At 46.0% G+C, this 143510-nt stretch overlaps 3 protein-coding genes and 1 pseudogene across 4 annotated transcripts in view; 1 reads left to right on the top strand and 3 right to left on the bottom strand.

The window, feature by feature from the left end:
* SACK1F (scaffolding CK1 anchoring protein F) overlaps positions 1–29790 on the bottom strand; it is a 32111-nt gene extending 2321 nt beyond the window's left edge. The window contains exons 1-4 of the mRNA XM_006749340.3: positions 29282–29790; positions 7656–7823; positions 7008–7129; positions 4619–5313 (exon numbers count right to left, since the gene is read on the bottom strand). Coding sequence (XP_006749403.1) covers positions 4619–5313; positions 7008–7129; positions 7656–7823; positions 29282–29776 — 1480 coding nt within the window. The 5' untranslated portion in view covers positions 29777–29790. The remainder of the gene's footprint in view (positions 1–4618; positions 5314–7007; positions 7130–7655; positions 7824–29281) is intronic.
* On the bottom strand, positions 5330–6981 carry LOC102749721 (small ribosomal subunit protein uS12 pseudogene; annotated as a pseudogene).
* A 16993-nt stretch (positions 29791–46783) lies between the features above and the next one.
* GRAP2 (GRB2 related adaptor protein 2) lies at positions 46784–109867 on the bottom strand. Of its 2 annotated transcripts, none has more exons than XM_081822521.1 (8): positions 109486–109867; positions 67006–67097; positions 60149–60240; positions 57013–57132; positions 53462–53630; positions 51055–51243; positions 49664–49786; positions 46784–48995 (listed from the first exon to the last, which is right to left on the bottom strand). In XM_081822521.1, the coding sequence occupies exons 2-8, from the start codon at positions 67081–67083 to the stop codon at positions 48816–48818; spliced, it is 951 nt and encodes a 316-aa protein (XP_081678647.1). In that variant the 5' UTR covers positions 67084–67097; positions 109486–109867; the 3' UTR covers positions 46784–48815. The 2 variants fall into 2 exon arrangements, with proteins under 2 accessions (XP_081678647.1, XP_081678648.1); XM_081822522.1 differs by lacking the exon at positions 109486–109867 and adding an exon at positions 66631–66709.
* A 9500-nt stretch (positions 109868–119367) lies between these two features.
* Positions 119368–143510, top strand: part of ENTHD1 (ENTH domain containing 1) — a 91903-nt gene continuing 67760 nt past the window's right edge. The window contains exons 1-2 of the mRNA XM_081822520.1: positions 119368–119847; positions 137379–137621. Of these exons, the coding sequence (XP_081678646.1) occupies positions 119499–119847; positions 137379–137621 (592 nt within the window). The 5' untranslated portion in view covers positions 119368–119498. The remainder of the gene's footprint in view (positions 119848–137378; positions 137622–143510) is intronic.

Below are 143510 nucleotides of genomic sequence, written 5' to 3'. Positions count from 1 at the left end.
CGAGGTGGGAGCTGGTGGAGGGGCCTGGGGTGTCAGGGCAAGGCCGCTGATCCGAATGCCACACAAGGACCATGAGCTCTACCTCCCTAGGGGTCTCAGGACTTCATATTCCCCTTTTCTGCAAGGTTCTTCCTCTGGATGTCCACACAGCGTTCTCCCTCTCTTCATTCAAGTCTCTGTTCAAATGCCCCTTTGTCCCTGCATCAGAGAGGACTTCCCGATCACCCTTTATAAAAGGGTCACTGCCCTCCCTGTCCTTCTGTTTCCAGCACGGTATTCACTCCATAAGAGCAGCGGTTTTGCTGGTGTTGTTCGCTCTTGTACCAGGAACTTAGCACAGAGCAAACATTGCATAGATATATATTTGTTGAGTAAAATGGATGACCAGGCAGTGGCAAGCTACTTAAAGGTTCATACCAATACTACCAACAATAGCAGCATCAATAGATCTTGGCTGGGCGACGTACATGCCCTCACTCACCTAGCTGGTGATGAAGCCCTGGCGAGGCCCAAGGGAAACCAGAAAGGCAGAGGGATCATGACATATGCCAATGAGAATAAGGATGCTGGCCTCTTTTCTAGAACCAGGTGGGATCAGTTCCTCGAAGGATGCTCACTCGATTCCCCTCACCTTGCTGTGTGGTTGGGACCCTGACTGATAACAGTGCTTGGCTTTATCAAGTCAGACCTCCAAATACCAGCTGGGGCATGACCCATGATGCTCAGGAGTGACAATGAATTTCGAAACTCTACTCAAGACAGCTCTTGAGTAGACTTCTCCTGGAACTGGAGGCCCACAGGTCCCCTAGGGAGCTCTGAACCCTAGAAGCACTTCCCCAACCTTCCATCCCAGACAGGGGCCCAGGTTTCCAAGAGACATTTGAGACCTCCAGCCCCCAGGGATGACACAGGTGAGCCTGAAGTCCCAAATCCAGGAGCCCAGTGGCCACAGAACTAGGAGCCAGACCACACTGCCAGTTAGGGTGGCCCCCCATGCATGTATCAGGGAACCCAGGAGAGTTCTGGAAATGCAACTGTCACTGCAGTCCCCTCAGAGAACTCTGGGAAGAAAAGCATGGGCCCAGGCGACCTCGGAAGGTAGTCTGGGGTATTAATGGCCACTCTCCACTAATGGGATACCAGGGCGAGAGTCCATTGGTAAGAAGCCTCTGGCCCTTCCAAATGGTCTTTAATGATGTAGGAAAGTGGCACTAACCCTAGCCTTCTGGAGATAGCCACAATGCTTTGTGCAGGGCCCGGGGAGGCAAGAGACCATGCTGCCCTATCTCCCTGAGTGACCAGGGACACAGAAGCTTGCCTCTCTGCATATCCTATCTGTGAACGATGTCATCAGGCAGGGTGGTTGTGAGTTCTGTGTGACAGCATTTAGCACGGGTCCACCCAGCACCTGGTCAGGGAATGTCTGTGCCTTTCTTCCTTCCCTGGAGGACATTACCTGGAACCTCCCCCCGCCCCCCAGCCTAGCAGCCCTGTGAGAACAGGGCCTATCCGAGTGTTGTCATAATCCGCTGCCCTGGGGACCCCCTACACGGGAAAACACTCAGGACACTTGTTTAAAAGGCAGATTCCTGAGCCCAGCCCAGCAATACAGACTCCCCACCGTGTTTTAACAAGGCTCTCCAGTGAATGCTGCTCCCTGAGATTGGGATCTCTGCCCCAGAGGGCCTGTCCCAAGCTCCTGGATGGACACAGGTGGCAGGCTTGGGAAAGGTCCTAAGTGCACCCAGTGCAGAAACAAGGTCTCAGTTGAGAGAAAAACCAGAAGGAAAAGGAGCTCAGCTTCCACCAGTAGAGGGGGCAGTGAGCCTTCAAACCACGAGGCAACACTCCCCGCGCCCCCCCAACCCTGACAAGACACCCCCCCCCCCGCCCATCCCCAGACCTTCGGAAGGGATTTCCGAAGGTTCTCCCAAGGGCCACACTTGGACCTGCAAAAATCCGCATGCGGCTTGACAACTATATACTTCTTATCAAGCAATCTTACAGGCTGCCAGCACTTAGCTTTTCTATTTCTCTCTTCCACCCACCCTATCCATCAGCCCAGGCTCTCCCTGGACAAGAGGGCAGCAGGGAGAGAGAGGACAGAGTCCGAATCAGGAGCTCAGAGGGACCTCCGAAATCCTCCCTGGCTCAGGAACAGGGAACAGCCCTGGGAGGTGAATGGATGGGTCCAGGGTATGGGGAGCAAAGTGCTGGGAGCTGAGATCCCACATGATGTCTGTTCTGATGATGTCCTGAATGTTCTGTAGGAAAAGGATCCTTTCCCTAGGTGAGGGCTCTAAGGTAGTAAAGTGATTTCCTCCTGGATGACAGTTCCCAGAGTACTGGAATTGCTAGTTCCAACCTTGGGGGTCCCATGCAGTCAGGAACACGACCCTCTGCCACACAGAGTCCTGGTGACTTAGCTTCTGAGACGAGGCACCAGGACAGCCCAGCTGCAGTCCAGTGTTTGGGAAGCTGGAGGCCAAGAAAAGGGCCTGTGGGGAGAGAGGGGTCCTGCTTCTTGCCACTGCCCTTTGAGGGAAGCAAGCGGCAGGGAGAGGAACGGGCTCATTAGCAACCTGACTACGAGGCCCCCCGTGAACGGGATGCCCAGCCAGGTGAGCCGAGGCTGTGCTGGATGAGGCCACTCTGTGTTTCTTCTAAAGAATGGAGAAGGAACAGGGTGACCCTGCTGGGCATGCCCGGGGCCTTCCTGACTTTATGTGCCGGTGTGCCGGGCACTCAGGAGAGGAGCTTCCCCGGGGCGCAGCCCCACGCGCTTGGCTGGCTCCTGGGCACCGTCCGAAAACACTCAGAGGGCAGTGTCAGTGACGGTGACCAGCCCAGTCCTCCAAGCAGGGGAACTCGCCGCTGAGAGACTTAGGAAAGGTGGCAGGAAGGGACAAGACAATGGGCCTTTCGTTTCTATGGAAACAGCACCTCAGGGTGAGGGGCTGAAGGGAGCGAGAGCTCCCACTTCACCTACAGTCAGGACTCGGGAAGTGGCCCTTCTTGTGGTTGGGCTCGCCCCTCCCTCGCCCTTCCCTGCCAGGTGTTCACCATGGCAACCCTTCCTCCAAACAAGAGGTGCAAAGTGGCAGAGCAGCTGGTGTTGGGGGCGCCAGGGAGCCCAGCGGGGACAGGAGTGGGGGACAGCACCCCTCTGTGCAGGACACAGAGCCCCACTGGCAGGACACGGGCCCCGGCCTGGGTTTGAGTCCTGACCCCACTACCACTTACTGTGCCCTGGGCCCACCGAATGCCCCTCTCTGAGCTTCTAGCAGCCACCTCTGTGGTTGTTGTAAGGAAAAAGGAAGAGAGAAAGCATCTCCTGAAGGACCGGGCACTTCCCGGCCAAATGGAGGTACACCACTGGCAGCCCTGCGTCCCTCACTCACAGGGACTCCCCGGCCTGTCCTGACGTGGAGAAGCGCAGACGGGGCGCGCCAGGTTCTGTGGCCGGCTTGGGGGGGGTCAGCGGCGGGGCGAAGATGGCTGTGATCCGGTCAGAGCTGGGGCCGTGGGGGCCACAACAGACCTGGAAGCACGCAGGCTGCCCAGGCCAAGGCCCCAGCATCACCTCCCTGGCCGGGTGGGAGGCCGGTCTCACTGCTGCCGAGCGCCACGGCCATGGGAGAAACCCCAGCATGGAGACCCCTTCCACTGGGAGGTGCTGCCGCGGGGACAGGCACGGGCAGTGGCCCCGGCTGCCACCCCCAGCCTCCAGAAAGTCCTGCTCCGGAGAAAGACACAAGGGCCCAGACCTCCAGGGGATCCCCAAGAGCCAGCCAGAAAGACACGGCCACCAGGAACAATGTCTCCCGAATGTAAGCAGCATGGCAAACACCACTTCTCAAATAAGCACACGGAAGAGCCGAGTCACACTATTTACAACAGAAATGAGGAAAGTGGGTCAGGGCGTTGGTGGGGCACAGGTGAGGGTGGGGTGTGTGTGAGCCGGCTGGATCCTGATGACAGGTGATGTGGCAGGGAACAGGTTTTCTAGAATGAGCCCTAGACTCAGAGGCAGAGGTCAAGCCGGGGTCAGGCCTCTCAGCTGTTCCGTGTCTGTTTCTTCACTGACAAAGGACAAAGTTTCCAAGCCTGGTAGTAGCAACGATAGCTCTCGGACGACTCCATGTCCAGCACTGTTCTGAGCACTTTATATCCTCAGAGCAGCTGAGCAAGGCAGCTTTCTCCCCTTTTATTTCTTTATTTTTAAAGATTTATTTATTTATTAGAGAGAGAAAGAGCGAGCGAGCACGAGGACAGGGGCAGAGGGAGAGGGAGAGAGAATCCTAAGCAGGCTCCACGCCCAGCGCAGAGCCCCCACGCAGGAGCTCGGTCTCGAGACCCTGAGATCATGGCCTGAGCTGAAATGGGAGAGTCAGACGCTTCAGCCAACTGAGCCACCCGGGCACCCCGTCCTTCTCCGCTTGGAGAGAAGAGGAAGTGAACTCGGACCTGCCCGAGCAGCAGGGGAACTGGGCAGCATCGGAGCTCAGGGCTCCCGCTCCCTGCCCGCCGGCAGGCTGCCTGTCTGCAGAGAGGAGGCAAGGCTCCCGGAGGAGGATGGGGGGCGTGGCGAGCAGGGCGCCGCGGGCGGAGGGCTCACCTGAGATGTCGGCACTGGAGCCCTCTTTGGGCCTCTTCCCCGTCACTAGCCGCACTTCTGCAAAGGTCTCGGTGCAGAGGGAGCCGGTCACACCGTTGGGCGCCGTGGGACTCTTGGCCCGTCGACTGAAGAGCCTCTTGCTCAAGCGCCTGCCGTCCTTGGCCGCCGTGGCCTCCCCGTTGGCAGCTTCTCCCTTGCCGTTTCGGACGAGCGCCTCTGGGGGTCTGGGCTTCAGGTCCACGCGCAGGTGAGAGAGCACCCTGCCGTCCTTCCGAGTCAGCTCTCCAGAGGGAACGGGCTCCACGGGGGGCAGCACCTGCTCCAGCGTGACCAGGTCATTCAGGAAGCCCTCCAGGCGCCGGGCCGCCTCGCCGCCTCTGCCCCCCTCCTCCTGCTCCTCCGGGTCGCCGCCGGCCTCCCGCTGCTGCCCGGCGGCCCAGCGCATCATCTCCCCGGGGGGGTGGCGGCTGCCTGACACCAGGGCATACTTGGGGTTGATTAGCTTGCGAGCCACGGTGGAAGAGTAGTTGACGCCGAGCCTCCCGGCGCCCCCTGCCAGGTTCAGCTGCTGGTGCAAGTTCACCTCCTCGGAGATGGCATACAGCTCCCGGAACTCCACATCGAAGGGCTCCACGTTCTGCCCTGTGAGGAGGAGGAGAAGGTTCCTGTCCATGTAGGAGGAGCTCCAGGTGAACCTGGGAACGTGGGGACAGAAAAGCACAACACGTAGGCCCAGCCTGTGGCAGGCCCCTGGCTGTCCCATCTGCACAGCCCGCTGCCCCCACCCCAACCTCATCTACCACGGAGGGCAGATGCCTTGCTGCCTGGTGGAAGGGGCCTCCTGGACCCACATCCTCCCTCTTTCCCAGGTCTTGGCCTCAAATGCAGAAAGCAGGCAAGGGCATGGGAAGGCAGGCCTGGATTCCCACCTGGTTTCTACCCTTGGAGGCCTTGTAAAGTGGGGTTCATGGGGCGTCCAGTCACAAAAGTGTTGTGAGGCTCACGTGTGACACCACATGTAAAACATTTAGTCCAGGACGTGGCACAAACACACACTGAATAAGGACGGATGCAGCTGCTGCTATTGGTTTTGCTTTTTGTTTTTTTAAAGATTTTACTTATTTATTTGAGAGCGAGCTCACACAACAAGCACAGGGGAGGGGGAGAGGGAGAAGAAGGCCCCCTGCTCAGCAGGGAGCCCGATGCGGGGCTCGATCCCAGGACCCCGAGATCATGACCCAAGCCAAAGGCACATGCTTACCCGACTGAGCCACCCAGGCGCCCTGCTGCTCTTGTTAATAATGGCTCTTCTCTGAGTCTTTAGAGCACTCGGTGTCTGCAAACCCCCACACTTTAGCCACGTCAGAGGACTCCTGCCACTTACTGATGGCTTCACGGGCCCAGGTCTCTCGCCTCACCTAGATTTCAGTTTACTTGGAGGACAGAGACTGCACAGATACAGTCTCTCATGTTCTGGTAACTGACTTCTGAATCGAATTCGGGACACATTTCCTCCACACCACACCCTTACAGTTCTTTTTCTTTTTCTTTTTGGCATATGAAAATTTATTATTGTCATGTTTTCGCCATCAAAACTTACGATCTTGGTCTTTCCTTCTTGCCTCTGTATTTGGCGAAAAGAGAGACATTGGCTACTTTGACAACCTTAAAGCGAATTCCAGGAACGTCACTGACAGCATGACCTTTGCAGCCAAATCCAGCACCAGAACCTCATCATTTTCCTCAGTAAAATTCAAACAACCATCACTGGGTACAAAGGCTGTGACGTTTTTGCCATTCTTAATCAGCTGGATCCTGACACATTTCCTGATGGCAGAATGTGGCTGCTTGGCTTCAACGCTTGCTTTTCTCAGCACAATTCCTTTTGCATGGGAAGCACCTCCAAAAGGGCTGGTGTCCAGGGCTGTGCCCAAAGGGGCTTTCTTGTACTGTTTATCATGCCACTTCTGATCTCGTCGGCCATGGAGCTTCCTGGCAGTACGAAAACTACGACCCTTACCCATCCTGCTGGCGCCACAGGCCTGAGCAAGAGAGACCGCACCCTCACATTTCTTTCCCAGATCTGGTTCATTCTGCTTCCTGATTATCCCACCCAATGACTAGCCTCAAAATGCAACCAGCTGCTGTGGACCATGAAAGGCAAGCCATACTTAATGCCCAGGAGGAGTTGACCGTCTTTCTGGAATAATCTAGTAGCCAGAAATTTTGAGGGCAGGGACTGGCCAGGAGGCTCTTCTTTGCCATTAGATCAGATAATACGCCTTAAACCCACGACTATGGGGGCTCCAGTCCAGAGTCTTCCTGACCATGTACATTTGTTACACAAATATAGGCCTCCGGGGTTCTTCTATGACCTGTCCCGACTCACCTGTAAGATCCAGTGGCTACTTTTTCACCATCTACCATTAGGAACGTTGATGACAGGGTCCCCTTGATCTTCCCCATGGGCATGTAGAAGCCAACACCCGTCACAGAGCGGACACGGATGTTCTGTTGAGAAGAGGAGAAAGGCACTGTCACTCATGAGGCTCTGAGCCAAGTTTTGTTTGGGCAGAGGAGGAACCCTCTTGTCCGTGGAACCTGCCTGTTGGTTCCTGTCTATACTAGACTCCGCTTCCTACAGCCGTAGAGGTGGAACCCCATTTGGAGAGCAAGAGGAAGTTAGCAAATCTTGCTCTGAGCGTAGATGAGCCCAGAGTGGTGCCTGCCTGCTCCCAAAGCTCCCCAGAAGAGAAACATAACCCTAGCTTTGATCCTGACAGTGACTCTGCAGGCTGAACACCCCAGGACTGGGCCACAGCTGCCTTCTTAGCCTCAATAGTCTTGAGTTGAAATTTAAGCTGGGCATGTAATTTAGGGTTATTAATTCACAAGCAAGGTTTTAGACAGAAAGAAAGGTGTTGAGCATGCTCACCTGTGCGCCTGAACTGGGCAGAGGATGGGTCAGAGGCAGCCTCCATCTCATCTCCCGCCCTCCTTCCCCAACCTCCACCCCTACCCCAGTGGTACAACTTACCCGAATACGGAAGTCGGTGAGCTCTAGGCCCTGACACATTTCCAAGAAAAACTTCACGCCTGCCTCATCCAGGATGATATATACTGGGACCTGGCGCTTAGAGGCAGCATCCACAATGTCTTGGAAGATATCGCCATCAGTGAAGAGGTCCATGACCACCGCAATGACCTGGATGGGGAAGGGCACTAGTGAGGCACGTGGTGACTCCATGTCTGTAGCGATACACTGTGGCCCAGAGAGGACCAGCTGGGCCTAGGTAACTGGAGGCCAAGAGTCAAACACCCCATCTGCACCACTCCTGGGCTCTCCACGTCCCTGCCCATCTCTGAGCACATCTGAGCCCGGAGATGGGCTCTCTGCTCTGAGAAATGCATGGGGGTCCAGGCTGTGCTCCTTGTACTTCATCCTTGACAAATCCCCACTACCCCACCCTGGGCATTCTTCAACAGCTCTTCAGAAGCCATATCAGGGAGACCTAGGAGGCTGAGGAAAGTTGGTCCTAGCGGCCCAGGGAAACAAGTAGGCTCAAGAAGATGAGATCGCTGAGAAGCATGGGATGGACTCATTACCACCACCTGCAAATCTGCTCAAACCCTTTTCTCTGCAGGCCTGGGCGCTTTGATCTCCCTAGATCTGTGCAAAGTTCCATACTCCCCTTGGTGTGGTTTCAGATAGAGCTCCAGTTAGCTCAAACTCCCTTGGCTTCCAAGTGGCCGGGTCATCCCACAGTACCCTCAAGTTAAGGTCACTGCCTAGGACTCCTGATTTCCAAAAGCCCGTCCTTGAAGATCTGTCCTGGAAGCTGAGGCTTTCTGCAGCCTGAGGCAGATCTGCCTTTCTGACCTTAACTTCCTCCATTTTCCTATGCAAACCTTCCTCTGCTCTAGTGGCAGGGTTTTCTTGCGGGCCCCAAGCATTGTGCATGTGATGCAGAGGAAAGGGAATGCTTTGGGGTCAAGAGATCTGGTTATAATGACTTCCTATGCAAGTGACCTTAGGCAAGTCACTTAACCTTGGTGAGCCTCTGTTTCCTTATCTGCAAGGTGGGGATACCCTTTACCCTGTACTTTTATTTTGCCATCGAGATTAGATAACATCTGTAAAGCATCAAATACAGTGCCTGGTATGTAGTAAGTCCTAAATAAATGGTAATCACTGTACAGTTGAGGGATTCTGTTAGTTGTTGCCACTGAAAGCCTGAACGCTGAAGTCAGACAGACCAGGCCTAGTAGACCAGCTCCACCACTGACTCATCAGTGCCCCAGCTAATAACAGCACCTATCTCAAAGAGATGTTGTGAGGGCTTAGGGAGATAAACCATGAGAGCACTTAGCACAGTGCCTGGCACATGGTAAGCTCAACAGTGGTATCCTCCATCCCCACCACCCTCACACATGTGCTCTACCATCACCCTGCCTCTAAAGACCCGCCCCCCCCAATTCACACAGTATTATTTATGACTGTTCTTGGCTCCTACATTTCATACTCAATCATCCATACGAGTTAACATTTACTGAGCCCCATAGGCAGAGGGAGGATCTAAAGACAAACTTTAATCCCTAACTTCAGGGGTTAATCCCATTGGAATGATAAACCATTTGCACTAAATAAGATAGGAGGCAAAATGAGATAAATGCTTTAAGAGATGTACAAATGACATGTGATGTGAGTTCAAAGTCGGAAGGGGGGTGGGAGGAGGGCCAGCGGGAGGGAGGGAGACTGAATGATTACTTCTGGCCATAGGAGAACTTCTTAAGAAAGGCTTCACCAGGGAAGCTAAGACCTGAAGAATGGGCAGCCTCGGGGACCAGGAGAAATGAACAGGGAGGAAAACCGAGCCGGCAAGTGGGCAGGGCTGCCATGCATGGGTATGCAGGTTGTGCACTGCACATGGGCTCTGGGCTGAGGGGGTGAATGGAAGCTGTGTCTGCCTGAGGAAGGGACAGCTTTTTCTAATCTGCACATAGCATCCACATGGGCTAGCAGAAGCCTATGAGGCAGGCATTTCAGGCAAAGAACACATCATAAACATAAACTGAGGACAGGGACTAACATGCATTGTGCACATTCCATGTGCCCCACGCTGTTCCAGATGCTTTAGGTAAATTTTCTAATTTGATCCTCACAATAAGGAGGACTATTCTCATTTTACAGATGAGGAAGTAAATGCAAAGGGGCTAAATGATGTGTCCAAGGTCATACAGTTAGCATGTAGCGGAGCAGGGATTTGAACTCAAGTCTCTCAGACTCTGTAAGGTATTTTAGAAATATCATATCAAAAGCTGATTCTTTAAAAAGACCAAACAAGATAGACAAACTTCTGACAAGGCTGACAAAAACAGGAAATGCAGATAAAGTGCTGAGTAAAAACAGAAATAACCACACACATATTTACTTTTTAAGAAATCGTATTATTTGGGGCGCCTGGGTGGCTCAGCCGTTAAGCGACTGCCTTCAGCTCAGGTCATGATCCCAGGGTCCTGGGATTGAGCCCCGCATCGGGCTCCCTGCTCAGCGGGAAGCCTGCTTCTCCCTCTCCCGCTGTGTCTCTCTCTGTCAAATAAATAAATAAAAGAAATCTTTAAAAAAAAAAAAATCGTATTATTTAAGAAATAGTAAAAATGGCAAAAAGAATATTAGGACTATTTACACATTGATGAATCTGAAAGCGAGAATGACATGGTTAAGTCGTTAAAAGCAAATTAAACATAATCCAGCATAATCCAGTAAGGTTTATCCTGGAAACAGAATGATGATTCAACATCAGAAAATCTGTCCTTTTAATTTATAACACTTATGGGGTCAAGGTGGGGAAATCATATATTATCTTAATAGGTTTTTAGAAGTATTTGATAACATGGGGTGCCTGGGTGGCCCAGTGGGTTAAGCATCTGCCTTCAGCTCAGGTCATGATCCTAGAGTCCCAGGATGGAGCCCTGCGTCGGGCTCCCTGCTCAGCGGCGAGTCTGCTTCTCCCTCTGCCCCTCACCCTGCTCATGCTCTTTCTCTCTCTCAAATAAATAAATAAAACATTTTTTATTTGAGTATTTGAGGGGCGCCTGGGTGGCTCAGTCCTTAAGCGTCTGCCTTCGGCTCAGGTGATGATCCCAGGGTCCTGGGATCGAGCCCCGCATTGGGCTCCCTGCTCAGCGGGAAGCCTGCTTCTCCCTCTCCCACTCCCCCTGCTTATGTTCCCTCTCTTGCTGTCTCTCTATCAAATAAATAAATAAAATCTTTTTTTAAAAAAGTATTTGATAACATGAGATCCCTATTTGTGATTAAAATACTCAAAAAACTAACAATAGAAGGGACCTTCCTTAACTTGATAACGGCTATCTACAAAAAATCCACATGAAACATACTGAACAGAAAAACATTAGATGCATTCCCTTTAAGTCTCAAGAACATCAATAATACTTTTACCACTGCTGTGGTAAAAAAAGTATTGGAGGTGCTGACCAATGCAATATGAAAAAGAGAGAGAAGGATTAGAAGAAACAAAACTACCCATATTTGGAGATGATTTTTTTTTTTTAAGTAGGCTCCATGCCCAGTGTGGAGCCTAACGTGGGGCTTGAACTCATGACCCTGAGATCAAGACCTGAGCTGAGATCGAGAGTCAGATGCTTAACAACTGAGCCACGCTTGGAGATGATATTTTTATAGAAAACCCAGCAAAATGCAGAGGAACATTATTAGAATTAACAGGAGAATTTAGCAAGATTGCCAGATACAAGAAAAACTAACAAAGGCCAACAGCATTCTTTTTTTTTTTTTTTTAAAGATTTTATTTATTTATTCATGAGAGACAGAGAGAGAGAGAGAGACAGAGGCAGAGGGAGAAGGAGGCTCCCCGCGGAGCAGGGAGCCCGATGCGGGACTCGATCCCAGGACCCTGGGATCATGACCTGAGCCGAAGGCAGACGCTTAACCGACTGAGCCACCCAGGCGTCCCAGGCCAATAGCATTCTTATACTACAGTAGCAATCAACTAAAAAAGGGGGAAGGTGAGAAAAAATAAGATCAACATTGCAATTTTAAACACACAGGATTTAAGAATACCTTTATGGAGAAATTTAGAAATCTCTATTCAAGGATATTTTAAAATATGTGAATAAATGAAGAGATAAATTATGTTCATGGATAATATGATTCAATATTTGAAAAACTGAATTCTCCCCATATTAATAAAATACAATGCAATTCCAATGAAAGTCAGTAAATTTTTTTGAGGAACTCAAATAATTCTAGAATGCAAGGAAGGATAAAGATCTACAATAGCTAAGTCAATTTTGAAAAAGAAAAGCTGAGGGACGCCTGGGTGGGTCAGATTGTTAAGTGTCTGCCTTCGGCTCAGGTCGTGATCTCTGTTCTGGGATCGAACCCCACATGGGGCTCCCTGCTCAGCAGAGAGTCTGTTTCTCCCTCTCCCTCTGCCTTTCCCCCCTGCTTGTGCTCTGTCTCTATAATGAATAAATAAAATCTTAAAAAAAGAAAAAGAAAAGCTGAAAGGGGTCACTTTTCCTACCAGATAGTGAGATAAACTGCCGAACCATAGTAATAAGCATCGTGGTGCTGAGACAGGAAGGAACTGAAAAACACACTAATGAAACAGAACAGAGACCAGAAACAACTCTGTGCCATAAACATACAGAACTTGAAGTCTGACAGAGGTAGAATCACAACTCAGTGGAGAAAGGATGTTGCTTAGTAGATGTTATTGGGAAATTGGCTTACTATTGAGAGAAAAAGTGTATTCCTGCCTTACACTATATATAAAGGTAGATTTCAGGTAGGCTAAATACCTAAATGTGAAAGATAAAACTAATAAAGGAATTGATAAGATGGGTAAGAGGATTTCTTAAGAGTCTAAAAGCACAAGTCACAAGGCAAGTGAAATTTAAAAAATAATGCATTTGGGGTGCCTGGGTGGCTCAGGTCATGATCCTGGAGTCCCGGGATTGAGCCCCACGTTGGGCTCCCTGCTCAGTGGGGAGTCCGCTTCTCCCTCTACCCTCACCCACTCATGCTCTCTCTCCCTCTCTTTCTCTCTCAAATAAATAAAATCCTTAAAAAAAATAATGCATTTGACAAATTAGGGATTTTCTGTTCAAAGGAGGATGCCATTAGATAAAGGCAACTGTTGACAAGGGAAAAGATACCTGCAATGTCTACAACCAAAAGGAATTAATAATATACAAGGGATCCCTGCAAATCACCAAGAAAAAGACAGGGAACTAATTAGAAAAATGGGCAAAGGATATGAATAGGCGATTCTGAGAGGAGATACCTGAATGGCTAATAAGTATAAAAAGAGAAGCAGACCTCATTAGTAATCAGAAAAATTCAAATTAAAGCAAAGAGATAAGAGAGAGACAGATACCACCTTACAACTATAAGATTCACTAAAAGTGAGAAAGCTGGCTAATCCCAAATGCTGGAATCCCAAATGCAGGGGAACCGCATGCACTACTGGTGGGAGGGAACACTGGTGCAGCTACTCCCTTCAGCAGTGGGCAGGGCGTGGTGGATTTAAGAATGTGCATAACTGGGGCGCCTGGGTGGCTCAGTCGTTAAGTGTCTGCCTTGACGCTTAGGTCATGATCCCAGGGTCCTGGGATCAAGCCCCACATCAGCGGGGAGCCTGCTTCTCCCTCTCCCACTCCCCCTACTTGTGTTCCTTTTCTCGCTGTGTCTCTCTGTCAAATAAATAAAATCTTTAAAAAAAAAAGAATGTGCATAACTCAAGTCAGCAATGCCACTCTGGTCATGCACCCAGGGAACCTCTTGGATCTTTGCAACAGTCTGTTATGGGGCAGGAACAAAGACATTCACTGCAGCTTTCTTCGGCATAGCAAGGAGCTGGCAACGATTTAGATGTCTGTCTCTAGAAGAATGGGTAAGGAAAATGTGAGGAATGTGCATTGCGGAGTGCTTGGTAGCCAGCAGAAGGAATGTACTGGTTCCAGTGCAGAACCTGGATAGTTCTTTTGAAAATGGAGAGTTTGATATAAAATGTCAGGGAATGAGATCTCTAGCCTAATACCATTTATGTAAATAAAAACGCACGACACAAAATAACACTGCATATGTTTTTCAAGGGTACAGACATGTGCAGGGACATATACCGAACACCTTAGGGTGTCTGCCTGTGGAGGGAGAGAGGAATGGAAGAAAATAAAACAGGAGGCGCCTTCTGTGGATGGATGATGGCAGTGGCCCATGACCCAAGGGTTGCAGTCAGCTCTGCACTTGAGGTCCAAAACAGACAGACAAACCCAAAGCAGGCGGCCAGAGCAGTTCGGGGTAGTGAGTACAATGGGGTTGGGCTGGGTCATGGAGGGTTTTAACTGGACGCTTCGGGCTCCACTGCATCAGAGCACACCCTCCTCTCCATCTCACCGGGCTTCTGATACCTTCCCTCCCAAGTGCTGTCTGAGGCCAGAGGCCATTGTTTGCTCATTTCCAAACTCTCTACAGTGTCCAGGTCAGAGTCAACTCTCAGTATATTGCCGGGGAGTGCTCAACTGGCTTTCAAGGCACTTCTGGATTCACACTCTTGCTTCCCTTTCACAACTGCAAAACCAAGCAGGGAGCTGGCCACCCTCACCCTCACCCCTACCCAACCCCACCTGGTGGAGGATGTGATGTGAAAACGGATTGAGAGCCGGAGGGAGATTTGAGTCCCGAGGGCCCCGCTTCCAGGAGGCTTGGTCTGTGGCACTCTGGCGAGAGCCAGCCATCTATGTCACTACCAATTAAACAGTGAAATATCTGTAGTAGGAAGACAAATCAATTGCTCTCTGACTCCTACAATCTCGTTGTGGAGGAGAAGTGATAATTACCCTCAGCTTTGGTCTCTGGAGGGCACTGCTTGACATTCAGCTCCGCAGCTTCAGCCCCAGGAAAACCAGCTCCCCTGCTCCCTCCGCCCGTGGTGTTCAATGTGCCATGTGATCCTCCACCCCAAACCCAACTTCGAGACTCCCGGTGCAAACGGGAAATGGGGTTTGAAAAGAAGGACGTCACAGGCTCAGAACCCGGGGAGACAGATTTTGTCAGCAGAGAAAAGTCACCCCCCTCCCAGCAGTAGGCTCCCAGTGTCCTTTACCTGGTTACCCACTGATGTGCAGCCCCCGGGGGGAGAGGTTAATTCGAGGCAGCAGGAGTTTTTAGAAGCTGTGGCCCGCATCATGCTGCAATGCTTCTCATCAGGTGTTTGGTTAGCTTAACATCTCCTCCTCTGATATCCTGCCTCGGCGTAGGGGTGGGGGGGGGCAGCGGGGCAGGGGAGGGTTAGGAAGCCTCAGAACTCCCCTCTACCTGTCATTTACCTTTAATTACACAGCCAGCTTTTCAGATTCTCTGTCTGGATTCCTTAATTGCCATTAGATAGCAAAATAACCAAAGGATTCCCACCTTCCCCCTGCACTCCAAGGCAGCTCTGCTCAAGACTGCTGGGGACCAGCACCCCGGTGTGTTTGGATGACCCAGACTAGACATGGGGTGTGGATCTCACCGGCCTGCCCCACAGGCACTTCCAAAATCAATATCCTCTTGGTCACCCTGGCCAGAAGCCCTAGTCTACTGGCCTCCTCCTACTCCCCCACTAACCACATCTGATTGGTTGCTGAGCCCAGCGGGTCCTACCTGCTTCGTGCACCTTCTGTGGGTCAATTCCTTCCTACTCCCACTGTATTGCTGCTCTCACTCAGGCCCCCTCATTTCTTACTGAACTCCTGGAATAGCTTCCTAACTAGTCTCTCCTACTAGTCTCTGTGCTCCGACTGATTCTCCACAGCAGTGATCCCCGCAGACAACAGCCTCATGAACCAGGGGGGTCCCAGGGCCCTCAAGAGAGGTCCAAACTCCTTAGCTTGGCATTTGAAGGGACTTCTGATTGGCCCCTTTCTGCCTCTCCAGCTTCATCTTGGGCCATATCACCTCGGTCCCTTGCGTTCAGCCGTGCAGAATGACCTACCATTGCCCTAACACGGGGTTTCTCGACTGTGGCCCTACTGACATCTGGGGGAGAGTACTTCTTTGCTGTGGGGGGCTGTCCTGTGCAGGCTATTTAGCAGCATGGCAGTAGCATCAGTCCGAGTGGTGACAACCAAAAATGTCTGTAGACACGATCGATAAATGTCTCCTGGGGGCAAAACCGCACCCCCCCCCAATCCCTTTGAGAACCTCTACACACATCAGGTGGTTTTCAGTCCTTTTGGTCCTACTCCTTCCATACCCCGGTGAGATTCCTGTGCAGCTTTCAAGCTCAGCCAAGAATTTCCTGAACTTTTCCCTACCCCTACGCAGCAGTACTCGCCGCTCCCTGCTTCCTGCCCACGTTGTATTCCAGGCAAGTGCGAGGTCCTTGACACTGCATTGTAAGTAACATCTGCTGTTCAGCTCTGTCCCTCCCTGGGCTGTGAGCTCCTGGATGGCAGGGACCATGTGATTCGTCTCAGTCTCCACCCTCAGGGGACATCTCTACACAAAATCAGTTCCCTGTGTTTGCAGAATGAATGTCTGCATGTTGTATTTGTGGGGTGCAGTTGTAGCTTTGTAGTTATCTTTTATTTCATTAATGACAAGGCACTGAGGTGGAGAAAAAAAAATAATACCAAGCAAGACTCCTGGTTAGATCGTCTTGCTGGAAGGCAAGAGTTAAAGCTCTTCCTCAAGGGTTCACAGAAGGGAAAAGAAGTTGGGGCCTTTTAGGACTGCCACCTGAGTGACAGCTCAAAAGTCTGGTCTCTCTGCCTCTGTCCTACGCACCCAAGATCTTAAAGGAGCTGCCAGGCTCACGTGAGGACAGTACTTAATCAACGTACATCAGGCCGGGAGGCCGGGCTGCCGGCAGTATGTACAGCAGGCACCTCGGCGAAGAGCCCGTCCTCCCTGCGATGGGATGCAAGGCATGAAGTGGAGCACAGGCTGCATGTCAGCCCCATGAAGCCCCTCGGCTGTGCCTGCGCGCAGGCCACCCCTCGGCACTTAGCCCCTGCACTGGAGGGCAGGCCAGGCGCGTGGAACCCCAGAAGCAGGAGGAAACTTCACAGCTGGAGCCCAGCTCCAGGGTTAACTTACTCTGTTGGGCAGAGGTGGGACTAAAGCCTGAGCTTCTGACCGCAGTCCGGAGCTTCCCCAGAACACCCACCTATCACCCCCCCAGGTGATGGGGACAGGGCAGCTCTGGGCACAGATCTACTCTGGCGAGGCCCCCAGTCTGCTCTGGTCACACAAAACCAGGCTGCTCCGGTGGAGCAGGACAATACCGCGCTCTCCTTCACGGCTTTCCCCAGCGCCCTGCTGATGTGGAGCGGCGAGCACCGGGGCGGGTGGGGCTGCCTTGCTGGCAAAGATCCGTGCCTTTCTCGCTCTGCTCCATGGTGGGGAAAAGCAAGAGGCCACAGGCCGAGCCTGTTCATTGCAGGGCTGCTGGCTGACAGTCACCTCTTTCTGGAGAGGAAGGGACGGAAGCCCACCAAGGTACAGCCCTTCAAGGAAAGCCCACCAGTTCCTGCATCCCGCTGATTACATACGTGAGCCTGGGGCCCAACTTTCACCTCCCAGGGCTGTTGCAAGGCTCAGAGGAGGTCATGCTCATGAAATCCCCTGAAAAAGCTGTACGGTTATAGGGGGTCATTAAAGTGACCCCTTAATGGGTGAATGAGGCTAACTCCCCCCACCGGAAGCCCTAAGGTTCCTCGGGGTAGGGAGGGCGGCAGCTGGCCATCTATCTGGCAGCCCAGGCAGTCCGTTTGTCTGGGACCAGAGAGCAGTCCTTCCCTTTCCCATGGAGGGTACTGCTGCGTCAGCCAGCCAGGAGTCTCCCCTTATCTTGCCAGCGAGGGCTCAAGGTCTACAGGGCGGTGGTTGTCAAACTTCAGTGTATAAAGAATCATCTGGGGTGGGTGGGGGGTGGGGGCGTGCCTGCTGAACGAACAGATTCAAGGGTCCTATCTGCAGAGATTCTGATCCAGCAGGTCCTTAACGAACGCACTTTAGCAACACCCTTCCCCCCAGGTGATCTGAATGCAGGTGGCGGATGGGTCACACTTCGAGTCCTGACTGGTGTTTGCACGGGAATACACTCTCTGGAAGCAGACAGTCTTACTGGTTGTATGGCCTTGAGTGAGTCATTTCATCTCAGGCCCGGTTTCCTCAAAGGAAGAGAGTTGTTCTGGGTTTTAAGCGAGGTAATGCAGGCGGTGCAGGAGCTCAGGGCTTGGCCTGGTGTGAGCCGCGGGTACAGGCTGGTGCTGTCTTCTCAGAGACTGAAAGCAGAACGAGGGGGCCATCACTTTGGAGGAGGGGCGATAGAGAAAGAGAGCCAGGGAGGGGGCGCCAAGCTCCCAGGGAGCCGGCTGCTGGGAGCCGCCCGCAGGCTCAGACATCAAGGTGGAGATGTTTTTCCTTTGTTCAATACCATGCCCAGCAGGCCCAGCCTGGGGTGGTGATTAAAGCCTAGACAACACTACATTTACGGAAAGGTCAGAACTTGAACTAATTGAGGGGAAGGGCAGCTCAATTAAATGAAGAGTCTGCACGATGCACCGTTCCTCGAGCGATGCCCGGGGTCTCTACGTGCCTGCCGAGCAGCCAGAACGCAGGAAGCCCACGGCTTCCGGAGTAGTGGGGACCTCGGCGTGGCCCCAGGAACCCCACCGGCACAGCTCCGAGTGGAGCCCAGCGAGGGGCTGCTGGAGGATGGAGACAGCTCATCTCGGGGGTGGGGGCGCTCGACGCTCGGGGTACACCGGACTTCCTTCTGTCATCAAGGCTCCCTCTGAATTATCACCGATCCCGCACAGGTAGGGTGTGAACAACTGAATAAGAAAGCTTTCCCTGTCTGCTCCCTGCGAGAGCCAACGGGGGAGGTCTGCACAGCCCCCCGCTCCGGGGAGGACACCCACGGAATACCGCCTGGCCCTGCCCCCACCCCCTTCGCAACGTCCCACCCTGGGCTCCAGATTCATTCTGCTAAAGCCCCAGTCCAAGCGCCTAGTGCAGTGGGGAAAGCAGACTTCGGAGTCAGGGATCCCACGCTGGCGGGAAGACCTCTGAATTCTGCCTGTAAAGTGAAGCTGCCTCGTGGTTCTGTGAGGAAGCACAGAAATGCGGTGGTTCCTCCACAGAACCGGGTATGGGGCTGTCCCCCGATGGCCAGGCTCTGCCCTTTCTCCTTGACGGTGCCTGGCACACAGGAGGGGCTCAGCAGTAGCTGGACGGGAGACCAGCTCACGCAGTCCCAACTGCTAGGAGTTAGTTGGACAGTTAGGTAGTCAGGGTCAGGGTCCCCAACAAGAAAATCTGGAGTCAGGACAGCTAAGGTAAAACAGCGCTGACATCCTGTTCTGCAGCTTAGACAGGACCCGCCCTCACATTCTGCTTTGCAGCCTTTGCAGAAGTGACTTCTGCAAAACGTCCTAAAATAAGACAATTAACCACAAAGCATTTGTCACCATCATGGGCAAGGGGCAGTTAAGACATAAGCCCCCAGATGTCAGCCAAAAAAAAGACCATCAGGGTGTAGACATGAACCTAATAGGTAGACAGATACGTGACCAAAGCCCTGATTGGCATGACTCAGCACAGCCTGTTTGCTTAAGATAGTTCCGCAAGACAGCTCATAAAACCCTAAACTTAGAAACTCCAAGGGCAACCCTCTCCGGCCCCCCTCCCTCTCGGCGAGCTTTATACTATCACTCAATAAACTTTGCCTTGCTACCCACCACTCTTCGTCTGGTCTACCTCTTCATTCTTCAAAGCGGTGTGACCAAGAGCCACGGGCACTAAAGGCAGAGAAATCCTGCAACACAATCATTCTCCCTCTTGGCAGCTGGACCCAGCAACACAACCCTGAACATGTCATTCCGCTGCTCAAACACTCTGGCCCCAGGCTGCCCACAGAATCGAGCCTTTCACCCAACTGAAGACCCTCTATATGTTTCCAACCCACTCTCCCCCCTGACAATAAATTCACATCACATGAAATCACTCAATGTTCTCCAAACGCACCAGCAGTCCCCCCACCCCAACACACACACCTTGTGTCCTAAGTCATGCTGCCACCACCCTATCCCCGTGGTGATGGGAATGCCCTTTCTCCAGCGTTATTTCATTCTTCCCAGAGGCTGTCCCAGGATCATTCTTTGTCCCCAGCCCTGAGGGCGGTGTGTGCCCTTCCCAGGATGCTTGTCTGCTCAGGCCTGTGTCTGTCCTGAGCCCCGGGGGGCGGGGACAGAGACCTGTCATTCCCTCCTATCCAGAGCCTGATGCGCAGGAAATGTTCTAAGAAGACCTCCGCAGTAGGGGACTTCCCTCGGGATGCTGAGGAAACCGTCTGGACCAGAGCCCCGGCCCACCAAGAGGGCAGAGCCAAGACCTGTGGAGTCCTGTTCTCCGCCTGGAGGCCAAGTTGCCCCCGTCCCACCAGCAGGGCATCTGTGCTTTGTCAGCAGAGGCTTCCCAGCTGTCTATAGCCCTGTTACATTGTTTCAAGCTCACTAATTAGACATCATTAAACACTAGGCTCCTGTGATGCACTAGCAGCCACAGGAGCCCAATTCTGCCCAGCCAGGCTGCTTCCTCTCCCGACCGCTTGGCCTCTGGGCCAGGCTCTGCTCCTGAGCCTGCAGGTCATGTCTCCCTGCTGTGTGGTGCTGGGACTCATTCCCGGTTGATCTGACCCTAGGAGGCTGTCTCCCTCTTGACACCCATACCCCAAACTAGGTTGATGAAGGGGACAACATAAAGGAGACCCAGGCTGGCTCTCCAGAGAAAGAGAAGAGACTGTACCCATGTGAGCAAGGTCAACTAATTCAGCCGTGAAGAACCATATGTGACCCGCTAGGGAGTAAGCAAAGCAATTCTTTTTAAGATCCGAGGCCAGCTTTTCCGTGCCCCACGGCGGGCTTCTGGGATGACTTCCCTGCACTAAGTTGGTGTTAATTAGTGAAAATTATCTAATGCAAGCTCATTTTAACATTAGCTTAAAGCTAAACATAATTAGGAAGATAAATCAGCTGCTAAAAAAAAAATCCGATGAAGATACACAGATGATTTTTAGGATCAGCTGCTGGTCTGGGTTACTGGCCTGGCGTTCTGAGCACTAGACAATACATGGGCAGAGCAAGGCAGGACTCAGAAAGTACCTGCTGAGGTATTTCTGGATTGATCCACCAGGGCAAGACAACTGGGGCTGGAAGTTTACCTGGGAGGTTTTAAGAAGCAGAAAGGACAACTTCGTGGTCACTGCCAAGTGATGCTATCTGGGAGAGCTTCCCCAGAGAGGAGAGTGCAGGGAGGGGTGCGCTTAGGGAAGGTGGCCCAGAGGGTGTTGGGGTGCAAGGAATAAAGTGAATCTGTGCACTCCCTGGCCTCGGCCTTGTACAGCCCTGCCCTCTGCCCGCCCTCCTTCCACATTGGCTGCTTCAGCTGTCCATTCCTGGGAGGCCTCTGCCAGCCCCATACTCCGTGGGAATCAGACTCTGTTCCATCCAGCTCCACTGGTTACCAGCGGTGTGACCTTGCTCCCTCTGAACCTGTTTCCTCATCTGTAAAATGGAAAGTTGCTGGCTTGCTGTGAAAATTTAATGAAATAAATTTTCATTTAGGACCAGCACCTGCATGTCTGGCATTGGAGTGTTGTTCATGAACAGCCATCGACCTCCTCCCCCAAACGCCCTGTGGTTTCTTTTCTTTTTACCCCCATTAAAATGTGGTCAGGGTCCACATTTTATTCCGCTGTATATTTCCCGAACCTGGCACATAATAGGTCCCCAATAACATGCTGAATGAATGAACAAATGTGTGGAAGCTCCAGGCAGTCTGGGAACCCTCAGGGGAAGGGGGGGCGGAGTTAAGAACACTCATCGTCTGTCCTCAGAGACCCACCAAAAAGTAAAGAACCCTGGTCCCTGCCACCGCCCCAAGCATTTGCAGAGTCACTGCTAGAAAAGCGAACAAAAAGAATATCCAGAGCCGGCCACATACCCAGGCAGCACTCCGCGGGGCCCCACAGAATGAGGACCACCATACAAGCTATGCCAGGATGAGCTTACAGATTCTTGGAAACTTGGTCCAGAGAGACTAATAATTAGAAAAGCCATAGGCTCCACTCCGGGGCTAAGATTATGGGATCATTAGCAAGTCCACAGACTCCACGGATTTCAGAGAAGCAAAAACAAAACTGGGGAAGGCAGCAGCTGCCCCTAAAGCTGTCCGGTCACGCACCTGGGGTGGTGAGGTGTGGTGGGGGAGGGATCTAGCAGGGATCGCTAGAGTGACTCAGGGAGGTGGGGCTTGCTCAGGACAGTGCCAGGAGCGCAGGCAGGCAGGCAGGCAGGCAGCCAGGACCCACCCTGGCTCAATTGTTCTCTGCCCTGCTCCCCACCTCCCCCCGTCCAGATTGGAATACTGCCCGAGAACAGGCTCTGCCTTGTGCACTCTGAGAAAAGGGAGGTGGATCTGGTCACCAGCCAAGGGGAGGCAGCATCCTAGGGGCTGACAGTATGGAAGGATTAGGGTTGGCGGCTGGGAATCCCATCAAGGTCTCAGCTTGTCCGTGAGGTCACACGCCCCAGGGCGGCCAGAAAATGGCCATTAAGAGGACAACGTTCGGTCCCTGGAAGCTACCTACGCCCAGTTTCCAGGTGATACCCACCCCAACGTCTCCAAGTAGAGAGAATCTTCTCACCCATTCGGCACAGATCAGAGCAGCTAGCTGCCGGGTCCTCGTCTGTCTCCAAACTCGTCTGTGAGCTTCCCAGAGCCTGGCTGGCAGCAAATACACTTTGTTTCTGTAAGTTTCAGAGGAAGAGGTGGCCCCAGAAGGCAATCCCCAAGGGTAATGGCATTTGTCGCAGAGGCACACAAGCCTTGAACTCAAACCTGGGTGGAATCCCAGCTAGCCTCTTCCGAGTTCTATGACCTTGTACTTTCCCCGAGCCTCTGGGAAAACAGCACTTCCCTTGTGAAGTGCTGAGGATTGGATTAATTAAAGGAAATAGGGTAGCACCCATCTTTCAACAATGTTAGCCCCTCTTCATAGAAATCCCTTTTATCTGCATATGTTACTCATCTTTTTCAAAGTGCTATCTCCTAGTCTTGCTTTAGAGCCTCAGAGCAGACTTGTGAAAGTAAGCAAGAAGGCAAGAATTATCCCCACTTACAGATGCAGAGATGGAGGCCTGGCAAGGTCAAATGATTTGCCCAAGGTCACCAAGTGGGCGAGCAGAGAGACAACCTGAGCAAGAATGAGGACACCCAGGCTCCCGGCTCCCAACTGTGAACTTCCGTTGGCAGTGGCCTGGTCTCCTGAGACCACAGCCCAACAAACCCGGATCTGCCCCCCACAAAACCAGGAGAAAGTCATGAAGAGATCACCCCTTTATTGAGGCCCATCTTTGATGTTTGAATGCCCTGGGAAACAACCATCCTCAGAGCTTCAGGGACCCAAAGTGTCAGATTTCAGAGGAACCAAGCATAGGCCTCCTCCTCCTCCAAAGAGAGAAACACGGTTGGCCCCACTGCACCCCACTGCCCAGCTATGAAAGCTTTAGTTCCCGAGGAATATTTCCAGACTGCCCTCAGGCTCTTTGGGCTGGGCCTTGCAGCCAGTCAGGCCCTTCTGGATGATAGCACCAGGGGAACACCCTCGGGGATGCCCAGTTTAGGAACTGGGGCACCTCTGTGCCTTCCTGTCTTGTCTCTGCCCACAGCAGATCCTAGAGAAGACCTTCGGCTGAGGATTCAGAGGCCACCGCCCTGCAGACGGTGGAGCAGGCAGGCAGCCACTCTAACAGCCACCTCCAAATCAAGGCCGACAGGTAAATGCGGTGGTGCGGGGGGGGCAGCAGGCAGCTGGTCCTCTCTCACTCTAAGGAGGAAAAAGGACATACACCTGCACAGGGCCCCCAGCAATGAGAAGTGACTCCTAACGCCCCTAATTCATCTCCTGGCTGCAGCAGCCCCACTTCCTGGGAGGAAATTCGGCCACGCTTCCCTCCCCTGCTCTGAGAGAGGACAGAGAAGGTAGCGGTTACTTTCCAGAACAATTGACATTTGTGGTATCCTTAGCTTTCCCACGTAGTTTCCTCCTTGTTTTTCAAAACCGTCCAGAAATCTAGGTATCATCGTCCCATTTTGCAGGTCAGGAGCCTCACAGAAGGAAGTGCTTTACCCAAAGGAACACAGCTAGTGAGTGGCCAGATCTGGACAGAAACCATGACCTTTCAATTTAAAGGTCTTTCAAGGCCTGTCCTTGACCTTGACATGAAGCTGGGTCTCCATTGCTCAGAAATTCTGGCTCCTGGGATCAGTGATTGAGTATAAAGGAGAGACGCTCAGAATCCAACAGCCAAAGAGCTCGGGGCTCGGCAGGGGCGCCGCCAGGACAGGCTGGGGCGAGATCCCGGAAGGGCTGGCAAGCGCTCAGTCCCTGGAGCTGCAGCTGCACCATTACGCACCAGCCTCAATGGGACAGGGACTCTGGAACTGCCCTGGGACTGGTCGTTTGGAAGGAGAATGTTCATCTGGTCACTGGACAGATAGTTCGAGGTTACTGTGTGCTAAGCACTTTAGTAGAAAACAGACATATAAAACACACCCCTGCTCTTAAGTAGCCTAATAGTCTTCTAAACCATTGTTAGAATACAGTGTTAGAATACAGTGATGGGATCAAGGTCCCTTTGATCTGAATCAAAGTCCGTGCGGGACGGTTACTGGTGCAGGGAAGAAGGGTTTGGTGGATCAGACTTTTTTTTGTTTTTGTATCTGCCACATGTCAGTATCTCAATGCTCAGCATGGGGCTCGGCACAGAGACCGTGCTCAGTACTATCTGCTGGGTGTCCCTGAATGAGGGGAGCGCTGACTGAGGCTAATAGGGGAAGACAGTGGACTCTATTCAGTGGCAAACACTGCCACCTGCAAGGTGAGTCTCCTGGCATCGTGAGCCAGAGACTCCAAGACTTTGCCATACCCCCTGGGCCCATGTTCCCAGCTGTTCACCCCCATCAACTGCCCAGACCTCTAACCAAGCTGCTAACCTGGCAAACCATGCCTCCTGCTCTGGTGCTTTTCCCCAAATCCTTCTGTCCCCCCCTGCCCCCCCCCAGTTTACAGCTTTCTTTTCTCTGCTGCCGGACAGTTTGTTACAATGGGGATTAAAGGGGTCCCCTGGGTAATGTGCAGTTCAATGGGGGACTTCTCCAGATACTTGCGTCTCTAGAGGGATGGAGAGGCGGATGGCCAATGGGAGACAGTTTCCAACCATTTATGCAAATCACTGACTGCCTGTGACCGTGGGGGCCCTGCAAAGGAGATTCAGAGGAGTAAGGTGGGGTCTCACTCTTCCAAAACTACCAGTCCCTGAGGATAAAAGTCCCTGGCTCTCCCAAAGCGAGCTGTGTGCCAGGCACACAGGTGAACGAACAAGGAGCCACGTCTGACACAAGGGAGCCTGGGTGCAAAGATGGGTGGAGGCTCTGCCCTCCTGCTGCGCTCGGACACGCTCATAGCCAGATCCTCAGTGTCAAAGGGCCTTCCCTAACCTGGGTTGGCGTCAATGTCCCTGCAGCCACGCTCTCTGGCAGGCCTTCGCACACTGTATTCTAACAATGGTTTAGAAGACTATTAGGCTACTTAAGAGCAGGGGTGTGTTTTATATGTCTGTTTTCTACTAAAGTGCTTAGCACACAGTAACCTCGAACTATCTGTCCAGTGACCAGATGAACATTCGCCTTCCAAACGACCAGCCCATCCAAACTGCAGCTGATGGGTCCTCTCCTTCTGCTCTGTGCGTGAGAACCCAAAGCTTCCCAGTCTACATGTGATCTCACTTGAAGTCGTCCCCCCCCCACCCCGCCCCCCGCCGGGCCCTCTGCGGTTACAATGATCTCAGCAGCCCAGGCAGCAGCCCCCTCCCCGGGTCATCTCTGTCAGCGTGAGACAGGCCAGGGACTCACTGCTCGGTCCCCGAAGACACCTTTTCTGCCTGCAGGTGAAGCAACGTCCGTCATTCAGTGACACTGAAATAGGGGGAAAGGCAGCAGGAAAAAACCGCTCCCCACAAGTAAACACGGCCAGTCAGTGAGCACAGCCGCAAGGGCCTTCGGCCGTCTGCAGAGGCCCTGCCGATGACCTGACTGCCCGCCTCCAGGGCCTTCCTCCCAGGCCACCAGCTCCCACCTCCACACCCACTGCTGGCCGGTTTCCTCACTGCCCTCTGCCTCCCCCCACCCCCAATCCGATCTTCAAAGTGTGCCCCGAGTTAGGCTCCTCTCTCTGGATCCCTGAGGTTCGAAGCCCCCCCGGTCTGTGGCAGTGGGTAAGCCCCGGCCACTCCCCTGAGCCTTAGTGTCCTGTTTGTCACTCAGGAATAAAAATGACAGCACCTCATGAGGTTCTACTGAAGATGAAATGAGAAAAAAATCTGAAACTCTCTGGGACACCGCTGTGTGTGCGTGTGTCCTGTTGCCTCCCCACGGCAGTCCCCCTCATGGCAGCACAGAAACCACCTCACGGCTGCCCGACTCCCCCTGCAGACAAAGCAAACTCCCTCCCTCGGGGTGAAAAGGAAGGGGAAGAACCTAGAGTAATAGCCGTGAAGGCTGCTTGCCAGTTGGACAAGCTGGGGTCAGTCGGGGGCAGGCAGCACTCAGAAGGTGTAGCCTTTACAGCAGAAGCCAGGGATCTGGGTCTTTCCATAACCAACCACATGACCTTTGGGCAAATCCCTTTCCTCCTCTGTCCCTCAGTTTCCTCACCTGTGAAACAGGTCAACCTCTCTGTCCTACCTACTTCAGGGGGGTCTCTGAGAAGAAGGTGCCATAGAGCCTAGAGCGACAGTGAGTAAGGGTGGGGCCCAGCAGGCCTGGGAGTCGAGTGGGGCAGTGACAGGGTCAGGGGCTGCCTCTGCCAGGGGTGTGCTCACCTGCTTCTGACTCAGTTTTGGGATGCTCGCACCAAGCCCCACACAGTACTCCCCCTAGGAGAGCTCTTTCCTCCTGCCAAAGCTGCTTGCTGTTTTTTTTTGTTTTGTAAAAGATTTTATTTATTTATTTTGAGAGAGAGAGAGCAGGTGCATGTGCAAGTGGAGCGGCGGGGGGTGGGGGGGTGGGGAGGGGCACAGAGGGAGAGGGAGAAGCAGACTCCCTGCTGAGTGTGGAGCCAGATGACTCTGGGGCTCCATCCCAGGACCCTGAGGTCATGACCTGAGCCGAAGTCAGACGCTTAACCGACTGAGCTACCCAGGCGCCCCCAAAGCTGCTTGCTGTTTTGAAGGAAAAATCTTTTGCTCCTGCTCCCAAGTTTCTTTTTTTTTTTTTAAAGATTTTATTTATTTATTTGAGAGAGCGAGAATGAGAGAGAGCACATGAGAGGGGGGAGGGTCAGAGGGAGAAGCAGGCTCCTCGCCGAGCAGGGAGCCCGATGCGGGACTCGATCCCGGGACTCCAGGATCATGACCCGAGCCGAAGGCAGTCGCCCAACCAACTGAGCCACCCAGGCGCCCATTGCTCCCAAGTTTCTTAATGGAGAAATTGCCCATTCCAGTTTCCTTCTCTTTCCCCTTTCAACCGTGCAATTCACCTCCCTCAGGAAGCCCTCCCAGATTAGGCTCAAAAAAATGCTTTTCCTTCCAGCACATGCCCCGGTATTTGAGTTAACTGAGGGCAAAAACCACAGCTTATATCCTTCTATGGCCGGAGCCTGGCACACAGTGGGCACTCAGGAAGTAATGACTAGGTAAATATGTATATACTGGACTCGTTCACAATTGTTAAAGTTTCTGTTGTTAAATATTTAAAGAGCTAAGAACATTGCATGACACAGGAGACTCCTGACATCCGACGGGGGACTAGCAGCCCCAATGGGCAGGGGTCTTGCCTCTCCCTTTTTGTAACAGGGGCACACAACCTGTACCCCAGGTTGTGACCAGGCTAGCTCCATTCAAGGCCCTTGGGTTAACCCTGCCGTACTCCACCAGACAGCAGGGCAGGATGGCACAGTGATTCAGAGCAAGGACTCTGGCTTTCGAATCCTGGAGCAGCCACTTACTTGCTCTGTGACCTTTGGCAAGTAACTGTTCTGAAACAAAAAAGGCAAATACCCATCTCGCCGAGTTGTCGTGAAAAGCAAAAGAGAAGATGAAAGTCAATTATTAGCACAGTGCCTGGCACATAGGAAGTGCTAACAAATCAAGGCTTTTAGTATTGCAGCATGAGACCTGACCCCTTACCCCAGCTGCACAGTATCGTCATCCTTGTCTTTTCTCCATCTCTTCTCAAATTTGCCTCTCTCTTTTGCAGGATGCAGTATACAAAGAAAGCTCAGGCAAATAAGGAGGAATTTCTTAGAGAGGGAGGGTGGAAGCATGGACAGTGAAAAGTTAATGCTTCCTCCTGGCAGCCAGTCTAGCCAACAACCTGCATCACCCCTCCCAGGAAGAGGAGCGTCACCACTGGTCTTTCTGGGCTGGTCTTCCCTCCCAGGCCACTTCAGCCTCCAGGGGTAACAGGACTCAACCACATCCACTGAGCTGAATTAGAAGGGTGAGCCCAAGCCACTCCTGTTGTATATTCTGCACTGGGCACTAAAGGCTGCTGGTGCTTCTTAACAAATCTCTGTGTGGGGGAACAAGGTTTGGCAAATAAAAATACAGAATCCTCCATTAAATTTGAACTTCAGCAAACAACAAAGAACATCTTAGTATCAGTATGCCCCATGCAATGTTTGAGGCATACTAATACTAAAAATTATTTGTTGTTTATCTGAAATTCAAATTTAACAGGATGTCCTGTTTTACCTGGAAACCCGACCCAAGGTGCCCCTAGGCAAGGGCACGGAGTAAAGATTAAATTCTTCCCCCTGCCCCACAACCTACTGGTCCACCAGTATTCTAACTAGCCACTCTGGAAACATCTCCTCCTTTCAACCCCCAAGCAGAGAGACACAGTAAGTGAGAGCTTGCCTGACCCCCAACCCCACTTGTTGAGTCCAGTGATGCGCCTTGTCAAAGTGGCCAGCACAGAGCCAGGCACATAGTAGGTGCCCAAAATACATTTCTTCATTTAATCCAGGCTGCTTGACTTCTAGTACTGGCCCCCAAGGGGGTGTGAATGCTAGCCCTGTCTTGTCCCTGGGGGGCCTCCTAGGAACAGCATGGCTGGGGTAGGGATGGGGAAGTCCCACCACGCAGTTCCCGGGGTTGATTGAAGACCAAATGAGAAAATGGCCTGGGGTAGGTTTTGTAAATCCCTGGGCAGCACATGGGTTACTATCAAGACCTCTGAGAGGCCCATTGTACCACAAAGCCCCACAGCCCCCACTCTTCCCTACAGAGAGGAACCTGACAGGGAAAAAGCAGCACAGAGCGGAGGAAAGCCAGCCCCTCTGGACACTGTAATAATGACAACTGTCCAGCACCTTGTGATTTGCCAAACACGTCCCCATCCATCCTCTTTAGAGGCCTCACCAGCCCCTCGACTTAAGGGAGGGTTCTGGGCCCATTTTCCAGAGTGGTCAGGAAGTCCTGCCCCAGGCCCTGCTTCTGAGGTGGGGCCTGGTCCAAGGGGCTGCCCGGGAGTGGGGTGTCCCACCGGTGGGGGGGGGCGGGGCCTACCTTCTGGGCCTGTTGGATCATCTGCCTGACCACCTGTTTGAGATGGGGCGCCTTCTCCTCCTTGGGCGGGTGGGTGAAGAGGGTGATGCGGCTCACGCCGCGGTAGACGCCCGTGTCGGTCCAGCCCAGGTCCAGCGGGGGCACCTCGGTGTCGGAGCGGTCGGGCCAGTAGGCCAGGGACTCGCAGGGCTCGGCCGGGGCCTGCGCCGGGGCTTTCGCCTTGGCCTTGCTCTTGCCTCGGGCTGCGGCGTTGGCGGCGGCGGCGGCGTCCTCGTAGGGGATCCAGGCGGCGCGGAGGGCCTGTTGCTCCCGGCTGGAGAGGAAGTCCCGCAGCTGCTCCTTCTTGACCAGCTCGCGGTAGGCCCGCTCGCCGCCGCCCAGCAGCGCCTCCAGCGCGGCCCGCCTCCGCTCGCAGTAGTAGAAGGCGGCCTGCGCCTCGGTCACCCTCTCGTTCACGTGCGCCTCGTCCAGGCAGCTCAGCTGGGACTCGGCCATGGCGCCGCGGCCGCCCGTCCCGGCCCCGGCCTCGGCCGCGGCCCCGGTCGCCCCGCCGCACCTGGAACCGAGGGGCGGGGCGCCTCACCGGGCCGCGAGGTCGGCCAATCGGCGCGGGCCGGGGCGCGGGCGCGGCCGTCGGGCGGGGAGGGGCGGGCCGCGCCCTCAGTCTCGCGGGGCGGGGCGGGGGGCGGCGCGGGCCTGGAGCCGAGCCGGCGGCCTGGGGGTGCGGGGGTAGTTCGCGGCGGGGGGACGCGGCGGGGCCTAGGCCTGCGGGCCCGGGAGCTCCAGGGTGGGCAGGAACTTGCCGGGATGGGGGGGGGGTCCTGGTTAGACGCACGTGAGGCCTCTGGCCCGCTTCTGCCTCCGGGCCCCGACCCTCCGGTGGCGATCTAACCCTTCCTGCGGCCTGGCAGGGCGGGACACGGAGCAGGCGCGCGTTCATCTTCCCCGCAGTTATGGCCGCGAGCACGTGCTTCGGTCGGGGTGCCTCGGGGGTAGTGGATCTCACCACTCGCCGCGTGGAGGGTCTGGGGGCCCCTGCTGCCAGATGGGATTGTGACGGCTGCGGGGAGGTGGTTGTGTGCAAAAGCGAAATGCTAATAAAACCCTCAGCTGGCGGCCCACATGTCCCAGTTCTGGGATCAGAGGGCTCCAGAAGCTGTCAATACAGCACCTTCACCACGATAAAAATTTCTTTAAAAAAAAGAAAAAAATCCAGATACAGCAAGGATGTAAGCTGCCGTGGTGGAATTCCTCCCCCATTTTAATTTGAACTGACGTGTGTGTGTGTGTGTGTGTGTGTGTGTGTGTGTGTGTGTGTGTGTTTGGGCAAGATAGGCTGCCAGAGGCCTGATTACTATATTAGTGATTCAAAGTGCATGTTTGAGCTCAAGGAAAGAAGCCGCACACACACACATCACCAGCAGCCGCTGCTCTGCTGTTTCCCATTGGATTAAATACAATCTTCTTAGTCATTAACATATTATTTTGTTCATGCACTGCTGTACAATTTGATTCTCCACATTCAAAATATTTTCAGATCATAGCAACCAAAGGTTCACATTTCTCCCATTTTATAGCACAGCATCTCAGAGCTGGAAGGAGCATTAGAAACTAGCCAACCCCCTCATTTTACAGCTGAGGAAATTGAGGTCTTGAAACACGTGGTCTAGCCAGGCCTCCCACAAAAGGAGAGGCTGCGCCTGGGGGCTATTAAGTTCTCTGCCTCCCAGTGATCTTTGCCCTTCATCTCAGCCACCTTTGCCCTTTCTCCTTGTGAAATGACAGAAGGTTACTGGGGACCTGATTTTAAACCCCAGGGAATTTGAAGAGGTTGCCTACTATTTCTGGGCCTTCCTTTGACAGTGTGGGGAAAAAAAATGAGGGCTAGATTGTCAAATAGCTGTGACTATTGTGACAGTAGTCAGTCCTGGCACCCAGTGTCAGCTCAAAGATCGGTGGTGGTGGGCAGCGAGATGCCTATCACCTGGGCAACCTTAGGAATGGCAAGGCCTCGCTTCTGGCAACATTTTACGCTTAATTTCATCTTTAGACAAATTTCATCTTTAGAATGGAGACTATTTAGTTTGCTTCCTAAGGATTTGGCCCTAACAGACGGGCAGACTATGCCCTGGGGGCATAGAGGAGCTGGGGAGGTGGGGGGGATAACACAGGTGTGACGGAAGTGCTCTGATAAAGTCAAGCAGCAGCACGTTGGGAGCAAACATTTACTCAACGCCCACTATGTGCCGGGCACACAGTATGCACTTAGTACATAGTTCTTTAAAACAGAATGAATTAGGGCCAAGAGAAAGGGATGTGCAGGGAGCTGTGGGGACTGTGAGGGAAGAAATAATTAATCTTGTCCAGTGGGACGTGGATAAGAGAGGCTTCACCCAGCAGGAGGGGATTTTGAGTGGAGCCTAAAGGATGAGAAGATTTCAAGGGGAGAGAGGGAGTGAAGACACTCCAGGCAGAGGGAGACGCCGGAGCATCATGCTGGCATCAGGCACACGAGGCTTCAGGTCAAGATCCTTAACCCTCAGAGCCTTAGTGTCCTCATCTGTAAAATGGGATAACAATCCCCATTTCCTAATACCTCCCAGATTGTTGTAGGGATTAAATGAGATCTGGTGTTTGGTTTAATTAGCTTTTGTGTCTGGCTGGTAGAAAGTGGTTTACAACATTCCTTCCAACACATTCCTGTGCATAGAAATCACCTGGAGGACTTGTGAAAATGTGGATTCTGATTCAGTAGGTCTGAGGTGAGCCCGAGATTCTGCATTTCTAGCAAGCTCCCAGGTTATGCTGGTAGCGAGGGCCCACAGACCGAACTATGCCTAGCAAGGATTTCAGAGGCCAGTGAAGAAGAGCATGAACTTTCGTGTGAGGGAGTCCTGGAATGAATCTCACTTTCTTGGGACAAGCTGTGTGTCCCTGGGAAAGTTACTTCCCTTTTCTGAGCCTTGGTCACATCTTCAGTGAAATATGGGCAATTAAAAGTCCTACCTTACAGGGCTTCGTGAAGTGTCTGGCCTGGCGGAGAAGCCAGTAAAGGGTCGTTAGTGTTGAAGTGTGGGAAGATGGGACTGGAAAGAGGGACATTGGGGCCACATTGTGGGGACCTTAATTTTAGATCTTATCCTGTAGTCAGAGGGGAGGCACTGAGGGTTATTAAGAGACTGATATGATCATAAAAAAAATAGCAGTAATTACTATGTGCCAAGCACTGTGCTAAATATTTTAGGGATCCTTCAAATGCATTCATGTAATCCTATTTTAAACATTATTATCCCCATTTTATAGGTAAGAAATCTGAAGCACAGGGAGGTTCAGTAGCATACTCTAGGTCACCCAGCTAGTGCGTATGAGAGTCAGGATTTAAACCCGGATCGTCTGACTCCAGAGCTTGCCTACCCACCTGCCTTGCTATATTGCCCCTGTTGAGAATGTTAGGAAGGCACATTAGTGAGAGACAGTGTTCCCCTTGCTTACTAATTTATTCATTCAACAAACATTTGCCGAATGCCTAGCATGGTGTTCTGGGTTAGAAACCACTCATTCATTTAGAGATCCTTACTGAGCCTACTAAAGCACAAGGCTCTACTCTAGGTGCCGGCGTATAGCTCTGAACCAGACCAAGTCCTTGCTCACGTGGAGCCCGCATTGAAGTGCAGTGATTAAGACATGGTTTTTGCTCTCAAGAAGCACAAATGTTATGTGACATAACTTGGAATTGGACAGAAGGTTAGAATCAGAGTAGAATATTTTAGTAACAGTTGACACTGGAAAAGATCTCTGCTAGATGTAACTGATAGGAAACACACTGTGGTCTTTCGGGAATATTCCCCTTTAGGTACCAAGGACTGACTTATTCAACTACCATTTTTGAGCAGTTAATGCGTAGTAGATAACATGCTTGCCACTGGGAATAAAGAGGAATCAGACTCAATAGCCTGGCGGCTGCCTTAGTTACCCAGGAATCAGATGCCCACAGCTGTCTTTACAAAGCAGGGGATAAGTGACGGCATCTGCGTTCTCAGGGAGGTTGCAGGCTGTGGAGTCACTTTAACATACAATTATCCAATTTGCTCTGCCCCTAATCTGGTGAAGTAGACTCTGAAAGGGATTACAGGGAGGGGTTAAAGATGAATAAAGTGAGACTCCAGGGGAGGACCCGTTCCAGGTTATCAGCTGGCAAGTGGAAACGCAGGGGCATCCGTCCACACAGCCTGACCCCCCATCCCCCCGGCCTTCCACCCTCCCACACAGCTAGACACTGTGCATTGTCACTGAGGTTTTTAAAAAACCTTACCCGCAGGGAAATTGATTCCCTTCAGGCACAGGCTCTATCTACTTTGCATCTGGGGACATTCCATTAGGCGGTGACACCCTAGGAGAAGGACTCTGGCCCTGCACCAGTCCCTCCAGTCCTGGGTCTGGAGTTTCCCTGAGCGAGGTGGAGTCCTATCGTGCTTGCATTTCCAACTTCGGAGGCCCCTTTGCTCAGGGTGACTGCGCCTTCCAGAGACATCGTGCCATCTCCTCCGGCAGATGCTGCCCCCTCCCACCCGGGTCCTTGGCTCCCGGTCACCTTCCTCTCCCCAGGGCACGCTGCCTGCTGTGTGCGCAGTAAAGATTCGACACCTTGTAGTTAATGCTAATTGCAACTCTGTTCATCTCCAGGCACTATTTTCCCAGGCTCTCCTGTGTAATTCGAGTCCCAAAATAGCCCACCTCATGATACATCAGCTACATGTCCCAGGGCTGACTTTTTCTCCTCGGTGGGAATTTGTGTCATGAGCGCCTGTTGTAAAACTTTGGGGATCCTTCGTGCCTGCTCCTTATCCCCAGAGAGGATGAGAGAGTAAGAGGACGTGGATGGGGCTGGCACCATGGGGAGGAGGGTGTAGATTCTAGGACTGAGCTAGATGAGCAAAGTCTTTCTCCTCTGACCAGCTCTGCTGGCCCCGAGGAAGGAATACACCCAGGTCTCTCCCCCGTGCCACCCCCGCCCCAGCCGCGACTTACCGGAAGCTTCATCTTTTTATTCATGAATGGTTTTGGGGCACGGGTTATGTACTAGGCAAGTTCCTGTCCTCCCAGACCTTCCAGACTCGGGGGCTTTGTTGTATCTGCAACCTTGGAAGCATGATGTAGGTTCCCCTCCCCAACCACTCTGCCAACTGCTTCCCTCTCAGCTCCAGAACATTCTCCTCCACTGCAAAGCAGTTCATCAGGCTGCCCACTGGGCCTCTCTACTCGGATGTCCCCCAGGCCCCTCCACTGCAAGGGAGGTCTCAAAAGGAACCCACTCCTACTTCTCTTCTACCCCCACCCCGCCACTGTTCTTTCTGGGTCTCTCTGCTCCAGAATGACACCACCACCTGCCCAGTTGCCCAAGTGGGAAATGTGCACGTGTCTTGACTCTTGTCCCTCCCTCACGGCTACCAGACCAGATGAGGATTCTTCTGTGACATTTCTCATTAGTCCTCTTCACCCCATCCCTGCTGCCACTCCCTCCCAACTCCTCCCCCCCTCCACTGTTGCAAAAGCCTCCTAACTGGATCTTCTCCCCTCAATCCCTTTTAAAATGCAAAGATACCATGTAATTTCCCTGCATAAAACTCTTCCGGGGTTCCCTATTCACCCTACACTAAAGCCCGAGCACCTTGCAGCCATTTATGGTCCTATTAGGTTTCTTCTGTCTCCTCTGCCTTCCTTGACACGTGGTGCCTTTGCTTAGGGAGCTCCTGAGGCTAAGATGCTTTTCTCTCCAGTCCGCCAGCCACTCTTCTGAATCCTTTGGTCCTCAGTTTGGTCACTTCCTCCATGGTGTCTCCTGGCCCTCCGGGTCTGGCCGGATGCCCTCCCTTCATGAACTTTACTTCAGACTGACTGGGAATACCTTCTTAAGACTGGACAGGATTTTCTCATTTCCACTAAAGTAAGAACATAACAATAAGAGCCTGGAAGGCAAAAGGCAATTCAACTGAATGAGAGTCTTTCTTTAGCCGTGCAGTTTCACAGTTGTGACTGTGTGTGTGTGTGAGAGAGAGAGAGAGAGAGAGCGAGAGAGAGCATCTGATATGTGTGGTAGGTACATGACACGGTGAACATTTTTTTTTTTACGTAAGGTCTACACCCAACGTGGGGCTCGAACCCATGACCCTGAGATCAAGAGTCATACGCTCTATAGACTGAGCCAGCCGGGCACCCCATGGTGGACATTTCTGATCGTCTTTAAAGATAAAGAGGGATTTTGGCACCCACACCCTCCTGGGAGGCCCAGACCGAAGGGCAGATGGGGGAGGAGGAACCAGGACCAGGAAGGGGGCAAAGTCCAACCAAAGGCCTGCCTACATACGAACAGGCCCAGGGGTCTGGTGCTTCTCCCCACCTGGAGGCTCCTCCTGCGGGTGCGCGGCTGCTGCGGCCACTTGCGCCACCTGTTGGAGTCAGCCCGTTGTGTGGTCTGGGGGTGCCCCAGGGCAAGAGCTGGTCCCTGGAGAGGTGACTGCGGCAGACCTGCTCGGGTTCCACCCTCTGCCCTGCCGTGCTTCTGGCTCCCTGTCTGCCGACGTCGTACCAGAAGATTCCTGACCATGAAGGAGACGGACCGAGACAACCTGGGGACCCAAACCCGGCTTTAGTGCCTCTCCTCTCTGACTGCCCCGTGACGTGCACGTTGCCAGCCCGGAGGGGCCCCATCCCAAGCTCTGCATGCCCAGAGTCCGAGGGCAGCACTCTCGGCTAGCAATTAAGTCTCCAAGGTTAGGAACCAGCGTGGTTTGCCTTTGTGTTTCCCATTGTACGTAGCCAGCATCCACTCAACAAATATTTATAGACTGACTTCTGAGCAATATCCTCAGTGAGAACGATCATTCTATCGTATGCTGCTTCCACTGCTCCCCAACCGCCTATGGAACCCTATGCAGTAGGGGATTTAAGAAAAAGATGTAGACCCACTCCCAGCTCCAAAGGGGCTCGGAAAACAAAGGGGTTTCCAAAGCCTTCCTGTCTCCACTGCTGTCTACTCTCCCTTGAAGCTGCTAGGGAGGCAGGAATTCGACATTATTTCAGGTCAACTGAACATATTCTAAAACCTTTAACCATATTGACTTGAGGCTAACAGTATGTTCGGGATCGTAATCCACAAATAATTATTTAATTTCTAGGGATAAAAGTTCAGATTCGGTGAATTTCCTAATCATTCCCTAGGCGCCAGGCATACATTGGCTCACTTCATCCTCACATTAAGTATTACATTTGCTCATGATACAACTGATAAAGCTGAGGCTCAGAGAGGTTTACCAACCTGATCAGGGTCACAGAGCTAAGGAGTCAAACTTAAGTCCACTTGTCATCAGATCTGTGGGACTCAAGGGCCAGATGGGTTATATAACAGAACTGCCTTGTCCAATATGGTTGTTGCTATTTAAATGTAAATTAAGCAAAATTAAAGTAAGAAATTCAGAGGCTCCTGGTTGGCGCAGTCAGTGGAACATGTGACTCTTGATCTCAGGGTCATGGGTTCAAGCCCCATGTTGGGCATGGAGCCTACTTAAAAAAATCTTTAAAAAATAAATTAAAAGTAAGAAATTCAGTTCCTCGGTCACACTGGTCACATTGGAAGCGCTCAATGACCAGTGGGGCCAAGGGCAATCACACTGGCTAGTGCAGATACAGAACATTTCCACCAGCACAGAAAGTTCACCATCACATGGCACTGTTATAGGAACTCAAATACAGGGACCAGTACTCGAGGGTTGAGAAATTAGGAAGGCTTTTCCCTAGGGAGGTGGACCTCGAGCTGGGCCCAGGACCTAAAACTCAGAGAGGCGGTTGGGGAGCAGTGGAAACAGCAACGACTCCCCGGAGAAAGAGGGAAATCGTGCCCCTCACATTTGCTGCCAGCTCTGGTGAGGACCTGGCACTGAGCGGATGTTGAGCGGGTGAATGAATGAATGAATTGATCAAGATAAATACAGGCTAAACGAACGCATCAGTTTGGATCACGGTGTGTGTGTGTGTGGGGGGGAGTGTATTTTTGTCTTGTGGTTGTGTGTACATGTGTGTGTGCACATGTGTATGTGTGTGTACATGTGCATGTGACTACACATATGTGAATATGCACATGCACATGTTTCAGGGGTGGTGGAAGGACAGGGGGAGGGAATGGGCCAGAAACAGAGGTTGCCCCATGAAAGTTCTTGAATCTCTGAATTCCAGGGTGAGTTTGAACTTAGCTCTGTTGGCAGTTGGGAGCCACGGAGGGTGTGTGAGCTGGGAAATGGCAGGATGTCCCTGGCAGAGGGCACGGGATGGGCCGGAGGGAGAGAGAGCCCCTGGTGTGCTCTGACAACATGGAATGTTTGAGAAAGCCGACTGATCCGGTTCTGGACTTGGGGCGGTGCGCGGAGGAAGGCACAGGAAGGGATGGCGTTTTCTCCCACTTCTTCCTGGCAGCAGCAGAGTTCCTGGAGTGGTGTGCTCTGGTAGGCAGGGCAGGCGGCGTGGGGTGGCTTGAGCAATCTTCAGCCCCAGAGGGCAAAGCGCTGCTAACAAACCTCCTTCCCTTCCCAAGAGCAAGCAGCGCTGGGAACTGGGGTGTGTCTGAAACATTTTTAGACAAATTTTAAAACAGCTGTACCCCAGTGAAGGGACCCGGGCTGGAATTATGTATTTAGTATTTGTTCATCCCTGTCTTTGGGGACAAGGCCGCAGGGCACAGGCCCTTTGCCCGCCCCCTCCAGGGCGAGGCCAGAAGGGCAGTGTCAAGAGATGGTTCCACGGAGGGAGAATTGCTCTCTGAGGGTGGAATCAAGGAGGACTTTGTGAAGGAGGTGGCATTTCCCCCCAGCCTTGCTGGCTGGCAGGGCAAGGACAGAGGGCAATAGAGAGGCACTGCCCAGTCACCAAAGGAGGAATATGCAGGGCAAGATTCAGGGCAGAGTGGCCCAGAGGTCCTGCCTCCCCCTACCCACCCCGCCCCCCAGCACTGGGAGGCAGCTTGAACCTCAAGCTTTTAGTAGAGAAAGTGCCGCATCTGGGTGGGGTGATGTGTAAAGTCGCAGAGAGCCTGGAGGCAGGCAGACTAGCCAGAGGAGTTAATGGCAGCTCCAGGACCAGCCTGCTATATCCTCTGGCAAGAATCACTCCTTTATTTGGCCAGCACCCTCAGCAGTTTGTCCTTTGCCGGCCACCATCACAGGGCAGCGGTCGCCGGGAAGAGGGTGGCCGAGGCCCAGGGAGGGGAGCTGTCTCCAAGTTGATTTAGTACCTCAGGGGTTATCGGTGTGATAGTTGCACAGAGATTTACCCCGAGGGGGGCTGAGTACAGGACAGGGGAGGAGGGGGTGGGGTGGGGTGCAGAAGGCCGTTTCTACCCCAGTGGAAGGGGTAGTGGGGCCGCCCTCCGTTTGCTGGGCCCTCACCAAACAGTTCCTATAACTCTGTTTACTTCTCATGACAACTTAGTGCTACTGTGTCTGGTTCTCTCCATTAGCTCAGAGAGGTCAGGTAACTTTGTCCAGGCTCACAGAGTCAGCCGCAGGGTGCTTTCTCCACTTTTTCCACAGTGCCTGCAGGGGAAGTAGGGGATAGCTAGAAAGGAGGGGGCACTGGGGTGCATGATTCAAGGATGGGCTTTCTCTATAGGCCTGGGAGTTTCTAGACCGCCCCACATCACAGCTAGCTGCGGCAAAGCCACTGGCCCTAACACCCCCTACTGGTTTTCACACCCTAGGTACAAGGTGTGAATTCCTCACTCGGCTGCACACTTGGAAGGGGGAAACTCAGCAGTCGAGGAGGGGTGGAGAATGTTCCCTGATATGACTCCAGCATCCGGGGCCACACTCAGACATAACCCTATTTGCCATGTATACGGCGGGGGAAGGATAAGGAGCAGCCAGGACTTAGAACTGGAGGCAAGGTCCGAGGAGGAAGGGGGAAGGCAGATCAGCCATTGGAGGTTGGATGGGTAGGGTCCAGTTTCTCTTTTGGGGCTACAGGGGCCACCGGTGACAATGGGCGCCAAGGGAGTACTGGGGGGGTGAAGCACGGGTGGGGAAGGGAGAAGCAGCCCACAAGATTGGAAGGTTCGGGCAGGTAGACAGGCAGGATGGGCAGCCAGGGCTAGGAGACCCCAGCAGCAGGGATCTGGATTCTGGAAGGGGACTGGCACAGACGAGAAGGGAGGGGAGGAGCTGGGTACTGCATGGGTCCCAGCACTGAGGCCTGGCTAGGGGTCTCACTGCAGGAATGAAGGAAGAGACTGGGGCCACGGCTCAGATCAAGGGCAGGATCAAGTAGCCAATCCTAGAGGCTGGTGCTGAGCCCCACACGTCAGGAATTGGCCCCAGTGGGCTGGGTCCGTGCCATGGCTCCAGTGGGGACAGAAGGGCCAGCAGAGCACAGGAAGGGGCAGACCCCTTAGCAAGCCACATACCCTAAGGTAACACACCCCTAAGGGGACTTCCTTAGGAAGTCTAGGTTTGGAAAAGGACCCAAGGAGCCCCGGGGACTCACGAGTATCAATTCCAGAAGCTAAATTTCTGTCAACAGAAGGGAGAATCTCCATGAATTTTATGTGTCCTACTAGAGACACTGGCTGGCTAGTTTCTCTATTTTATTTTAAACACAGCTCAATCCGTTCCTTTCTGCACCCATCTTGAGTCATTCTTACCTAAGAGGAGTCTGAGGATCAGTGTTTATTTAGTATATGCCGTCTGCATGCATCAGCGGTTTAGAGCACTTTATTTTACTGATAAGGAAAATGAGGCCCAGAGGGGTGAAGAGATTTCCCGAAGGTCCAGTGGCCCAGAGAGAGTGAGGACAGAGTCCCGGCTAGGGACCCCCGCACCGGGCCGGTGCTTCCTTCCCCCTGTACCCCCACCTCATCTGGACTTGCCATGGTAACCAAGCCTCCTCCAGCGGGGGAAGCAAAGGCTGTGTGACAGTTACCCTAGCAACTCCCCATAACCAGGTCAGAGCGGGGCGGGGGGGGGGGGGGAGGCACCACGTGCTGCCCACCCTGGGGAATTCAGTCCCGTTGAAACGGGATTGCCCACGTTAGAACATGGCCACAAATGACCCTGCATAGAGCCATACCTGGAAGGACCTGTGTAGGGGAGTCTCACGCCAGGCTCAGTGCTATTGCTGGGACGATGGCACAGATCTGCCTGGCTGGGGCCTCTGTCCCCACAGCAGACACAGAGCCTCACTATGTACAGTTCTGGTTTCTGTGCCTAGCATGGAGGCTGTCCCCACCGATATGCTGTCTTAATATGCATGTGGGAATCCATTGTGGAGGGCGGATGGAAGAGTGTGCGTGCGCGCGCGTACGTGCGCGCGTGCGTGCGCGCGTGTGTGTGTCCATGCAGGCATTTCAACTCCGAGGGGAAAGCCAGGGAGCTATGCTGCCTCACACTGCCTTTTTGTTCCTTAACTATCTCAAGGAATGTTTATGGAATGGCCTGGCTCATAAAATTTGTGCATCTTCGTCTAACATTTCCTGTAGATTGGGTCTTGATAGCCACTGCCCACTGTCATCCAACCCAACCACTTCCTCCTTTAGGGCAGGGCTCTGCCTGGGTTCCCAGGTTCTGCCTCCTGTAGGGTCCCATCAACTGGTCTAAGCCAGTCATGGTGGTCTCATTCTCTTAGTCATGGCTCGTTTTGGAATGGCAGGTGATCTAGTCACATCAATGGGATCCGAGGGAATGGCTGCTGTATGACTTCCGGGAAAGGTTTTACTCACAAATTTATTTACTTATTAATTAATTAATTAATTTAAGAGTTAGAGAGAGAGCACAAGAGTGGGGTGAGGGGCAGAGGGAGAAGCAGTTTCCCCACTGAGCAGGGAGCCTGATGTGGGGTTCGATCCTGGGACTTCCGGATCATGACCTGAGCTGAAGGCAGATGCTTCACCCACTGAGCCACCCAGTGCCCCTATTTATTTATTTTAAAGATTTTTATTTATTTAATTATTTATTTGAGGGAAAGAGAGAGCACAAGTGGAGACCTCAGGCTCACTCACTTTCCACTAGTCTGAGTGGGGTGCTCAGTAGATACCTGGATAAGGCTTGGTATTAAAAGTAAAAGACCCAAAGGAGACAAGTGTCCCTCTTCCTGAATAAGCCAAAGATATGACTTCTTGGTCCTTTGTCTCCTAGGTTGGAACTGAAATTGGACTTGCAGCTGTAGGACTGGCTTCTTGCAGGTTGAATAGAGTTTCCTTCCTTCCTTCCTTCCTTCCTTCCTTCCTTCCTTCCTTCCTCCCTCCCTCCTTCCCTCCCTCCCTCCCTTCCTTCCTTCCTTCCTCATTCATTCATTCATGCATCCATGCTGAGATTGGTTCCTCCCTGCTTATGAGAGCCAATTGTGCACACATCTCTTCTCCACTCCCAGTTCACTGATATCATGTTGGTGGCTTGAAATCAGCTGCAGTGGGAGATTTGTTGTTGTTGTTTTAATAGACTTAATAGTTTTTTAGAGCACTTTTAGGTTCACAGCAAAATTGAGCAGAAGACAGGGTTTCCTTATACTCCCTGTCCCCACACATGCACAGCCTCCCCCATTATCAACATCCCCCACCCAAGTGGTACATTTGTTACACTTGGTGAACCCTTATCAACACATCATTATCACGCAAAGCCCATAGTTTACCTCAGGGTTCGCTCTTGGTATTGTACATTCTCTGAGTTTTGACAAATGTGTAATGACTTGTGGCCACCATTATAGTATCATGGAGAATGATCTCACTGCTCTAAAAATCTTCTGTGTTCCACCTCTTCTTTTCTCCCTCTCACCTCACCCTTGGCAATTGCTGATCTTTTTACTGTTTCAATAGTTTTGCTGTTTCCAGATTGTCACATAGTTGGAATCATACAGTATGTAGCCTTTACAGATTGGCTTTTCACTTAGTGATAGGCATTTAAGGTTTCTACATGTCTTTTCATGGCTTGATAGCATTCCTTTTTTTTTTTTTAAGATTTTATTTATTTATTTGAGGGACAAGAGTGAGCAAGAGAGAGAGCACATGAGCACGAGCAGAGGGAGAGGGAGAAGCAGACTCCCTGCTGAGCAGGGAGCCCGATGCGGGGCTTGATCCGAGGACCCTGGGATCATGACCTGAGCAGAAGGCAGACACTTAACCAACTGAGCCACCCAGGTGCCCTGATAGCTCATTTCTTTTTAGCACTGAAGAATATTCCATTGTTTGGATGGACCACAGTTTATTTATCCATTCACCTACTGAAGGACACCTCGGTTGTTTCCAAGTATTGGCAATTATGAATGGAACAGCCATAAACATTCATGTACAGGTTTTTGCATGGACATAAGTTTTCAGCTCCTTTGGGTAAATACCAAGAAGCATGATTGCTGGATCATATGTTAAGACTATGTTTAGTTTTGTAAGAAACTGCCAAACTGTCTTCCAATGGGGCTGTACCATTTTGCATTCCCACCAGCAGTGAATGAGAATTCCTGTTACTCCACATCCTTGCCAACATTTGGTGTTGTCAGTGTTTTGGTCCTTGGATTTTCTAAGAGCTGTGTAATGGTATCTCATTGTTTTAATTTGCATTTCCCTAATGACATGTAATGTTGAGCATCTTCTCATGTGCTTACTTGTGATTTTTTATCTTCTTCAGTGAGGTATCTGTTCAGGCGTTTTGCCCATTTTTCAGTTGGGTTGTTCATTTCCTTATCGTTGGGTTTTAAGAATTCTTTATTTTGGATAACAGTTCTTTATCAGGTAGGCTTTTTGCAATTATCTTTTCCCCTTCTGTGGTTTGTCTTTTCATTACCTTGATGCACGGTAGGAATATTTACATCACAGAACTGGCAAATGTGACAATTGGGGCTTTCCTTCAGAGGGCAGTTGTTCAACATTTACCAGCACACCAATGCACACGTGCATCAACCATTTATAGGGTGAACTGTTTGTGCGCTCAAAAGTGTTCAGTCCCGTGGGGGAGGCAGACTCAGTGGATCACCGACTATACTACAGAGTTCTGAATATCGGGATGGAAGCAGAACAAGGATGCAAGAGGAACATGGAGGAGGGACATCTACAGCAGCCATGAAGTTGGGATGGCTTCCCAGTGGAGAACTTGAGCCCTGAGCTAAGTATTTCAAAGTGAGTAGCAGTTGCCTGGATCCCTACTGCCCAGTAAGGTAGCCACTTGCCCCATCTCGCTGTTGGAACTCACACTAGCCACACTGCAAGCAGTCAGTGGCCACGAGTGGCTGGAGGCGGCCACACTGGACGGAGCAGATAGAGAACTTTCCCTTCACCATCATAGAATGTGCTATTGGACCACACTGATCTAGACCAAAAAAATGGGGGAAAGGCATTCCAGGCAGAAGGAACCGGATGGAAAGACTCAGCGCTCTGAGACAACATGACTCATTCTGGGGGGAGATGGGCGTTGTGGCTGAACCAACAGGCAGCAGTCAGATCGCAAAATGGCATTACTGCCAAGCGGGGAGTTTAAACTCTAGCCTGAAAGCCAGTGGGAGCCCCTGGAGGCTTTTGAACAGAAGCCTGATGTCATCAGCTTTGCATGTTAATAAGGTCTCTCTGGCAGTCAGTGGGCTGGATCGGAGGGGCCAGCCAGCCCAGAGGCAGGCGGGGAGACCGGTTCTGAGACTGTTGCAGTTGCAGGGGGAGAGACAGGAGAGAGGCCTGAAATGAGGTGGTGACCGTGGCACAGATGCAGGGGCAGGAGGGAGACGTGGATGACCCACTGGCTCATTGCGTCTGGCCTCTACGAGGTGCTTTGTAAATAGTCGTTGACTTAATGAATGAATTACAGCCGAGCCCAGAGTGTTCAACAGGGTGCACATCCCCCTGGCACCCTGGGTAGTATCTATTGCACAGAGAGGTACAAGAGCATTTCTTTCCAGCGGAAGGAGGAAGGGCAACAGGGAGAGAGACAAACAAGAGAGCTGGAGGGGAAGGGACTTCCTCTGTCCTTTGTGATGGCTCCGGTGAGGAGGGAATGAGCTGTGGGAGAACCTTGACCTAGGCAGTGCCTCTCTGGGGCCCAGGGACAGGGGTGACTCAGAACTGAGTACAGGCCATTCTCCACCCCTCCTCTTCCTCAACCCCCTGGCCACATGGACTGCAGGGCAGAGTTGGTTTCCTGAAGGATCGGGGCATTTCATCAACATACAGATGCAACCCCCAGCGGGTTGGCAGCATCAGGGAAGTCGCTGTCAGTGGAGGATGCTCGGGGACGATGGAACGTGGCCGGAGTAGGAGGCATTAGCCGACTGGTTCTTAAACACACGGGAGATACCAGCCTCACTGCCTTGGACTCTCAAAGTAGCTGGAGATCTTGAGGGCACGCGGCTGAAAGCTACTGTAACTTGGGCATCAATGTTAATATCACCTTGTTTGCACCTATGGGTCCCTAAGGCCTGGGACCTTTGGGTTTCAGAATGAATGATAGGTGACATGAGACAGTTTCATTTGCTTATTCATTAAACAAATATTTGTTGAGCCTCTGTGTGCCAAACACATGCTGGGCAGACGATGGTTCACAAAACAGAGATGATCCCTGCCCCCAGGGAGCTTACAGTCTAATAGTCCAGCAGACCAGCTTATGCGCTGTTCAGGAAAAGCACCAGGAACCACCAGGTAGTCCAACGGGAAGGATTCTTTTAGATTAGGGTCAGGAAAGGATAATATGAGAAAGTGACATTTAAACTGAGACCTGAAGATGCATAGGAGTCAGGCAGGCAGAGGGAACAACAGGTATGGAGGCTATGGGAACCAATCTGGAGGCTGAGAGAAGGCCAGTGGGTGGGAGCGTGGCAGCAAGGAGGGGAGAGGCACAGAGGAGGCCGGAGAGGGAGGCAGGGCCAGACCTCACACGGCCACATGGGGCCTTGGATTCAAATCCAAGTGCGGTGGCTGGCGGGGGAGTGACGTGATCAGGCTGGTGTTGTACAAGGATCGCCCTGGCATCTGTGTGGAGAATGGACTGGGGACAAGACGGTATGCTGGGAGAAGCGTGTCCAGGCTCGATTGGTCGCCAAGGAAGAGATATGATGGCACGGTTGTGGTGATGGAGAGACGTGGAGGAACCGGAGAAGTATTTAAAAGAACCAAGACAACATGTTTTCCCCTTGTCCTTGTTTTCGTACATACGGGCTGAAGCGTTAACTTTAGACAAGGCCAACAGCAAGTATTCGCCCAGGCCAATCTGTCCCGCCTGTGGCCTGTTTTGCTCGAGGTTAGTTGATCTAACGGTGCCCCGGTGACATGGGCCATTCCCTCGCCTCCGAGCAGGACCACACCTGACTCCAGTGCATTTTATGTTTATAGATTTCCTGAGAAAGCTTTCACAACTTCTGTAACCTCTGCTTATCTTTAAAATAATCACCATTGGGAAACCCCTGTGTGTATTTTATCTGAATGCTTGTCGTCCTAAAGTTTCTTGATTCTTGATGGAGATGGAGGCCCTGAAATTGGTCACCTGGGCCGGCAAGTGTGGATGATGTCATACTGGCGGTTCTGAATCATGTCTCATTTGTGAGCAACAGAGGAAAGTGCCTGAAGATCCCTAGAAAAGGGATCTCATCTGATTTTTGTGGCTCTCTAGCTCCCTGTCAAGTTCTGTGCCCTTGCTACTCAAAGTCTGGTCCGCTGACCGAGGAACATCACCTCAGAGAGTGGCGGACACGCAGGACTGAATCAGAATCTGCATTTTAACACATTCCCCAGGCAATCCATAGGCACTGAATTTTGAGGAGCACTGCCTTCGATCACCCTGAGGCCATCTAAAAGTGGGTGGGCAATGGCAGGTACCAGAGATTTCACATTGCAGCGAGCCTCAGCAAGTGCTTAGGAAAACTGAACCGGTTCAACAGGAACCGACTTTCTCTGGAAGTTCCCTGCCCTCAGGTCATGCAGAGCGGTTTCAGCTGAAGTCAGAGACATTTGTGCTGTTTCTGGGATTGTGTGGATTGTGTGGCTGGGAGGAGCGCTGGGTGGACACGCCCCCGGCGCTGAAATGCTGCCCGGTGGAAAGCAGCTCCCCACGTGCTCCTCCAGGCAGCACCAGAGGCCCAGCAAGCCGCTTCCCAACACCCCCAAGTGTGGACAGTTCGGTCCTTCTCCTCTTAGCCTGGTCCCGAAGGGCCCCAGTTCTCCGTGGGTGGTTAGGGTGATTCCTGCGTCCTCCTGAATTGAGCCACGTGATGCACAGGGACAAGGCTGGTTTAGCACCAGACTCCCAGGACGGCCTGGGGTGGAACAGAACAGCCAGCTCCAGGAGTTTCGGAAGCTCTGCGCACACTGTGTGGCAGGCCTCCCCAGACCAGTGAGTGAGCCCCGCTCCCACAGACACGACATGCGGCCTGGCAAAACATGGGCACTTATCACTGCTTTCTTGAGAAGTGTTTCAAGGCACGAAATCCAGGCCAGAACCAAATTATTTCCCTCTCTCTTCACTGGGGCTGGTCCTCCCACATAATCAGACAAATGGATGAGGTTTGTGGGCTGTTTAAAGCATATGGTTTGTAAATACTGTAAAATCAAACATCACTTTTGGCTTTTATTTACTGTAACGTGTTCACATTACCTAGCACCAAAATAGCTTTTAGGTCTTCTTTGCCTTGCTTTTCTTTCTCCCTGCTCTTTTGTCTTCATCCTCGTGGTGCCTTCGCCCCTGCCTTCCCCAGCGCTCACGTCTCTGCTCTAATTCCTCCTTCCGCACCTGCTCCGTCCCTCCTTCCCGTGCTTATCTGCTCGCTGACTCCTACTCCCATGTCTTCCTCACCTGCCCCACTTAACGTCTTGCCTCCTCTCCCTCCCTTTGTCCCTCTCACGCTGCTCCTTGATCTTTTGAAATGTCTTTGCCCCCTTTCCCTTTCCGTGCTGTCATTTCTAAAGGCTGCGTGCCAGACCCTCCTCACTCTCGCTCGACTCCCCCCGCCTCTCAGGGCTATTTTCTCTTCCCCCCCAAGACTCACCACAGAGCGCCTTCTTTTTCCCTTCCTCTCTAAAGACAACACAGGGATCACAGAATCATAGAATTCAGAGTCAAAGGGACACAGCCTACATCACACTGACAGTTACTTCTGAGTAGAAACTCTTCTTCTCCTATCACCCTCCATAATGGCTGCCGCCGTCACTCCTTAGAGCAGGAAGGGCTGGGGGAGAAGACAAAGGAACGAGCCCACCTCACCCTCCATGCTCCCTCACCAACATGGGTACCCCACCCTTTCATTTCGGTCTCATTACACACACACACCCTCTTCTCAGGGCCCTTGGTGCAGACGTGTTTGCTCCCGGCCTCCACCAAAACACTGAGTTTCCTTCTCTGGTGTCTCTGCTCCCCAGCCTGGCCAGTCCCCACCCACACCCCCAAGGGAAACACAATTCTATTGTGAGGTGGCAGGAGAGATAGCGGCCCCACATGCAGGTATTGGGTGTGTGTGTTGGGGGGGGGCTGTCAGCAGTGGCTCAACAGCCAAATCCAACAGGAAGCTCATTGCAAAGCTGGCTCCCACCCAGGGTCATGCTCAGCCAATCAATCAACCCATCAACAATAGCGAATCAACGCTCTTGTGGAGCGGGCTGCTCTCCGTGCCACTGGGCAAGGCATCCTCAAAACATGGGGAAACAAATAGAGACCCAAAGAGACACCCTGTCGCCATAAAATAATGGCTCTAAAATCCAGCTTTCTCAGCCGGGGCTTCTCTAAGCATTTTACAGAGTCTCAGACGCTGCTTTCTTGGTATCCCAGGAAACAGAGGTTACTCCCAAGTAAGCCACTGGGGATTTGTGAAAATCCCTCCGTCTCCCAGTGCTTGGCTCCTCGGGGTCTCCGTTCCTCCAGGTCAGCCTCGGGGAAGAGGACTAGCCGAGGAACACTCACTGGAGGGAGGTGAAGCCAGCCTTGCCCAGGCTTCGCAACACCTGCTGCTCCAGTCCAGTCCCGCCTTCTTGGCCCTTCCTGCTCCCAGCTCAGCCCTGTGGGGAGGCACCTTTATTCTCAACCCAGCAGTGCCCACCCTTGCAGAGCAGGAGGGAAGCTGCCCTGCAAACCCTCAAGGTGAGTAGGGCTTGGAGGTGAGCTCAAACATGCCCCACCGAGTCCAGCCCCACCCTGTGGTTCCTCGTCCAAGCCCGGGGTGTGGCTCTCCGCTGGGTTACTCTTGGTGAACATTCCCCAGGCCAGGAGGAAGCAGGGCCATCTTAGGGGCGGGAAGAATTTGCGTTTCATGTCTCTGCCCCTCCCCACCAGCCAGCTTTCCCACTGCCTTCCACACACCGCTGAGGGGAGCAGAAAAACAAGGATGAATATCATTCTCACCTGACTTCCTTTCATATCAACTAAGTAACCAATGAAATCGCCAATAAATTACTATTAGAAAATGCGTGTACACAGAGGCGTAGGCGTGCGTGTGCGCGTACACACATATATCCGTATGCGTGGATAGTTCCCGCTTCTCTTCCTTGCCCCCTCTCCTGCAGGCAGCTTCACACAAAAGCCTCTGACCCCCCGGAAGGGCCTCATCGGATCATGGGCGCCACGTAGTTGGCAGGGAAGAGGCCCAGTCTGTTGTGCAGGCGGCCGGTCCACCAGGACGGGTTGGAGCTGTCCAGGACCTCGACCACCTCTCCACAGCGAAACCCCAGCTCGTCGTCCTCGAGGGCCTCGAAGTCGTACAGCGCCCGGGCCCACCGCACTCGCTGTCGGGGGAAGCACAGAAGGGGCCCGCTGAGCCAGGGCCGGGGGGCCTTCGGAGCCGCTGTGGCGCAGGAGGGGTCCTGCTGGCCCCCGCAGCAAGATGAAGTCCTCGGTGAGCAGCCTGCCCTGAAGGCGGACGTCTGGCTCTCCGGAGACCTCCCGAACCCCACTGTGACGGGCAGCAGACCCCACTGCACAGCCCGGGGCGTGGAGTTACCAGAACTCAGCCGAGCCGCTCTTGAGACTCAGGACTTTCACCGACAGAGATGTTAGTCTCTGAGGCCCCAGGAGAATCCTTGACAGCTACTCTCCCTACATCACTAGGTGGTCTTTTCACTCTCTCCAGGTGACAGGATGGCAGCGTGCCCAAACTAACAGCCCTCCGTGCTAGCGCAGCCGAGGCCGATGCGGCACGAGGAAAAAGGCAACAGATCTCCCTCGGCCAGAGCCAGAGCCAAAAACCATGAGGACGGGGCAAGGCCCGGCGGCCAGACAGAACAACAGACCGGCATCGGCCCTGCCCGGGAACTCCTCCCCCCATGGCTCGCTGGGCTCCCACCACCTCCATTCTGAGCTCTGAGCGGCTTGCCTCTGCCCTGGAGGACCAACCATTTCTCTAAGTGCCCCTCTGGCTGCCTTCATCGAGCCCAGGGAGGGAAAGTTCACGTACCCCGGCCACTTGGAGCTGCACGGGGTCTGTGTGTCTCCGGTGCATGAGGGCCGGGTTCGTGTCGCCGCCCACGCCAATGCCACAGTGCCCATCGTTTATGTCAAGGCTGCCTCCTCGGCGTTCCTGGAAACACACGCAACAGAGGACCTGTCACCACACCACATCCCCGGCAGGCCCCCCGCTGCCTTGCTCAGAGGCCACAGACACAGCCCCAGTGTTCCAAGAACACGTGCTGCTGCTGATAAACCCCAGGGGTGGGAGAAAGGGGGAAGGGTGGCAAAGGGACCTTTGACTGTGAAGACAATGCCAGATTTCATTCATTCAAAGAATATTTATCAGGCACCTGCCATGTGTCTAGTACTGTCCTAATCACTGGGGATATGTAGCTGGAAAGAAAAGGGCCTTGTCTTCGTGGATCGTCAGTTTAGAGGGGGAACCATACACATTTAAGTGATAAGCGAGCTGAGAGAAGGTCTAAGTCTGCCAGGGTAATCAGAGAAGTCTTCCTAGAGGAGGTGATACTTGAACTGTAGCTTAGAGGAGGAGAAGGATCAGCCAGGAAAGGGCATTTTAGGCAAAGGAAATAGCATATAAAAAGCCCCCAGGTTATGAGAGAAAACACAATTGACCGTTTTGGTAACTAAAGATAGTGCAGTGTTGCTGGAATGTGTGTTTGCTCAGGGAGTGGGGGAGGTGGAGGGTCGGAGGGGGGTGGGTTTAGGGCGAGGCAGCAGCAGATGAGGCTGGGGAAACAGATATGGGCAGCTCACAAAGGGCTTTGTGTGCCCTACTAAGGAATTTAGGAATGATGTCATCTGGCTGTATTGTCCATCTCGGTAAGCGGCCCCAAATCCCATCTGGAGCAAGGCAGGAGACAAATAAATAAATAAGCAAGGCTCTGTTGCCGGTGTTAATCCGTTTTTCTTGTGGATCTCCACAGCCAGATGGGTTAAGGGGCATGAATAGATTTGGAAGTGCGCTGACAGGAAAACGAAGCAACGGCTCACTGTGTGTATGTGTGTATGTGTGTGTGTGTGTGTGTGTGTGTGTGCGTGCGTGCGTGTGTTCAGGCAGGGAGCCAATGAATTTGCAGGGACTTCTGTGCCAAGAGCAGTTCCCATATCATTTTATCATATTGCTGCCAGTTGGGAGGTCCCGGGTCTTCTTCACGAACTCTGCGAGCCGTCACGAGGCCGGGCCTGAGATGCTCCTCCCCACGGTCCCAGGACCACAACAGCCCCCCAAGCCTTTGTTTGCTCTGGTTGCATCTGGCTTTGTGGGGGTTTTCCACGTGCTCAGTGGCCATGGGGACAGGCTGGCCTGAGCCCTGGGCTGAGGAGAGCAGGTCCTCTTCCCTACCTCACGGCGCCCACTCCATTCCTCTGAGGTACCTGGTGGAAATGAGGGTGTTGCAGGTAGCGTTGCTGCTGTGCTGGGGGCGCTGGGGGGCACTGCGAGGGAGGGGGCGCTGGGCGGCCCGACAGCTTCCGCGTCATCGAAGGCCAGATTTCTTCTCCCACAGCCCCACTGAGGTGTGGGCCTCCCTGGGGCCTCCGGTCCAGGCTGTTGCCCCGGTGACCCTGGGAGAGAATGATGAAGATGATGCAGATCCACCCTCCTCCCGCATCTCCCGGCCCCCCACCCCCCTACGCCCCGCTTTCTGGCAGTTTGCCCAACCACCTCTCCAAGAGACAGCCGAAGGCCCGCGGGCAGCCTCAAGAGAGCCGATGTCTCGGCCCCTCGTGGTTGCAGAAATGGTCTCCACGTTCTCAGATTCTCCCGGGTTGGGGACTCCGGGTCTCTGGTTCACTTTCCACGGGCTACGCATCGAGTCCCTTCCTAGTGGGCTTGTTTTCCTCTCTGCAATCAAGCTTCAATATTCTATTTTACTGACACAATGCCACCCCTCCTTATCGCCTGTTGCCCCACCGCCGGACATCCTACCCTCCCGATAAGCTCGGCCATTGACTTTGCCTGATTTTGAACTGTCACTTATAGCCTGGTGATAGAGCCCCAGACAGCAGCCCTCTTGTGGCACCATGGAAACCAGGCCTGCCGCCAGGCACGCTGGGAAGGAGCACGGCCTTTCTGCTTAATGGTACCACGACCGTGTGACTCGAGGTACTTTCTCGTTATTTTTATTTCACAAACAAGTTACACAGGGCCTGGGCTTCATACATGCCAGGCGCTGTTCGAAGTGCTTTACAAATATGAACTCGTTTAATCCAGTTTAATGCATTTTTTTTTTTAAAGATTTCATTTATTTATTTGACAGAGAGAGAGACAGCGAGAGAGGGAACACAAGCAGGGGGAGTGGGAGAGGGAGAAGCAGGCCCCCCGCCCAGCAGGGAGCCCGATGCGGGGCTCGATCTCAGGAGCCCGGGATCATGACCTGAGCCGAAGGCAGACGCTTAACTGACTGAGCCACCCAGGCGCTCCCCAGTTTAATGCATTTTACGCTACCTCTTTTCTCTCTGCATGCACATCCTGCTAAATTAATACCTCTGTTTCTTGGTTAAAATAATTCACAAAGTCTTAGTTAACCTTTGTTTTTCTTTCTGAACTTTTATGTGCACTTGCTGGTATGCCCTTTTCTCCTAGGACTGTCACTTCTCAGGCTTACAATCAACCAATTCCCTGAAATGGTTTTCTCTACTTCTCCAGAGCACCTGTTGATTTGAAAGCCTCAATGCCTTTTCAAATAACTTGTTCCAGGGATTTCAACTATTTTAACTACTCCAGAGAATGCTTCTTTCTAGAATACCCATCTCTTTCTTTTAACGATGTTGTTTCCTTTGAAAGGTATTTTATACATTGTGTGTGTGTGTGTGTGTGTGTGTGTGTGAATTTTCTTATGGGAGGCACGTTAGCATTTCCTTGGTGCCTACTATTGTCCAGACTCTATGGCAAGTGCTATCACCATATTATTTCATTTAATCCTTACAACAGCCCAGGCAGGGAGGTATTGTATTCTCTCCATTCTCCAGATGAGAAATCTGATACTCTGAAAGGTTTCTTAACTTGGACTCTTGGTTTCAGCTCAGGTCATGATCTCAGGGTCGTGGGGTTGAGCCCTACGTCAGGCTCCATGCTCAGCTCAGAGTCTGCTTGAGGTTCTTTCTCTCTCCCTCTGCCCCTCCCCCTACTCTTGAGCGCTCTCTCTTTCTCTAAAATAAATAAATAAATCTTAAAAAAAAAAGAGCTAGGTTTGTCTGATGCATTTTCTAGTAAAATAATACTCTGTTTTCCACACTGTTCCAAGAGCAAGAATTCCAGGTCCAGTTTTTCCTCCAACAGCCCCAACCTCCCTGTCTGTGACAAGGCTCTACCTGCTACCTTAGTCTTGGACTCTAGGCTGCTCTCCAACATCCCTGCGTGGGGCCCCCTGGCCTTCAGCTTTGAGCAACTCCTGAGCTAGGCTGAAACTGCGATGTACTAATATCTATAGTAACAAAGCATCCACTGTTAAGAGCTAATGTTTGTGGCATGCTTGTAGCACTTCTAGGAGGGACGCCAGGGAAGGGGATATGTTATCTTCTCTAACCTTCACCACCATCTATGAGCTAGGTATCACATTGCTCCAGTTTTATGGATCAGGAAACAGGATCAGACAAGTTTCCCAAATCACATGGCTGGGAAGTGTTAGAAGATGATTTTAACTGAGGTCTGACCTTGGACTTATTCTGTCTTCCAGAATACTCAGGGGACATATCATCAAATGCATTGTCTTGATGGATCATATAGGACTCATGCTGCCTAAAATCTGCGGACTGGGGCTGATCGGGGCCTGAGGCATACCTGATCCTCTCGGGTTCTATCCCTCAGAAAGATCTGCTTCTGTTTGGAGATGGAAGTCGTCCTGTAGTAGTCCACCAGCTTATTTAGAGACGGAAACTTCTCTGTCCACAGGAAGTAATTACCCTTGTTGTCTCTCATGACCTTGAAGTGCTGAACATCATCCTCATGCCTAGAGATCGGGGCGAATCCAAGTTGTATATTACATGGTGACGATGTCCCCACCCCCCGGGCTGACTGCATCCAGTGATGCTGGAGTTCCACTGGGGCAGGAAAGGGGATGTGAGTGCCTGCCCATCACAGGGCGGGTGGGCTGGCTCAGTCAAACTCTAGGGGGAGATTTGTGAGAGGGACCGCTCAGGACACAGGTGGCATTAGAAGGGATTTTTACATCAGCAGAAGATAATCTGTCTTCCGACGCTGGAGCCAACCTTTTATAAGAAAAAAATGTCCAAGAGCTTCAGCGACCACCAGGTCAAGGACTTTTTACAAATGTTTGTTTGAAACGTGGCAACCCCTGCGTCCTGTACGATGCCAAGGACTCTGCCAAGACTCAGAGGGGAGAGGTTTTTCACCCATGTTATCTTTCCATTATCAGAAATACTTTGAACCAGCTCTTTTAAGCCCATAAACTAGCTCTGGACAGTAAGAGACCATCTTGAGAAATTTGTCCCACTTGGTTTTCTACTTAATGGAGATCTCTTGGTCTTGGCTTATGTTGTGCATAAATAAGGTTACAAAGCATTTTGAACTTTTGGGGAGAAAAGTGTTATACAGCAATGTAGTGTTTTAATTGGAAAGGACTTCTGAGATTGTTTAGCCTTGTCTCCATGTTACCGATGAGGATGCTGAGGCTCAGATTGGCAGAGGGGCTTGGCCAAGGTCACCGTGAGTGATTGCCAGAGCTAAGGCAAGAACCCTGGCTCTCTGATTCCAGTCCGGTGAATTGAGCCTGTCACACCATGTACACATGCCAGCTTCTTTTAGGTCGGCACCTTTTGACACAAGCTGGAATCACAGTGATGGGAAGTATTTGTATTAGAGATGGAGAAATTGGACTTTACTCATCTGGAAAGGGGAAGCTTGGCCTTTACTAACAGCTCCAGTCTTTCCCCATCACCAAGGCATTCTCTTTTCGATGTCAAGTTTATTCATCAAACAGACATACATTTATATCTAAAAATAAACTAATGATACCAATTGCCTGATCCGACAGAAAGGTCAAGAATTTAAAGAGAGTTGGGGAGTGAAGATACCTCTGAAGGTTAGTGCAGGTTTCTTAAGGATGGATTCAGTGGTCTGTGTTCAGAGGGGATGGGAATTTTGATTGATCTTCAGTCTCATCTTATGTGCTAGCCCGTGCTCATGGCCAGGTGAACCCATACAGGGACCTCTGCTTGACTGCTCTGGTCTAGGAACTGACACTCTGCAATCACTGCATGGTCTTCCCCTTGGTGGTGGCCATTAACAGATGCTTTCTTCACTCTAACAACACATGGCTTAATTCATAGTCATTACTCCTCACATCTGTGTGTGGAGGAGGAAATATTCTTGTGATATAATTATTCATCCACCACCTCTTAGTCAAAGAACTCAGAGTGAGAAACATTAACCCTCTCTCTCTCATAACCTGAGAGGATGGATGTCAGGCTTGTACCCGGACCTCTGGGCCCATGGAGAGAGAGAGTGGCTGCACCATTGTCTCAAGTTCTAAGAGGGGAAGAAAAAGGGATAAAACTCAGGGCTCCAGACTCTAAAATCTAGTGTTTCAGACCCTTAACAAATGCTAAGTGATAGAACTACAATTGGCTCTTAATTATCTTTGCATGATAGAAGGCAGATGTATAAATAAATAAAAATGATCTGCTTTGGAACATATTAGGCTACATTTCTGCAGAAGATGTAGTAACGATTATGGTAATAATCACAAGAGGCTGCAGCGCCTCAACAGTAGGGAGAGACTGTGGCAGAAGTCAAGGCTGACCGTCTTGGAGAATTCACCTTAGTGGAGGAAATATAAACCATGATTCCTAGCTGAAAAGCCACAGTGCACTTCATGCAAAGCAGAGGCACCAAGAGATGCCCTTCAATGTAACCATTTACCTGGTCCAATCTGTAATCAGGGCCCTTAAAAAAGAGGTTTGACTGTAACATTTATTAATAGAGCAAAATTGCATTAAGACCTGACAAATTTAGAATTCGTGATACATCAGTATTGGCCTGAGCTAAAATTTCCTGTTGCCTAAACTGTGAAAAAAGAAAAGTTTTAGTTAAGGAAAATTAAGATTTTAAGCAAGATTACAAGGGCCATGTTAATGAGACCAAGCTATTCTTGAGCGCTTTAGAGGTGCACGTGCATACAAATGGTTGACCCATTATTCATAAGTCCTCCCTACCTAGTCCTTAAAATATCCATTCTTCGGGGCGCCTGGGTGGCTCAGTTGGTTAAGCGACTGCCTTCGGCTCAGGTCGTGATCCTGGAGTTCCGGGATCGAGTCCCGCATCGGGCTCCCTGCTCGGCAGGGAGTCTGCTTCTCCCTCTGACCCTCCCACCTCTCATGTGCTCTCTCTCTCTCTCTCATTCTCTCTCTCTCAAATAAATAAATAAAATCTTTAAAAATAAAATAAAATAAAATATCCATTCTTCCTAAATAGTGAAGTGGTCTCAGTTCGTTACCCGAGATTGGATTTACGCACTTAAAGCACGGAAGCTAGATGCCTTTCAATGTGTATTGAATAATCTAGACCAACATTTCAGTGAACAAGTTCAATGAACTTGACAGTAGGTTCCACTGCACAGGTTGTCACGTCTCCTCCTGTACGGATATCAGCATTAATTTGTGCACTTTCACATGTGGTCACCATGCCTGATATGTGACTTGCGATCCCAGATATGCTGACCACATGCAGTGCGCTCAGACTTGGGGTTTCTGAGTGTGGGGCTGTGTCATGTTTATGCCCGGACTGACTCATTTCCTCCCGGGTGCTGCACATTAGCGAGATTTTGCTGCTACCGTCCCTCACCCCAGCCCTCCTCGGCTCAGATCTGTCGCTATGAGTTTGCTGCATTACAGTGTGCTGAGCTGGCCCTTCTTTTTATGCAACCACCTACAACAATGACTTGGGATTTTAATTTTCCTCTGAGCCTTCTTCAGACATATATCAGTAGTAGAAGGAAAGGTTCAGATTTAAACCCCAAGACAGATGTGGACAATTGGGAATTCTCCCTTCCTTCTCCTGCCCCATTTCCTTGCACAAATACTCACTGAACGCCTGCTGGTTATAAGGCGCTGTTCAAGACACAAAGGTGAAATAGATAAAGATCCTGTCCTTCCAGAAGCACTTGGGCTAGAGGGGGAGGCAGAACATATATGTAATTTGGCCACAAACCAGCGTACTCAGGATTTATATATATATGCATCATGGGAAGGAGATGAATGGCATCCCAGTTGACAAGATGCCTGGGTCCCTTGGCCACCATGTTCCTGAGCAATAGGTCACATTCAAGAGATCACCTCATGGCTTTAGCAGTCTGGGTTGGGAATGGCCAGTACCTGACAGAGATGGAGAAGTCCCCTGGGGAGCTCTGGCTGGCCCGGATGATGAAGAAACCAACCTCCTTGCCCATAAGTAAGTTCTCTGCCTGGTGTCGCGAGAGACCTTCATGAAACCATCTATTGGATGAGACAAAACCAGAGAATCTTGGTGAGATGCCAGAGTGATTGGAAGGAGAAGGGGAGAAGAGATGACCCAAAGGGATGAAGGCTGGGGACTCTGGCCAGCAGAGTGCAGAAAGAGACAGAGGAGGGGCCAGGACCTCGGAAACCAAACATATGCTCTCGGCAGTTTTCAGGCAAGGCAAGTGAGTGTTCCCCTGACGCGCCCCCTTTGTTCCTTCCCTCCAGGAGAAGTCTCTCTCGCGCTAGGAAAACCTGGATCATGGAAATGTGCCACTGCACCAAAATGGGACAGTGTGGGAGTGACTCACTGCGGGAAGCAGCCGCCTGCTGGCAGCTCTGTGAGGGATGTCACCAGGAAAGAACTGCAGGGGACAGATGATGTGCCAGGAGGACAGGAACCCCTTCAGGCGCTGGGGGACCGAAGCCAGGAATCCAGACTGAGAGCTCCGTGGGCCCCCTCAGAGCCCAGGGGCCCTGGTGGTCTCGGTGGTGTGGAGCCAGGCTAGCAGCTGCCAGAGAGCGGCGTCTACACGGCCAGCTCCCGGGCCCTCCCCCAAATCCAGGAAAATCATCTTTACCGTGGAAAAGAAGGAACGGAGGAGGAACTCCTCTTTCCGGGGACAGTCAGGGCAGGTGGCCTGGCAACGTGCAAACGGCCAAGCGCTGCCAAACAGAGGCTACAGCCTCAGGGCAGGAGGCCAGAAACCTCTCAACCACAGAAGAGCGCAAATGCGTGTTTGCAATCACTCAGCAGCCCCGACTGGGACAGGTCCCATTCCTCCAAGGCGGCTGCTCGCGCGCCGCCTCTGGAAGGCTAGTGCGTGTGTCCCTTTAAGGGGGAAGTCCCGACAGGCTTGGGAGTCCTTTGTGAGCAATCCCGTGCTCTCTAGAATTTAGGAACCTGACCTCCAGACAGGAGTGGAAGGAGGGATGTCCTTATTCCAGACCTGACACTGCAGGGGAAGCGTGGCTGGGCGGTGAGGGGCTCGAAGCAGAGGGTTTCCGGCCGCCAACTCCCTGGAGATCATTCCAGAGCGTCTGCCGTGCTTGGCCCCAGGGCCGAACAAGAGACCACCACAGCTTGCCTTGTGTAGGGAATGTAATGGGGCTGGGTAAAGGAATGGGGCATGCTCCATGGCAGCCATACCTCGAAGAAAATATTTTGGACGAGGCAGAGAGTGGTTAGGGGATTGTTTGAAAAATACACACTCGTCCTCGAATTGGAGTTGGATACGTGACTCCAAGACTGGCAAAAGTGTCCACACACTACATATTAAACATGCGGGCAGGGTCATTCCAAAGCTACTCATTAGTTCATTCAACCGTTTTTATCAAATATCTACTAAGTGCTGGCCTTCCGCTGGGCACCGGGGATGCGGTGGTGAGCAGAGCAGACAAGAGGGCCTGCCCTCGTGGAGCTTACGTTCTATCATGCAAAGACACTAGAACCCACCAGCCGGCCGCGCAGTCCACCACGATCGCCATACAAAGATTTCAAGGGGCGGGGAGGAGTTAGAGATGAGAAAACAGACAAGTCTCTTTAAGAAGTGCAGTGGTAGCTGGAAGGGGACTTGGGATCAAGAATTTTTGTTTTGTTTTTTTGGTAAGGTGGGAGAAATTGCAGCATCTTTGCTGATGGGAATGACCCAGGAGAGAGAGAGAGAACTGATGTGTGAGAGAGGGAGGAGGAGTTTCTGCTAGAAGCACAGACAATTCTTTCCAAACCAGCTGCAGGAAAGGCATCCTTGTCTGAGTACAGTTGCAGGAGGTGGGTGGATGCAGTGAGTCAGCTGGGGGGCAGGGTAGAGGGGCTTTTCTGTGGCTTCCGTCCTCCCAGTGACCCTGAAAGCAAGGCCCTGAGCCACGAGCGCTGTCGGGGAGGGGCTGGAGGTCTGAGGAGCAAGAAGCTGTCGGGTGGTCGTCTAGAAGATTACAGGGCAGGGCGCCTGGGTGGCTCAGCCAGTTAAGCATCTGTCTTCAGCTCAGGTCATGATCCCGGAGTCCTGGGATCGAGCCCCAGATCAGGCTCCATGCTCAGCAGAGAGTCTGCTTCTCCCCGCGGGCCCCCGCCCCCCATGCTCTCTCTCAAATAAATAAGTAAAATCTTTAAAAAAAAAACAGAAGATCACAGGGCAGCATCAAGGTTTGAGGTTGGTGGTCATTCTGTTGGTTCAGTGGCCAGTCCTGGTTCCCAGTGAGTGGTGTTCCTGCACTTCACCAGAGTCACCAAGACTGCTAACAGACCTGTGCTCTTTGAGCTAGACCGTGGCTCTTGAAGATTAGATTTCTATCTAACCCTTGTGGTCAGTTCTGGAGACAAACGAGACCCAATCTCTATTTTTCTTTTTCCTCTTTTTTTTTTTTTTTAAAGATTTTATTTATTTTTTAGAGAGCGAGCGAGCGAGAAACAGCATGAGAGGGGAGAGGGTCAGAGGGAGAAGCAGGCTCCCCGCTGAGCAGAGAGCCCGATGCGGGACTCGATCCCAGGAGTCCGGGATCATGACCTGCGCCGAAGGCAGACGCTTAACCATCTGAGCCACCCAGGCGCCCTCTTTTTCCTCTTGATGAAGGGAATTTCCTCTTTTCCCCCCACTGACTGTTCTCAGGGGTATGAGCATGGTTTAGGGAAGGCAGGGAGCTGTTTGGGATCCCTGGTGAGGATGGAAGACGTTGGGAGGTAATGGAGAAGTACCCTCAAGGAGCAGTTCTTGACGTGGGGTGGCCAATAGCGCCCCTGATAGGATTCGTGGAAACCCTGTGATTGCAATTATAGATGAGTTTAGCTTATAAAACCTAAAATAGGCGATCCATGTGCATGGTATAAAATTTAAAAGGGAATGCAGTGAAATGCAAATCTCCCTCCCACCCTGGCCTTCAGCTGCGTGGTTCCCTCTCCAGAGGCAACCAATTTGACAGTATCTTGGGTATGCATAGATAATTTTAGTGACTGCTGAAAAAGTAAGGGGAGTGTGTGTGGGTAGGCCCATGTCAGCAGGCTGGAAATACTTACTCAGGAAACTGGATTTCTATAAAATTCTTGGGCACATATCCTTCTTGGCTCCCAAGCTCCGCCTTGAACCACTCCTCTTGGTTACTTAAGATCTACATGGAAGAGAAGGAAGGACAGAGACTGTAGGGAGGACATCAAGAAACAAAAGAGAGGGACCGCAGGGCAAAGAACACCCTTTTGGATTCAGAGGGAAAAAACGCCTAGGGCACCACACAGGTGCTCCAGTGGGGGTGGGGTGGGGGGGCGGGCAGCAGTTTTCTCTCTGGAGTTTGGCTTCTTTGACCCCAAGCTATTTCTGTCCCCTGGTGCCACACATGGGACCCCACCATGGCGGGGCCTCCCAGACTGAGCACTCGGGGGATTCTCTGTATATTTTGGAAATTCGTATGTCCCAGATCTCAGCTCCTGAAGCTCCTCATTTGAGCAGATGCTGGGAAGGCAAGAGTGGCCACCCCATGATTTCTTCTTCTCTGCCAGGTCACCAGGGACCTTTTAAAATTTTAATTTGTTCCTATTTCTTTAAACAAGCAAATTAAAACTTAAAACATCCAGTGGGGCCAGCTTTGAAAACAGTCACTTTTGTGTTCACACTCCATGTGTTTCACAAACAATTTGGACATAACTCAAGATATTTGGGATGCCTTTTCTAAACTTGCTTTTAGTGCCAGATCCCAAGCAAAGCCAGAAGTTCTGTCTCATGACTATATGGTCTTTAGTTGACCATGACCCCAAATGTTATTGCTTCCCTTGATTACTCATATGACTCACCAGACTTGGCTCTATGTGGCTTCTGGTTATTTCAGAAAATGTTTCACTATTAAAAGACAAATGTTTGCCCCCATCCCCCACTGAGAATGTTTCTAAAGTATGTGGCATGGACTTGAACAATAATGGATATGGCAGAGACAAACGATGAACAGAAGCTTCACGATGTCATTGAGCCCCTGAGTGAGCCACACAGGAACCTCCTACTTCTGGACTTTGTGTGAGAAGTAATCAATCTGCATGATTATTTCAGCTGTATTCAAGTTTCTGCTTCTCGCAGCTGACAGTGCCTTAACGGGTGGAAGTGCTATGCTGCAGGGCAAAGCAGAAGATGAGTAGGAAAGACTGCCTGGAGGAGAGGCCCTGGAGTTGCCCTGGCAACGAAAGAAGTTACCCAGGCAAAGTCTGATGGCGCAGGAACTTCTGGGATGGGAGGAAGTGGGATGCATTCCGGGAACGGAAGGCCTTGGTCCAGCGGGAGTTTAGATTGTGGCCGCAGGGGCAGAACGAGGGGAAACCAGAGGCACAAGGCCCATGTTGAAAAGTCTGGACTTTTATCTTGAAATGTATGGGGAGCCACTAAAGGCTTCTGAGCAGGGAAGTAACACAGTAAGAATTAGAGCCAAGAAAGAGTCCTGTATCGGAGGGTGAAGACAGATTGGAGGGGAAAAGTCTAGGAAGACAGTGTAGCCATGCTGGTGAGAGGCGAAGGGCTATTTTAGAGGAACCTGGAAGCAAAAGTATGCAGGATTGTGTGACTGTTCTCCGAACCAAGGGAGAAGGGGATTCTGGGAGGGCTCCGGATTTCGGCCTTGGGAGACTGAGTGGGTGGTGATGTCTTGGCTAAAATAGAAAGTACAGGAGGAAGAGCAGGCCTGAGGAAGAGCTCATGGGCTTCAGATTGCATGTGGGTGAATCCAAGTTGCCCCTGGGACCATTTGAGAAGAAAAGCTCAGTGAGCAGCTGGAGGTGTGTGTCTGGACTCAGCAGAGAAGTAGGGACTGGCATTCGGGATTTGAGAGTCATCCTAAAGCAGGTGGAGCTGAAGTCTGGGTCCCACGGGTTTCTCTCTTCCAGAGACGGGAAGACATGAAGACAGCTGAGTAACTGATATTTCTAATATCACCCCCGAGGTGGAAGAAAGGGGCCAGCACTCCGAGTTTGGAATGAGAAGACCTGGTTTCTAGCTTGGCCCCATCACCAGCTGTACGACCTTCGGCAAGTCAATTAGCCACCTGAAAAATGGGGACAGTAACAACCAGCTAGCCCCTTACAGAGCTGATGTGAGGATCAGATGAGCCCTGGTACCTCGAAGTCCTTCAGAAAGTGTATGCTGTTTTTTAAAAATACAATTCTGCAAAATGTGGTATTCTTAGGAGGGAGGACTCCAGCCTTGAACGACATGGTAGGGTTTATAAGTTCTTTAAAGTACTATATGTATATGTTTTGAATTTAATCACTTGTTCTGAAGAAATAAAAGTGTGTCCCATATTTGAGTTCTAGAATTACTGAGGACAGAAAACTTTATAGTTTCTAACATCAAATGTGACTGCTGGTATCACTAAGGACGCGTGGGTATGTGTATGCCGAGGGGGGTGCAGTGGGGCGGGGGGAGCAGAAAATCTAGGTCAGAAAAAGAACTAGGAAACTCAGCCAACAAAGAACACAAGGACATTTCACTCCATGCCTTCGCGCCCCCCTCCCCCAATTTATGGCTTTGGAATTCCTTTCTCCTGTCACATGGGAGTGTGATGGTTTGGGCTGGGTAGCAAATGTCAAGTACAAGGTGAGCAGGGATAAGGTAAAAGAGGCCAATTGGAAATTGGCTCATCACGGTAAGAACCAACTTTGTACTTAGTTCTCTGACCTGAAACCAGCTGTAATTTTAGTAATTGTGGCTCACACCCATCTACCTCCTGTAGAAACTGAAAGATTATCCCTCAATGCCGGCCATTTCTCCCCACCACCTGGTGCTCCGTCTGCCTGAGATCGTGTTCCCAGAGAGGTGAATTTACAGGCTTTTTATGGTGTATAGGAAGGCAAGGTTTTAAAAGAATCTCATTTTCTGCAAAGAAGAGTGTTTGGGGGGAGGTGGTTTCCTCCTGCCGTTGTTGGCCCAGGGCCCCATACTTCCTGTTCTTCTCATCTCTCTGCCTATTCGGTTCCCCCTATCTCTTGTCCCCATCATGAAAACCCAAGCAAGGGGTTCAGCGTGAGCACATGAGGTTTTAGACTTCACTTTACTGTGTCTTAATTCTTATAATGTTGCCTACGAGAAAAATTTTCTGGGTTACATGGCCTGAGAATAAGTTAGACGTGGGAAGGGGACAAAATGTATAGTTGGGAGAATTTTAAAATTGGATGGAATTATAGCTCTTAGAGGCAGAGCAGAAATCTGAAGTATTGGAGAAGTTAATTGACATAGGATTAACTCTTAGTGCTTTCAGGTCACTGTTTTAGTAGGAAGAAATGGGGTTGAGTTAGACACATTACAGAAGTAGGTAGAAATGGACTGGGTCAAGAGACATTTTTTAAAAAATGACTGGCAAATTTCAGAGGGAAGTGTAAGTCCGGTGCTGTGTGTAGCTGCAGGTCTGTTGGGGAGGTGGTGGTTGAGACACGAACATGAAACATCCGGCTCCTGACATCAAATACTTCTCTCACGGAAGAAGCGGGATCAAGTCATTTGGCCGGAGTTCCCCGTCCACCATCTTGTTCATCGTCCTGTCATCAGCATCTAGTGCGCGCCTGCTGTTTGCACTTAGGTGCTGGGAATATAGACATGAATAAGCTGAGGTCTTGGTCCTGGGGAAGTCACAGTCTGGAGTGGGTGGGTTGGTGGTGAACTAGTCAGACCTTGTTTGTGCCTTCTAGTGAGAAAGTCTGTTTAGTCTTTTAGCACGAAAAGCCTAGGATGAAAGAGCATCCCAGGAGTAGATTACTGGGGCAGTCAAGAGCCACCTTTGAAAGCACTTGCAAGATCTTGGGGCTCATGACCCATCTCTGGAGTGGCGGAGTAGGGTTGCAGTTGTACGTAGAGATGCACAGGCAGGGCACTAAGCACCACGATTCAGACATGCTGTGGGGCTCAGCCAAGAGGCCCCTCTCCACTTTCCTTTCCACCGTTAAGCTGCAAGGGACAGAATTTGAAAAGAAGGAGGTTTTTCCTTCTGGTGGAATTCTACATGACCCTGTAGAAATGCAATTTAATAATTCAAGCCATTGGTACCTATTTGGGACCAGGACTTGTGTGGGGCGCTGCTGGGAAGACACAAAGATGAACCAGGCATGGCTCTGCTCTCAGGGAGCTCACAGACCATTGGAGTAATCAACCACTCATTCATTCATCAGATATTAGGGACAGTCAACTCTCTGCTGGTTTGGACACTGAGGCGGACCCGGCAATCAGGATTCCACAGGGTAAGGGCAGTGATGAGAGACGGGTGTATGGGGTGCGCAAGAACACGAAGGCTTGCCTGCTCACCAATAACTGTCATGGGAGGTAAGATCATCAGTGCCTTGAAAGAAGTGTGTGTGTGCAATGCTGTGGAAGAGCTGAAGAGGGAGTGATTAATCTTGCTGGGGCCATCGGGAGTGTAGAGGGAGTGAGGGTTCCCAAGCAGAGGTGGTCAAATATGTGTGTGCAGGAGAAAGGCATTCGGAGTATGGGGAGAGCCTGACACAGCACAGTGTGTATACTGCAGTATGTGTATGTGTGTGCGCGTGTGTGCGTGTGTGTATGGTGTATGTATGTGTGCATGTTCATGGACGAGAGCTTGATGAGCTTAGGTAGTGTGTTGGGATCAGGTGGCTTAAATTTCAATCAATTGGTAATGGGGAACCACTGAATTTTTTTGAGTAAGGAAGTGATCTGACCTGACTTGTTTTCCAGAAAGATCCTCCTGAGACTAGTATGTGAAATGATTAAAGGAGTAAGTGAGAGGAGGTGATGAAGTCAGTCAAGAGGCTGTGGCAATGGTCTGAATGGCAGCAGGAATGGGTAATACTGAAATGTGGCAACCATTTATGAAGCATCCACTTTGAGCTGGGACCATTACCTCTAATCCTTTCCAGAACCTTGCAAAATAGATACGGATTCTGGGGTGCCAGGGTGGCTCAGTTGGTTAAGCAACTGCCTTTGGCTCGGGTCATGATCCTGGAGTCCCGGGATCGAGTCCCGCATCGGGCTCCCTGCTCAGCGGGGAGTCTCCTTCTCCCTCTGATCCTCCCCCTCTCATGCTCTCTGTCTCCCATTCTCTCTCTCAGATAAATAAATAAAATCTTTAAAAATTAAAAAAAAATAGACATGGATTCTACTTACAGATAAAGACGGAAGCTCAGAGGGGGCAAGTGATTGACCCAAGGACACACAGCTAGTAAGCTGGGATTCAAACTCAGTTTATCTGGCTCTAAACTCCTGCTCCTTTTTACTGTATCAGACTCCTCTCTCATGAAGAAGGGGATTGCTTAAGAGATCTCAAGAAAGAAAAATAGGACAGAGTACATGTTTCGGAGTGAGGCCGAACTCCATTCAGATCCAGAAGAGGGACAGTTAACAGTGTTAAATTCCACAGGCGCGTTAGTAGGGTCATTATATTCCACATTAAAGAGATCCCTGGTGGGCATACAGGGAGTGTTGGGGGTAAAAGGCAGATTCCAGAAGGTTCCAGTGGAATAAATGGGAAGTGAGGAAGTGGAGACACTGGCACAGAGAACCCCTCCCAGTGTTGGTAGCGAAGGAGAGGAAAGAAATCAGGAGGTAGACTGAGAAGCAGAGTTGAGGAAAGGGTTTTTTTTTCTTTTCCTTTTCTGAGGGATAGGAAACCCTCGAGGCGGATATTAGGTTCTGTTTGCAATGGGAGATGAGGGGTGGAGTTGGCCCCCTGGCCTCTTTGGAGTGAGGACACTCTATAGCGGTTGATAATCACATGGTCACAGTATCCCATAGAGAAGGGAGGGACTGCTCACCATGTGGCAGATCCCTCTGTGACCTTGGTAAGATCCCACAGAAATGAAGGTCACCTTTTCTTGGGTCAGCAGCCCAGGGGACACTTTGACCTTGAGAAGCTCCAGCATCGAAGGTACCCTCTTCGCAACTATATTACTAGATCTTTGCAAGGTGACAACAGTTAGAAGGATGAGTCCCGGGGGTGTTCAAGTTCCAAACCAAGTCATCCTACCTGGTCTGTGCTCCATGGACACTTTCTGAGTCACCCCATCACGGACTGACAAGGTTCTCTCCACAGCAAGCGTACTTCTCCGTGGTGAGGCCAGCCTCAGTGCTACGGTGCAGTCTGAGAAGGCCCACGTGGGCTGCTGAGGACCAGGGATGGGGATTTCTGAGGGTGCTCTGAGGCCAGGCTGGGGGGGCGGGCATTAGCATCACAGACTCCCCAAAGGGCCTGTGTAAGGGTCTGTGCTTTTGCTCAAAACAGGGGCTAAGATGCAGGACTTAAGCCTGTAAGTGCGGTGCGTGGAATGTGGGAGTCCGAGGCCTCTTCAGCCCTGCAAGCAGCCACAACCCAAGTGTGGGTGTTAGGCGAGTTCTAAGGCGTCCTCGAGGGGCCGGATGTGCAGGCCTCTGTTGGCCCACGTCCCCTCCAGCTGTCTTTCCCAGGCTGTCTCCACCCGCACCCTCCTGTTAAGTTCCTCACAATGCTCACTGAATGCCCCCCAGGCTGGCTCACCTCAGAGCTTGAGGTCAAAGTCCAACTCACCCTCACTGCATTCCCTGACAACGGAAGTCGCGGCTCATTCCTGCGACCCCATCTCTCAAGGTTCCCTCACGTGTGCTCCCTGAACATTTAGACAAGAATATCTGTAAGAGCCCTTTGGATGGCTTTCCCCCGCCCCCCGCCCCGACCACGAGCATCTCAGGACAAGGGTGGTGGCTTCTTTCCATCACCCAGTCTGGAAACTGGTGCCCGGGAGGGCTCAGAAGGAACCCTTTTGATTGAGGTGAACTTCTCTTTTTGAAAGGAGCTGTGTGTAGTTCTTAAGAAACAAAGGCATGGGTTGGTAGGTGAACTCGGAGACCTGACCAGAGTAACCCAAACTCCCCAGGGCCCCCGAGGGGGCCCCATGTCACCTACCTTCAGAATGTCTCCAGTGTGAAAGCTCAGTTCATCCTCGCCTGAGGCGGTGAAGTCAAACTTGGCGACGGCTTCCATGTTGCGACGGGAAGCTGGAAGAGAAGTAATGTGCTCATTATGCCCTTCTGTCCAGAGGAGAGCTGCGGGCTGCACAGCAGTCTGAGCAGGTGGTAGGCGCCTGGTCCGAGGCCTCCAGGCCTGAGGGGGAGGCCCAGGCCTACAGGAAGGGCTTTCGAATCCTGGGGAATTGTTGCGGGAGGGAGCTGTAGGATGTGCCTCCCTTTCTTCCCTGAATCCCCGCATGCCAGGAGCGGGGAACAGGCCAGCAACCCCTTTCCCATTCCTTTCATCTCCCTCTGCCTGTCTGGCCTGTCACCCTTTCTGGGGGCATCCCTGTTTCTGGTTGATAAGGATGGAAGGCTCGCTATCATCACTAACTTGAGGCCCGAGGGGCTGGAAGACTGTTCTGTAAACATCGTCCTGAGGCTGTCCCTTGGCAGCTATATTTAACGAGGCAGTGTTAATTAGACAGATGCCATTTTCCCTTTTACATCTGAATCATTTAAGAGAATTAGGCAGCATTGGCCAGTGGGGAACTCAGCGTCCTTCCACATGGTTTGAGAGTGGAAAGCGTTCTGGTTCTAGAGGCAGGGGACTAGATTAGTCAGATTCCTTATTTCATTATTAGAGTGTAAGCCAAGTATATTTTTTAAAAATTTCATTCTAATACTTCAGCATCAAGTTAAAATACTATTTCCCGCCCCCCCCCAGGAATACACGAGACCTATATAAAATAAAAAAGTTAGCCTACAAATGAAATATAGTTGGTTTGTTTTTTGGTTTTTGGTTTTTGGTTTTTTTTTTAGGAGACACTGAAGCATGTCTGTAAGAAAGAGCAGAGTCCTGGTTTTGTTGGTGACAAGCTGTATGATTTTGTGCAATAACTAAACCTCTTGGGGTCTCAGTTTTCTCGTCTGTAAAGTGGGGATCATAATATTCAACTAATAATAGAGGTGCCTGGGTGGCTCAGTCAGTTGAGCCCCCGACTCCTGATTTTGGCTCAGATCATAATCTCAGGGTTGTGAGATCAAGCCCCGAGTCAGGCTCCGCACTGGGCATGGAGTTGGCTTAAGATTCTCTCCCTCCCTCTCCCTCTGCCCCTCCCCCTGTGCACACGTGTGCTCTCTCTAAACAAACAAACAAATAAATAATCCTTAAAAAAAGTAATTGTATGGAATGAATTTATCCTCAGCAAAGGTAGCCTGGCCAAAAGCAGCCCGAGTTTTCTTCTGATTTCTCCCATTTTTTATGAACTTTCCTCTCTGAAATTTGATGCTTATTCTCCATGACCCGCAAATCCTTTTGTTTTCTGGTAAGACAGTTTGCTGTTAGGACAGTCTTGGAAGCTGTTGTTTGGCATTTACGTTTATCAGAATTTGGCTAAGTCTGAAACCCTTTAGGCTAGTAACCTCACACCTAATGGCTTTCAGTAACCAATAAACCAGGACCACAATCACACTCTCAGTGGGAATTTCCACCCAAGCGACAAGATTTGGGTAAATGAGGAAGGTGGCTGCCGGTGGGAGGGCGCAGCCCGCAGAGATCAGGGGATTAAAGCCAACTGCCGCAGTGGTAACAGCAAGGGGCTCGGCTCTCTGATTTTACACATTTGCTTAGTCTTCCAAAGGCAATTTGTAGAGATGATGATTACCCATCCCGAAGGTAGATATTAAGCAAAAAATATTTCAGGAGCCAGAGTAAAATGTCATAGTTAATTGTCTGAGCTTTATCACCAGCCAAAATTTATTTCCAAACAAAAATATAGATATACTTTTTGTACCCTTTATTCAGGATCTGTCTATCTAAGGCGAATTAAAATTGTGACCTAGGATGGCCCACTCGACAGGAAGGAGTATTCTGCCCTCCTTGGTGAGTGCTAAATGCTTTTGCTGATTTGCTTCACCCTGTGGCTTTAACATGAAAGGCCTCCCCTAATTAAGGCCTTGCCTTGAGCTTGCGGGAAGATGTGGTGTCTGCGGGTCACCGTCATGGTATCCACAGCAGATACTGGTCACCTCAGGAGAGCAAGTGTCAGGTGAATGGTCCTGAAAACCAAGATCCCATTTCTATGCAAATTTACCTTAATAAGCAGGATGGAGACAAGGGGAGGGCAAATGCTAAACATATTAGAAAATCACATAAATTAGGGATGAAAAAATATCCAAGCCATGCTCTAGATATGACCTTGAGCTTGGGAAGATCTTTCCTACGTTACGTGTACCTCGGATGCAGCCTGGGTGCTTGGTCCAGGCTGGCCGTGCGTGACTTCGGTGAGAAGGCCGAGGCAGAACAGCATTGCTTCTGAGAAGCGGCTCTCTTCTCTGCCTTCCCCCACGAAGCAGGTGGTATGGCAAAGTCAACTTCACGGGCACATCACCGAACTCCCTAGCTTATAATATTAATCCTGTCTCCAAAAACCCAATTAAATAGGCCCACTCTTCATGAAATCACTTTGAAAAAAAATGTGGGTGCGTCCCATTTTCCATTTCCATTTGTGAAATGAAATCTGCTCAGATGCTGTTTGGTAAGGAGATGTTCAGGGGGGAGTGGGGTATGTTCTATTTTCATTCCAAACCCAGGGCTTTGCAATTTCTCCCCTTGAAGTTACCATTCCCTGCTTCCCTAATAGCAGTGCCAACCCCCAGGGGTCCATCTTCTGTTTGATCATAAAAATGCATGGAAATTTATATCCCATTTTTCTATATCCATTAGTCTTAATTTTGAAAACTTTTAAACCAACACCAGGGAAAAAGAAAACTGAACTAACGTATTTTGTTCAGTATTTATCCATTTGTTATAGTCAGTACCTTCTACTATATATATTATCTTAAAAACATGGTAGCAACAATTACAAGACAAAAGAGAAAAGGGGAGGGGCGGGGGGGGAGAGTGCAGCCAGCTCAAGAGTTCAAGAACGCAATGGAACCTTCCAGCTGCTGTGTGCAGTTACAGTGCTGCTGACCTCGGGGGGAGATGAAGAGAGAGACATCTCTTTAAAGAACCTCACGGATGGATTCAATGTGCGTTTCCGTCCAGTGATCAGCTTCAGAAATGGCTGAAATGCTGCCTGCTACAGAACGTGAATGACAAGTGACAGTGTCCAGGGGCAGTCAAGCCCCCTCCTGCAGCCTCCCCCACCCACCCCGACCCCGTTGAGGATGCCATTTGTCCAAGAATCCTACCTCGGAACCATGCAGGGCTCCTGCCCTTAATGCTGGCTCTGCTTCTCACCATCCCTCTGCGTCTCTCTCCCTTTGCCCCTTTATGAATTGCGTGCAATATCCATTAGCAGCCCCGTGACACAGATCTGCTGCGGCACTTGGCAGGACCACACAGGACTTCCCCAGGCACGATTTCTCTGCCCCTGCATTTCCATTTAAGCTTCTTTTACCACCAAAAAAAAAACCCTGAAAAATATTCAGGCTTATATACCAGGAATGTTTGTCTACTTCTAAAATACAGTCACCACATAGACGAAAACAAAAGCCACAAGACAGCTCTTTAAAAGAGCCGCCATGTGAAATCCAGATTAATTGGATGTGTTCAGAAACACGTAGTTACCCTCAAAACTCGTACCAGGCGAGAAACTTCTTGAAAGATTTCAGCTCCTCCTAAGTTGGCTATGAATAGCCAAGGTTTCCGTTTTATGCATCTCTTAAAAAGAGCAATTGCATAACACCACAAAGCTGTTGGAAGATTCAGGCTCAGGACCCAAAGAAAGAAGGAGCTGGTTCCTAAATGGAATCGGCAACACCACTTCCTATTTTGCTGGAGAGAACGCTAATTTAAATATTTTGTGACTTTTTGCACCAGTTTATGCTGTAATTCAGTTTTTTTTTTTTAAAGAGAGAAACATTGCTCTTTATAAATATTGCTTTAGCATATTTATCAGGACGGTAATGACAAACGTAATTTTTATTAATTTATCTTGTTATGAAATGCAGTGATAGAACACTGAGGAGTTTACATGAAAGGACTTTGACTGCAGCTACCAAGGGAAGCTTGGCTAAAAATGTAAAATTCTCCCAGCAGTTTAACTTCACATAATGTGGAGATTTGGAACCCACAGCCTTTCTATTTGTCAGGCAAAGTCCCTCCGGAGTTAATGAGAAGGCAAAGTGCTTACTCCCCGCTCTGAATTAACAAGGTCAGCTCCATTACTTTTCAGAAATAGGAAACCTTACCAGGAAAAAAAAAAAAAAGGATTATAGCTAAGCCTCACTGTACAATGGATATGTTCTTGAAAAGTTATTAGGAATAGCGTATTTGTAAGTGGCATCATATTAGCATGCATTATAGAGGCTCATTCTACAAAGGAACCCCATGGTGAATCCCTTTACAAAATGAAAAGGAAAATTTGTTATGCAGATAACTACCTTTTAATTTATCTGTTTTAAAATCTGGGTTTTCCTGCATCTATGAGTCTTAAAACAGAGCACACCTGTGTATATCCTTCTAGCACCTCCCACCGTGGGTTAAATAAATGTTAGTTTCCTCTCTTCTTAACTCCCAGAACACTTTTTAAACACCTCTCCTATTGATAGATAACAGTCTACCCTGGAGTATAGAATAGGAGTCGTCAAATTTTTTCTGTAAGAAGCAGAGAGTGAATATTTTGGGCTTTGCGGGCTGTAAACTTACAGATTTTCAAGGAGGGCCACAGCCACTCAACTGGGCTGTTGTAGCCAGGAAGGCAGCCCGAGAGAATAGTATTGAATGGGTGTAGCTGGCTTCCAATAAAACTTTATTTATGGACACTGAAATTTGAATTTCACATAATTTTTACATGCCACAAAGTATTCCTGTTCTTCTGATTTTTCTTCCCCAACCCCACTTAAGAATATAAAAACCATCTTAGCTCATGGGCCAAAATACATGATGGGTGGAATTTGGCCATAGTTTGTGGACTCCTGGTATAGATGCTTCTATCTATATCTTACTTCCCCTAGTAGTTTGTAAACTTCCTGAGGGGGGAGAGCTGTAGCTTAGTGGACTGAGTGTGGGCTTAGGAGTAGATGGGCCTGGATTTAAATCCAAGACGTGCCGTTCCCTTTCCAAGTGTCCTGTTTCTTTATCCATTAGACGGGAGTGACCACATCTACTTCACGGGGGTGCTACGTGTTCACGTGTGTAGAGATGCTCGCACACGGTAGGCTTTCCATAAACGGTAGCAGGGCTTGGTGTTATTTCTTCTTAGACTCCCTACAATATCGAACCAGTGCTTAGTAGGCACTTAGTAAATGCTGAGTGAATGAAAACGTGATAAGCGACCTGCCATCAGTTACAACTGTAATTTATTTCCTCAGGGAAGGCAGAGGACCCATTTACAAGGACGAATTAATTTCCCACTCAAAGGCGCCCTGACTTCTCAGCAAACTCAGCCAGAGATAATATAACACACACCCACACGAAAGCTGATTTATTTAATCCAACAGAGGGCAATGGTGCACCCCAAACCGTCGGTTCCATCCTGTAACTTTTTTTTTTTTTGCATCTTGAGTACAGGTTTGGCCAATTGTCCTTCTTGTCTCTTGTGTGTTTTAAGGCATGTATATTTTAACATTTCAAGGAATCTAAAGCCCATACAATACAGAATGACTTTGCTGGGAAAGAATTGGAAGTCATCAGCTCCTACTCATATTCTGCTGCTTGAATTCCCTGAATATCCGGGAAAGATGGTCCCGTTCATCTCAAAGTGATTAGTCCCTCACTCCTGCTTTTGATTCTAGGTTAATGATTTATGTTGAAACCCTTACTGTGTGTTTTTCTTTTTATCTGAACCCTACAGCTGCGGTTGGAGACTTTTTGCCTTAGTTTATCACCTTTTCCTGGGCGTTAGACATAGAACAGGATTCCGAGAAAGGTCATAGATGGCCCTCCTTGAAAATCTGTAAGTTTAGGATGGACAACTACCTATAATTCACCTGTTGGCTATTGCTTAAATATTCTTCCAGAGATCCAAATCAATCAATTCTGGAAAAAAAAGGGAAGAAAAAGGTTGAGCATGGCCAAAGAGATCAAGAGCTGGCCTTTCTTCATTTTGGGCTTCCAAAGGGCAACATTTTTGCTCTATTCTACCAGCAGAATCCCTGCTTACACAATACCTCTTAATCAGCTGGTCATGTTGGAAATGTTAACCTTCTCGCTCGCTGAATGTCTAACACGGCGTACATGTTTCTTTACTGTGCCTGCTCTTGAATTACTTCTAACTCATCCCTGGAGCCTTTAAAATAGAAACCCTCAAATCCTATTCTAGTAAGATCCTCCTTCTGGTTTCTCTGGAGACTCGGATCTGTGGCCACATGTAGAGGGTGAAGTGGGGGTTGAATCACGGCGGCACCAAGCTTGCAGATAGCCATGGACTTGGGAATGGCCATCAGGAGCCTCTGCTTTCAAAGATTTACAACCAGCAGCTCCTACGCTTATCTAGACCTCCCCAGTCAGAGACTCGGACCATTTCTTTTTAGGTTCAGGATCTCAGGGGAATAAACAGCCTTCTCAGAAGGACCTGGAGGTGTTCTCTCCATGGGATATAAACATTTCTGACTTTATTGCAACCAAAGTAAGCAAAGACAAGTGGAATATATATACTCCACCAAACCATTCCTGGCTAGTTGGCTGAGATTTTAGTACCCTCTAAAAGCGTCCATTTAAAATGATTTTGCACACATGAGACATTCTTATTTTCCTCTTGTCCTTAAGTGACTCATTGTTTCCCCCTCCAAAGCCCCAGGAAGGCATAAATTCCCCTGGCATTACCGGCAGGGGTGAACATGGGGAACTCGAGGGGCCCTCCGAAGCCTGTCCGAGAATAGCAATTCCTCAGTGGCTGATCTGCTGACGCCAGTCTTGGGGACACAAGGAAATGGCTTAGGAAGAAGCCTTGAGGGTGTGCTCCATTTCCCCTGCAGGTGTCTTTCCCACATCACAATCATCCTCTGGCTGCTTCACTTCTGCAGAAAGCAGCAACAGAGCTGTCTCTGAGGACAGGTAACGAATGGGCAGTGGGTCCTGGAGCAAGAGTTGAGACACGGGCAGGAGAGGTGTACTATTCTCTCCTCCCAGACTGGGAGGGGTCTCAGGCTCAGCCTGTAATCCCCTCGCTGAGGCTGCCTTTATGCACCCTGACCTTGGGACGCTGTCTCTCCCAGTGCACCTCCTGCCGACCCTCTGCCAACCGCTTAGGGTTTCGGTCCACCCTTTGGCCTTGCCTTTGAGATGTCTCCCTATTTTCTAAGTGGGAATCATCTCTTCAGCTAGAAGGCACTTGTTTTTAGTTTTGGAAGCCAAAATAAATATATTTCAAAGACGCACAGACAAACTTAACACAACTGGAGAGTCCCTCTATATCCCTTATATCCTTATTTAATCAAATTGCTGTTCTCTAGGTCCCTGCCTGTCACTGTGGATTAGGGAGATCTCACCGGTCTCAAGGATGTTTTCCTCTTTTTTAATTAGTTCCTCTTTTCCTGCTTAAGGTTTTTTGTTTTGGGGAGGGGAGGGAGGGTAAGGAGAAGGGAGTAGAAGAGGGTGGAGACAAATCAGGGGACTGTCCCTGTTCAGGTCCCTTCCCCTCCCCTGCCTTCTAAATTGAGTGATGCCCAAGACAGAGGGTCATTTGCTCTTCCTTCTTCTGGTTACTTATCATCTTACTCTTCTGTAATCAACACCAGTCTGGTATATCAAATGAAACTTTCTTTAAAAAAAAAAAAAAAAAAAGATTTTTTTTTTTTAAGAAATCTCTACACCCAACATGAGGCTCAAACTCACAACCCCGAGATCAAGAGTCATATGCCCCACAAACTGAGCCAGCCAGCCAGGCGCCCCTCTTTTTTTTTTTTTTTTTCCAAGTTCAAAGCACATCACATAAAATGTCACTTGTCCTCAAACTTTTTGTAAGAAGAATATCCTTTTCTTTCAGTGTAATGTCTATGTTCTATCAAACTCAAGCACCTTCTATTCTTTTCGTCCCCTAACTTGCCGTTCTCTGCAAAGTGAGGTTGCCAGTCACAGTGGAGGTGCACGGACCTGGCTGTCAGAGGGACTTGCTTTCACATCTCAGTTCTGCTGCTCCCTTGCTAGCTGGGAACCCTACCTCCCCTGTGCCTCAGGTTTTGCATCAAGAATTCAGATAATAATGCTCATTCTCAGTGTGGCCGGGGACAGGGTGTGGAACGCCCTGCTCATCCTCGGCGTTTGACAGTTCAGTGTCTCTCCAATCATCTCTCCTCTATCTACTCTCCTTTCTCGTAGAGGAAACAGTTTCAAAATACTGTTTTTCAAAAATCCACCAAGCTTATACCCCTTCCCGGGGGGAGAATGCTAGCTTCTCTCTACTCCCTATGGAGTCCTGGCTGCAGCGATTTCAGAACGTAGGACGCAATGTATCGTCATCAAGACAATCCCGTAAGTAGAGAGAAAAGACAGCATGAACCAAAGGGCAGTGGGGAGGTGGAAGGCTGAGAAACCGAAAACTGATCTGGCTTCTAAGCTTTGCCGTCTGTCTGCCTCACCCAAGTCTAGAGACAAGAATCAGCTGAGACTAAGTTCCATGTATTGATATGGTCTATCATGGGCCAAGGACTTCACAGGCACTTTGCAACATGATTATGATTATGATCATTATTACTAGTACAACCATGACCACCACGCCCATTTTATACTTGGGAAACAGAGAGGCCCGATTACTGTAGGTGTCTGCTCGCCCCTGAGGCTGTGCTCTCTTTCCTTCGCCACAGTGCCTTTGCCAGCACCAGCAAAAATGGAAGTCCTGCGCTAGCTCAGGATAATGACTAATGAGCTCAGGGCCCCCTGCGCCTCCCTGGGTGGCTGTCCTTCAGCCAAGAAATTGATGGGCACAATTCTCAGATACGCACAAAATTCAAGCCAATTCTTTCTTGGTCTGAGAAAGCAAAGTCTGCAATAAACCCGGCTGACCTCAGACCAAGCAATCATGTGCTTTAAGCCCATTTGCCGAAATGGAAGCAATCTCAGTTAATAAACCTACACGCGGCTGTTCTTCTCCTTGCCTTTCCCTTCTGTTCCTTTCTCTCTCTCTCTTTCTGTCTTTCGAGGTCACGGGTTTCTAACCTCTCCCAGCATCAACATTCCTCACAATCTAGTCTGCTTTTGTTTGGAGCTCTTTTTCTTTCTCCTCTAAATGCCAGTGACTTACTGCGAATCTAGTTAGAACAAGTGTACCTCAAATCTTTTTGTTTTTACATCTTCTACACTTTTCTTATTGAAACGACACCATGAAAACATCAAACCAAAACATCAGCGACAGAAATGAAACAGGAAGAGCCCACCCAGCCCCACTCCACTGCCGCCAGACTGAGGTATCACTTGCCATTTTCTTGTGCTATCCTGATTGTTCCCTAAAGCAATGACAATTGTCGACAGAAACACCATGAATCCTGCTGGCGAAATCCAAACAAGAATGAAGCATTAAAGATACACACACCCCAATCAGAAATTATTCAATGAGTCCTACAAGAAGGGCGGGAGGGGGTGGCGGTGGATATGAGTGGAGGCAGGAAGGAGACAGACAGACAGACGGACATTTTACAAATCCCCAGGCTTCTCCCCCCATCCCTTCACTTTCTAATTTCTATTCACATCATGATTTCTCTTTAAATATATCACCAGGATTTTATGGTGCCTTCATGTTCTCTTTTCCTTCTCTTCCCGTCTGTTCACTTCATGTTTGTGTTTATTGATTTGGGCTCTGAAGGCTTGGCTCATTTATCATATATATATTTTTTTGTATATCCATCTTCTTGCCCCGTCATCACCAGGGTTGTAGTATCACTCCCAAACGCGACGAGTCCGCTCAGCACCCTCTCTCTCTTCCTTCACCGTCTGCACCCTGTGCTACCTTAATTCTTATTTGGGCAGAGCACAAAACCAGAGATTAGATGACTCTGTGACCACAACTGCTTCAATCTTCTTGTCACTTTTACTTATATTCCCAAGCCCCCACTTATTATTGGAATGCGGGTCATTTTTTAGTTCACTGGGCTCAGAGCTTGCCAAAGTGGACGCTAACCCATACAACAGTTTTCCTGGCTTCATTCAATAAGTCTATCGCTTGAACATTGGAGGTAATTACATTTTTATATATCAAGTCACCCCATAAAGGTACTAGAAAGCTGCCAATAGAAGGGATGCTATTCCACATTACTTTCATCAGATAAACATTATAATATTCTTATCTTTTTTGGAAATTTAGGTCATAATTTGAGTTCGCTTGAACTGAGGAACATCTGTATTTGCTTTGCTTAATGTAGTCTCTTCCTTTTTAATTGCCAGTCTTGATCCCCTAAACCTTAGGTTCTCCAAGTTGGAGGTGACCCAGGAAATTGGCCCCGTATTTCCCTAATTTATTGAGATGATGGAGAATGGTCCTAGGGAAGATGGAACTGGAAGCAACTAAACAGCTTGGTGAGTTGGTTCTGTCGAACCAAGTGTCTCACTATTATTTTCAGTTTGAATTCTGCCCTAAGGAGGAAAAAAAATTGAATGTGTGAAGATGACACTCCCAAGTCCCAAATTCTTCTTTCTTTTTTTTTTTTTTTAAGATTTTATTTATTTATTTGAGAGAGAATGAGAGAGAGAGCACATGAGAGGGGGGAGGGTCAGAGGGAGAAGCAGGCTCCTTGCTGAGCAGGGAGCCCGATGCGGGACTCGATCCTGGGACTCCAGGATCATGACTTGAGCCGAAGGCAGTCGCTCAACCAACTGAGCCACCCAGGCGCCCCCAAATTCTTATTTCTAAGCCTGACTATCCCTGGCTCCTCCACCACCCTCCACGTGACAAGGCTCAGACTCCTTGCTCTCCTGGTCATTTCCTTCAGGTGACATCACAGTTTGTCAATGTCCTTCTTAAAATGTGTTACCTAGAAGTCAGCTCTTAGAAACAGTCTCAGCTGGGCTCAGTGGAAGGGCACTGTTTAATCACTTCCTCTGCACCACGGAGCTTTAATAACATGTTGGTCTACTGGCCATGCGGGGTTGCACAGCAAGCACTGGGACGAAAGCACAAATGCTCCCCAGCGCGAAGAGGGGTCACGCCAGGCCCCTCTACTTTGCTTCTGCAAGAGGCTTTTGGGAGCCAAAATGTGAGGTTCAAAGTTAATCTTTTTGATTTTGATCTTGTTTTGGTCTTCGCGTCGGCCAGTTCTTCTGTCCATCACGATTCATCTGGGCATGGATTTGTATTCCTCTCCTCTGGTTTCTCTCCTGACTCTTCTCTCACAAGCAAGCTTAATGCCTTTTTGGCCTTTATTTCATAATAAATGGGACGTGGGCGTTGGAGTCAGGCAGAGCTGGGCCCAAGTCCTGGCTCCTTCATTCACCAGCTGTGTGATCATAAGCAAACTGGTTATATCTCTGAACTCAAGTTTCTTACTGAATGACTCCCTCCAGGTTGCCATGAACTTATTCATCAGCACTCTCTGAGCATCAACTCCAAATCCACCAGATGAAGCAGTTATCATTCTGCCATGTTTTTCTGCATTTTCTTCTCTAGGGTCTCATGAAAAATGCAACCAAATGCCTTGCTGAGATTAAACTGGGCTGTGCCTGTGCCCTTTCCTTAAATGGCTGTCTAATAACCTTATAGGAAAATAACATAAATCAGAACAGGGTCAGCAACTCTTTCAGGATCATGCTTGGGGAAATGCAATGTGGAAGAAATTCGTCTTTTCACTCACTTGCCCTCTTTTGTGTCTTCTGTTCCCCACTCCTTGTCCACTTTTCCAGTCTGTTGAGTTTCTTTTTATGTCTTTTAAATAGGCTGCTGTCACCTTCTCTCCCGTGCCCCCATTCTCCATCCCCCCATCCCACTTGCTTGTTGGAGAAAGGACTCCTGTATGTTGAAGCTTTCTGGCACACACTTTCTGAGAGTCATCTTCCCATTTAGAATTTGTCGATGCCATGTTGTCATGCTACCCCCCAGATCCACTCACGACTCTCCTATTGCCATTTCAGGCCTTAGCAATCTCTTCCCCATCATATCTCTCTAAATAGACTTCAGAATATCATGCGCACATGCCTTAGGATGGCTTTGCATTATTCTCTAAGCACTCCCTCCGCATCCTCACCTCTGCACTGGTCCTCCTTCTGCTACCTAACTCAGGCTACTATGTACAGTTGCGCAGGTTGTTTACTGTACAAGAGCACATGGCTGAGGCTGCAGTGGGGGCTAAAATTTAACCAGTGCTCTTCTATCAGGTTTTGAGGCCTGATGTGGGGCTGCATCTGCTTAAAGTTAGGGGCACACTTTTCTAACATAAACAAAGGCATTGGGTCTAACTTCAACTGCCCCTTCTAAGCCTTACTCGGGGTCTGCCCTTGTCATATACCCTATGCTCTCATGCTCTCTTACTCTCCTGGGGGACTCAATGTATTTACCCCTTGCTTGGTGCAGCTGCCACGTTCAGTGAGGTGGGCAAGTACGTGGCCTTTTGGAGTCCAGCTACCAGAGTTCAAATCCTGGCTGTACCACTAGCTATCTGGGTGATCCTGAGCAAGTTATTTCATCTCTCTGAGTCTCATTTTTCTCATCTTTAAAACAGGAACAATAATAATAATACCCGCCTTAGCGTTCTTGTGAAGATATCTGAATACTTGAGATATCCGTCTAAAACACTGAGTAGGTGCCTGTCACATCGCAGGCACTCTATGTTTGCTAACTACCGCGACTTTATGCATATTCCACGATAACTACCAATGACCGAGACATGCTGTGGCTCTCAGGAAGAATGAGTGAGAAAGTGTATCCCTCACTAGGTAGGGCTGCTAGATAAAGTACACAATGCCCAGTTCAATTTGAATTTCAGACAAATTTTTGAGCATATGTTTTCTAGCATAAGTATATCCCAAATGTTTACCTTGTCCACAAAAATCTCACAAGGGTAAATGGTGTATTGTTAGGAATGATGGCAAGGAGTCCTTTGACCTTTCCACCCTGTCCTCTCTGCTCTGCTCGCTGCTTTTCATCTCACACAATGCTTGCTTTACAGGGTCTCTGACATAAAAACTGGGGAGTGGGCCAACTTGTGGCAGGAGACTCGCAGTCTTGGAATGAAGCCTTTAGGGGTTCCCGCGAAGGTTATGGTTTGCATGTGGAAGTGAATATGCTCTCATTCATATATGCTGGAAGCCACAAAACGTCATACTTCCCACCTGCTCTGCCTTTCGTGTGTTATTTGCTACTTTCCACGAGGTGTGGGCCAAAAGGCACACTTTTCCTGTTAAGCATTCTGGCATACTACGGGTTTTGATAAGTGGGTTTGATAGGTTGGAATTTCTGTTTCTGTAAGTGAATTTTCTTGTAATCTGTATTTGCGGTAAAGCAGGACTCCTCTAAGCCTTCTTACGTATTCAGACGCTTCTCTTGTGATTATTCTGGCATTTCGCATCGTTATTCGCAACTTCACTATCTGCACTCTCATATCTATAACTTGTCAAATTTTTCCATGCTTGGCATTTGCACCACAGTAAAAAAAAAAAAACTCCTGGGCACCGGCCCCAGTGAATTATTAGTAGTATCATCACATAGTCACCAAGTTGACGTTTACTTATATTACTCGTGTCTCTAGTCCCGATGACAAATAATCCTTGATTCGGCTGCTGATACCTTATCTTTTTTTTTATTTTTAAATATGATTTGTGCTTTTCTAAAAAATTCCCTCTTCCTGGAACCACTGTAGAGGAAGCCACTGAACCCCCAATAGTACCTAATGTGGTTCTCTTCCCTTCACGATCTTCTCTCTCTTTTTTTAAGATTTTATTTATTTATTTGAGAGAGAGAGAGCATGCACAGAGAGAGAGAGAGGGAAAAGCAGGTTCCCCACTGAGCAGGGAGCCCGATGCAGGGCTTGATCCCAGGACCCTGAGATCATGACTTGAGCCAAAGGCAGACCCTTCACTGACTGAGCCACCCAGGTGCCCCGCCCCCACTTTTTAAAAGATTTTGTTTATTTATTTGAGAGAGAGAGCGAGTGAGCAAGCAAGCACGAGCTGGGAGAGAGGGAGAAAGAGAAGCAGGCTCCCCACTGAGCAGGGAGCTGATGTGGGACCCCAAGATCATGACCTGATTGATCCCAGGACCCCAAGATCATGACCTGAGCCTAAGGCAGACCCTTAACCGACTGAGCCACCCAGGCACCCCTCTTTTTTATTCTCTTTCATTTCAAATCCTCCATTACTGACTCCTTGTCCAGATTCTTTTCTCTCCCTACTCTGTCTGCATGGCCAAGCAGTGGTGACTTCTCCTCGGTCTGGTCCACATTTTCTGCTGCTTGACCTCACAGGGCTTTCACTCTCCTTGTCTCTCTCGGGAGTATCTCCTATGCTTTATGCATTCACTTAGCAGACATCTACTGGGTTCCACTTTGTGCCAGGCATTGTGCTCCACATGGAGATCCAAAGAGGCTTAGAGAAGCGGTCCTAGACCTCAGCTGGATCCCAGTCTTGAAGGAAAGACAGACAAATTGACCAAACAAATGAGATCTGTGTGGTAACAGAGCTAAACCTCAAGTGGTTGAGGAGCTCAGAGGAGTGGTTCCTAATCTAGCCTGGAATGGGTACAGGTGCAGGAGGGGCCAGGGGGAGTTTCCCAAGTGAGATGACAAAGAAACTGAGTCTTGTGGACAAGCTGAGGGCATGTACATCACCAATGGAGGGAACGGTACGTGTAAATAGGAGTTGTGGAGCCCATTTGGTTCATTATAACCACCGTGCATTGGTGGGGGTTGGGCTTGGTGATTTGGGTGGTGGCAAGGTCATGGAGGACCTTGCACAGCATGCCAAGGACATTGGACCTCATGCCGCGGGTGAGGGGGAATTACGGAAAGTGTTGATAACATCTGCATTAGGAAATGTTTAATCTGGAGGCAGTATGAAGGATTGGGGAGCGGGGTAAAACTGGAGACGAAGAAACCACTGCAGTGGTCTTGGCCAGAAACAATGGGGGCCTGAAATATGACAGCAAGAGACCTTGCTTCTTCCCTTGACCTTGGGCTTTTGTCTCGATAGTAAGTGCTTTACATGTTATCTCATTTAACACTTGCAAGATCCTGAGAAGTAAGACCTGTTGTTCTATCCATCTGACATATGAGAGAACTGAGGTGCAAAGAGGTTAGAAAATTGTCTAAGGTCACATGTGTCAAAACGTGTTGGAGCCAGGATTCAAATTCAGCCTGCGGACTTAACTAATACCGTGCCTTGTCTATTACTTCAGCCAACTGTCAATGGCTAAAAGGCAGAGAAAAGTCTAGAGCAGTGCTCTCCAACAGAAATATGCAAGTCACAAATGTGAGCCACACATGTAACTTTAAATATCTCAGTAGCATATTAAAAAATTTTATTTTTAACAATTTATTTTATTTAACATGATATATCCCAAATACTATCATTTCAACATGAAATCAATATAAAATATTACTGAAATATTTTGTATTCTTTTTTCTGAACTAAGTCTGGTGTGCATTTTATAATCATAGTACATCTTGATTTGGACCAACCATATTTGAAGTACTTAATAGAACGAGTGGCTAGCAGCTACCATATTGACCAGCATGGATCTGGAATGGCTCTCATCTTTCTGCTGTGGACAATATGGTAGATGGTGATAACATTTTCAGAGCTAAGGGCACTATGGGAAGAAAAGATAATATGGAAGGAGTTTGAAATGCTTGAGAAACATCTAGATAGAGATTCCTAGGCAGGGGTTGGATATATAGGTGTAGATTTCAGCATAGACGTCTGAGTAGACATATACTGGAAGTTGGAAGCTATTCTCATATAGATGGTTATTAAAACCCAGGCTTAGAAGGAACTCACATGGGGTGATTATGTACAAGGACTGAGCTCTGGAAACACAAGGAAGGGTTGGATGCCTTGTGTAGGAATTCGTTTGTAGGTATCTCCCCTTAAATGGGAAGGAAGGACAAAGTGAGTGTGAACGCAGAAGATAAGTTTGTGTAGGTAAAGAGGGTGAAGAGAGACAGGAAGTAGGCCTTCTAACCCAATGTTGGCAGGGGTTCTCTTGGCTCTTCTACATTTTTTTTCTCTTCTACAGAAAAATGAACCCTTTTATAGCTGACTGTTCACAAAATCTATATGCAAAAATGGGAGGAAGAGGAAAACAAAATGTAAATATTTGTTCAGCCCCAGGAAGCAAAACCAAGATGAGCACCCACTTCTCCCAATTGCCATTCCATATTCTCTCTCTCTCATTAAACTTTCTATTTTGAAATAATTATAGACCCACAGGAAATTGCAGAAATATTCGTCCAGAAAGTTCCCTGTCCTCTTCATCTTCTTCCCACGATGGTGACATCGTACATCACCATGGTACAGCATCAACACCAGGAAACTGACATTGGTACAATACTATTAACTGGACCTTTTTTTTGCTTTTATCATTTCTTAGCAGGAAGTACCCTGAGTAAAAAAGAATCAAAATGAGGTAAGATGTAATGTCCAACCAGATCCAGAGCTTTGTGAGTGTTCAAGAGATTTTATCCCTATAACTAAATGACATGCATGAAATACAGCACCTAAATGCCACCTCAATGCTCAGGCCAAAAATATCTTCTTACAGCGATCTGTAACTTGTACTAACATTATGTGGTCAGACCAGACTCTTCACTGTCTGTTTGGCTTCTTGTTATGGAGAATAGCAAAGAACAGAAGAACAGACGGCCCTACTGTCCCCATCAGGATCTATAACGAGGACTGTATGACTCAGAAGAGAAAGGGAGGTGCCCTAACCCAGGTCTCACTGACTACCAAACCTAGGCTCAGTTTCTGACAGGGCACTATGTCTTGCTAGATGGCTATTTCACACACTCATCTACACAGCAGAAAACCAATGGATTAGGAGGGAGTTAGCATTCAGATGAGTGACTCCATCCACCTTTCAAGCTGGGGCAATTCTAGAGGAACCCACAGCACCCAATACGACAGGCTCAATAAATTTGAGGGGTTTAATCGAACCAGCTTACAAAAGAAACAGACCCAAAGGATATAGGCACATTCCTCAAAAGCAGAATCAAACAAAGAAAGAATCAAGACATCACTTTGCTTCAAGCAAACAAAAACCAATGAGAGAAAATTAAGCCAACTTGAAGGGAACAGTGCTATCCATCAGCCAGGGTTCGGCCAAGGCAAATAACCCATTTATTAACAGTGAGATTTCCTCTGTATTTTTCCTCTAAGTGGTAATTTGTTAACCAATAAGTATGGAATGACTTTTTTTCTCCCTTGGAGATAAATGAGCTCTAGTTCTCAAAAAAAATGGTATATCTGGCAAGAAGTAGAAAACAGAAAAATGAAGTGTTTTGTCCATCAAGACCTGAAAATTCAGCAAAATACTCATTTCTGGTAGCTGGGTGAAAGGAATTTGACAATTGGCCTTGACAATTTCTGAGCAGCTGAGGAAGGAACAATTTAGCAGGAACAGGCTGGATAAGGGTGCCAGATGCCTTCAGGCTGAGCGAGTTCTAGAAATTTATTTTGTGTATCTACACTTTCCCTTATATTGTCACGTACCATATCTGTGCTACCAGTAATAAAACAGTTGTGTCCAGTTTGAGAAGACAGACTGAGGGCAATTCGCAGTCGGGAAGACAAACTGTATAGGCTGAAGGGAACAGGACACAAGGCAGGGGGAAGGGGGCTCCTTACTCTGTTGTCACCACGGGGAAGGGTCTCCCACCCCCAGGTGCTGAGGCCCAGCAGCCCTCACAGGATAAGGCTGGAGGAAAACAGCTGAAATCAACTCAGCTCTATCAATGCCGTTATCAAAGAGTCAAGGGTGAGAAAACCAGTCATGTGTTTGATGGACTGGCCCTGCACTGACCAGTTTGAAATTCAGCCCTGAGATCCGTTCTGTCATCGACCTCTCCTGGGACAATGTGGTTCGGCCATTTGTATCGGGCCCAGCCATTTGTTTGGGACTGACTGGATGCAGCCTGCGTTTTCAAATCTGTGCAGATGCTTACACAGACCCCGCTCTCCAGTCAGACAAGAACGCCACCAGATGTGACTAAATGTGCCTCCTTTTTTAGCCGTTTAAATGTGAGAAATCCCTCCCCTATCAGTCCGTCGCAGGAAACTATTTTTATCAGGGTCTTTCAACCCCAGCTCCGAGACACATCACAGATATTCCTGCAAAAGTTCTACAGCCGACAATGAAATAAAGCCCGTGCCAGACAGACTCGAATACTCGGGCAGGCAGCGAGGGCAGTGAGTCCTGCCTGAGATCACTCAGAGCTGCAGGTAAGCTGGGTGGGGGTAGCAGGGCAGACAGGACAGAATTAAAATGTGATCACCGTGGCATCTGGTTTCTCTTCTCTCTTCAGCTTCCACGGAAACAAATGTGAAAAGGGGGAGGAAGACGCAAGGAAAAAAAAAAATAAGGAGGGGCAAAGGCCCCTTCTGGGTAAAACAATTCTCTTCTTGAATCTCAACAGTGTAGTCTACCTCAGAGAGCCAGTGACCACTTACTGAGCACCAGGGGGACAGAAATGCTCAGTCTGACCCAGGCGGGAGCCAGGCAAGGGGTGGTACCTTCTGCCTCAATCTCCCTGCTGTCTCCCTTCCCTCTTCCAATCACAATAAATATATTTATACTCACTTGATTATGGCAGCCAGACAATGCTCCCCTAATTGGCAGTGATCAGAGCTCCAGAACTGCTTGGGTGAACCTGCTGTCTCTCTATCAGGCAAAGCAATAAGGGGCCACTAATGCAGTCCCCATGAACAATTTCCGGTGGAATAAAAAAAACCAGTTCCCCGACTCGTGCATGTCAATGATTTTTCCTAACAACTCCTAAGAGCCAACCCTTGAGGAACTCAGACTTACATGAACCTGCCCAGCATAGAATGCTTTTATAAATCTACCCCACCCCCAGCTCTAGGGCATAGAAAAAAAAAAAATAAATAAACCATAGCCACTTCCTTCTGCTGGAGGTTCTTTGGTTCTTTTACGTTTTTCTTTTTTTCTCTTACAGGCCTTATGGAGCTAACTGTCATTTTTGGTGCTTGGTTCTTTGTAAATTTCAGGGACATCTGGCACGCAGTTTACTGCATTTGCTATAGCTTTGGTATTTGTAGTTGCGGATGCGATCTCCGCTGCATATGCATGTTAACATTCCACGTGCATAATTTATGCACACATAATTTGGAACTTGAGTGCCTCAGGATATTTTGACATGTAAATGCAACTACCACAGTGCTGATCATAAGTAGTTGCTTAATAAATGTTTATTAAATAAATGAATGCACCAAGAATGCAAATGTCATTCATTCATTCATCAGACATGTGAATGCCTGGTATGTGCCAGTATGTGGCTTAGAATGTGCTAGATGGGGGTGCCTGGGTGGCTCAGTCGTTAAGCGTCTGCCTTCGGCTCAGGTCATGATCCCAGGGTCCTGGGATCGAGCCCCGCATCGGGCTCCCTGCTCAGCGGGAGGCCTGCTTCTCCCTCTCCGGCTCCCCCTGCTTGTGTTCCCTCTTTCGCTGTGTCTCTGTCAAATAAATAAATAAAATCTTTAAAAAAAAAAATAATGTGCTAGATGCTGCGTGTTCAATGATGCACACCCACAGTCGCTGCCCTCAGGGAGCTCGCAGTTGAAGGGTGGAAGGCAGGCACATAAACAGGCAATAATAAGACATCGTGGAGACACGGGGAGAGGGCCCTGTGCAAGGTAGCATGGAGGGCTAAGGAGGGAGACCTTAGTCTACATAGGGGAGGGGCTGAGGCCATGATGTGTGTAGAGGGGTCTCCCAAACGTGGTGAGGCCTGAGCTGGGGCTATAAAGTATTCCAAAGGGGGTAGCATAATCGATGGCAGGACGCAAGAAACCGCAGGGTGTGAGCAGAGATCTAAAAGCCCTGGGGTGTTCAGAAAAGCACTGAGGCTAGGAGTTGACAAAGATGAAGTGGGGGCTGAGGCAAGGGACTGGCTCTGGCCGGGAGGGCCTGGGGGTGAGTAAAGAAAGGAGCTTCAACTACCTCGGTTAGGACTAAAATTCTTCTGGATTGTGCCAGAATTTGCATACACACACCAAAAAGCAGAATTTGAACCTGCCCTGGAAGCACAGCCAAGGTGTTGTAAGTTACTGCACCTGTCACTGATGAGCTGTGGGAACCCGAGTGAGGGCTGCCTTCTGCAGGAATAAACTGAGGATGTGGACTCTGTGGGCTCTAGGACTCTTCCCGGCTTCTGGAGGGTAAATTGCCTAGAGTCTCTGAGGTTTGTGTGCAGATCACGCCTGGGCCTGTTCCCTGTGCAAACCATGGTGCTCTGAAGGCACGAGGCCACTTCCAAGTAGCACACAGCATCTTACGGCGCAGAGATGGGCAGGCATACCGAGTGCAATTCAGCAGAAGCCCTTAAGAAGTCTTCACGAGAATGTGCTGCATGATGGAGATATCCTACTGTCCCAGCCTGGCTCAGGGTCTCATTATCTCAATTCTGAAGAGCCCCCAATGAAATTAATAGCACGGATTGCTGCTTGATTACATTTCTTTAAAGCACTGCTGAGCTTATATCCTTTCTGCTCAAAAACTCTTACTGGGGCATCTTGGTGGCTCAGTTGGTTAAGCAATTGCCTTCGGCTCAGGTCATGATCCCGGGGTCCTGGGATTGAGTCCCACATCGGGCTCCCTGCTCTGTGGGGAGCCTGCTTCTCCCTCTCCCTCTGGCTGCCGCTCCCCCTGCTTGTGCTCTCTCTCTCTCTGTCAAATAAATAAATAAAATCTTAAAAAAAAAAAAACCCTCTTGCTGATTCCTCTTTACTTATAGAATCAAGCACTAAGTTCTTAGAGTGACATTTGAGGCCATCCTCAATCTATCCCCTACCCTATCCCCTGTAACTTCCACCTCAGCCAGGTGGGACCCCGGGCAATGGCATCCATGAAGATTCTTACTGCTCTGCTTTTTCTCCCTCCAGCCCCCCACTAAAGGTCCAGCTCAAATTCAAGACTGTCCCTCCCAGGAACGCTGTCTGGCGACCCCGTGCTCTCCGGCATCCTCTGTGGCACTTAACTGTGTTGTTGAATTTCACTTTGTGGTTTGTGTCTTACCTCCCCAGCTAATTTGTAAGCTCCAGAGGATAGGAACCAAGCCTCACCCCTCTTTGTAGTCTATGGACCTAGCTCAGTATCCTGCTCATGGTAAATAATTGCTGACGATGGGTTTTCCTCCATTGTAGCCTCTAGGAGACCACTGAGTAAAATCCACGGGAAGTAGAATTATTATTGTGTCATCATAGCCCTGTGGCCCAAAGTTCTTTTTCCGTCTTCTTGGAAAATGGGAAGCTTGGAGAGAGTGGTTTGCTGTAACCATTTTGGAGTAAAAAGAACGTGAAACATTTCTCCGACGATTCAGAAACAATATTTTAGAGATGTTCCTTCAGAGCTTAAAGTTCATCCAGGAATGAGCTATTGCACACATCAGAAGGAGCATATGCACAATCGACCAGGAGGAATAATCACTCTGCTAAATTTAAAGGGGAAAATGATTGAACACTCCAGCTCGAAAGTAGCGATGGTTTATTTAACATCACACGACTGAAGAGGAACATGAGTGACTTACTTAATTTTTGGCCTTCAGTGTTCGGTTTTTATTGTATATGTTCCATTGAGTAGCACACAGGATTTTTCACAGAAGAGGAACTGGCATTAAATCAATAAGGAAAATCACCATTTCCTTACGGATCCAAGAGCATTTAAGGAAGCCGAGCTCTGCCAATACGTGTAACTGTGCGGAATCTGTAACTGGGCAGTTAAAACCACCATCTAAGCTGGCAGCTGTGATTTTCCCAGAAGCAGAGCTCCAGGAAGAAAAATAGCTTTTAAACTTCAGTTCCATTTTTGCAAATTGGATCTGTTCATGAAAAACTGTTTTAAGTCCAGGTTTCTTTCTTTTTTTTTTTTCTCATTAGTAAAGGGTATGATTGTTTCTTTTTACCCACATGGAAATTTATTCATTTACTCCACAAATATTTACTGAGTACCTATCACGAGTCAAACACTGTTTTAGGGGCTGGGGATGCAGATTTGAACAAAAGAGGCAAAGTCCCTGACCTCATGGAGATTACCTCCTAGTAGGGGGAGACAGCTAATAAATAAGTAAACATACTGACATACTATGTCAGGCATCAATATGGAAATAATGCTAACATCTTATTGTACTTGAAAAATTATTTCCTAGAAGATTAAAAATGAAGGGGCACCTCGGTGGCCCAGTCGGTTAGGTGTCTGCCTTCACCTCAGGTCATGATCCCGGGGTCCTGGGATCGAGCCCCGCATCCGGCTCCTTGCTCAGTGGGAAGTCTCCCTCTCCCTCTGCCTGCCGCTCCCTCTGCTTGTGCTCACTCTCTCTGTGTCAAGTAAATAACTAAAATCTTAAAAAAAATGAAGACTCCTCCATGAATATTATTTACCTCATATATGTCATATATATGAAGGGGTATTTAAAACAAATAACTAGTAAGGAATACATATATTGCTTTTCACATGTGACATTGACATTCCCTGCTGACTTTCAAAACGATGGGCAGTCTTATGTCTTTGCATCTTTCCTAGACCCCAGGCCCCACTCATAACAGCATCATGGAAGGTTCCCTGGTGATGTGATGTGCAGATTGTTCCTAGGTGTTCCTTCTTCCTTGAAGACTCTCCTCCTCCTTCTCCCCAATCCTTGCCACCTGTTAATATGGCTCCAAAGTCACCCTCTCCGTGTAACCTTCCCAGACCCACCAAGTAGAGCTGAGTTCTCCCTCCCTTCTGCCCCAAGTGTATCCTGGCACCTTCTCAAGTCAAGGACAGCATCTCATGGAAGATTTTTGCAATGGTTTGTTTACTTCTATGTCTTCCCTTCCAAGCTGTACACTTCTCCAAGTAGGGAGTGTCTTGTTTGTAATTTTATAACACAGCATAGTGCCTGGCCTGTAGTAGGCCCCCGATAAATACTGGATGAATGAATGAATGACCTATGGTCTCTTCTGTTTTGGCTTATGCTGAGCTATGCAGTTGGGAATGAGGGGACTGTGGCAAAATAGCAGAGGAAAGCCTGCTGACCAATGAGGTAAAGAACTGCAAACAATGGATTTTAAACATTTGAGCTCAGGGACTGCAGATGATAAGGAATTTCAGAATCAAAGTTTCCTAGATGATATTTCTGTGTGTACTAACTCTGGATGGTTGAGAAGTTCAAATAAATGATTAAAGCATGTAAAGCAGAACAATTAAGTAATCTGGATCATCTACTGCAGGAGAGAAACTTGAAGAGGCTTAATAATGGTTCTTTAATGAAAGACTATTCCAAGGACAGCTAAACATCCTCCTTCTGCATGCACACAAAAGAAGAAAAAAAAATGAGATCACAGTGCTACAAAATTTAAGTTAAAAACAAAAAAGAACTCAATTTCAAGTGGGTTACAGGAACTCATTTCAAGTTATTCTTACAAATAACTGGCATGTGTGGAGGGCTTACTCAGAGCCAGGCATTGTTCTACACCTTTCTCCATGTGCTATTTCCCTGGATCCTCAGGACAAACCCATGCAGGTTAATTTCAGTTGTATTACTCCCCTGTTACCAGTGAGAAAGTGGAGGCACCATTACTGATGGTTAAGTAACTCCCAGGGCCGCACAGCTGGAACATGGTGGAGCTGAGATCCCAGCCGGGGCTGTCTGGCCCCTGAGTCCTTGCTCTCACCTACTCTGCTCATGGCTTTACTCGAGGCAGACATAGAAGCCAGATCTTCCTCTCAGTAAGTTCCTGTGGCTCATTTAAATTTGAACAAGAAAATCCTTGAATACGTAAATTGCTCTTTATCGTCAGGGCAACTTGCGTGTGTGTGTGTGTGTGTGTGTGTGTGTGTGTTGAGATTAAAAAACCTGTTTTTCTTTTCTTTGTTCTAGTAAGTTGGCCTACCAGCTCTTGTCTTTCTAATGAGATGTTGAATTGTTTTGTTTTGTTTTCGGCAGTCTGCACACACAGTTTATAAGAGCAGACATAAGTCGAGTCAAATTTAGATGTTATGATTTTAGCTCCAGAGTGAAGGAATATACTCTCGGGGCTGAAAAGTCAGCATCTTCTTCCCTGTTATTTTTTTCTAAGGCAACCTTGTTTAGCCCGCCCCGGGGACAGAAGCAGTGGGGTCCTCGTCAGCCCAGAACAGGGGCAGCTGGCTGAGCAGTTCAGACGCCTAGCACCAGGAAGTCGAGGCTCATCTGGTCCTCGGAGGAGAGAGTGATCAAGCCCCGTGCTGCACTTGCCCAGCTGCAGGAGGCCTGGAGGCTGGTTCCGGGGAACCAGGGCAGCCCAGTAGGAGCCCTGTGAAAGGGTGTGAATGAGTCACTACACTTTTCAGGTTGACTGAGATGACTTCTGTTGATTTTCTTCGAATTTAGATCTGTTATCAGTGTTCACACCTGGGGCCTAACGGGAAGATGAGTGAACATTTTCTTGATAGTGCCTGGCCTTTGGCAGGGTTGCGATAAGATTTGGGTTAAGATGTGACTCTGCAAGAATGGGTAGGTCAGCGTGCGTGTCCCAGTGTGTGCTGAGGGCCTCAAGGAGGCATGTTTTAGTGTCCTGAGCAGAAGGAGACTCAGAGGCACAATAGTTTCTGACATTATACACAAGTCGGCCTGGGTTGGTACTTAATATTTTAGGGCATCAGCAGACACTGCAAATTTGTCAGACTTTGAGTCCATAGTCTGGGAGAAGCACTTGCTTTTTAACATTGGGCGCCCCACAATGACTAGATAGATTATTGGTGACTTGGTTAAGTGTTTGGGTTCTAGAAGCTCACTTAACCTTTCTGGTCTCAGTTTCCTCATCTTTAAAATGGATAGGACAATGGTACCCACTCCGTTGGGTAGGGTTAAATAGATTGATAAGTGTCAAGTGCTTGGAGCAGTGCCTGATATTTAGGTAGCATGAAATTTGTATTTATATTAATGCATACATCTCATATTTGGCAGGGGACCAACTCCAATGCTTGTGCAAAATAGGGGTGCTTGGTAACTACCTGTTAAATGTTGAAGGAATTAAAAGAATGGATTTAGTGGAATACACTTATGGCAACCTGTTCTGACTTCTCCGTAACCTGTAATTTGGGGGCAGACTAGGGGTTAGATTTAATCTCCTATAGAGAAATATTTCAAAAAAGCAGAGTGTTCTACAATTGAACATCTATCTCTGCAGAAAAGAAGGAAATGGAGATGATGGTTTTGCATGAAGATCACAATGGGAATGGCATGAAAAACTGAGTTTGAGGTATTGAGGGACAGGTAGCAGGGTCCATGACTCTCAATCAAATAAAGAAAAATATCTCGGGGCGCCTGGGTGGCTCAGTCGTTAAGTGTCTGCCTTCGCCTCAGGTCATGATCCCAGGGTCCTGGGATCAAGCCCACATTGGGCTCCCTGCTCCGCGGGAAGCCTGCTTCTCCCTCTCCCACTCCCCCTGCTTGTGTTCCCTCTCTCACTGTGTCTCTCTCTGTCAAATAAATAAAATCTTTAAAAAAAAAATCTCATATAATGAGACATTTTAGAGCTGCAAAGTATATGTTAATTTTGAGTTTAAAAAAAAAATAAAGAGAAAAAACGAGTCAAATCTCTGACCTATATTTACCCTGTATTGGTTTTCTAATAGTGACAGTTTCAACTTGAAATGAAAATTTGAGAAAATGGAAAGAAAATGAATAATATAATGTTTTAGGAGCTGGTACAATTTAAGAGTACATTGATACTAGGTTGACTCATATGAAATTGCCACTTCTTTTGGTGAAAAATGGTCAGACACTGTCAATTTCATAAGGTTCAATCTAATATATTTAAGCTAATTAACACTAAATCAAAATACTTATATTACCTTGCCCTTTATTGCCTTTTAACTATGACTGTAGAACTAAATGGGCCAATTATATTTGTCTCAGCCTCTTTTGCCTCTCAGAATTTGCACACAGTAGGTGCTAAACAAATGTTTTCTTAATCGAGTGCTGTTTTCTGTTACTTCCTTTCAAAAATTAGGCCTACATTTCATTCTGCTACCTAATGCCGAGTCTGCCCTTAAAATATAATTAACAAAGTGTTAGCTTCATTTCATGTTTCATGATTTAGATAAATCCTTTCTGTTCCTTGTTTGGGCAGCCCTGAGAAGCTAATTAATACATTATTAACATATTGTAGCGGCAAACGAGACTCTTCTTGTGCACACAAGCCATGACAAGAATAAATTCAGGTCAGATATAGTTTTGCCTATTTAAGGAAAAATGTTGTGATAATAATGTGAAATTACTGTTTATATGACATATCTCTGCACATTAAAACACATTATAGACTTATAAAGGAGGTGAATGGCAGAATCAGGCAAGCTTTCTCCCAAAGGTTCCAAGCATTTAGGGCTCAACTGGGGCATCCAAAGTGCCCTGCAATGAACTAGAAATGATAACCTTTGGGACCCCCAGGAATGAAGAGCTTCATTATTATTCACAGAAGGTTTCATAATGGTTGGGATTGGTCCAAGAGTTAGGAACACACTAAAATAAACAAGCAGGCAGCCTGAAATGGTTTTCAACTCAGAAAATAAAAGGCGTCTTCTACAGTGGAAGAGATGGGGCATATTCAAGGAGGAGCACGAATAACCTATGAGTTATATTATACCTGCTTGGGCCTCAGTTTCCCCATCTTGGTTCACCACCTCCTGGAGAATATTCATTCTCTATCACATTTGTTGCTCCCAAGGTAAATGGCATCATGCCTTAAAATGAGATGCATTTCTGAGGGGGAAGAGCTAGAGCTCTAAAATGGATTATTTAGGTTTTGGTTGACCTGGAGCTGTGAGAACAGCCACATTGCATAGGCAGAGTTCTGAGAAAAGAGTTGCTTTCATTTTTCAAACAGAAGAACCACAATCCTTGCTCTGTTTGGATCCTTAGACAAATCAAATAAACGAGCAAAAGAGGGCTCACGAAATCACCAGTTTTAACTTCTCCCCAGTGCCACAGATTTTTCTTAGAGATTTTTTTTTCTCTGAGTGTGGAGCATGTACAATATTCTGTTCACTTTGTGCTGTCTAATGAGATCCCAGCCCAAGGGGATGTGCTCCTGCAATAATGTCTTAATGCTAATTATATTTTAGAATGGTTAGGGCAAGAATAGTCCCAAACATACTTGAGGTAATAACTAGTCCTATATCCAGAAGGTTAACAGTTCAATCAAAGAGAGAAAAAAAAAAACGAGCATATCTTAAGAAAGAGTTCAAGTGGTTTTGTACAAGAGCTCTCATTAAGTCTACAAGAACACTTAAAATACTGGTAGAGCTAGGTAATTCTGTATTTCCCTTTTTAACTCATCGAATGCCCCCGGTTTCAGGGAGCAGTGCTTGAGAACAAGAAGCATCTGGCAGGTGAAGGGGAGAAAGTCTGTTGTTAAGGAATTGGCTGGAGTTTTAGGTTAGGGGTCTACGCCAAGGCTGCAGTGCAGAGTTTGAGAGGGGAGGGAACGTGGACTGCTGATGAAAAAGCAGAGGTGACGCTAGAGAGTTTGGTATCAGATGAGGGCCCCGGGCCAATCTTCTATTACGGTAACAACATGGCTTTAAACGGTGATGACAATAAATCCCTCGAATAATTGTGCATCAAACCATTATACACAAGATTACAATCTGCTCTCATGAATGCAGTTTCCATAACACTGTCGGAACTTTTCCCCATCTTCCCATTTTTCTATGATTTCTAATGAGGAGCAACTGGAAACTATACCCGTTGCTTTCTGTTTTAAATGACTGACGTTATCTTTCACTTAGAAGGGCACAGTATTTTAATCTATTTTTAAGATATTTATTGAGCACCTATTATGTACTTGGCAACAGTCATATGGCTAATCGTTTTAGAGAGGATTCCTAAAAAAGACTTTCTGCTCTGCCAAAGATAAAGTATTAAAATAACAAAACAGCTCAAGGATTTTTTTTTTTTAATGTGCTAAAAAGTGGTGTTTTTCATCCTCCAAGAGCCCCCCACTCTGTACAAGGAGGTCCTTTCAATAAGTGTGCGATGCAATCTGGCGTTGTGTGAAGTGCAGTCTAAGAAGTAACCATTTCAGGGGGACCATGTTCGGGAGAAAAAACACAACTAAGCTGGGAAACTGAAGGATGATTTTTATAATTTAACTGACAGGGAAACTTCAGGGCTGAAAATCAAGTGACAATAAAAGTGACTGAACTCAGTAACCTTTAAATAGGATTTTCAAACGTACAGAAAAGTATAGAGAAGAAGAAGAAAAACCCTGTATGTACCCACCACTCATAGAGTTTTTATGAGTCTTTGTAACTGACCCTGTTCCATGTCAGAGGGGTCCAAAAGTTGCTCAGATAAAAACCTTTCTGTGCCTGAGGCCAGCCTCTGGGGATAAAACCTTTTTGGAGGCCATTTTTGGTGTGTGGAATTCTCTTCTATCTTCCGGGCCACTCCACCTTGAGCTGTTACTGGTGGGGGAGGGGAGGGCCTGGCAGATGCTAGCAGGGCTCCTGCCCTTCAGCACCTCACTGTCCATTCGAGGGGATCGATGCCCACATAAATAATTCTAACATAAAGCTGACACGAGTGCTGGGAAGAAAGATTAATTCTGTCTGGGGAGGGGGTAGGTTTGGGGCTAGCCCTTCAAGGTTGGCTTGGATTTAGGAAGGTGGCTATGTGGGCGATGGGGTAGCTTGAGCAAGAGGGAAGGCCTTGTTCCAGAATGTTGAACAGACATGGTTTTTGGAACCAAGTGTATGTTGTCAATGAAATGGGTATGCTCTGACTATAAAAAAATGTTGAGGGCCTCTAGCTTATTGATGGAGGGGTCAAAGCCCTAAATTCTCTCATTTCGTTTTCCAACTACCAAGTTGCTATTAAGTCTTACTGAATTTTTATATATCACCCAGCTGCTTTTTAAACCCTAAAATCATGTAATACAGTCATAATTTACCTTTGGAGAGCATGTTACAATTTATAAATGGCTTTTTTATATACACATTATTACATTTGATCCATATAACAGCCCTGTGACACCACAGGCTCATCTCTGCATGATATTTCCTTTGAAAGTAACTACTACTTATAGAAACTACTAGCTATAGAAATCAGAAAAATTTCCACTAGCAGCCTTATTGTGTTAGAAGTGCACACCAGGATAAAGTCAGCAATTTGGGAGAAATGAAAGAAAGGGTCCTGAGATAGACAGTGATTGAGAGTCACAGGGGGACGACAGGATTGTGGTTTTTTTGGAAATGAGAGTGATGCAGAAAGTAGAAGATGGAGTGAGCATAGGGTGGTGGTCCACTGCTTGGGGGCGAGGGGGGCGGGAATGGTGGTACTTAGCACAGTACTGAGCACTCAGCAAGCCCACAGTCAATACCTTTTCAGCCATAAGTGGGGTTGGGTATATATCTTGAGCAGTGCCAGGAGCACAATTCAAAAATATAAAATGGTGACTTTTAGAACACGGGTACAGAATAAAATGAATATTTTTTTATAACACTGAGGAGTGAGAGAGTGGTTCAATCTGGAGGAAGGGAGGAACGCTCATCTCGTTTGACACATCTACGTTCTCTCTCCTTCTGCAACATCTCCATCTATGGTAACTTTATAAACTGCTTTTCACATACCGAATCGGTGCACTTTTGTAACTACTTTATAGAAGCTAAAACAGCTAGGACACCATGATTGTTGTAATCTAGTTGGAATAAGTCTTACTGACTTTGGATACATCAACATATCCATTTAGCCTGATGCAAATCAGTTTACTTTTCTACTTAGAGACATGATGTGAAATGAAATTAATCCAGTTGCAGCAAAGTGAGTGAATTCAGTTGAATAAATCCCTTTCCGTGGAAAAGAATTTTGTTTGGCAGCTCATTTGAAACAAAATCCACATGGCAGTAATGCCTTCTCTGGAACTGAGCAAATGTATTTATCCCACTTTTATTTACAGCTAAATTCACATCAGAGCTGTTTCATATGATAGTGTACTCTATTGTCCTTAGGTGAGGGTCACAGTGAAAGCATTTGCAGGACCACCGAAATGTGACAATGGCACTTAGCCTAAGGACTGTCTCTCCACCTCGACTATGAACTTAACAAAGATCAACAACTCCTTCGAGAGAAAAAGGAGAGACTAATAAAAACCAACAAAACCATGTGTATTCTTATAGATTCTCTCTTCTCTGCCCTCCATTGTCAAAAGGGCAGTCAACACACAGTGTATGTTTAATAAATACATTTTGGTGGTGACTATCACAAGCAGGCAGGACCTGGAGAAGGTCCAGAGAATATCAAAGGGATGAAGAGGTTGGGGTTGTGCTAATGCAATTGAGATTCTCTACCCCAGAAAGAGGAAGGCTGAGTGCGGCCATTCTGGAGGTAGTTTGGGTTGTTCAACATCACTGAATGTTAGAAAGCACATAGCCTCCCTGGTGGGATGAAAGAGAGCCAACTTACATCCCAGGAAGAGGATGTGGGGTTAGGAATGGGGAAGAAGGCTCGACTTAGATGGATTATAAGGCATCAACACAATCTTTAAGCAGTATTTCCCTGAAAATTTTACAGTTGAAAAGTAGATAATCTTTCTGAAATGATTTAGGTTTGGTACAGCAGGGAAATGACCCAACGACCTCATAAGCTCTATTCTAGCTCTGACCCCATGATTTTTCACCAGCCAGGGTCAGGACCTGGTTTGATTCTTGCCTACTTTTCTTTCTCTATAGCTGGAAGCACTTGACCCCTTTCTGTAAGTCAGCCATACTGTAGACTCAGCACTAAGCCTTTTCTCGGTTGGGAGGGATTTAAGACGTTCACTGTGGCTGAACGCTTGGCTAACTCTACATCAGGTCACCCCCTGCTGCTGCCCTGGCTCAGAGGTGTCCCAGTTCCAGCGAACGGGATTTTGTCTTGCTCTTAAGTCCTTGTTTTACTGGATTTACCTGAAATCCACCTCATACTCCCGGGCTGACACCTGAAAGCCTTTCTTGTTTTCCAGGCCTAACATGATTTTGGGATCATAATCTAGTATCCACTCTACGACTGAAGCTTTGTGTGTCTCCAGCCCATCCCTCCCACCCCCCCCGCCCAGTTCATATCTAGGGTCTAGTCTTTGTCTGTCCTAGATGTCTCCTCTCACCTGTGGCTGGATCCCCCACTCCCTTCCTCCCACATCCCTACTGTCATCACCCAGGCCACTGCCTATCTGTTCTTTGGTCATATCATGACATGCCACGAGGCTCCACCTGCCTATGGCATTCTATAATGTATAGCTGCACATCTGAATCTTTCTCTACCAACTAAATACCTCGGTAACAAGGTTTCTCAACGTTATTACTATTGACATTTGGGGCTGGTTAAGTCTTTGCTGGGGGGGCCGTCCTGTGCATTGTAGGATCCTTAGCAGCATCGCTGGCCTCCACCCACCAGATGCTAGTGGCACCCCCCTCCCCAAATTGTGACTAAAAATGTCTCCAGGCATTGCCAAATGTCCCTGGCGGGGAGGGGATGTCCAATCTCTCCCCATTGAGGGCCCCTGTTCTACAAGAACTCAGAAAGTCAAGAGTATTTTAAAGCTAGTTATATATACTTTGAGAAATAACTGGGTGTATATAAAGTATTTAAATCTGGTAAAATTTTAACTAACAACTCTAAACTCTTAACACCAAGTGGAATTTTAGAATTGTATTACGACACAAGATGGATGCTGAGTAATGTGGGGTGAAAACCTTGCACCCTAGGTTCAGTTCTTCTCATATTTTAGTGTGCATAAGAATTACCAGGGGAGTCTTTTAAAAGTTCGGATTCTAATTCAGTAGGTTTGAGGCAGGGTCGGAGATCCTCATTTATGACAGGTTCTGGGGTGGTATCAGCTGGACTGGTAGTTGAATAGTTGAGTCTCAAGGCCCTAGATCAAAATCACTGGGGAGGGGGAGGGGTGGGAATCTTTGAATCTTGAGGATACAAGGTCATGAGAGCAACATTAAAATTTGCATCTGAATGACAGATTAGGAAAATGTGGATGCTCCCTGAACCTTTCTATAAGAACAAAACTGTTCACAAGAATGGGTTTTGAAATGTGACATTTCTATTAGCTTAAAGTTATAAAAGTTATACAAGTGAGCTGTCAGTTCTCTGCTTTGGCTGGGAAAGAAAACTTATGAACCGCTAAGCTACTTTGGCAAGACTTTTAGGGGTTTCCAAAGATCTGACAGAAACCTAAACTTCAAGGTCTTTGTAGTCCTTATTTTACTAACGGAAGAGGCTAGGGCTGAGGATGCGGCTGGGGGAGGGGAAGGAGAGAGAAGAATCACTTCAAATGAGGCCTTGCAATGAAACAGATACACGTGATCATGCTTACTCAAATTACAAATTGTGCACTGAAATTGTACTGACATCACATGATGTTACTCTAACCCTAAATCAGATCACTCAGCTACAGGTTTAAAACAATTGCAAAAATGAATGTTATTTACAATAACATAGTGGTGAGCATAATCAAATCTTCCAAAAGCTGCTGAGAGCCTGAAATAAAATTTCCTCCTCTCACATAATAGTGCCTCTGAGTAACTTTTAGAGTTTGCAGACATCTGACTCATTGTTGCATATCCTTGGGAAGGAAATGGCCATTCACATTTGTTCCTATTTTATAGCCAGAAAGATCGAGGCTCGCTTGTTTGTCTAAAGATGTAGATTTGTCCAGGGTTGCAGAAAATTTATTGATAGGAAGGAGATAATAAAGTCCTGACCCTATGAAGACCTTCCGGAGGGATCCAGTGTAAGACTAGCTGTGCCCTCAGCAGCAAATAAATACTCACCTGCTAGGAGGGAGAACTAATTCACTAGCTTGGAAATATTTTTTTAAGATTTTATTTATTTATTTGACAGAGAGAGAGAAGAACAAGTAGGCAGAGGGAGAGGGAGAAGCAGGCTCCCCCTGAGCAGAGAGCCTGATGTGGGGCTCGATCCCAGGACCCTGGGATTATGACCTGAGTTGAAGGTAGATGCTTAACCAACTGAGCCACCCAGGTGCCCTGCTTGGAAATAGTCTGATAGGTTGTTACCAATATGACTTAGTATGATAGGGATAAATTTCTCTACATTTAAACCTCTGTGCCTAGGGTTTTTTGCTTATTTGTTTTTAAATCAATAGTGTAAGTACAGAATAAGGAAGATCTGGCTTAATGGTAAGGCATGGGAACTCATGGGTTTTAGTTGACCACAATTTTGGTATGAGTCAGCCTTGTGATATGAATGCCAAAAAGGCTAATGCAATCTTGGGTCATATTAATAGAAATATAAGGCATAGAGGAAGGGAGGCAACAACTCCGTGGTATTCTGCATTTGTCAGATGGCTCCTGGAGAGCTCTGTCCCATTCTGGGCACCACGGTCCAGGCAGGACCTTAAAATGGAGTCTGTCAGAAATGAGCACTTAAAATGATGACGGCATGCAAAACCCCATCTTAGGAGAGTAGCTAAAAGAACCAAGGATATTTAAGCTTGAAGAAGAGGAAAGGGACATAACTGGAAGTGAGAGAAGAGCAGATAATCTGGGAAAAGAGCTTGAGGAACAGTTTCCAGTGGCAGAAGTTTAATTTCTGGCTCCTCAAGGAAAAAAAAGTCATGGGAGTCTTCTCAACTCTTGTCATTTGCAAAATAAACGGATCATCAGTGAAGAAGACCCTATTCCTCCTATCATTTCTGTGCAGGATGCAAATTTGTGGATGCAGTTATGTCTCTTTGTTAAGCCACCTCCCTCCCCTGCAGGGGCACCCTCTCCAGGAAGCCCTCCTTGCTCCACTTGCTCTGTTAATCTCCTTGGCACAAGCTGTGTACTACAGGTTTCATCTGTCCAGTTTCCCTAATAGCTTGTACGTTCCTTAGGGGAAAGGATCCATTTTGGTTTTGTTTTTATTACCCTAAGTGTTCTGAGTACATCTGGGTACTGTGAATTAGGGGTTGAGGGGATGTCTGCTGATGGTAGCCCAAAAATGAATTAAAGTAACCAAACGGGTAATTTTTTATGGCATCTATATGACAGAGCATTATAATGTGCTCTCCTGATGATAATAGCACCTAGTTGACCCTTCACTTTATGAAATAATTTGAGCTGACCCAGTTGGCTGTGTAGTAAATCTTGCTTTTCCCTACATCTTGCATTTAAAAATAAAAACTGTATCCATGCTGGGAAAAAAAAAAAAGTTTACTATCTAAGCACTCCATCTGCCTTGTTCCAGGTCTTGGGAATCGCTCTCCAGCTAGGGGATTTTTTTGACTTCACACTTTCTCCTTCTTTGTTTATTTGGATATTTACAGGGAACCAGTGTCAAGTCACAACATCATACAGTATCTAGTTGATAAAGTGAATCAGTCTACTTAACAATCTTGGTCTAAGAGACAGAAAAACCACAAAATGAGTTTGGCTAAATAAGAAAGCACCATGTTACGAATTTCATAAATGAGACATTGCGTATTTCTATTATATCAAACATATAAAAGGGCTTTTAGGGTAACAAGGCATGTTTCCTCCCAAGGGTCCTGCGTAGCAGGTTAAAGAATAGTACTGTTTCACTCATGGACAGAGGAGGGAATGGAGCCCACTGAGTCATCCACGAGGCTGAGGAAAGAGTACAGAACATAGGAGTTAAGTGTATGCTCTGCATTTCTCATCAGTGGACAGTATTTCTTCCCACAGTCAATGACCTGACACAGGACTGAGCAAATTATACACTTCTCTGTAAGAAGTTGCTATAGCTCCATTGGCCAGCCTGAAGTTCATCTGGAAAATTCACGAAGCAAAAGGGCTGAGAAACCAGGGCCCCCAATTTCATATCTCTGGCTATTAATCACAAATGAAGATCTGTGGCAACCTTCCCAATTATGGAGGTAGCCAGCCTGTCCCTGCCAATAGTCTTTGGCTCAGACTAGTCCAAAGGCCAGGAACAGGGTGGCTCCTGCCATGCAGGGCAGACCTTTGGTTCTGGGGTTCTGTCTGGCAGCTGACATACAGAACAGGAGAATTTTTCTGCCTGTTTTCGCTTCCCGGAGAGACTCAGAATTAAGCTGGAACTACATCATGGATTTTGTGTACTTGGCAGCATATGCTATGGACACTTTTTATAAATCTGAAACAAATGCTAACACAAATTCGTCCTAATTATACTGACCCAAAGATTCTTCAGATAGCTCCCAAAGTGAAGGGCTCGGTCATGTCCTCTCTTCTTTTGGGGATTTCTGTGCTCAGCGCTTGCAGCCCTTTTACGAGTTTCCCAATTTCCAAGCACATTGCAGGGACATTAAAAGAAATAACTCTTAATAATGAAAAATCAGATGGAAGGTTTAGGTCCTTCAAGAGGAATAACCTTTATAGAAGGATAAGGTTTATCAGCTCCAAATAAGTCCATCATCTTTATTTATTTCCATATTATACTCTGAACTACCCAAGAGGGATAATAAATAATCGTGGTATGTCTGTCTGATGCAGAGCACAGAGAGCAAAATCACGGTGAGGCAGTCAGCCCCGCAGGAAAATGACGCAACCAGCAGACCGACACACAAGCAGCCCACAAAAGCACTATTATGTTTATAGCTTCTAACAGGATTTGGACATTGCAAAGGAACCCATCACGAACTGGACACCAGCTTTTATGACCTTCAGGGAAGGGTGAAGGGTCTTGTCCTCTATCACAGAAAAAGTCATTTCCTTCTGTTCTCAGACCCAGTGGGATTAAGTAATTTGCAACAGAACTGGCTTCAGAGCACCTATGGTCTAACATCTCACTTGACAGAGAAGGAAACTGAGGCCCAGAGAGGTTACAATGTCTTGTTTAGAGTTATGCAGGGAGTTTCCAGGAGAGCCAAAATTCAGATTTCCAGGAGCTCATCAAGGGTTCCTGCGTCTTCAGAACGCAGTGCCCAGACTAATGTAGCAGAAGGAGCCCAGAGTATCAACTTCACAGCCTTTGTCTTAAGTCTTGGCGGACTTTAGCAAAATGACCTTGAGAAAGTCACGTACATTCTCGAGCTTTGCTTTTCCCACACTGCAACATGAGAGTAAAATATGTGGTGTGTCTACCTCAAAGATCAAATGAGATAATGTGTGAAAACTCTTTTGAGGGGTGCCTAGGTGGCTCAGATTGTTAACCATCTGCCTTCAGCTCAGGTCATGATCCCAGGGTCCTGGGATTGACCCCCACGTCTGGCTCCTGGCTCCTGGCTCGGCGGGGAGCCTGCTTCTCCCTCACCCTCTGCCTCTCCCCTGCTCATGCTCTCTCTCTCTGTATCTCTCTGTTTCAAATGAATAAATAAAATCTTAAAAAAAAAAAAAAAAACCTCTTTTGAAAGCCTTTATAAGACTCAGGGTGAAATAACTTCAGATAAGGGAAATTTTTCCTGTCGAGGGTATATGAATAGACTCCAGGGGATTCATGGACTGCTGGAAATTTTGGCGTGTGAATGAGCGCTAGCTAGGCACCCTTTTGTTTTTTTATCCCCCCCCGGGGAATTTCTATAGCTTCTATCAGCTTCCTAAATGGGTGGCTGACATTCTCCTCCAACCCCTACCTCACCACTGCCAGTAAGAATCTAGTGCTATGGATATCAACAAATTTATGATCAACTTAAAAGGTTGGTGTATTAAAATACAACGGTTTCTGTGTATTGACTGTATGGTTGAGATTTCCTGCTGGTTTTACTGATTCAATAATCTGTGTTTTTAGAACATAAATCTATTTGGGGGAGGGAAGCTAATCTGACCTCCCATTTTGCTCTATAAAGGATTAAAAATCTATGGCCTATAAAATGACGAATAGAAATTTCAAATTACAAAGCAACCAGGGTGTTTGTTTTCCTACTTGTGTACTTCCCTAGTGATATTTCCTGGTTATTTGAAAGAGATTTTTTTAAAGTCATATTTAACAAGAGAACTATCTCCTTATTATTTACTGAGTTCCTACAGAGTTCTCAGCACTTTGTTTCCAGCGTTTTCCCATAAAGCACTAGACAAAGACACAAATCATAAGCCATTTTGTAGGCTGCCACATTATGCCCGTGGTTGTAGAAGGCTGAGCAGTGTAGAGAAAAACAAATGAAAAAGTATTATTCATGACCAATTGATCAATTAGGCTGCTTTTCATTAAAAAACATAAAAAAGCAGAACGAATTTAGCAATGACTGTGTTCGAAGTGCCTAAAAACATTATTAATGTTGGATTTTTTTTTCTCATTTATTTTTAGTTCTGTTTAGAAAATTACACTTGAGAGCTTTCTGTAACAGCATTTGAGGGAGTGAATAAGACAACGCTGGAAACCTTTTGTAATGCTAATGAAGGGGTAGGGATGGATACTGGTTTGTAAGGCCTTTTCTGTATACAGTTATATGTTCCTGAAGCAGAGACTGACTTCTGGAATATCTAGGGTATGAGATAACCAATTAAGGAAGTTACCTACTTAGGAGACTTATCCATCGTCCCATAAAGAAATCCAGTGGGGCCTTTTATAAATATGACAATGGCTATACTCCTGCGTTTTAGTGGTAAAATCTTAATACAGTATAGAAATGTGAAAAATGAGAGGGATTTTTTTTCCCTCTTGACTATATCAAAATATCATCTCCTGCCCCACGGCTCTGAGGACTCGTAATTCCCCTCTTGTAATATTCCTTTGTGTCTGCTTCCTCCCTATTCTTTCATAGTTCTTTATTTTTCAGTTCCTAGTGATCTCTTTTGTTTAAAGTTTCTCATACAGAGCCTTAAGCTACATAAAGGCAGTAAGTGCACTCATCTGTGCTTAATGTAATGCTATCATTCCGATGAACAAAACCTAAAATCTATTTTGGGAGCACCGGTCCCAGATTTTCAATAACTTAGAGTAACTTAAAACCTGGCTGGTGGTGGCACGAGGGTCCTGCTTCCTATTCAGTTCCATTTGTGTCATTTCTCATTTTAAGTGCCAGTCTTCAGAGAGAATGCTCTGGAGTCAGACTGCCTGGGTTCAAATCCGGACTCTACCACCCAAGAGTTAAGTGACCTTGTGTAGGTTTCTTAACCTCTCTGTCCCTGTGCTTCCTCACTTGCAAAAGAAGGATAACATAGCCCTTACTTCATTAGGCCCTCATGAAAAGCAAAGGAGTTCATGCCTATAAAGGAATAGACCAGTGCTGGGTAAATAATACTAACAGACACCATTTTAGGGACTTTACATGTATAAATTACAGTTGCCCCTTGAATAAGGTGCAGGTCGGGGCACTGTCCTCCGCCCCTACCTTCCGTTCAGTCAAAAATCTGTGTATGACTTTTGACTCTCCCCAAACTTAACTACTAGTAGACAACTGTTGACCAGAAGCCTTACCAATAACATGAACACTCGATCAACACAAATTTTGCATGTTCTATGTATTATACACTGTCTTCTTACAATGAAGTAAGCTAGAGAGAAGAAAATGTTACTAAGAAAATCATAAGGAAAGGGGCACTTGGATGGCTCAGTTGGTTAAGTGTCTGCCTTCAGCTCAGGTCATGATCCCAGGGTCCTGGGATTGAGCCCCACATTGGGCTCCCTGCTCAGCGTGGAGCCTGCTTCTCCTTCTGCCCCTCCCCCACATTCTCTCTCTCTCTCTCAAATAGAACCTTAAAAAAAAAAGAAAATCATAAGGAAAATATATTTATAGTACTGCACTGTATTTATAGAAAAAAAAATCCGAGTGTAAGCGGATTCGCACAAACAAACCTGTGTTGTTCAAGGGTCAACTCTATTGAGTCTCTAAAACAATATGGTAAGATAGGTACCATTATTACCCTCATATTGTAGCTTAAGAAACTAAGGCACAGAAAGACTAACTTGTCCCATCTGGCCCAGTAGGAGCTGGAGGATTGGCCTCAAACCCACAGCAAGCACTCGATAAATGTTCCTTATTATTGTTGGAGTTATTGCCTGAATTTATACACTCAATAATATCTGCTATTGCTGCTAAAAATGATGAATTTGTATGTCTAATCCTCCTTCAAAGTGTATAAAAAATGTATATGATCCCCAACGGAACAGTCAATTTTGGCAAGGATTATCACCTAAAGCCATTAGGTGACATTGGTTGGGAAGTAAGATACTACCACAGGGTCAAAGCGTCACCCACTCAGAGAACTTGTTAATTGCAAAAGCGGAAAAAGTACCTTTACAACGAGAGCTCCCTGGAGTGAGATCACTACCTCGAGCCATGATCAAACTGAGGGTCACAAATAGAGGGACAACCTGGCATTTTGTACCTCCTGATGAGATGCAATATGGAGCACCTTACAAAAAACGTTCAATTGAAATCTAATCAATGCTTAGGCTGAACTTGGGAGTTTACAGGAAATATAGGGGGTAAAGGAACAAGTTAAATGACACCGTGAGGCAACAATAAATCTAGAACGTGGGACATCCTACAAGTTAACTGGCCTAACCCTTTAAAAAATCTAATGATCTAACATAAAGCCCAAATGTAAAAATGTGCTTTTCTTTATAAAAATTAGATCCTACTTTTTTTTTTAAAGGCATAGACGACTTTGGGGGTCAGGTGGTGACGTTTAGATATGGTCTAAATGTTAGATCATATTAAGGAATTACTGTCTGTCTTCTTAGGTATAATGATGGTGTTGTGGTTCTACAGGAGAATGCCCCTATTCTTAGATTGTATCCAATTATTTAGGAGTGAAGTATCACTTTTTCTGTAAGTTACAAATAGTTCATGAAGAAATACACAAAGATGGAACAAATATGGCAGAAAGATAGCGGTTGGTGAGCCTACCAGGTGAGTATAGAGGTATTCATTGTACTAATATTTCAGCTTTTTTTTCGTTTGGACATTTTCTTCATTTTCTTCATGAATGTCTTACATCTTCTTTGGAGAACATACGAGATTTTTATTCATGTACTTAGTAATAGATAGATAGATAGATTTTTATTCATATCATATTCATTCATAGTTTCTTTTAGTTCTCTATAATGTTTGTGAATGCATATTTAAAAAGAAATTTTTAAAAATCACTTACTGAATTTTTACTGGCTCAAACTTATTGAAACCTAATAGTAATGTTGAAGAGTGTTTGGTGCTTAATACAGGGCCTGATACATAACAAATGCCCAATAAATGTTTATAAATGCTTATTTGTTAAATTTATTTTGTTCCTGAGAATTTTAAGGTCTCAGCCAAGAAAGAAAGAGAGAGAAAGAAAGAAAGAAAGGAAAGACAAAGGAAGAAAGAAAGAGAGAAAGAAAGGAAAGAAAGGGAAGAAAGGGAAGAAAGAAAAGAAGGAAGAAGGAAGGAAGGAAAGAAAGAAAGAAAGAAAGAAAAGAAAAGGGACACATGAGGCTGTGTTCTTCCTTTGTGGATCAAGATATGCTTTAGCAAGTATTTGAGATGGACAAAATGGTACCAATCAACTGCATCTTTTGATTCAAATAACTTAGGTCACAAAGATTCTTGACCACATTTTGAATTTGTTTTAGGAGAGCATGAAAATAAAGAATCTGGCCCTAGGACTAATCCAGCAGCAACTGTTACTTATTTAAGAATTCCTGATGGAATCACACTGAATGATACATTTTTGAACAATTGTGGATTTTTCTTGGCCCAGGAAAAGAGGCAAGTCCGGCTCAAGTTTAGGCGTGAGTGCTACAAGGCGCCAAGACTAGCAGGCCTTATTCTCTGAGAATCAATAAACTTGTGGGAATTGGGGATCATTTCCCACTTTTCCAGAAGGCAATGGTTCTAAAAGAGATGGCTTCAGGCAGTAAGTGAGATATATTTTGTATAGAAGTGGAAAGAAAATGATCAATATTCAAAGAAATAATTAATAATGATACAATTTTGCATTTTCATAGTGCCTTTTTCCTAAGGCACATCCTATCTGTGTGAGATCATTTATTCTCATAATATCCCTGCGAAGTAGACAAAGAACAATTGAAATAAAAGAATAAGAGGGATTTTCATCAGGACAAAAGATGTGGAAGATATTCAAAGGATATCGTATTAGCAATAGCGATATTACTCAAATCGATATTGAGCAAATCGATAGCGTTCCTCCCCTCTGCTTCAGTAAAGTCATTAAAAAATAAATAAAACCTATTACAATTTAGGGAAAATAAGCTTACAGTTTACTCTACAGGAGACACTCCAAGTCCAATCCAAAAAGGTAGTTTTATTCAATGACACAGGCCTTCTCTCTTTACAGAAAAACAAAGTTCTCAAAAAGAGTACAGATCATAATTTTTAAAACTTGAAATTTAAATGCACTTAGATGGTTCTGTATTTACATAGTGCTCTTTATTTAATAGTGGATCCCCTTATAAAGAGGTTTGCCTTAAAATTATATTATGAATATTGTTTTATAAACAATACTGGGTTGTTCAAGCAGAGTCTACTTATACTAAATGTTCTTTCTGAAACCAAAAATAATAAAGAAAAAAAGGGGGACCCCACTAAGGAACTTATCAGTCTATGATAAATGCAGTTGTACAGAACAAAAGATGCTTCAGCCTGAGGTTTCCCACCCTCAGATGACATAACATGAGCACATGCAATCTTTTCCATTGGAATTTTAGATCTAAACATTTCCCTCAATTTATCTGGGGATGAGTATTTTGAGTAATGTGCAGATTAAGTTACATATACCTTATTAACAAGGCCTCATTCCAGGTGTATAAATACAGTATTTTTAAAGTTAGTGAAATCCTTGGTGGGTATACTCAACCCTCATATTCAGGAGTAGTTGGGGAAAAGAGCACAAAGGAGTTGTCTTCAGACTCAATGCCTGAACTGGACACCATCTTAGGGACATGGCACTAATTATTAATAAAGAGACAAAGATAGACAATACTCTCTCAAAACCCATTTCAACAAAAGGTTCTCTTTTTGTAAAGAAATCCGAAGTGGTGTTCTTTGTAAAGGCACCATAAATACTAAGAGAAGTAGAAATGTAAGTAAGAGAACAATCCTGGCCCCACAGTGCCAATGTTCATTCATTGTTGCCCAAACCTTCATCCCCATCCTCAACTGGGTTTCAATGCTGACTATGGAGAGGTGGGATTTCACCTCTGTAATGGGTCTAATGTCTCTCCCTGGGATGGCCCAGAAGCCAATTAGTGGGGAATTTTGTGTGCTGGGCTGGATAAGGAACAAGTTCCTTTGCTGGAAGTCGAATCCCATCACCACAAGCATTGTTAAAGCAAAAGATTTACAGACCTTCGCGGATGGACCAAAATATGAAAAGCAATATTTAGAGAACCCATGGGATTCATTTTCATTAGATTTGACTCATAGAGAACATTCTGCAAAGTATAAAACTGTTCAAGATCTCTAGAGTATATGGCCTGATGTTGTCTAATGACATACCTTTTTGAAGAGAAGAGGTCGAGTCTACGTCTTGGCTTTGACACCGAGTTAATAGTATCTTCTCTTCCAAGAAGGAAGACGAAGTCAAACACCAAAATTACTGCATTTCAGAGTGTAGATCCACCTTGTGCTGTCTTCCAAGGACCTCGCTAAAACAGGGTACGAGTTCACAGATCCATTAATAGTGCCTCCTCCTGCCTTACTTCTTACTCCCTCCTCCAAATTACCCCCAGTCAGCCCTGCAGTCTGTAGGCAAACCACACAGGAACTAGCAGACACAGGGCTTCAGAGAGTTGGGCGTGAGCCTTAGATTATGTGGTTTTGTTTTCTTGCTGCCAGAGTTGAACTAAAATGCAGGAGGTTCTCTGAAACACTTTTGCTTCTTTATGCTTGGTTTCAATTTTAACAATGTCCCCCCTGAACGATTTTGTTCACATAAGAAAACTTTGAATCCTAGAGATGATCCATCAACAGGCTGCCTCTCTGAAGGAAAACTCTCATTTTCTCTTATTACATCCAAGAATCCGGAGAAAAAAATTAGGACTTCTTCGGAGAACTTATTTAATACCACCCTGGGATCACGCACAAAGCTAAGATCCCAGAGAAAATGCTTTCTTAGTACACTCAGCCATAATATTACTCTTAATCCATAACATTACCCTTAACAAAAAACAAAAGAAGAAAAGCTCTGAGCCAGGATGACTTCTAACCCCAGTTTGGCCAGTCAGGCAAGAGCAAGGACTGGTTCTTTAGATCTTGGGGATTTCCCTTTCTCCTGAGTTGGTTAGGCTAAAGGATTTCTGGGATTTAAAGATTTTTCACTGACCTAAGGTTTTTGTCACTGCCAACTTCCTTAGTTCTTACTTCCGAATTTGTGAAAACCCTCCTTCCCCTTTAGGTTTCCATACCAAGTGCAACTTGTGAAGGCCTCTTCCTCACAGTGAGGCCCTGAACTCGCACAGCTGGACAGTGTGAAGAAAGGAGAAAAGATAGTGTTCTATAGAAAGTATCATGGGATTTTCAGCTTGCACCCTAATGAGGAAGCTACTTTTCCACAGGGTACTATCCCCCCAGGGAGCAGAATAGAACCCCTCCCCCTTACAAGTGTGGGGCAGAACAGGAATATCTCAAAGAGAAGTTATTTCAGAAGCAGCAAATAATGATCAACAGACGTGTTATAGAGCATACTGACAGGGGAGCGAGGCCACTCTAGTGGTTTATTTCATGGATGCTCTGTAATTGAACAAGTGCAAAGGCAGAACCTAAGAATAAAGACTCTAATGTGAGAATGCCATCATTTCAGTCCTCACAATCATGGGATACTCAGAAAATATCAGCAAAATTGCGAGGATTCAAGGATCTGTGAAATGTGGACTTACTCATAACAGAGAATTTTCTTTAAAACCATACTCATTTACAATTTTTCAGCAATTCCTTTTGAGGGGTCATTGTTTTTTTAAGATTTTATTTATTTATTTGACAGAGAGAGACACAGTGAGAGAGGGAACACAAGCAGGGGGAGTGGGAGAGGGAGAAGCAGGCTTCCCGCCGAGCAGGGAGCCTGATGCGGGGCTCGATCCCAGGACCCCGGGATCATGACCCAAGCTGAAGGCAGACACCCAACGACTGAGTCACCCAGGCACCCTGAGGGGTCATTGTTAATATCAGAATCTCTTGTACCTAATTATGTTTAATTTACCTTTATAGTAAAATGTGTACTTTTCATTCAATAGTACAGATTCAGACATTCTTGTTTCATTCATTCATTAAATGTTTGAATACCTAGTCTGTGTTAGGCCTGTTCTAAGTGCTGGGAATATAGCAGTGAACAAAACATAGTCCTTGCCCTCCTGGATCTTATCTTCTGGCAGAGAGAGAGATAATTACGTATGTCAGATGGTTGTACTACTACAGAGAATCATAAAATGGGGCAAGAGTTAGAGGAAGTGTAGCCCAGGTGGGGGGTTGTGATTTCATTGGGAGATCAAAGAACATTTGAGCTAAATCCAGAGCAAAGTGAGGCAACCAGCTTGATGGCTCTCTGGGGAGATAGTTTGCAGGTATAGGGACTAGCAAGTGCAAAGCTTTATGGTGGGAGCAAGCTTGATGCAATGACTGAGGAGGAGAGGAGTTATGATGGAGGTCAGAGAGGGAGCAGGGGCTGGAACACATAGGGCCTTGTCGGCCATGGCAAGGTCTTTGATTTCATTCTGAGGAAGATGGGAGCAAATGGAAGATTTTGAACATGATCTAATTTGGGTTTTAGGTCTTAGAAGAATAGCTCTGATTGTTGTGTTGAGATTAAATTGTAAGGGAGCAAAAGCAGAAGCAGGGAGACCAGTTAGAAGGCTACTGCAATAGTCCTGGCAAGAGAAGGTGGCACCTTAGGACAGGTGGTGGCAAGTGGAGGTGGTGGGAAGTGATTGAATTCTGAATATATGGGGTAACCATAAAGTCTGGAAACATAAATGTTATTATTTTATCATGAATTAGAATGTGGCATCAATAAACCATTTATCACCTACCAACCGCATTGGTGGCCACCCTGCATTAAAGGTGAGCTGATTATATGATGTGAAGTCTGAGAGACAAAGAGGGGCTCCAACGATGACTCCAAGGTTCATGGTCTGAGAAACCAGAAGCAAGAATGTGTCCTTACTCAGACAGGGAACAAGCTTGGAAGATCAGAAGTTTGGTTCGGGGCATATTAAATTTGAGATGTCTATGAGAAATACCAGTGGGGATGTCAAGATAGATATGAGTCTGGAGGTCAGGAGATGTTAGGGCTGGAGATAAAAACTTGAGGGCTGTTGAGAGATAGAGAGAAGGTTATTTAAAGTTATGAAACTGGATAAAGCCAACCAGGGAATGAATATTGATAGAGAACAAACCCCTTCAAAGTCGAGAGGTCAGAGAAATGAGAAGAAACCAGCCAAGGAGATGAGAAGGAGCAATGGTTTCCTGGAAACCAAGCGAAGAAAACTTTGTTCACTTTTATCAAACTCTGAGTTCAGGGGAAAAACACACCAAGTTATTATTGTAAAACCATGTCTGTATTTGGTGAGTGCAACTAAATTATGGTGCCCCCAAATGGAAGAAAGCAGAGAAGAAGAACCTCTCACATAATGTTACTTTAACGAAGTTAATTCCACTAGGTAGGTAACACTTTACAGTTTTGCTGAGCCTTGTCAACAACCTTTCAGATACACCCAAAGATTCCTTCTAAAAGGAGGAAATGAATGGGTTTAAAAAGGAAAAACTGGGATCTCCAATGTTTTCAAAATACAACAGGTAGATTTGTGACTGAGAATGTCAATGGAGGGGTGCCTGGCTGGCTCAGTTGGTGGAGCACACGGCTCTTGATCTTGGGGTTGTGAGTTTGAGCCCCATGTTGGGTGTAGAGATTACTTAAAAATAAAATCTTAAAAAAAAAAAAAAGAATGTCAGTGGAGCTCAACATCAAGAACCAAAAATTGGTCCTTAGGGGAGAGGAAAGGGCATAGAATTGGACACTGCAAATTTGGATCAAGTTCTAGCTAAATCGTTTGCTAGTTGAATATTTCTGAGCAATTCATGTGATCTGTTTGTTCCTTTAAACTCAGCTCAAGTTCACCTCTTCCAGGAAGACTTCTCTAATTATGTAGATTTAGACAAATCCTCTTTTTACTCCCAAAGCATTTTTATCACAGAAACTTATTATAATTGCTAATTTATTTTTGTCTTTTCAATTAGACTATTACTTCTTTGTATTCCCATAGCTCAGCATAGTGCCTGGCACTTAGCAGGTGCTCAATAATGTAGAATGAATGCATGTTCCCCCAAATCAGCTTCCTCATTTGTAAAATGGAATAATTATACCTACTTTTCAGAGTTCCTTTGAAATTTACATAAGCTATGACTCAAAAAAAAATCTTCATAAACTATAACTATATAAACAAAATACTTGTTGTTTGTCCCCCACTCTTTTATAGAATAACACCTTAGCTTGGCATTCAAGGCCCTGAACAATCTGTTTCCCCGCCACCTTTCTAAATTCCCTCTGGCTACTATGCCCATTATTCTATATGATAGCCAGCTAAGCCATATTTCAAACACACCAACTTCTTTCATATCTTCCACAATTTTATATTATAATTACCTAACTACATGTCAGTATTGATCATGATGTCTGTTATAATAATTATGATTGAAGTAGTAGGAGCTAAAAACAAATGTTACTTTCATCTAGGAAGAGTTTTTCTATTGTCTAAGTCTTTTCCCTCCACCCTGGTGGAATATTGACATGTCCACACAGCCAGCCATACGCTTTTAAAACATGGGTTTGATTATATTTTCAATCCTACCAGATAAAATCACCTAGCCGCACGGACAAGGTCTTTCATGATCTGACTTTCCTCTGCCACTTCCTCTCCCTCTGCTGTTCCACTAATAGCCTTTGAGACAGCCATAGTAACTATAGTACTTGTAGTTTTACCAGGATAATAGGCTCTCTCAGCTTTCAAGCCTTTACACATGATGTGTCCTTTGCCTCTAATGGCCTCCTCCACTTTGTCTATCCACTGAACCCTGTCATCCTTTAAGATACAGATGGAAAGTCTTCTCTGAAACCTGCCCTTAAATACTCCTTGGCAGAATTAGATGCTCTCTCCTATTACAAGATACATATCTTGTCACAATCTTCTGTGACGGTGCCTGTCAGCTCCACTAACCTGTAAACTCATGCAGCATCGGACTCATGCTTTATCTCCGGGTCCTTACAGCTTGGTGGGGGTGCCTGGCACATAGGGGGCGCTCACTGAAGATCAGTTGAATATTTCAACGATGACCTATCACTGGAGCCCGAGGCCCTCCCTGGAGGCACTCCATCACTGCCCATCACACACCCTACTCTTTTCATCCCGAGCAAACTACCATTACCTTCTTTCCTTTGAGGAGATCAGCTGCGGGTGCCGTTTCCAGTCAGTTAAAATACATTAGTAACACAAACTGTAAAATTTTTCTTTGGAAAGAGCATGAGAGCAGCACCACAGTCCCAAGGATTGTTAAATGAAGACATGTGCTTTCATTCCATTTGATATCCGCTACCCCCACGGCCCCCCTTCCCCGGCCCCAAAGCTGGGTCATTTTAAGCCTAACGCCTCGGGTCCCTCTTGCTTGATGCCCTGGGATCAGCGGACACCGGACCTCGGAGAGGCCGGAAGTGAGGGGCCGGAAGTGAGGGGCCGGAAGTGAGGAAGCGGAAGTGGGGAAGGGCCTGGCTGCAGGAGGCGATCAGCCTAGGAACGAGGGGCTTGAATTTGAGCGGGAAAAGATCCTGACGCTGTGGCTGGACTTTCCCCTCAGGTAGTAGATTCTTGTTTGCGGGTGCAGGAGGGCGTGGAGGGGCCCGCTCGCCGCCTCTTGTCCCAGGCTGGTGCCGTCGCTGACTGGGTGCGGGCGAGAGGGGGCCGAGGTCACTACGGTCTGCATGAGGGAAGGTCCCCATTGTGTGACGCCATCGTGTCACACTCCCTCCTTCTAGAAGCTTCTGAGTGGCCCAGCCTTGTGCTCCAAGTAAACTGCGTGCTTTCCGAGGGGAGTGGGTGGTCGGGCTTATCTGTGTGGCTCTGGGCCTGGCATGGGGACTGCCTTGTACACAGTGGTTGTTCTGAAGAAATGGATGCTTAGGAAAGCGCTGTCTACAGGAAGTTGATTCTTTCAGCCTTCACCCTTCATGTTCCAAATTCTTAAGCATCTCATTTCTTCCTCTCAGCTGTTCTTTCTATGTGGTGATTAGTCCTTATGCTGCAGATGAGGGAACTGAGGCTCAGCGAAGTTGTTGAGCCTTAATTAGGAAATGGCAGAGCAGGACCTCAAGTCCATGCCTTTGGAATCCTAATTAAAGTAATGAGATGAGGTAGGTGAATGCCTCGGTGTGAGCACATTGTGAGCATTCAAAAAAGAGTAGCCCTTTATTCCAGAGAATGGGGACTGTGTCTTGTGCACCTGTTTCTCCATTTGGTAGAATGGAGTCTGCTGTGTAGTGAACTCTAGAGAACTAATAGTTGAATGAATTAATGAACACACAGGAGGGCTCCAAAAAGTTGATTTCTTGGCCTCTTGTAGTAATCTTCCCATCCAAATAGTAACACCTCCTAATGCCATGGTATTCTCTATAATCATTCTCCCACAACAATCTTGGCCAGAGAGCTTATTTTCTCCTGAGTAAACTTAAGTCTATAGGCAGAAACTGTGCAAAGAGGAAAGCTTCTCTCTACCCTAAATGCATCTTTCCAGATGCCTCTCACACTCAGCCTCTTTCGTGTTGCTGTTATTGTCCTAGGTCTTTGGGTAAAGTCAGTTCAGCTCCTCAATTCCTTATTCTCAGGTCTGATAGCCAAAGAATTTTGAAGACCAGTTTTCCCCCCAACTCATTTGGCAGCAAAACCTGCATTGAAATGAGGCATTTGTTTTTATATATTCCAAATATTTACGAGTTTTTTTTGCAGTCACGTTAATGTGTTTGCTTGTTCAGAGTGGCCCCACACCTTACTGTGGGTATCATGTAACATATGGTATAGGCACTGTTACCCTTCAGAAGTCTGAAAAAAAAAACAAACCTTGAGTTTGAATTCCACAATGTCACTTGATAACTTAAATGATCTCCTGTTATGATTAAGGTAAAGTTGGGGGGAGGAAACAGCCTTTGCCAAAGTATTGTGGAAGTGAGTAAGCCTAAAAAGGAAACCAAGAGACCTTTTCTACCTCATTATGTGTTTATTTTGGAATTATTTAAGGGAGAAAGCTCCTTAATCAAATACTGGTTTTTGGCTCGTGAGGGAGGAGGCCCGCCGGGCGCCACCACCAGCCCCCAAACACTGGTTTTTGAATGTCGGAATCATGTTTTATATTTCTTATGTCATCCACAAAGTGGTACAAATGGTAGATACTCAAGAAATATTGATTGATTGATTGATTTGAAAATAATTACTCCAAACTCTAGAATTTTACTTGACAGTTGCAAGGCTGGAATATGTTTTTAAAATGTCATGTTTATAATCCAAAGCTGTAGAATCAATGCAGGTGTATCCTAAGCAGATTCATTCAGTTATTTGGGCATTCACTGAACATCTGTTTCTTGAGTACCTACTATGTTCTAGGTACTTACTAGGCAATAAGATTATACTGCCTTGTAAATAAGATGGTCATGGTCCGTGCTGTCATGGAGTTTCTGGTCTGGTGGTGAAGAAAGCAAATGACAAATACACAGGTACAGATCATGGTAGGTGCCATGAAGGACATAAATCGGGGCAGAAAGAGTATGTTGGGAAGATCTAAGTAGCTAGTATGCTCTCTGAAGGCCTCTCAGAGGAGGTGACCCAGATTGGTGACATGGAATATCTTAACTTGCCTCCGTTTCTAAGTATTCTAGGGATTTGGGTAGCCAGACAACCAAGATTCAGGTGTGAAAATTTACTCACTTGGGCACCACTTTTGTTTCAGATGTCACATACTGTAATTACAATCTCAAGTTTCTGATGGTATGAGTAAACAACATTTGTATGTAGTCACATGTCTAAAACACAGAAAACCAACGTATAATTTACAACTAACACCAATCGAACTCCTTGTTAATCTGAAAAGATAACAATAGTAGAATGATGTCTTACATATTCTGTGGTCATGTCACAAAGTACTGTGTATTCGTAAATGGTATTAATTCAGTCATCCAGACTTTGTGCTTCATGGTTTTTTTTTAAGATTTTATTTATTTGACAGAGAGAGACACAGCAAGAGAGGGAACACAAGCAGGGGGAGTGGGAGAGGGAGAAGCAGGCTTCCCGCGGAGCAGGGAGCCCAATGCGGGGCTCGATCCCAGGACCCCGGGATCATAACCTGAGCCAAAGGCAGACGCTTAACGACTGAGCCACCCAGGCACCCCCATGGTTTTTCTAATGGTTGGGAATGTATTTAACTTCAGTATGATGTTAAGGACATCCATTTTAAACTACCCTAGTGGATTGAAGCCTATTATTTGATACTTTCCTGGGGTAGAAAATTCATTTAAGAAAACATTTTTTAAATACAAGATAGAGAAAATAGGAAAACCTAAAAATTAGGATTTTGTCTCTCCAAATATAGATAGTTAGCTCACCAAAAAAGAAAAAAAAATAGCGTTTTGGTGACTGTTGTTTAATTCCAGCAGGTTATGATCCCAACAGGTTTTTTTTTCCTAATATTTCCTAATAGACTTGTGAGGAAACAGATCAATATTTATTGCTCTAAGCCAATGTCACAGTACATCTCTGCATTGCGTGAGCTTGGTAGAAGGGAAAAAAGGACAATAGAAAAGGAAAACCCTCATGATTGAAAATTTTAATGGCTTATTGAAACACATGATAAATCTGGTTTTTGCTGCAGGAATGAATCAGATAAAAATGCCTGTGTTTGAAGTGCTACCAAGAGAGAAAATCAGAAAATTGTAAAAACACACAACTTCTCTTTTTCTTCCTAGTGTTGATGATAGTCTCTTTCTGAGAAATGTTAATTAAACTGATACATTTTCCATCTTGCTCATTTGAGGATGTGTTGTACTTTTACAAAAAAAAAAAAAGGTTAATTACCTCTTCTCTTATTTTTTGAAAAAGAAAGGATAGCTCATTTAGTTTGCTTCTGAAAATTTATGTCTTCCTTAAATACACACACAGAAATTAATCAAACTTGAGCTAGGAATTGCGAAGGTCAAAGAAGAGAAACAAAACTGAAAACAAGACAAATTTGTTATGGATTTTAATGTCTGTCTTTTTTGTGCGTGCAGTTTCTCTAGTAAAATCTGATTATAGATCGTCAAGGCTTCACTGGGTCTGGATGCTTGTCAGGGCTTGAAATCAATTTAGTGCACTCTCTTGGTGGCCATCAGGGGTGAATCACCAGGGAAATTGCAAACTAACTGACCCACCTTAATTCGAAGCAATGAAAAAGAAGGAAGGGAATGGTTCCATATGAACTATGAATTGATCATTCATAAGCATCATTTAAGGTTTGGGGGCTGCAGACCTCCTTTAGGTTTCAGTGTATTTTGTATCAACCTAAATGGGCCTCTCTTTGTGTACACTTGTTTTGGAATATGACAGATAACATGCTGATTACTCCAGGTTTTAGGGAAATTGTTACCCAGTTTGAATCCTGCTATTGACATTGTTTACTCCTTAAACGCATACTTTTCTAAGGCCCAGTAAAGAAAGTAATTTAACCTTTTCCTTGAACTTACTAACCTTACCAGGACTAAAATACTGGCCAAGGGTACCATGACCTAGATGTGGAGTCTGCTGTGGTGCAACTACTTGTGTTACAGTTGACAACCCTCCCTCCTTTCAGATTAACAAGAAAGCAGAACGTATTTAGATCTGAGTCTAGTGACTTGTAGTTCTAAGAATACAACCTTCGGGTCACTTGATGACTCCAAGACTCAGATGTTACCATCCTAATTACCTTCAGGACATACTATCTTTATACATGACAACAAATCTTAAGCATGAGATGTCAGAGTACAAGTCCCATTTTCTTCTCCTAACTTGCCCACTGTCCTGTAATGCTTTAAAATTATTTTATTCCTGGCCAAAGAGGTTGAATGTTATTTTCTGCAGAAACTTTTAGGGCTAGGAAGACCATCTATATTTATTTAAGTAATATAAGCCAATCCCTTACGAGAGATTTTCCCATACTGATGCTAGGAGAATTTAGATAGTGCCCTCAATTCTGGCTGATGTAAGTGAGGGGCTGAGTTATAAGTAAACCTAGATTTTTCAGACTGACTTGGTCGTCTATAGACATTTCGAAAAGTATTTAACTTACATATATTTTGTGCTTTGCTTTGCAGGAAATTGATGCCTTGTCAAAATGGAGATTAATCATTTGTGTTTGGGAGCAGCAGAACTGGGGATCAATTGCCTCTCAAGAGTTTTATAAACCAATTATATTAACTCCTATTCCATTGCTCTCATCCCCATCTCACCTTCAAACTTGTCTTACCTATGGCATTCAGGAGGCAAGTGAAAAACTTCGTGAAAAATTACTCAGATGCCGAAATAAAAGTCAGAGAAGCAACTTCTAATGACCCTTGGGGTCCTTCTAGTTCTCTGATGTTAGATATCAGTGACCTGACCTTCAGCACAATTTCTCTGTCAGAGATTATGAATATGCTATGGCAGAGACTCAATGATCATGGGAAGAACTGGCGCCATGTGTATAAATCCCTTACGCTAATGGATTATCTCATCAAGAATGGATCAAATAAAGTTATTCAGCATTGCAGAGAGGGGTTCTGTAACCTTCAAACGCTAAAAGATTTTCAACACATAGATGAAGCTGGAAAAGACCAAGGTAAAAGAAATGCATACAGTGTGCCAATAAAGATTAGAGGTTTGGGAGGGGATCATTTTAAACCAGGAGCTGGGGAAAAGTTCTTCTTAAATGTGTTGGCCATCTTTCTTCTGGGACAGCTATAGTTTCCCTTTGTGTTGACTCTTGAGGGCCTTCAAGAACAATTTTTTCTCCCCAAAAGATGTGTAAAACTAACATACCAAGGTTCCTGATAAAATGATACCTCATAGAAAATGAACAAAGTGAATAAAACAGGAGGCATGGCGGCTTGGTATAATAATGTCACTGTAATTCGTAATTATAATTAGACTGGAATTCAGTCATAAGTGTAAGGAAGTGTTTCCAAAGACTATAGAATCTTCAAAGACTATCTAGACGGAAGTACTTATATGAATACAAGAATTTAGGTCATAAAATAATCTTGTCGGGGGTGGAGGAGGAGGTGAAGTAGGGGAAGGGTGTGTGGAATACTGAACTGAGATGATTTGGTAGTGTCTGAGATCTACAATGCTAAAAGAATCAGCACTTCCTCCTCGTCTAATGTAAAATTATAATCTGTGCTTAAAGTGAATAGTCTTATGAATCATGAGAAGAGGATAAAATTCAGTGCAGTCTTTGTGTTAAGTATACATTTTTAGAATAGACTTTTTAAAAAGCAGTTTTAGGTTTACAGAAAAATTACACAGAAAGAACAGAGGTCCCACATAACCCTTCTCTATCCACGCGTTGTTTCTCCTATTAACATCTTGCATTAGTGTGGTGCATTTGTTACAGTTGACAAACCAGTGTTAATACATTAAAATCCTTTGTTTCCCTTAAGGCTCACTCTTTGTGTTCTCCAGTTCTGTGGGTTTTGAAAAATGCTTGTCATGTAGGTACCATTCCAGTATCATACAGAATGGTTTCACTGCCTTGAGAATGCTCTGTGCTCCACCTGTTGGTTTTTTCTCCCCTGCCTAGAACCCTTGGCAACCACGGATCTTTTTATTGTCCTTATTGTTTTGCCTTTTCCAGAATGTTGTATAGTTGGAATCATACAATATGAAGCTTTTTCAGACTCGTTTCTTTCCTTGACAGTATGCATTTAAGATTCTCCCATGTCCTTTTATAGCCCCAGAGTGCCTTTCTTTTTTTTCTTCATGTTTTAAAAATCAAATTTATTGATACAATTCAACATACCATACAGTTCACCCATTTAAAGTATACGATCCTGTGGCTTTAGGTATATTATTAATTTTTTAAAATTGTGATAAAATGTAAATAACAAAATTTGTCATTTTAAGTGTGTAGTTCAGTGGCATTGATTCCATTCACAATGTTGCACAACTATCACCACTGTTTCCAAAACTTTTCATCACCCCAGACAGAAACTCCATAACCATTAAGCAATGACTCTCCTGCTAACCTCTTATCTACTTTATGTCTCTGTACATTTGCCTATTCTGGGTACCTCACATAAGTGGAATCATATAGTATTTGCCCTATTCTGTCTGGCTTATTTCACATACCATAATGTCCTCCAGTTCATGTGTTGTAGGATGTATCAAAACGTCATTCCTTTTATAGTTGTACAACATTCCATTGTATAAACATACCACATTTTGTTTATCTATTCATCAGTTGGTGGATTCTTGGGTTGTTTTCACCTTTTGGCTATTGTGAATATTGCTGCAATGAATGAAAACATCCAAGTGTCAGTTTGAGTCTCTGCTTTCAATTCCTTTGGGTGTATATTTAAGAGTGAAATTGCTGGATCAAATGGCAATTCTATGTTTGGGTTTTTGAGGGACCAGTAACTTGTTTTCCTTAGCGGCTGCACCATCTTACATTCTTACCAAGGATGTAAGAGGGTTCCTGTTTTTCCACATCCTTGTCAACACTTGTTATTGTCCATCTTTCTGATTATAGCCATTCTACTGAATGTGAAAAGTAGTATCTCATGTGGTTTCAATTCACATTTCCCTAAAGACTAATGATGTTGAGTATCTTTATATGCCCTTGTTGCCCATTTATAGGTCTTTGGAGAAATGTCTGTAGAAATCCTTTGTCCATTTTTAACTGTTTTTTTTTTTTTTTTAATTGTTGAGTTTTAAGAGTTTATATATTCTGGATACAAGACCCCTACCAGATGGGTGATTTGTAAATATCTTCTCCCATTCTATAGGGTGTCTTTTTACTTTCTTATTAAATTTTCATGAAGTCCAATTTATCAATTTTTCCTTTGGTGCTTATGCTTTAAGTGTCATATGTAAGAAATCACTGCCTAATCTAAGTTCATGAAGATTCATACCTATGTTTTTTTTTTCTTAAGAGTTTTATAGTTTTAGCTCTTCCATATAGATCTTAGATCCATTTTGAGTTAATTTTTGTGTATGGTGTGAGGTAGAGGTCCAACCTCATTCTTTTGCATGTGGATATCCAGTTGTCCCACGACTACTTGCTGAAAAGACTATTCTTTCCCTCATTGAATTATATTGGCAGCCTTATGAAAATCAGTTGACCATAGATGTAAGGGTTTATTTCTGTACTCCCATTTCTGTGCTACTGATCTCTGTGTCTATCCTTATGTTCCACACAATTTTGATTACTGTAGCTTTGTAGTAAATTTCAAAATAAAGTTGAGTCCTCCAGCTTTGTCCTTTTTCAATATTGTTGTGGCCTTTCTGGGTCTCATGCATTTCCATATCCAGTTTAGCATTAGCTTGTCAATTTCTGTAAAAAACACAACTAGAATTTTGATTGAGATTGCATTGAATCTGTAGATCAATTTTGAGAATATTGCCATCTTAACAACATCCGTTCCTCCAATCCAAGAACACAAGATGTCTTCCCTTTTATTTAGGGTCTTCTTTCATTTTTTTCATACATGTTTTGTAGTTTACAGTGCACAAGTCTTAACATTTCTTTTGGTAAATTTATTTGTAAGTATTTTATTCTCTTTGATGCTATTGAAAGTGGAATTGTTTTCTTAATTCCATTTTCAGATTATTCATTGCTAATGTATAGAAATACAACTGACCAAGTTATTTTTGTATATTGGTCTTGTGTCCTACTACTTGCTGAACTCGTTTCTTTTTTTTAAGATTCCTTAGGATTTCCTACATGCAAGATCATGTCATCTGCAAATAGAGATAAGTTTTACTTTTCCTTTCCAATATGGATGTCTTTTATTTCTCTTTTTGCTTAATTTCCCTGCCTAAAACCTCCTGTACAATGTTGAATAGAAGTGGTGAGAGCAGACATTCTTGTCTTGTTCCTGATCTTAAGAAGAAAGCTTTCAGTCTTTCACCATTAGGTATGATGTTAGGTGTAGGTTTTTATAGATGTTTTTTATCATAAGGTTGTTGGAGTTCTATGCCTAGTTTGTTGAGTGTTTTTATGAGGAAAGGCTGTTGACTTTTGTCAAATGCTTTTTCTGCATCTATTGAGATGATTATGTGTTTCCCCCCTTTATTCTATTAATCTGGTGTATTACATTGATTGATTTCCATATGGGCACCAGCCTTGCATCCCTAGCATAAATCTCACTTGGTCATGATGTATAGCCTCTTTATTTTTGAACTGTTTACTTAAGGTCAGGTTTGAGGTTTAAAGGTTTTTATTTTTTTTTTAGAGAGAGAGAGCGCGCATGCGTGAGAGAGCATGAGCAAGGGGGAGGGGCAGAGGGAGAGGCAGAGAATCTCAAGCAGACTCCACACTGAGCGTGGAGCCTGACACAGGGCTTGATATCATGACCCTGAGATCATGACCTGAGCTGAAATCAAGAATCAGTTGCTTAACCAACTGAGCCACCCAGGCGCCCCAGGTTTGAGGTTTAATGATGAAATTGGAGAAAATCTTCTTGGGTTTTGATCATGCTGTGCTTCTTAGTCTAGAAATTGTAAAGGCATCATCCTCCATGAGGATTAAATTTATTATTAAAAATTAAAATAAAATACTAATTAAGATTTTGCATCCCCAAGAATTAGGTTTAAAAAAAAAGGCATAATATTTTGGATGATAGTGAATGGAATATAATCATTTTTTTACTTTACAGAGCAGCTATTTTATCACTGTACTAAGTACTTTGATGATTTTTAAGTGGAAAGAGAGGATCAGCCCCTGCTCTAAAGAGTTTATGAGCTATTTTGAGAAATAAAATAGATAAGTATGAAATTATAAACAAACAAGCTTATTTATGCATTTATACCTTTTATATGTACAAAGTATGGTATATTTGGATATGCTTAAACTCACTATCATAACGGTCTTTCAGATTTCCTAACAGTTGAGCTTAGGATCAAAGAAGTAAGTGCAAGTACACTATCTTGGACTTTGTAAATACTCTTGATGATTTGGTAGCACCAAGAGGACAAGAATAATATTACTTATTTCATTTTTATCTTTTATGCATTTATCTTTTTGTGTTTGTTTTCTAATGAGTGTAACATATTAGAATAATAGCTCTTGGCATAATTTAATTCATACATAAGCAAATGTATATATATATTGGGGGTTGATGCATGCACAAAAATTTGTTACTAATCGGGTATGTGGTCAAAATAATTTGGGAACCACTGGCTTTCAGGTTAAAGTCAGGCTCTGTAGCATATTCCCAATTGACCTTTCTACTCTTATTTCCTTAGTCTTCAATCTAATACATTACTAATGTATTATTTGCTTCCACCTCTCTGTGCTGATGCTTAAGATGTTTCTTCTTCCTTATAATAGTCGTTTCTTGCTATATGTTTGTTGAGTTCCTACTTAGTCATCAAATCCTAGCTCAGAGGTCTTTTCCTATATATCTCCAACTATCTCTTCTTTTCCTCACTGGGCAGAATTAATTGCTGCAGCACTTCATTAATAATATCAGTGTGTGTTTTTTACAGTATATCCATTTGATGTATATGTGTATGTCATATATGTGTGCATGTGTGTGTATACATGTACATATATATGTACAGATATATTCTTGACTAGATTCTGAATGGTTTATGTCATATGATAATCATCTTTTTACCATCAGGCCTTGGTACATACTAGACATCGGTAAATTTTTATTGAGTAGAAGTCATAAAAAAAGCAGGAGGCTTGAGGTAAGAAACGTGATCATTGAAAAACTACTCAATGAGAATGATCTTATTGGATCAGAAGAGAAAAAAAGAGAGTGAAGTTTATACTGAGAAATTAATGAGAGAGAAATTGCAGTGATCCAAGTAATCTATAGCTGGATCCTACCTGAGATACAGGTTATCAAGAAGAGACAAAGAAAAAAAAAAAAAAGAAGAAGAGACAAAGAAAAAAGATAAAAGCATAAGAAATTATAGAAAAAAGATCTTTTTTTTGTTTCCTTGATTGGTTTTTATTCTGCCTAGAGTGCTCATCCCCAGATACCTGCACTGCTTTCTCACATACTTCAGCTCTCTGCTGGGAAAGTCATCTTATTAGTGAGGCCCTTTATATCTACCCTATTTCTGAAAAATCAGCCTTATCCCTCTCTTTGCACTGATATACCCTAGCCACCTTCTGCTTTATTTTTCTTCATAGTTTTTCTTCTCTGACATAGGGCATATTTTATTTTATTATTTATTTGTTTTCTATCTCTTCCTCCTAGAATGTAAGTTTCATGAGGGCAGGGTTATTTTATGTCTGCTTTGTCCATGTTCTATCTCCAACATTACAACAGTGCCTATCACACAGTGCCTGCCCAGTAATTAATAGAAGTATTTTAGTAGTCTCCCCTTATCTGTGGTTTTGATTTCCACAATTTCAGTTACCTGTGGTCCAGAAGCAGATGATCCACCTTCTGACATATTGTTCAGAAGGTTGGTAGGGCCTAGTGCCATATCACAATGCCTGCGCCATTCACTTCATTTCATCTCATCACATAGACATTGTATTATCTCACATCATCACATGAAGAAAGGTGAGTAGAGTACAATAAGATATTTTGAGAGAGAGACCCTATTCTATAATAACTTTTATTACGGTATATTGTTATAATTGTTCTATTTTATTGTTGTTAATCTGTTACTGTGCTTAATTCAGAAATTAAACTTCATTGTAGGTATGCATGTGTAGGAAAAAAACACATATAGGGTTTGATACTATCCACAGTTTCAGGTATCCACTAGGGGTCTTGGAAAGTATTCCTCATGGCTAAGGGGAGGCAACTGGACTATAGGGGGGAAAGGTTGAGAAAACAATTCGGAAAACTTAGAGAACAGGAGAAACTTGTTTTCAAATAGTTTGTTAGTTAACATTTCAAATAAGGTTCTCAGTATGCTTTTCTTCAACCTCCAGACAGCTTTTCAGATAAAGTAAATTTAAAGCAATGAGTCTAATTATTAAACTGAAAAAATTTACAATAAATACATGATTTTCATTGTGTTTCCAGATCTTGGGGACACTCTATTGTATTATAGTTTTGGGTTTTTTTAGGTTGACAATTGAACACATTGCTTTAAATTTAGAGGTACTTTACCTGAAGCAGTGTCTAGAATCTATAGAAAAACATTGAACATATTAATTTAAAATGTAACCAACATACTGTTTAAGAATAAGTTTATTCTGTATTCCCCAACTTTTTGGACCCCCTATATTAGCAAACAAGTTTATAGCATTTAACTACATGACAAAGACTCTTCTAAACACTTTGCATGTATTAACTCATTTAATCTTCATAATAACCCTTTGAGACAGGTTGCAGTATTGGCCCCATTTTACTGATGAGGAAAGTAAGATACAAAGAGGTTGAATAGCTAGTTCACACAGTTAGTTAGTGGGAGAGCCAAGATTATTAACTAGATGTTTTGACTCTAGAATCCATGTTCTTAATACTGTATTGTTGAATGAATGATTGAATGAATGAATGATGTTATCCCCATCCTGCTCATGCTGTTCTCTCTTCTGCACGCTGTCAACGGAGCACATAGGAAGGACCTGAGAACTGAACTAGTTGTGTTCATAAATCTGGGACAGGAACTGAGAAGTTTATCCTTTTTTTCATCAGTTTCAGAGTTATTTTAGGCCAAAGATGGTACAAGAAATGTATACTTAATACTCTTTACTTGCAGCAATCATGGCTTAAAATACCCTTCACTCAAATCTAACTAATTTTGTGGTCTTGGACAAATAGCTAGATGCAGTTGGCATGGCTGGGCCCGTTTCTTTTATCTCAGTTTTAGGGCCCATTACAAATTAGACTCAAACTCATCAGAAAGGGTGCCATGTTCCTACAGGTGATTCAGGGTCTCCAACTGATAGTCCCGAATCTCTTTGACATTCTCTCCCTTATGTGCACAGCATCTGTCAGAACACATTCATATACATGCCTGTATCTCTTGCAAAACTGAATTTCTAAAGGGCAAGAACATTATCCCTAGCACTTACTACATTGCCTGGGAGTAGGATTACTCAATAGATATTAGATGAATGGATGACTGATACCTTAATACTTTTATACTTTTAGTGGATTTATAGCAATTGACTTTCTTTTAGGAATATAAAAAATATAAATGTCAAAGTTGACTCCTTTAACCATAAAATTTCCATCTCTTTACTATAAATTACTTTTTAAAATAGATTTTTAATGTTAACAGTGCTTTATTGAGATATAGTTTATATACTATAAAATGCGCAGATATTAAGTGTACAATTTGATGAATGTTGGTAAGTATAACCAATCACCCATATCAAGATAAAGAACATCTCCATCATCCCAGAAAGTTCCTTTATCCCCCTTTCTAGTCAATTCTCCCTCCTTCCCAGAGGCAACTGCTATTCTAATTTCTTCTGCTGCATAAATTAGTTGTGTTTGTTCTTGAAATTCACACAGATGGAAACATATGTATTCTTTTGGCTCTGGCTCCTTTGTCTCCACTAATGAATGATTTTGAGACTCATGTATGTTGTTGCGTATATCAGTAGTATCATTCCTATTTATTGGCGAGTCCTATTCCATTATATGAACATCTCACAGTTTGTTTGCCCATCTTCTGTTGATGGGCATTTGGTGTGTGTATAGTTCTTGGCTATATGAATAAAGCTATTATGAACATTCTTATGTAAGTCTTTTTGTGGCCATACATATTCAGTTCTGTTGGGCATACGCTTAGGAGTGGCATTTCTGGGTCATAGAGCAGGTGTATATTCATTCTTCTAAAGTGGTTTTTACCATTTTGTACTTCCACCAGCAGTGTTTGAGAGTTTGGTTGCTCCACATCCTTGTTAGTACTTAAATACTGTTATTCTTTTTTTATTTTACCAATCTGATGGGTATATAGTGTTGTTTCAATCTCAATTTCCCTGAAGAGTTGTTGAGCATCTTTTTGTATGATTTGTGGACATATGAACATCTTTTCCCTATTCAAGTGTTTTGCCTATTATCAATTTTTTTTTTGCTTATTTTTGATTTAATTCATAAGGTTTCTTTATACATTTTGGATATGAGTCCTTTGTCAGATATATGGATTACAAGTATTTTCTCCAAGTTTGTGGCTTGTCTTTCACTTTCTAAATGTCTTTTGATGAAGTGCAGTGTGTTTTTTCCCTTTATGGCTGAACCCTTTTGTATCTTGTCTGAGAAACTTGCCTACCCCGAGGCCATGAAGGAATTCTCTTATGTTTTCTTCCAGACATCTTACAGTTTTAGCTAGGTCTATGATTGATCTAGAATTAACTTTTGTGTATATTGTGAGGTAGAAGTAAAGTTCATTCTTTTCCATGAGGTATCTAGTTGTTTGAGTTATTAGATTTTAATAATAGAGCATTTTCATGTTTGTTATCTCATTTGAGCCTTACAACATCTTCGAGGAAGGAAGGATATGTGTTATCTCTCTTACAGAGATGAGGAGCTAACGCTCAGATAGATTAAATTATTTAGGTAAGGTTGCACAGCTAATTGATGACTGAACATGATTAAAGCTCATATATCTTAATACTGTTTAGTCCTATTCTATTATTATGCTACACAGCCTCTCCTAATTGAGTTTTTAAAAATATCCTAACAAAGTTTCACTGAACTACTAGAGTGAACTTAATTAAAATTGTCTGAAAAATACCCAGTTGAATGTTTCATACCATCAAATTATTTATTTATACAAATTACGGTATTCTTTTTATAAAACCAATTCAGGTTCTTGGAAATGTGTGCATTATAGATTTATGTACTACTTTATTCTCAATTAGGTAAGTCATGAGATTGCAGTTAATTTTGTTTAAATGGGCCATTTTATATGTACATACACTCATATTTAAATTAAAAGTAGATTTTTTTTTAAAAGGTACAAATTGTCAGGCGCCTGGGTGGCTCAGTCGGTTAAGTGACTGCCTTTGGCTCAGGTCATGATCCCAGGGTCCTGGGATCGAGTCCCACATCAGGCTCCCTGTTCAGCGGGGAGTCTGCTTCTCCCTCTCCCCCCTGCTCCTTCTCTCTCTCTTGCTCACGCTCTCTCTCTCAAATAAAGTAAATAAAATCTGTATTAAAAAAGGTTAGGTTCAGCAGTTTTACTAGAAGTAACTTAGTACGCTCTGGTGACATTACTGCCATTTTAGTTTTCCACCATCATTATCGGTCATCTAATTTGGGGAATTAGATGCTTCACACTTATATCCATGGCTGATTTTGCACAGCCTACCTCTCTGCCTCCAGGATTGGCCCTACCCATTTGCTCACTGAAGTCTGAATGTCTTCGAGGAGGAAGTAAGCCTTGTAAGCCAGAGTTAAGAGATATAAACCAAAATGTAAAAAGCAAAGACTCTGGAAGATGTGATTCATTTATACATTTATATATTTACATTTACAATATGATATACATTTATATATTTACATATATTTTGAGGAGCAGGAGGTTGTTTTTTGAGTGCAGGTTCTCACAGAAGGGGAGGAAACACCAGGAATTTGGGCCCTGAAAGGGTTTAGAGAAAGAGGGAGAGTGGGCAAGTAGGAGAAAAAGAGAATGATTGGAATTTCCCTTTCAAGGTGACTATAATAAATTAAACAGAGCCAAGATATCTGGAAAGAGTGAGTTCAAGAAAAAGAAAATATTTAAAAGTGTAAAAGAGTTGCTTTAGATTTTGGTTAGCTGTGTTAAGACACTAAAAGCTGAATAACTGAAATCTGAGGGTATTCCTTCTTGTACAGGAGGGACAGAATGTGGGGGGGCGGGGGGGTGGTGTGAGGCAGGCAGTTCCCAGACGTGTGGGGTAGTGGCTAAGCACTGTGGGAAGAATCTAGCTTCCCAGTGCATCAGACTTGATTTTCTCTCTATGGCAGTAGTCGGAATTCTTTAACAGACACTCCCCACCCTGATGGATGGTGGTGGGTGGATTCATTAGTGCGAGGTAGATGTGCTCATTTTCAGAGAGGTGGGTTAATTAACACAAGGCCACTGAACAAATGTCATCTCCTGTAACAAACATTCTTATAGTTTTGATGAACAAATGAATTTCCTTTAAACAAACACCCAGGCTTTGGGTCATCATAAGCCTGTTCTGTTATTGTTGAAAGTTACTTAAAAGTTATATTACTGTGAGTTCAAACAAAACCTTTATACCTAAAACAGTTGAGTATTTTGGATCACCTTTTGCTCCTTTGAACAAATATAGTCGTTGGTCATCACAACAGCAAGAAACAAACCATGAATCTATTTAAACTTAAATATGCTAGTCCAGCCAGTCTTCCCACGTTTCTCTTTACATATTGTACACACGTGGACAGCAAAGTACAGTAAACAAACAAGGGAGAATAACCAGTTTAGCACTTTGGTGCTGTGTCAACACAATCACTCTCTTCTCAAGGTTCTCATCAAATAAAAAAGCTTACATTTGTATGCTAAATTCAGTCAAAGAAATTAAAGTCTGTATTGTGGTCTTTCTATAGAGCTAGTCTCTACCTTCTAGCTTATTATTAACTTTATGACTTTGGGAAAGTTTTTTACTTCCCCTAAACTTACTTTTCTCATCTGCAAAATGGACTTAGTGAGGACTGGAGATAATGTCTGAAAGTCAGACACCTAGTAAGTCATCAGTCAGTATTGACTAATACTATTAATCCTTGGCGTATTTTTACTTTTATTACTTTTATTTCCTGCAACGTATGTTCATGTCCAAATAACGCTCAGTGCAACCATTCACTAGGAAGGACTTTGCCCTGTTTCCACAGTTTCCGCTCATCCGATGCACCTTGCCCACGCATCTGTTGAAGCACGCTGCTGTATGACCCAAGTACATGTCAGTCTCCTTCACTGGACTGCAGGGTTTAGAGAGCTGAAGTTATTTTACTGGTATCTCTGTTTCTTCACCCGGTTTGGTGGAGATGCCGAATAAATGTTTGCTGACTGAACAGCTGATTAGTGGGCTACTGTAGGTCCGAAGGTGGGCTTGGAAACTTTTTAATTTTTTTTTTCATTGGTAGGTTTTAAGAGCTTCTCATTATCCTAAATGTTCTTCTGTTTTTCTACAGTGTTTCTACATATAGGTTTATTTTTATTTGTCCTGTTTAGTCTTTGGAGATCATTTTTGATGTGAGGATTCATGTCTTTTCTGTAAAATTTCCAGCCCCTTTTGCTCTGAATATTGCTTTTTTGTGATTACCATAATGTTCTTCTTTTGAAACTTCTTCTAAGTGAATACTGGGCCTTGCAATCTGTCCTTTATGACTTTTAATTAATCTTTTTAATCTTGTTGCCTCTCTGCGTTGTATTTTGGAAGAATTCCTTAATACTATTCTTCAACTACCAACTATTCTTCGATTATCTCTCCAACTGTTAAATTCTGGAGTTTATCTTGGATGTGGAGGGTTTTTTCTTTTTAATCCCACTGACTATAGTTTTCATTTCTAGGATTTTTAATTGGCTCTTTTCATATCCATCTATTTTTATTTCATTTCTGCCTATTTTTGTTTTGTTTCATAATCTCATATTTCTTGTTGTGGATATGATTCCTATATTAATCTCTCTTAATCGCATTTACTTAAAAATCTTTGTTTAGGGAGCGGCTGGGTGGCTCAGGTGGTTAAGCGTATGACTCTTGATTTCAGCTCAGGTTATGATTTCAGGGTCCTGAGATCAAGCGCCACATCGGGCTCACGCTCGGCGTGGTGCCTGCTTGGGATTTTGTCTCTCCTTCTCCCTCTGCCCCCCCACCCCCCCACCCCCGCTTCATGCATGCGTGATCTTTCTCTCTCAAATAAATAAATAAATACACAAATAAATGTATGAATACATAAGAATAAAAATCTTCATTTACAATTTTAAAATCTAATAATATAGAATATTGATTTATAGAAGATCTTACAGAATCCTATAGAACATTGATTTCATTTAGAGTGAAGTAGTGTTTTGATTGCTGCTTTTATCAGCCATCTTTCTTAAGCATTAGATTTTAAAAAAAACTATTTTGGAATGTTAGTTTTCTATCTTGTTTTGACTGGGAGATTCTTCCTCCATCATCTATGTTCACCCTTTTATGTTGGTTTTCAGTTCTTGCCAGCCAGGTCCTTAGAGGCTCCCGTACAGCCCTTACAAAGGCATCTCAGGGCTCATGCCCTGTGATAGAACCAGAGTGTCTTAGATGCAGTCACTGAGGCGGGGATGGCTCGGTTTAAGCCTGCACACCTGTCTTCTGGCTTCCGGACCCACAGCTACAAATATGTGACAGCCCAGGAAGCAATTAGCAGCTGGTTTTTTCCCTTCTTTTTCTTTTCTTTTCAGCCTTTTCTCACAAACATGGATACCCCCTAACATCAAAGAGTGAGACCAGCTCTGGTTCCCTAACACCTGAGGAGCTGAGCTCCTGGCTGCCAGATCAAGAGCCCAGCAGCCCTGGGGCTTCAGCCCTGCTCATCACCTTTTCATTTCTCATACATTTCTGGTTTGTGGAGGTTTTTATCTTGTTTTTGAGACTGGCAATGTCTGTTATTGCTGTGTATTTGGAGCAGAGCAGAGGGGTACTTTGAAGCATGAACTTACTGTGCCAGCTTGACTGAAGGTTTTTTTTTTTTAACTTGAAAATAACACTGTTGGGGATACTTCTCCCCTCCCTCCCTACGCCCACACTCACTCTCACCTTCAGAGACATTGTGGAGGATAGAGGGTAAGGGAGACTCGAGATAAGTAAATAATTCAGAACTCCACAGGCAAGATATGAGCAGGGCCTGACCTAAGGGAGATGGAGAAGAGAGGATGTGTTAGAAGATACTTAGTTGGTACCATCAGTAGACATGGGGTACTGAGGGTGGGGAGGTGAATGTTCATATTTCGGGCTTAGAATGGAGATAAAATTCATTGAGAAAGGAATATAAGAAGAAGAAGAAATTTTGATTGGTTAGTGGGTCAGGTATGGAGGGAGGGGTGTTAGATATTTTATGACCACAGTTTCAAGCCTGATACATGTTTTTCTAGAAGTCTGGTGTGTGTCTTTGCTGCTGGCGCATCTCATTGCCCAACATTTTTGAATTTACCGTATTTCCAGATCCCTTTACATGATGCTCGTTTGTGCATTTACAGACACTCCTCCCCTGCATTTGGGACATTTTTCCTCAGCATGTTCCTTCATTTATTTAACAGACATTTCTGAAGTAACTCTTAAGCAAACAGGTATAATTCTGGCCTTCATGGATGTTATGCTGTAATGGAGGAAAAAGACACTTATCAAATCAATAAGCAATTACAAGCTGTGTAAGTTCTGTAAAAGACAAGTGCAGGTGCCTGAGTGTGGAAACCAGGCCTGAGCACGTATGTGCAGGCCGAGCTGGGAGGGGCTTGCTCTCTCTCAGCAGGAGGCTTCCTGAAGAAGTGAAGTCCAAGCTATTCCCTCTGCCTGGATGTCTGCAGGGCTGGCTTTTTCTTGCTGTTCAAGATGCAGGTGATACGACTTTTCTTCACTGCACCACAGCTTGATGTTTAGCACCTCACTGTTCTTTATTTCCTTCAGAGCATTTATTTTTCTGAAATTATCTTGTCTTGGGAATCTCGTCTATTTTTTCCTCACTTGTGCTTCTAGAACAATTCCTGACTCACATGTTCAAGAAGTGACCAAATGACTGCCTGAGTGAATAAGTGAGTATCTTGGGTATTGGTCTGGCACATAGTTGCTCTGGTGATTTGTATGTCCTTGTCCTTTGTCTGAGTTTGGGATGCCTCTGCAAGTTGGCTTTCTGTTCGTTCATTTTTTTATCCTGTTGACTCTCCTCTCCACTGGGCCTTTCTGATGGGGATTGCTGATGGAAGCATACCACCCTCAGGCCAAGGGGATGGGCATGTGACTTTCAAGCTGGGCCAAGCCAAGTCATTCTCCTAGATTTTTCCAATTTGAATGAAGGAAGAGGGAGGCTTCTCAGGTGGCAGAGTGTGAGGCATGAGCTGTCTGTGGCCATGTTCACAGTCAGATGGAGGAAGCCAGTCTGCAGGAGGAGAAAATGAAGGTATTACGCAAAGGAAAGAGGGCTGGGAGAGGGAAAAGGAGTCCTGGTAGTTCTCCAGTCTCTGCCTCTTTTGTACTTGAGGCCCAGTTTCACAACCCCTGGTTTTCCCATGGCCAGTTCCATTTGAGTTTCTGTCACTTAAAACCCAAAGATTCCTAATTAAAACAGAATATAGCTTTATTTTTACTTTACCCTTCACCTCAGTGACAAGCTTTACGTCTTGATATATCTTTGGGTATTGATCTGTTTCATAGTTTGATTTCTCATTTCAGAGAATCCATGTTTTCTCCCTCCCTTTGCCTGTCTTTCTCCCTCTCCCTCCCACCTTCTTCCCCCCGCCTTTTTCTTTCTCTCTTCCAGACACAAAGGGTTACTTCCTACATGTGTTCTATTCCAGTACAATTCTGCTTTAGTAAGGAGGAGATGCCATCTTGTTAGTACTATTGTTATTTTTTTTTTTTTAAGATTTTATTTATTTATTTGAGACAGAGAGAATGAGAGAGACAGAGAGCACATGAGAGGGGGGGAGGGTCAGAGGGAGAAGCAGACTCCCTGCCGAGCAGGGAGCCCGATGCGGGACTCGATCCTGGGACTCCAGGATCATGACCTGAGCCGAAGGCAGTCGCTTAACTAACTGAGCCACCCAGGCGCCCAGTACTATTGTTATTATTTAACTCATCCTTGAAGCATGTTTATTGGGTTCTTGGATTTTTTTTTCACTTTCAACTTCGATGCTTTAGAACAGCCAGGTTTCTACTCTCCAGCATCTCGAGGGTGGTGGGGAGGTAGCCAGGGCTGTGCACAGCCTGGAGTGAGAAGTAAACCACTGTGGCTTGACCTTCCCCATCTGTCAACCTGCTCCCTCAGGGAGGAGCCCTGATGTTTCAGGGAGAAGTGCTTTGTCATTGTGGCTTTCTGCTTGATGTACCTGCTTGGACCTTTGAACTTTTGTAGCTGCTTTAAGTCCCGCCAATTCATGCAGACTCCAAGTGAAATAATCCACATCTGTCCCATAATTTCTAGTTCTGACCTTTTGTAATTAGGGTGTTGCAAGAAACTCTTTCAGGCCAGGCAACTTTCTCAGGCAGCTACATTGTAAATTGGTATTCAGTATCTTTCATCCATCTGGTTCCATTTGCACTATGTCAAGGAGAAAATGGAGACTTTTGGTAATTTACTCCTTTATCAATTCATTTACACAGTAAAGATTTATTGAGTATCTCTTATGTGCCAATCATTCTTCCGGACACTGGAGATACTGGGTGAATGAGGCTCTCTGCCCTCATGGAACTTGTAGATGAGGAAATAAACAGTAAACAAATAAACAAATGTATATATAAAAATATTATTATATATTATTATGTATATATGCAAATAAATATACACAAAAATATACATTTATATATACACATACACATGTAGGTAAGAGAATAGTGATGGGAATGGGGCTATTTTAGAGAGGGTGGGCAGAAGGAAGGCTTCTCTGAGGAGGTGACATTTGAGTAGAGACTTGAATGAATTAGGGACCTAACCATGCAGAGTCCCTGGCGGAAGCAACAGCTAGCACACAGCTTGAAGGAGACACAGAGCCTGGTGTGATTACAGAAGAAGGCAGTCAGAGTGGCTAGGGTAGAGGGAGAGAGAGGAAGCAGAAGGAGATGAGTTTTTGTGAAGTTAGAAATGGAAAAACAAGTTTTTCACCCCTTCCCCAAACCAAGCTACGGCAGTTTTCCAGGGAAAAAGTCGTGTCTGGCATATTGTCCCCAAGGGCTGACAGTCCCAGCAGGCTTCTATCAGGCGACACTGAGTGGTAACCCAAAACACTGCGGGATTTTTTGTTTATGGACTACAAATTAACTCATAGGAAATTGAAGGTATCAAGAATGATACAGTTCACAGCTGTTATAAAAGAAGTTTGGAAGGAGTAAGTGACTAAAAGAGATTAAGAGTAGATAAAATAATCTTGGGAAAGACGGCAACTTGAGCAAAGGTCTCTGCCACTGTCCCTAGCAGTCCTTAGTGAAATGACTGGCAGAGAACAGGTTGGTCTCTTTTGTCTAAATGCACCCTGCATTTGACCGTTTCTCATTACTTCCACTGCTAGTAAGTTATAGTTGGATGTATTAACATTTCAATTCATCACGCTTAGAGCCCAAAATGAACATAGTAGTGGATCTTTAAGGACTTTTCATTTCACTTCTGCAAGAAGACTTGGGAAAACATGAGATGTTATAATATGAGTTGGTCCGAAGATGTGGAGAGGGAAGTGGTTTTCCTTTATCATTTTTCATGGGAGGGGATTGAGAATAGTAACAATAATACTATATATTGGAGTGAGTATACTTTTATATCTGTGAATTACACTGAACAGATACACTTCTACTGGTTTTCACATAGAAAACTCAAGCACAGACAGACCGCCTAACATATCAGAGTCACACAAATGGTTAAGGACAACATTGTCGTAGGTCTGGTCTTAGACTGTGCTCTGGCACTCTATTAATGGCATCAAGTTGTTTTGATAAGATGTTATGTCAAAGAAAATCTAATTGCCCTCCCTACTCTTGCCCCACCCCAATTGTACTCCTTTAAGGTAGCAGATATTAACATGTGGGGACCTAGCTGGTCGTCTGCCTGCCCATCCATCCATCCATCCATCCACCCACCCATGTACTTCTCTATCAACTTCTCTCTCCTATACATACACAATGATTGATTTTCCTCTGTGCTTTACCAATTTGAATCATACCATGCATATTACTTTAAATCTTTAGCTATATGTCATGGTAATATATCTAGATCTAACTTATTTCTCTTTTATGCCTGTATTGTTTGATTTATTGCAGAGTATATATTGCTTTTAAAAGGAAATAGCATATTTAAAGTGAAAAATTTCATGTCAATATGTGATATGATTTCATCATACATTTATTTTCTTCTTAAAGTGTAAGAAACGGAGTACTTACTGACAATTCCAATGAAACTTAGTTTTCCCTGTACATTTGCTACAGATTTTTTTGCTTTGCTACATTGCTTACATTTTTTTCCCTAATTTTCTTTAGAATAAAAATTAATTGTAACCTCAATGAATATTTTCTTACCTATGCAAATTCAACATATTTCTCAGGTTATTATATCCGGGAAAAGTCTAAGCAAGTCATAACATTGCTGATGGATGAACAGTTGCTGCATAGAGAGAGGGAAGTAGCATGTCGGACAAGACGGCGCACCTCCTACTCTATGACATTTCCTAAAAGATTACCTGGTACAGCTAACTCACCAACAGCATGTGCTTCTGCCCACACACCAGAAACTCCGGCTTCAGAGAAGAAACGTAAGCTTCTCAAGGTTGCAAGGCTACGTAATAAAAGTACGTATAATGAACACTGTCCTACAGTGTAGTAGGTATCATTTAAGAACAATTAAAAAATATAAAACGTTAGGTTTTAGTACTGAAATATTAATACTGTATGAGTACTCCTATTACTATGTTAGACATTGTACTGTATAAAACAAAGATGAAGAATAATAGTAGAAAATTTTATGACTATTTTCTGAATGCAGTTTATCTGGGTTTCAAATAAAATGGGATTTTTGAGCTTAAATGGTATTAAAGTAGTGACTACTTATTTGGCATCATGATTCATTTTAAGATTTTAATCATAACTGGAATGTGAGACTCAAGGTCTGGGTATCTGTGCATTTTGTGCTGTTTGATCCCACCAATCAAGAAATTAACATTTTCTTAAATGTGCCTCAGAATTCTGAAAGTCTCTAAAACTCCTACAGGACGACAGTGCCTCGTATTTTATAACTCTTTCCTTTGCCTAAAATTTTAAATATGAACTGAACGTTTTTTTAGAAAAGGGATTTTTTTGTAATGTTATAGAAGTCAGTAGGAAAATGCGATTATCTTTTCTACTAAATTTGCTAAAATATAAAAGAATGCCATTGTGCTCTATCTTCTCCAGTACAAACCCTGTTGATAAGTTTTGTATAAGGAATGGCCAGTTTGAGGAAGCAAAAAGCATTAAAGAAATGTGACTTGACTCACTGTTCCTTGAAAGGAACTAAACTTCAGGTGCTGTAAGTGAGGGACACAGCAGGAGTAACATAGAGTTAAAAGTATTTTCAGAGGCTTGTCTCCTAGCTTTATCATGTAACTCTATTAAGCAAGATCCTGAAAGAACTGCAGGTATTCAGTATGAACAGATGTTCCAAATGTCAGTTAAGTATGGAAATTAAGAATGTTAATAGTAATACCAACATGGAGCAATCCTGCTAAAAATCACTGAAGTACTTCTCTGACTCAGTCAAGAGTTCTCAAATGTTCACTCAGTTTGTGCTTGTGTGGACTGGAGAGATGGAAAGACAGTAAAAGACAACAAATGCCATCTACATGCTTCTAAAAGTAGTGAAACCTCTTTCTTTAGGGTAGCCATTTTATTTTGAAATAAATCTCCAGGAGTGGTAAGAGATCCATTCCGAAATTTTCTCATGGGAGCTTTCAGTTCAAACTAATACAGAAAAGGAGCTACGGAGTAAAATCACCAATTATAATTCACCCAGAGTTTCTTCACTCCTTTTGCTACTTCTCTGTTGCCTTTCTTGTTCTCCCTCCACTGCTTTTCTCTCTTCCTTTCTCTTTCATTGTAAACTTATATTTATGGAATTTATTTGAAATCTAGATATCGAGCAGAAATTTGGAGCTATAGCAGTGAGGAAAACATAGTCCCTTTCATCATGGAGCAAATATTCTAGTGACAGAGACGGCTACTAACCACACATAAACAAAATAGATATAAAATATTATGTTAGGAACAAGTTCTATAAATAAAAGGAAAGCAGTATTAGGGGACAGAGAGTGACAAGGATGGCTTTACTTTAGGTCAGGGAGTGAGGGAAGGCCTTTTGGAGGAGGTAGAAATTTAGACAGAGACCCAAATGAAGTGAGGGGACAATCCATGTATATCTGGGATGTTCCAGGCAAAGGGAACTCCAGGTGCAAACTGGAGGGAGCTTGGCTTACTTACCTGTAAGCTTAGGAAATGAATCTTTAAATTGCCAAAGAAGTAGCCCAGCCCTGAGCCATTTTTATGATTCATATAAGGAAATCAAGTTTATTGCTTTATAGTCACTGCTTTTTTTTTTTTTTAACCCCAAATGATATTTGCTAGCTTTATGACACATCTTATTCACTAAACTGAGCTTGGAATGACTTTTAACTATTTTTAAAAAGTCAGTCTACCTTCAAATGAAGTTTTGCTACAATTTTTTTTCATATCGCTAAACATGTATTGACTACTTACTAAATGCCAGACACTGTTCCAGGACTGGTAACCAAATTGGGTGTATTTCTGCTCTCTTGGAAGTTATATCTAGTGATGGCTTTTAGCCTGTTTAAAAAAAAAAAGATGTTCAAAAGGAGTTTTGGTGAATGATGGAGTCATCAAAATGAATTTGTAGTAAGAGTACTATTTGAAAGTGAATAGTGAATGTTTGGGTGTAAAAACTTAGTAAATTTGTTAAAAATCTGTTAAATTATTTAAAAACTTCGACTGGAGAGGGAGACAAACCGTAAGAAACTCTTAATCTTAGGAAACAAACTGAGGGTTGCTGGAGTGATGGGGGGGTGGCAGAGATGGGGGGTTGCTGAGTGATGGACACTGGGGAGGATATGTGCTATGGTAAGCGCTGTGAATTGTGTAAGACTGATGAATCACAGACCTGTACCTCTGAAACAAATAATACATTATATGTTAAAAAAAAGAAGAAGAAGAAGATAGTAGGAAGGGAAAAATGAAGGGAGGGAAATCAGAGAGGGAGACGAACCATGAGAGACTATGGACTCTGAGAAACAAACTAAGGCTTTTAGAAGGAGGGGTTTGGGGGGTTGGCTTAGCCTGGTGATGAGTATTAAGGAGGGCACATATTGCATGGAGCACTGAGTGTTATACGCAAACAGTGAATCATGGAACACTACATCAAGAACTAATGATGTAATGTATGGTGACTAACATAACATAATAAAATTTTAAAATATTTTTAAATATTTTTATTTAAATAAAATAAAAACTTCATTTATCCATCACTATGTATATATACACATATGCATACTAGCTATATAGATGTGTGTGCGTTCAAAAAAGAGTAATTGTATTAAGCTTAGCAATACTAACCGTTTCCATGTAGGCATTGAATCTGAAGCTGTATTTTATTTATTTATTTATTTATTTATTTATTTATTTATTTATTTATTTTCAAAGATTTATTTATTTGAGAGAGAGAGAGAGCGTGTGCGCACAGAGGGGGAGGGACAGAGGGAAAGAATCTTCAAGCAGACTCCCTGCTGAGCATGGAGCCCAACATGGGGCTAGATCTCACAACCCATGAGATCATGACCTGAGCTGAAACCAAGAGTTGGGTGCTTAGCCGACTAAGTCACCCAGACACCCCAGAAGCTGTTTTTTTTTTAAAGATTTTTTATTTAATTAATTTATTTATTTGACAGAGAGAGACACAGTGAGAGAGGGAACACAAGCAGGGGGAGTGGGAGAGGGAGAAGCAGGTTTCCAGCAGAGCAGGGAGCCTGATGTGGGGCTTGATCCCAGGACCCTGGGATCATGACCTGAGCTGAAGGCAGATGCTTCACAACTGAGCCACCCAGGCACCCTCGGAAGTTGTATTTTAAAGGAAGAAAGAAAAATGACAATTTGGTGTGTGGGGGGGGGTTGCTGAGGGAGATAAGAAAATAAATTGGGGGAGCATTCTTAGTGGGACAGAAGTAGCAAATGAAAACTTGGAGAAAGGTGGATCGATTAGAATTAGGTGTTCCCAGAAGTGATGGTAGAAGAGGCCACAAAAATGTTAACAGCTTAAACATAACAGGATTTTTTTCTCTCTTCTAGAAATAATCCAGAACTAGATATTCTAGGACTGATATGGCTCTTCATGATGTCAGGGACCCAGGGGTCTTTCTGTCTTGTCGTTCCACCAGACTCATCATGTAACTTCCACTTCATGATCCAAGATAGCTGTTTGAGCTCCAGCCATCACATCTGACTTCTAGCCAGTAGGAAGAAGACCTTGAAAATATGAATATTCTAGGGGTACCAGTCGGTTAACTCTCTGCCTTCAGTTCAGGTCATGATCCTGGGATCCTAGGATTGAGCCCTGGGTCGGGCTCCCTGCTCAGTGGAGAGTCTGCTTCTCCCTCTGCCCTTCCCTCTGCTTGTGCTCTCTCTCTCTCAGATAAATAAATAAAATCGAAAAAAAAATATGAACACTCATTCCCTTTAAAGACACCTATTGAAGTTGCTCATAACATGTTGGCTTGCATATTATTCTTTAGCACTTAGTCACTCGACACTCCTAGCTGCAAGAGAGGCTGAAAAATGTAGTCTTTATCCTGGACAGCCATGTGCCCTGATTAAAGTTAGAGTATCTATTGTTAAGGAAGGAGAGACTAAATATACGGGAGAATAAATAGTTCCTACTGTAATGGTAAAGAAAACAAGAAACAAATTAATCATGTTAATGCATGGTTGTCAGACTAAATGGAATAGAAAACATAAATTTGAATATGTCGGAAACTGTAGACAGGTCATTGAGAGTTCATAAAGGACATAATGAGCAGTATTTGGAGATTTCACTTCAGTACCACTAGCAACTAGGAACCACTGTAGGCCTCGGAGAACAGAAGGGATGTTTAGCTTAGTCACAGAACTTAGCTTTCTTATTACTGAAAACAGCTGTTGGTGGAAGATAATTCTTACTGCTTTGTGTAGAAATGAAGGCGATACGAATTGGAGGGAAGCTCTGTAAGAGACAGTTGTTTCAATCCAGCATCTCGCTCTAGGGTTATTGAAATGAGGGAAAGGTAATGTGTAAAGACAGAATATAGAGAGGAAATGGGGTAAGTAGATGATGTATTGGAGAAGAAAGAGAAATTGAAAACGGCTAACATTTCAGTTAGAGAGGCAAGTGATGATATTACGCAGGTGCATTTCCATCAGGCGGTATTTAAAGACATCTCTAAATTATTTAGTTATATTGAAATGTAAAGTTGAATGCATTGCTAGAAATGTGATTCCCAGGCTTTAGGATCTAGAGCTGAAACAGCTGTGCCTAGCTTCTTTGTGGTGAATTAGCAAGGGGAAAATGTACTTTGGAGAAGGTGTTATGCACACATTTCTACCTCTACTCCTTTTTTTTTCTATTCCTAAATGTTTTCCCCGAAGTTTTAATTGTGGTAGATGGCTTGGAAAATTTTTGTTTAGGTGATTTTATTGTTTGAAGGAAGAGATGGATTGAATGATAATTGTTGTTTGATGTACATGTACTCTTACTACAAATTCATTTCCATGATGCCTCATTCACCAAAACTCTTTTTGAACATCTTTATTTATTTATTTGTAAATATTTTATTTATTTATTTGACAGAGAAAGACACAGCAAAAGAGGGAACACAAGCAGGGGGACGGGGAGAGGGAGAAGCAGGCTTCCCTTGAGCAGGGAGCCCGATGTGGGGCCCAATCCCAGGACCCTGGGATCGTGACCTGAGCCGAAGGCAGACGCTTAACGACTGAGCCACCCAGGCGCCCCTTGAACATCCTTTCTTAAAAACAGACTGAAAGCTATCACTAGATATAACCTCCAAGAGAGCAGAAATACACAAAAACTACATGTGCACAGTTACAACTTGGCTTCTCTGAGCTGTAAGCATCAGTGTCACACCCTTTCCTTGGAGGTGATAATTGTAAAAACCATCACCAGAGATATTGCTTACAACCAGACCAGCAAAGCATTACCTCTGTTGGTCATCCGATCTTCCATAAAGAGCTCTTTAGTGATATTATTCTTTGCAATGGAACTTTACTTGTATTAGAGAAGGATTACTCTGGTCTAGGTTAAATGTAGTAGCACTCTATATCATGGAACTATTTCCCTAAAAATCATGTATGTTTCCTGTTGGACCAAAAGTAAAACTTCAAAGTAGTTGTCATGCTTTTATAAGCACAAACACCAGTGTTGATGTTACTTCCTACGGTGAACCTTGTACTAACAGAGTCGATGTGGAGTCACACTTGGTTGCTGTGTCACACAGAGTCTAGATAGCAGGGCTTACGGTACAAATGGCAGTTCCTACTAAAACATCTGCACTGATGAATGTCAAGCAGTGATTTTTTCAACTTAAACAAATGTACAATAAAGAAAATAACAAAATAACAGTAGTTTCAATCTCTATCACCCTAAACCA

This window comes from Leptonychotes weddellii, chromosome 5 (assembly GCF_054177405.1).
Source record: "Leptonychotes weddellii isolate Sample4059 chromosome 5, ASM5417740v2, whole genome shotgun sequence".
Classification (NCBI taxonomy): Eukaryota; Metazoa; Chordata; class Mammalia; order Carnivora; family Phocidae; genus Leptonychotes; species Leptonychotes weddellii.
Note: the sequence above shows the minus strand (reverse complement) of the source record. Positions and strands in the feature narration are given on the sequence as shown.

Bases quoted from the DNA above. Each gene is read 5' to 3' on its own strand.
- GRAP2 (XM_081822521.1), bottom strand. From the start codon at position 67,083: ATGGAAGCCGTCGCCAAGTTTGACTTCACCGCCTCAGGCGAGGATGAA. The intron at 57,133-60,148 runs GTAAGTATTTCC...CTCATCCAATAG, and splicing joins ATAGAAATCCAGTTTCCTGA to ATGGTTTCATGAAGGTCTCT. The intron at 53,631-57,012 runs GTACTGGCCATT...CCCGATCTCTAG, and splicing joins GACTTCTCCATCTCTGTCAG to GCATGAGGATGATGTTCAGC.